Raw genomic sequence first — 106,905 nt, 5'->3', positions numbered from 1 at the left:
GCTGATTAGCATTGATTCTGCCAGCGAAGAGTTGTGGCTAACCACCAGCGATTCCAGAAGCCAGGAGCATTCGCACGCGCCAATTTTCCAAGCCGCTGACTCGATCGGTTTGGCTCTTCAAGAGGCCTGCGCTACACTGCAAGATCCACTGTAGTCGGTCTTTAATGTACTAATTAAGCTATGTTCTAGCTTCTCGTTTTACGACAACACTTCATAAAATATGTTTCACCACAATCTAGAGCGACTTCTCTAAACAGTTACCTATTACTTTAAGCACTTTTTCATAGACCTCTAAAATGACGGCGATTTCAAGATACTTAACATTCCGCTTTACAAGTTTGAATTGATTAAATATTGTTCAAGTCTGCTGGGCAACTTCTTTTCTGCCAGTGCATGGGCTTGCGTAGGTTGTTGTGGGCTGTCGGTCAGTCGCAGCTGGTGCTTTTGCTTCGACTTCGTCTCCACTCAGGTGTTATGTAAAGCTATTAAACCGCATAATGCAAACGCTGCTCAGTCTTTCAGCCTCTCTGTCTTTCTTCTTCGGCCTTTCTGCGCGGCGGGCTCGTTAGCATTTCTCCACCACCTATGGGCCCTCCGCTGGTTCTTTTGTTCTTGGCAGCGGCGCATCGACTCAAACTTAGATATGAGCAAGAACCGTTAAGAGGCCTTTATTGCAACTGCAACGGTTCCCATATTCATTCGAATCATATTGGATTCACTGCGGATTATCGCCATATTGTCTATATTGCGGCCGTGTTTTGTCTGAATTTTGACTTGCTAGTTCGGGCTTTCCACTGCGGCAGCTTGGTCAACATCAACATCACCATCACCATCAGCATCTCCACCATGGGGCATCATCATCACCATCAAGAGTGCCTAGGGCACCCGGCCCCAGCGAACTGCATGTTTATGCTTTATGTTAATCACTTTTGTTGTTTATACTTTTACGACTGGCTCTTGAGCTATTGGACCTTCCTTCCTTGTTTCTCGCTTTCTGGCTGGCTTTCATTCATCCACTGGGCCTGCCTTTTGTCTTTCAGTCAGCACGCAACGCACTGAAGAAATAAATAATAGCACATAGTAGCGCAACAGTTTCTGAGCGAGTCTACAGAGCCAAAGATACGCAGTATTCAGTTGTCCGTACTCCACACGCTCACACGAACTAGTTGGGAATTATAGGGCTACAAGAAAATATGTTGCCTAAGCCCATATTAAAAGCGGCAATAACTATGTGTTCCGAAAGTAAGTTAAACATTCTTCAGGCTTTATTTAAGACAATTTTTAAGGATGCGTTTGAAAACATGTGTATACGAATAAACATAAAAATATATATCTCTTTCAGTGTAGGGTAATCAATTTCTTAACAAGAATTTTATATTGTATTTTAAATATTTTTTATAAATAAATATTTTAAAATAAATATAACATTTCAAAAACTTGTTTAAATAACATTTGCTGGTTATTTGTTCAAGAGGGATGCCAATGTGATCTTGCAAGTAATCACACTTTAGAGCACATACACTTCACATACACAACATTCACTGCTCGACCGGTAAGAAAGATTACTTGGAATATTTTGAGACTCTAAATTAGAAGACATGCCTTACAGCCCTCACGAGAACCAGTTGGGAATTATAGGGCTATGGACACGAAAAATCTACAATTTGCAAAAAAAATATTTACACTTTGTGGGCAAAATTTAAAGATTTTTCGGTTTGAATTACCAGGCGAACAGGAATTCCAGAAGGTGACCAACGATCGTTTGTTTCATGTACATATGTATGTATGTATGTATATATGTATGTATGTATGTACATATGTATATATGTATGTACATATGTATGTATGTATGTACATATGTATGTTGTGTAATCTTTCAATTTTGCCTCTAAAATGTTAATTTTTTTGGCAAAATTGTGAGATTTTTTGGTTTAAATTACCAGGCGAACAGGAATTCCAGAAGGTGACCAACGATCGTTTGGTTTTCGGTATCAACCTGCTGCTGATTATGATCGCCTGGTAATTCAATCCGAAAAATCTACAATTTGCCATAAATATTTACATTTTGTGGGCATGTATGTATGTATGTATGTATGTATGTATGTATGTATGTATGTATGTATGTAGGTAGGTATGTATGTATGTATGTATGTATGTAAGTACATAATCTTTCAATTTTGCCTCTAAAATGTTAATTTTTTTGGCAAATTGAAAGATTTTACGGTTTGAATTACCAGGCGAACAGGAATTCCAGAAGGTGACCAACGATCGTTTGGTTTTCGGTAGCAACCTGCTGCTGATTATGATCGCCTGGTAATTCAATCCGAAAAATCTACAATTTGCCATAAATATTTACATTTTGTGGGAATGTACGTATGTATGTATGTATGTATGTATGTATGTATGTATGTACGTACGTACGTATGTATGTATGTATGTATGTATGTATGTATGTATGTATGTATGTATGTATGTATGTATGTATGTATGTATGTATGTATGTATGTATGTATGTATGTATGTATGTATGTATGTATGTATGTATGTATGTATGTATGTATGTATGTATGTATGTATGTATGTATGTATGTATGTATGTATGTATGTATGTATGTATGTATTTACGTATGTATGTATGCATGTATGTATGTATGTACATATGTATGTTTGGTCATAATCAGCAGCAAGTTGCTACCGAAAACCAAACGATCTTTGGTCACCTTCTGGAATTCCTGTTCGCCTGGTAATTTAAACCGAAAAATCTCACAATTTTGTCTCCAAATTTTCTCGCAAATTGTAGAGTTTTCGGATTGAATTACCAGGCGATCATAATCAGCAGCAGGTTGCTACCGAAAACCAAACGATCGTTGGTCACTTTCTGGAATTCCTGTTCGCCTGGTAATTCAAACCGTAAAATCTTTCAATTTGCCAAAAAAATTAACATTTTAGAGGCAAAATTGAAAGATTATGTACATACATACATACATACATACATACATACATACATACATACATACATACATACATACATACATACATACATACATACATACATACATACATACATACATACATACATACATACATACATACATACATACATACATACAGACATGCATACATACATACATACATACATACATACATACATGCCCACAAAATGTAAATATTTATGGTAAATTTTAGATTTTTCGAATTTAATTACTAGGCGATCATAATCAGCAGCAGGTTGCTACCGAAAACCAAACGATCGTTGGTCACCTTCTGGAATTCCTGTTCGCCTGGTAATTTAAACCGAAAAATCTCACAATTTTGTCTCCAAATTGTCTCGCAAATTGTAGAGTTTTCGGATTGAATTACCAGGCGATCATAATCAGCAGCAGGTTGCTACCGAAAACCAAACGATCGTTGGTCACCTTCTGGAATTTCTGTTCGCCTGGTAATTTAAACCGAAAAATCTCACAATTTGCCAAAAAAATCAACATTTTAGATGCAAAATTGAAAGATTATGTACATACATACATACATACATACATACATGCATACATACATACATACATACATACATACATACATACATACATACATACATACATACATACATACATACATACATACATACATACATACATACATACATACATACATACATACATACATACGTACATGCCCACAAAATGTAAATATTTATGGTAAATTTTCGATTTTTCGAATTTAATTACTAGGCGATCACAATCAGCAGCAGGTTGCTACCGAAAACCAAACGATCGTTGGTCACCTTCTGGAATTCCTGTTCGCCTGGTAATTTAAACCGAAAAATCTCACAATTTTGCCTATAAAATGTACATTTTTTTGGCAAACTGTAGATTTTTCGTGTCCATAGCCCTACAATTCCCAACTGGTTCTAGCGAGGACTGTAAGGCATGTCTTCTAGTTTAGAGTCACAAATTATTCCAAGTAATCTTTCTTACCGGTCGAGCAGTGAGTATAGTGTATGTGTAGTGTATGTAGTAGTGTATGCGTTCTTGATTACTTGCAAGATCACATTGGCATCCCTCTTGAACAAATAACCAGGTAAGTGTTAGTTATACAAGTGTTTGAAATTATGATCGCCTAATAATTTAAACCGAAAAATCTCACAATTTTGCCTGCAAAATGTTAATTTTTTTTTGGCAAATTGTAGATTTTTCGGATTGAATTACCAGGCGATCATAATCAGCAGCAAGTTGCTACCGAAAACCAAACGATCGTGGACACCTTCTGGAATTCTTGTTCGCCTGGTAATTCAAACCGAAAAATCTTTCAATTTTGCCTCCAAAATGTAAATATTTATGGCAAATTGTAGATTTTTCTTGTGCCCTAAGCCCTATAATTCCCAAGTCATGTCTTCTAATTTAGAGTCACAAAATATTCAAAGTAATCTCTCTTACCGGTCGAGCAGTGGCTGTAGTGTATGTAGTAGTGTATGCGTTCTTGATTACTTGCAAGATCACATTGGCATCCCTCTTGAACAAATAACCAGGCAAATGTTATTCATACAAGTGTTTGAAATGTTATAATATTTATTTTAAAATACTTATTCATAAACAATATTTAAAATACAATATAAAATTCTTGTTAAGAAATTGATTACCCTACACTGAAAGAGATACATATTTTTATGTTTATTCGTATACAAAGTGCTACTAGATTAATCTCGAGCTGTAAGTAATTAAATATCTCTCTTACCGGTCGAGCAGTGAGTGTAGTGGTTTTTGTATGTAGTTTTCATTAGACAGTCGCGCTGCAAGAGAATCCTGAACAGCAAATGCTCAGTTCTATATTCTACATTTTTCCCAATCTTTTGAGTTTTCTTTTTGCTGCACTTGAAGCAAGGCTTTTTCAGACTGCTCACGAGGCTTTTCCTCAGCCACTTGTCGTGGCTTTTCTTGTTTTCTTGTGTGTGAAAAACTAGTCTCATCGCGCTCGCCTTTCAGCCCGCAGTTCGGAAGATAGCTTCAGTTGGTCGCGAGGTGTTAGCGTTGTCGGTTGGTTCGGTTGCAAGCGCGATGCGAGCGCGTGGATAGTGAAACATATCTAGGGAAAAGTTCAGTGAAAATTTCGGAAAAAGAAGGCCAATCAGGATATGGCAGTCATATGTATTTGGGCTATGCCCTTAGCAGTATTTGGGCTAATCGCAATGGGCCAAGCGGCGAAAACGGGACAAGTGCAAGGCAAGTTACCAAAAACAAGTTGACCAAAAGCCGTTATAGCCTTTTCAAGTTGGCGGGATGTGTTCATAAATCTCCCGGCTAATATGTGTGTCTCCAGCGCTCAATCTCTCTGCCTGAGTGCTAATGTGTTGGTTTGCGTAAATCAAGTGCTGGACGCAGTTTGTCGCCTAAGTCTTTCGTTTGCTCGACCCCTTCCCCGTCGCATGCAACTCGTTTGGCTCGTTTGCAGACCGTTAAATAACCCAAATTTCGAATTTAAATGCTGGTGCGACAGCTTTTCCTCAGGGGCTGGCGAAAAATGTGCAAGGAAATTGATTTGTTTTTTGAAGCTTTTATCTCCATGCGGCAACCCGTCAATTGGTTTATGCAATGGCTGACAGCTGGCCCACTTCACCATCCATTCATCCATCCACTCCCGAACTGACCCATATCAGTAACCTGCTCCTGCACCATTTACCAGCCAAGTTGGTAAATCTCCGACCGCCCCACCGTGAACTCAATAACCCGACTTGGGAACCCAAGTGTCGCTGGAGTAGTGAGTGTGGCAATGTTCTAATTAAAACTTAATTCGTTTGTGTTACTTGGAATGACCGCCTGAGCTTAATGTTCTAGATGATGGCTAAACTCGAAGCCAAGTATGAATGGGTAAATTGTTGCTAGTCAACAGGTGCTAAAGCGTTCGGGCCGCATGTGAATGGTGGATATGAATTACATATAATTTCTGTTTTATGAGAACAATGCGAATGACATTTATGTTGTGGGAACTGAGTTGAAGAACCGTTACGAAAAGTCTTCAATCCTGAAAGTGCTAAGTGCCATCGGAATAGAACTGCATAATTAATAAAATGCGATTCATATTGAACTGGAGAGAAGAAACTTATGGCACTATTTTGGAATACATTGTTAATTAATTCATTATTTGGATGAACTAAGGTTTGGTTCGTAAGCATTGTTAATAATTCAGGGAGCTCACATAAGCACCTTTATAACATGTATTTTGTATTATTTTTAGTGAATCCCATTCTTTATTGACTTAATAAAACTAGCATGTGCTACACTGATTTACAATTTCTTAGTCAAATGTGCAGTTTCTGCTGCACATACTCGTATCTACCCATGTGGTGGGTGGGCAAATAGTTTCTTAGCAAACAGTTCACACCGAAGTGAGCCAGAAACTGCAAGTAAATAATAGAAATGGCAGCTCAAATTACAACTGCGGCAATAGCAAGAAGCAGCCACAGCGAAAATGGATTTAAACTAAGCCACAAATAAAACAATAAGCCAGCAATGCCTACGATGACAAGAAACTGGTTGCAGCAGAAGATACTTGGCGATGGCCAAGATTTCACTGCATCTGCATCTGCAGCTGAAAGCAACAATAATAATTTCGCGCTGCAGGAGATCTTCCGAAAACTAATGATACAAAAATAAAAACAAGAAAGAAAATGAAGCTCGGAGAAATGTCAGCGAGTCAGACGACGATGTGGTATGCTGTCTTCTTGTCACTCGGAACGCATTTGGCCGGGATGCCTTTGGGCCAAAAGCCAGCCGAGCCGTGGGCAAACAAAAAGTGCTTAATTATGTCATGAGGGTGGGAACTAAGGCAGCAGAAAATAATTTGCAAAGGCTTTGAGCAACACGGAGCCCTCCATCTGAGCTGGGGAGAATCCGAGGCAGGGAGACAGCTGAATGCATGTGGAAAAGTGTTGCAACTGCACATGAAAACCGCAGCTGAATGGGCCACGCGACAAACGTAGAAAGTTTTTGGTTAGCTGGCGCCAGTTCTGCCACGCCTCCTTAGCCACAAAAGCCGCCCCCTTGAGAGCCCCACAATTTGGTCCGCACGTCGCTGTGCGGTGATTTTCCAATTGTCTTTAGCCTGGCACTTTTCCGTTTTCGGTTCTCAGAGTGTGCGAAAAAATTTGCATGCCCAAATAAAAACACAACAGCGACAATTTGTCAAAGTTTTACTTTTCTTCTACATGCCGTGTGTATGTACGTATATAGTAATCTGTAATCTCGTGCCCCACTTTTCAGCCAACTCCGGCAGCTGTGCGTTTCACACGCTCGACGGCGTCGCCGCCGAAAGCGAAGGTGTGCGCTTCATCCGCCTGCGTGAAGACGCCCAGGTGGGCAAGGAGATCCTCCGGCTGCAGGCTTATCCCCGCTCCACGGTCGCCCTCAAGGGCGCCGATGCCAGCGGAGACCACAAGTACTTCAACCTGACGGAGCACAATGCCACCACTCTGGTGGTCAGCCTGGCGCGCTCATTGGAGCGACTGGTGGACCGGGATGTGCCGCGGAACTTGCTCAAGTTCCGGATACTCTGCGCCGGCAAGCAGGAGAAACTCGAGGAGGTGGGTGGCTTCATCCTCAATTGACACCTGTCACCTTTATTGCTTCGAGTGGATACTTATACCGTGCTTCCTGCTTACAGGGTAGCTATCTGTCCATCACCGTGTACATCGAGGATGTGAACGACAACGCCCCGGAGTTCCTCAACGTGCCCTACGTGGTGGACGTGGATGAGAACACCTCCATTGAGAGCATCATCTTTGAGGGAGTGCAGGCCTTCGATCGCGACAAGCCCAATACGCCCAACTCCGAGGTGCACTTCAGTATGTCCACGGTGCCGGAGCAACTTTCGGCCGACGGAAGTCCGTACTTTGCCCTCAAGAGTCCACATCGGCCGCTGCTGATTTTGAAGCGGGAACTGGACTTCGATAGTGGTATCAGGCAGTTCAAGCTGCCTATATTCGCATGGGATCGAGGCACTCCAGCCAACCAGGCCAACACCACGATCACGATAAACGTGCGGGATGTGGACGATCTGCCGCCAAAATTCACCGAGGGCGTCTACCGCACCAGGATCAACGAGTTCTATCCGATGACGGGGGTGCCCATAAGGATACCTCTGTACTTTGCCCCGCCCATCATGGCCTTCGACCAGGATTCGCTGAACGCTTCGCTCGTCTACGAAATCATTTCGGGCAATGAGCGACAGCTCTTCCGGGTGAATCCCCACAATGGTGTCATGTATCTGCAGAAGGAAATTGACCTGGAAGAGGAGAGTCTGCCGGGCAACACCTTCGTCCTTCAGCTCGAGGCGCGACAAAAGGATAATCCCCTCAAGAAAGCTCTGGCACGGTTAGTATAACAGTATAATTACAAAGAAAAACTTGATTGACCCATCTTGAATTGTTTCCACAGCATCGAAGTGGAGGTTTTGGATCTGAACGACAATGTTCCCGAGTTTGAGGCAGACTTTTACAACATTTCCATAGTGGAAAATCTGCCCACCGGCTTTAGTGTACTGCAGGTTAACGCCGTCGATCGGGATCAGGGCGAGAACTCGGAGTTTCTGTACAATCTGGTTGAGACCAAGGATGCGGCAGGTGCTTTTCGCATAGACTCCCGAACTGGATGGATTACTGTGCGTGACGATCGGCTACTAGATCGCGAACAGCGCAGATCCATTCAGCTGAATGTGGAGGCCTTGGAGCGCAATCCCTCGTACCTGGATGATAAGCATCTGAAGAAACCGGGACCCAGCAAGGTTCAAGTGGAGATCACGCTGCTGGACACGAACGACAACACGCCAAAGTTCGAGCACGGAAATCTGTACGAATTCAAGGTGCCTATCAACGCGCCCACGGGTTACGTGATAGGTCAGGTGGTCGCACACGATCCAGATGCGGGTCCAAATGGCCACCTGCTGTACGAGCTGCAACGACCGAAGGGTAGTGGGTACATCCCATTCCGGCTGGACAACAAGAATGGCACCATTTATGTGGGTGGACCACTGCGAAGGGGACGCATCGCAGTCTTCGTGGAGGCCACTGATCAGCCTACAAATCCCTCGGAGCGGCGCTTCTCCCTGGCAGTGATCACCATTGAAGTGTACGCCACCATTGATGACCAGGCCATTGACTTCGTGGGTGCTCCGTACGAGTTTTGGGTGGGCGCGAATACTCCGTTGGGCACCTCAGTGGGTCAAGTGCGAACCACGCTGATCTACGACGGTGGCGATGAAATAATGTATGATCTGCTGCACACTTACTCGGAAGGCGTACCTTTCGCCATCGAGGAGCGGTCCGGCATTATCACTGTCATTCGGGAGCTATCTGATTTCAAGCGGAAAGTCTACCAATTCGAGGCGGTGGCCAATTATGTAAGTTCACCTCATTACCATTAAAATCTTCGAGCTTTGTGAGTGTCCATAATGGTTTGTTGGCTGCTTCCAGCTCTTTGCCAACTCCACCCAATCACTTGTCATGTCGCGAAGCTCGTCTCCACTGACCACAATAGCCTCGCCCGCCGAACTCAGCGATGAAGGCGTACTCATCACCAATCTCACCATCCATATAGTCAACAAGCCGGAGCACAAGGTGCCCCTAAGACCTGTCATAGAGTAAGTACGGTTCATCATACCATTTAATTGGTCTAGCAACTTAATTTTTCTAAATATCTGTCTAACTTCAGAGAGATCAACATGAATGTGATCAACTTCCACGTGGAGGAGAACGTTGTGGGCGGCATCATTGGGCAGCTGCTGTACAAGAATGGCCTCAATCTGGTCAACAACGAGCTGGGAACGTTCCGGGAGATGCCATCGGAGGCAACCGGGCGCAATCTCACCATGGGCAGCAGGTTCCGCAGCCGAAGCAGGAGTCGCAGTTCCAAATCGAAGCGCCGATTGCCAAGACGTCTGGCGGGCGATGCGAACATAAAGCTTCGCTACATCATTGCCAACCAGCAGGAGGTGGTGAACAAGATCTCCATCACGGAGGATGGCACGTTGCTCACCCTCACCGGACTGGATCGCGAGCAGCAGCCCAGCTACGAGCTAACCGTGATCGTGGAGTACAGCACGGGACTGGTGAGTGGAGCTGGGATCTACCAGGTGAACATCAAGGTGGACGACGTCAACGACAATGCGCCCAAGTTTAATGCTCTCACCTATGTGGGGTTGATCAACGAGAACTGTGCTGTGGGCACCGAGCTGTCCATGAATCATGCCATACTCATCCAGGATGCCGATGAGGGACCCAATGCTGAGTTCAGGGTTCAACTCCAGGGCGACTACAGCGACGAATTCAGCATAGAGTACGTGAATGGCACTTCCCCGGAGAACTCCACTACTCCACATCATAAAATGCCACCCACAACAGGGGCATTTAATATCTTCAACCTCACGGATCAGTGGAACGACGAGTTCAAGTACCAGGAGCTGCACACCACCTTCATGCAGACGAACTTCAAGCTCAGTTCGGGCCCGTATTTCCGCATCTGCTATACGGGAAAGAGGGGCTTGGATCGTGAGAAGCAGCAGCTGTACAACCTGAAGATCATTGCCGCCGACACTGGCGGTCTCTCGGGATATGCCCATCTCACTATCCTAGTGGCAGACGTTAATGACAATGCTCCGATGTTTGAACGCATCTCCGTGTTCAAGGACTCGCGCTTGGAGATCCGTGAGTACACCACCGATATGGAGATCTACTTCGTAGAGAGCTCGAGTGGACTGGCAGCTCCTCAGGCAACGGCGGCTATGATGCTAGCCCCACCTCCGTATCACATACCCGGATCACCGAGATTCAGCGTGGATCGAGAGAGATCGGCGGGTGCAGGATTGGGAGTGGTGGCTAGAGCTAAGTCCCGGCGGAGAATGGTCCGCGCCTTGTCCACCAAATGCCCACTGTTCGCCATTTACGAAGACACTCCAGTGGGCTCCAAGATGCTCCAACTGAGCGCAAGTGATGAGGACTACGGAAAGAATGCCCAGCTGCACTACGAGCTCCAGGGAGAGCAGGTGGAGCGCACACCCGGAGTGCCCATGCTGCGGGTTCAGGGAGTGAAGTACTTTGCAATAGACAAACTCAGCGGAGAGCTGTCGCTCAACTATCCGTTGTCGGCGAACATCGAGGTTATGCTAAATCTAACAGTGACGGATATCGATGGTCTAAGCGATTCCACCTGCCTGCGATTCACCGTGATGGATGTCAACGACCATGCGCCCACGTTCAAGAAGTCCTGGTACAGCTTCGATACCCCGGAGGGCGAGTATAAGGACAGTGTGCTGGGCCAGCTGACCGCCATAGACATGGACTTTGGCGAGAACGCCAATATAACGTACACGCTCAGTGATTCCCACCTGCCATTTACCATCAAACCCGCCTCGGGAGTGCTGAAGATCCACGGGCAGCTGGATCGGGAGCTGAAGGACAAGTACAGCTTCCAGGTGATCGCCAGGGACAATGCGCCCGTGATGCAGCGAATGTCCAGCAGCGTGGATGTGGAAGTGAATGTCCTGGACGTCAACGACAATCGGCCGGAGTTCATTGGCTACGACGACCAGACAAAGGCGGTGAAGTTCATTCCGAGTGTGGCGGATCGCACGTTGATGCTGCCGGTGTACAAGGCCTATCTGGATCGAAGCACCCAGCCGGGTACATTCGTGAGGCAGCTCACGGCCATTGATAAGGACAATGTGGGCAATGGCAACGGACTGGTCTTGTACTCCATTCGCCACCAGGAAATGCAAGCACCGCTCTTCCAAATCGACTCCCGCGACGGCACCATCTCCACAATATCCCGCATCAATGGCTACAATGACTACGAGCATCTGAATGTGTCTGTGATAGCCTCGGATGTGGGCAGTCCAGCCTTATCCGCTACGGCCGTTGTAATTGTGAACCTCCAGGGGCAGGCAGTCACGGATCCCCCGAAGTCCACTCCCAAGCCAGAGCCGCCGGCAAATGTCACCGTATTCCAGCACGCCTATTACGAGGTCAAGCTCACGGAGAACAACGAAGCGCCCATCGAGGTGATGCGCCTGAATCTGAGCGCCGGCCTCAATCCCGAGAACTATCGCTGGTCGCTGTGGCTGGAGGAGGGCTTGGATGAAACGGATGCCCATCCGCCCTTTGAATACGATGCCAAGAACATGCTGTTGTATGCCCTCAAGCCCTTCGACAGGGAGCACATATCCCGATACCAACTGAGGATACGGGCGGATCGACTGAGTCGCGAAGCTAGGAATTATGCCCGCGTCTCGTATCCAGTGGTAGATGAGCGCATAGAGGGTCTGTCGCCGAACGAGTGCCGGATTCTGGTCCACATTGCGGATGAGAACGACAATGCACCCAAGTTCCGGGGCAATGGGCAACCGCTTGTGGCCGTTCTGCCGCTGAGTGCCAGCTTTGGATACCCTGTGACCCGGGTGGAGGCCAACGATTTGGATGAGGGCCTGAACGCCGAGATACGCTATCGACTGCTCAACGAGCCCACGCGACTTTTTGGCATCGACGAGCTGTCGGGTAATATTCGCCTGCTCGGCGACCTTTCCCGCAGCGAGCACATCTACGGATTCGATGTGAAGGCCACGGATCGCATGGGCGCGGATGATGGCAGGAGTGGCATCGTCAACGTGTTCGTCTATGTCATCGATGAGGCCAAGCAGGTGCGTCTGGTGGTGGCCGGAATGCCCGTCGAGGTGGAGCGCCGCATTGAGGGACTAATGGAGGCGCTAAGCGATGCCATTGGCAAGGACGTGCGCGTCAGACTTTTGGAGCCGTACTCCGGGGGGCTGGAGCCCGCGTAAGTAACCATACATCCATTGTGGTCCCATTTGCTATAGTATGTCAGTATAAAAGCAGGTGCCTAGACCATTAAAACATTTATCACCAATGCTTTTGAAAATCACAGCCTTTATAAGAGCAACAATTTAAATGAAAATGTAATGGATAGCTAGGTAGAGATTAATGCATCGATAACTGGCCAGTATGGCAATTCATGCTTTCTAACCAATTATTTAAAGTGTCTGATAAAGATCCAAGTTATCCAAGTTAATGCAGTTTTCGACCGCCTTGCATAACATGAATGGCCATTAGTTGCCATCAAAACACCGCAGTGCCATCGTCTAACTGGTTCTGTACCCTCTCCACTTGCAGCACCAATGCCTACATCTACGCCGTGGATCCGCACACGAACGCCATTGTGGAAATGGAGCAACTGCAGGAGTAAGTTTTCCACACCGCGCTGCTCCTGCCGCAGCGAAAATCGATTGACCCAGAACTGCCAGGCGAATTAATGGCCTCGAATTGCTTCTTTCAGCGCCCTGGCCGGCCTCCAACTGGACGCACTGCAGCTGCAGCAGCAGAAGCTCGACGGCGGCAAGCCCATGCCCCGCATCCTCCAGCTGGCCGAGTTCGGGCAGTTGGCCCGGCCCACGCACGCCTCCGCGTCCAGTTTCATGGGAGGATTGGAGTTTGTGACGGTGGTTCTGCTGGCGCTGGTCAGCCTGGGCGCACTGGTAGCCGCCTGCTGCTACGTGTGCATGCGCCAAAAACGGTATGAATGAGGTGCATGGGTGACATTCAAGTGCAACTGCAACTGCAACTGCAACCGAAAGACTGCTTACTGGGCGCTCTGATGTAGCTCATAGATGCATTTCATGTTAGCCATAGTGTTAGCTTAAGCTGAAGGCCCCATAATAAATCTTAAGTCAATTGCAAATGTTGTTGTTGTTGCTGCCGCTGCCGCTGATGGCCATGATCATGGTCAAGTTGCTCGATGCTCTGGAGCCCCTGCAAAAACCGGCTGGCATTGGGCCTTTCCTGTCCGATTAAATTATAACGGTAAAATGCAACAAACACAACATCAAATGCAACAATGCAGCAACAGCAACATGAGGCAATTAGCTGAAGATCTTGTGACATCGCTGCAACCGCATCCCAAATGGGAAAGCCAATCAAACGGAATGCCATCTCATCAGCTCAGCTCATCCTGCACGGAGAAAAATAAAGCATCTGCTTCATGTTTCAAACTTAGAGTTACAGTGAAAGAAACCAATATCTATAAGTTTGCCTATGCGAAATTAATACGAATAGCTCCAAGCTACTACCACTTTTTCCACTTCCCATTGCAGGCGTCTCTGGTCTCAGCGTGATTTCTCCGCCTCCGACGCCGGGCTCACCTATACCATCGCCGGCATCGGATCCCCTCGTGGCCAGAAGCAGCGCCGCCAGCGGCAGCAGCGGCACACACAGCGCTGCAGCAAGGGCAGCACCGGCAGCCAACGACCCACCAGTGCCTTCATGCCCGAGTCCGTCTGCTCCTCGGCCCAGACGCAGTCGACGGCCACCGCCACCGAGAAACTGGAGCAGCAGCTGCACCACCACCACCAGCAGCAGGCGATGGCCACGCAGCAGCAGCACCATCAGTACCTGAACGAGTGAGTAAATGCCTTAGTTGAACGTGTTTCTGGACACTAATTGCCATGGCCATCATCCCCGAACAGACAGCAGCGACAGCAGCAGCAGCAGCGCGAGTACATAGACGTTCCTCTGCCCAAATCCATTGCCAAGGCAGCGGCGGCGACCGAGGGAGCTGTGGGCGTGGGGAGCACTCCATTCGTGCTCAAGTACAACGCCTGCCAGCCCGTTAACAATCTGTAAGTCTATGAATATACATCAAACTAAGGCTTTCGAATGGGACAATCTATCTTGCAATCTGTCATCCCAACCAACAGCAACAATTACGAAACCTCGCTGTTCTCACTCCACTCGACGGGCCAAGACTCCGGGGTGGAGTTCCTGAGCAGCCGCGAGCTGTACGAGACCTCGCCGGACTCCTTCCAGCACGGCGGCTCCAAGCGCGGCAACAACACGGAAGTTCTGTGTCCCAGACATGCGAAGGCGCACTTGGAGCTGCGCCAGCCGCATCCAAACACGGACAGCAGGTGAGCCTCAGCTTGGATAACCCTAATCCATGTGTAATTTCTGAACACAACTGTCGCAACAGCGACACCTACGAGGACTCGCTGAAGACAGATGAGCCACTGGTGGCCCACAATTGCCGCAGTGCCAACTGCGAGCACCGCCAGCATCAGCAGCAACCCAGCCACCATCCGCACTACCAGAACACGCGGTTCGAGAAGCGCTCCTGCGTGCGCCACTCCTTCTCCGGGGTCAAGGACGACCTCATGCAGCAGTCGCCGCAGATCTCGCTGCGCCCCCGGGGCCACGCCCTCCGCAACTCGATGAACGACCTGGAACAGAGGTTGCACAACCTGGAGCAGTCCTTCCGCCGTCCGCTCGAATTTAGCAAATCCAATTCATTGTTTTAGTTCATTTCTTAGCTAGAGACAACGCAGTGCAATTTTAGTTTAGTCCGCCTAGAATAGGTTTTAGCTGTTAAGAAACAAGTGCAATAAATTTGAGAGATGTTCTTCTCGTGTGAACTGCATTAGATTGAGTTACGATGCACTTTCTTGTGTGTCACTTGATGCAAATGAGAAGATCAAATGCAATTATGCGGCAGTCGCAGGTGGAACAATATTTACAATTGTTGAATACATTAATTTGGTACAAGATACCTATTTTTAAGCTAAATTGAAATGTTGAACCTTAAAAAGGCGAAGAATAAGATCAATTATGTTACTTCAAATATTTGAACGCGCGTTAGTTCAGTATTTCCATTTTCAGTATTTAGTATCTCCAGAAGTGTGACCAGCCGACAAACTTTCCAGTGTTTGGCTTTGAAGTTTTGGTATTCGAAGAGAAAAACATACTGAACCAGGGAAGCCCGGAAAATTCAAAGCTGGAGTTGAATGAAAAGCCATAAATGTGTGGAAATGGAACCCAAACCAACAGGAACAGGATGAGCGGCGAGGAGCAGGCGAATCTACTGCGCTGATCAATTGTGCGGACTAGGCGGCCAACATAGCCAGGGCATGTGGCTCCAACGCTCCTGGGGTTGCCTGTGGAGGAGGAGAGTGGATCCGAGGCAAAGGAGCGGTTGGAGTAGGACTTCAAACCCTGGCCGATGTCCTCAAGCAGGAGACGAGATTTAGAAATCTATTTTTATTGTGTATGATGTTGCAGAAATTCGAAAAAATTATTAATGTCCCAAGACTGAAGTTCTAAGCTTTATAACTCAACTTTTCTTAATCATACCTCATACCTCATAATCATTGTAATTATTGTTAGTTTATATTTTACTATATTATTTAATATAGTCTACTTTTTGAAGTATCTATGTAGTAGAAACAATGAACAATGAAGCAATACAAAATAAGAGAAGTTCTGCATGAATGATCAACATCTTTCCAAAAGCGATAACTAAGGTGCTAGGTCTCGTAATCGACGCACGCTAATGTACTTAAATAAATTTAAACGAATGAATATCAAAATCATGTTATCAAGAACTTAATGCTACAAACATATGAAGGAATGTGATCCATGTTGTCGAAACTCACGTAAAATTATACAGGTGGCGCGTTCAGAATATTCTGAAGATTCGGAATCGTAATGAGACGAGTATCGGGTTCAGGGCCATTCTTAACGCCACAAAAGAATCGGGCCTTATGTACGAGAAAGTGCTCCAGAGCTGCAAAGTTCTTCGATTTATCGAAGCCTGCAATGAAGTGATTATTAATAAGGCTGGGCAGAAATTGAATGGGATAATGTACCATCTATAAAGCACTTCGTGGCATAGACGTCACTTAGCAAATCCCGGGCCATCGGTTTCACATGCTCCACGGCCACATATTCAGAGTTTCCGAAATCACAGTACAGAATTCTGGCCATATTGTCCTTGACCTCCTGGCAGACTCCGCGATACCAGCTTTCATCCTCGCTGAAAAGCGCTAAGCACAGTTCACCAACGCTGCAATTGGCGTGAAGCGCATGAAAATAATGATATGTACAGATATGGTAACCAATTTACCGTGGTACGTAACCCGGAACAGCATTGTGGTTACACGCTCCCTGATGGGCCACCAAGCTGAGCATGTTCTTGAATTCATCGGCCACCTTTCCGTCCTTGAAGTAGGCGGCAGTGATGTAGCCAGTCTGGGCCATTCCGTCAGCGTTCAAAACGATTAGGTTGACCTTGTCGCCCAAAGGAGCTAGATTCTTGGGTAAAGCGTTGAAAAAGAAGCGTTCAATGGGCTTATGATCGGACGCAACTTGGGAAGCAGAGTTTTTAGTCGGATCGACAGGTACAGGTGACTTCGGTGGAGAGGGCGGTAGTGGAGTCAAATTCTTGGCTACCTCTAGCAGAAGTGGTGACTGCACCTTCTGTTGTTCGGGAGAGACAGCAGGCGATGGACTTGGAGTAAGAGCACCCTTTGGTGTAACCACTTCCGGCTTATCTTGTACCGGTGTAAATATAAGAGGCAGCATTCGGAGCACCAAGGAGCGCGGAGAGCCGGAACTGGACAGCAGATCCACGGTCGGTGTAGTAGCATCTACCATTCCCAGGCTAAGCATTTCTTCTTGGGCGCACATCTTGTCCAGCAATTGAATGGCCCTGTTGTTGACTGGCACTGCTGCATCCGGAATATTGCAGACATCCTTTAACTGCACACGCATCAGGCACACGGGCAAATTCTCCAGGAAGCGACAAGACTTGCGTATCGCCGCCAACTCCACCTTTTGGGTGGCACCAGTATCAACGTTCTTCACATCAAATATTCCGTTTGCAATACTCAATATCTGTAAAAATCGGAAAAGTTTTTAGATTTCAATAAAAGGCTTCAACTGAAATATCCACCAACCTCGCCCCGGAAGTGACCCATTTTCTTGGAGACAACCAGCACAATGCTGCCAACAGATACGTCACTGGATTCGTGGATTGGAGCGCACTTGTACTCCAGACGCTTGAAAATATCCGCATACTGCTTGGCATCTGGGGAGCTGATGTATACCTCCTTAAAGCTGACAACGTGGGTAATAAATACAATGGAGTCTTGCGCTATGGGTTCACGCCAGTACTTGTGACCTAGATTTGAAATCTGACCCAAGAAGGTGCTTAGTCGGGCCAGACAAATCTGCTCGCCCTTGAAATTCAGCGCGGCATTTGCCGCTCGTAACTTTTCGTTGGGCGACGGGCTATTCAGTTTAAGCTTGACCGTCAGATCTGCACCTTGAGTCTCAAGCTCCTTAGGCACGGAGTCTTTCAGCTGAGCGGCAAACACTCGAATGGGCAGGCCAAGTAGTTCGCTGGGAATACGACTCAACTCGGTGGTTATGGACACTCGACCCTCGTCCATTTCGTAGACCAAGAACGCAGGCGTCGGCTTCGCGATATGATCCAATAGGAAAGCTCGCCTATAACCATCCTTGGTGCGGGCGGCCACAAAGAAGGTGCACTTCTCCTCGGGAAAGGGCCCAGTAAACGGTTGTCCTGGCTTCCCGGCTAGGCTGTCGTTCAAGTCTGCGTTGACATGGTCCATCACGTTAATCTGGATGAGGGCCACCTGCGGCTCGTTGTGTGCTGGATTTGTCTTAAACACCCGAATCACCTTAACTTCTGGATTCAGCTGCAGCATCTCCAATGGCAAATTTAGTGGTATTGTCATCTTGGGCTTTAGGTGGACGTGATAAACGCCGTCGCGGGTTTTGGTTCCCAGCAGACGAAGTGTTAAGTTCTTATTGACCTGAACTCCAGTGTTTGTGGGCAGTTTTACCCGGAAAGCGAAAGCCTTGTACTCGGACATTTTGGGCACAACACTGTAAATGTCCCGAAACGGTGTACCCACTATCGGACCGTAGTCAATCAGCCGGACTTCGGCCTTTTGCTTGTCATGGCAGACCTCCAAGACCTGACCGCGGTGGACCTTTGTGTCCACACTGATGGCCACCAGGGTGTCCTCTTGTACGTTCTGCACACGAATCAGCTTCTGGTTCTGCATGCAGCGCTGCATGTTGTCCGTCATGCGCTCCATGCCCTCAACATTGGCTACGTGCACCACCCAGATGGGTCCGTCGTTCTCCATGAAGGTCACGCGGCACTCGAAGAACTCCCCGCCCGACGGCAGCAAGTGATCGCGCCAGTTCTCGAAAAGATCCAGCTCCTTCGGCACAGCAACAGTGGGCTCCACAAAGGGGATTGCCACTTTATTGGCAGCGCGAGTTGTAGCCAGAGGCTCTTGGGAGACAGCAGTCTCTACGCTGTGGATTGGATGCAACGGCTGTTGAAGAGGCCTGTAGGCCACCAAGGGTCTGCAAGGGTATTTGCATGGAATAAGTAAATATCATAAATTATTGCATTTTACTGATCCAACTCACGGCATAATGATGCAGACGTGCTTGTGCTTCTGCCAATCCAATCTCTGGCACTTATCCTTGCAATACGGCTCTCCACACCGCTGGCACATCAATCCGGCCGTGGTGCCACAGACGACGCATGCCGTTTCCTCCGATTTTTCCATTTCTCTGAACTTTCGGAAAAGTCTAGAAAAGACAGCGCAATTACGCACTACGCAAGAACCAATTAATGAATGGAAGAATGGCGGGCGAAAGGAAACGAAGCAAAATGGCGGCTAACGGAACTTTCAATATGAGATGTGCGAGAACGTATGTAGGCTATACGAGCGCTTTTTCTTTGTTCTTTTTGGTTTAACACAATAGGCAATTCTTTTAATTCCAAGTGCGCCACAAACCAAAGTTAAATGGAAGTTAGGTATGGCGCCTAAATTCCAAGCTTGCTAGGCACGCGCTTTAGCGCAGCGAACGAAAGTGGGAAGAGAGAGGATATCGGTATCGATAGCTGCCTGCGTTTCACAGCACTGATGGAAGTCAATTTGCCCAGCACTTGAAACAATTTCTAAGTAAACTTTCTAGGAAATAGAAAATCAAGAATTGAGTGTTTGATTGTTTTAAAACTTTAAAAAAAAAGATGACCCTCTCTTCTATCGCACTTGCAATCAATAATTAGCGTCTCTTCTGAGCTTGGGTTAATATTGGTTTACGACTTAACAATAAACTTCAAATGAACTTCGATTCCATTTGGAGTAGGAATCTCACTGCAATTGTTGACAGGAACCTCAATACCAGTCCTACAAATCCTTCGTATACCGCGCTTCTTGACAAGATACAACGAATCCAAAAACTACAAGCAATAGTTACATCAATATTTATTAATTTTTCGCTAATTAATGATATTTTCATTGTCCTGATGCGGACGGTGGAAATAGGCGCGGTCAGCTTCAGTTTGAATTTTTTCAAATTATTATAATTGTATATGGACTTCGTATGAGTTCTACCAGAGACAGAATAATTATAATTCTTATTCTATAATCTTACCTGCTCGTCATTGTTGTTAATTTATAAGAACATTTTGAATGTGGTAAAATGAGTTCTTTTCTTAATTCCGCTTGAAAAAACTTGAGCTTTTGTCAGTGACTGGATTGCAATTAAAATGTATTGATATCCGCTGCGTGTAACGTTTCACAGCACTGGTGCCATGCGAATTCGAACTTTGTAGGAATTTCATTTCTAGGACTATTAAGTTTTAAAAAATTACTTTGTCGCAGAATATCTACTGTCCTTGTATTCATCAAAAGACTCAAATTAATTTTTATTACTATTCCATTTTAGCTTTTTTTATAGCTAGAAACTTAGCTACTTTCAAGTGCGGGAGCTGGCCACACTCTCGGCATGTCTTAGTTATCGATAATTCCCGCCACTTCTGACCATTGAGTATATTTTGCGACAATTTGTTTACCATTTGATTATTTTGGTAATAAGAGCTCCCAGTGGAGTGGCAAGCGAGATGAGTGCCAGCAACAAAGGCGGTTACAAGACGCCGCGGAAGGTGAACCTCAAGTCCATTGAGAACCTCACAAATTCGGAGGAGGAATCCGAAGACTTAAACACGCCACTGGTCGAGGACGCAGTGGCATCCAGGTCCAAGGTCACCAGTCGGCGCTCCATCCGACGTTCAATTCCCACCAAAAAATACCAGGCCTACAAGGAGCAAGCCAATGCAAAAGGACAGGAGGAGCGGATTGTTTTGAATTATGTGGAAATGTCCGATGAACAGAGCAGTGCGGCGGAGGATCTGGAAGAAGAAGAAAGCGTCGACGAATCGGAGAATGCAGCCCGTCCCACTGCCAAGGATCTCCATCTCATCCAATCCGAGTACAATGTGGCCGGCACCAGCATGTTTGGCTTCAATACGCCCAAGAAACGCGATGCCATGGCCCTGGCCGCCCTAAATGCCACGCCCTGCACGCCCAAGACCCCGAAAACTCCGCGTTTGGGGATCAAGACTCCGGATACGAAGCGCAAGAAGTCGACGGATCAGCCAAAGACTCCCGCCCATGTGCGCACCCGGGTCAAGAATCGTGGGTAGCCATTTTCTGCCTCTGCTCTTACGCTTTCTTTGCATTGTGTATAAATTCATGTTCCCTTTCAGAGATTGCCAAAATAGTGGCGGACTCAGATGAGGATTTTTCTGGAGACGAGAGCGACTTCCGGCCCAGTGATGAGGAATCCTCCCCCAGTAGCAGTAGCAGCGATGGTGGCAACTCCTCCGACAACGACGCCGCCGATGATGAGCCCAAGACGCCCTGTAAAGCACGCCGCGCCATTGTGGTGCCCGTTCTGCCGAAAACTCCATCGGCAGCCCGCCTGCGGCAAGCGGCGAGGGCCAAAAAATCGAATGAGTTTGTGCCCGAGAGCGATGGTTACTTTCACTCGCACGCCAGCAGCAAGATCCTCACTTCGGATCACACCTTGGATCGTTTGAAGAATCCCCGTCTGGCCGCCGATCGTGTTTTCAGTTTGCTATCGGAAATCAAGCTATCCACGGAGCATGAGGCCTCTATCAATGCCATAATGGAGGAGTACCGTTCCTACTTTCCCAAGTGGATGTGCATTCTGAATGAGGGCTTCAATATACTCCTATATGGATTGGGATCTAAGCGCCAGCTGCTGCAGTCGTTCCATCGCGAAGTTCTGCAGGAACAAACCGTACTGGTGGTGAATGGCTTCTTTCCCAGTCTGACCATCAAGGATATGCTGGATAGCATCACAAGCGATATATTGGATGCGGGCATAAGCCCGGCTAATCCGCATGAAGCAGTGGATATGATCGAGGAGGAGTTCGCCCTAATACCAGAAACACACTTGTTTTTAATCGTCCATAATCTGGATGGAGCCATGCTTCGCAACGTAAAGGCACAGGCGATTCTATCGCGCCTGGCGCGCGTACCAAACATACATCTGCTGGCCTCCATTGATCATATAAATACCCCACTGCGTGAGTGCACCAACGCTTCGAGAGCTGTATAGTGCGACAGCTATACTAATCGTTGTTTCCAAATTTGCAGTGTGGGACCAGGGAAAGCTGAGCAGCTTTAACTTCTCCTGGTGGGACTGCACAACAATGCTGCCATATACGAACGAAACTGCATTCGAGAACTCGCTGCTGGTGCAGAATTCCGGCGAATTGGCACTTTCATCGATGCGCAGTGTCTTCTCATCGCTAACGACCAATTCGCGTGGCATCTACATGTTGATTGTGAAGTACCAACTGAAGAACAAGGGCAACGCCACATACCAGGGCATGCCGTTCAGGGATCTCTACTCGAGCTGTCGCGAAGCCTTTTTGGTCAGCTCAGATCTGGCTCTGCGTGCCCAGCTCACTGAGTTCCTCGACCACAAACTGGTCAAATCGAAACGTAGCGTTGATGGTTCCGAACAGCTAACCATTCCCATTGATGGCGGCCTGCTGCAGCAGTTCCTCGAGGAGCAGGAGAAGAAATGAGCCGTTGGCGTAATTTTAGAACATATTAATTTATTATCTAATATTGTTAAATACAATTACAATTTCACTTTTAAAAATGTTGTGTTGCTGTCACTTGTATTGCCCATTAGTGCAGTGTTTTCGTTCTTTGTTTGTCAATTTCTACACATTTAGATTGGCATGCAAAAAATTTGTCGCTTTGCTAGATACACATTTTAGATGGCTAGTTTTGTTTTCACCAAACGCATTCGCTGCTGTTGCGAACAGAGCAATACAAAACTCAACACTGCAAGTGCTCCTCGACTGGGGGATGACCGCATTTGGATAACATTAGGAGATTAGGATTAGAAGAGGCGAAATGAACATAGCTAAGCATGCCAAAATTATACAACTCGCTGCCGGCCGGTCATCCCGTGCGCCCATCATCCATTCCAAAGGCTAATATCGGTTACCTAATTCTATACAGACACGCACATACACTGATTAAAGCATTGGACTTGTAACTAGTTAATTGTGCACTCGAAACAAAATGTAATTGCTGCGACTAAGGCTAGTTTATTTACACTTTCTTGATAGCAAATCACATGCGAAGTCAATCGGAAGTACACATACAATGGAAATCGTTCATAGTTTGCTCCTATTAATATTATTTTACTTTATTGCAAAAATTCTACCCTTTCCTGAATACCTGAATTGTACACACCAAGTTTGCGATCTGCATTTTTGCATTTTTGCATATAAAAATGTCCTTCCTCCTGCGCATGTCCGCATTTCTCTTGTTTAATAGTCAGATAATTGTTATCACGTTTACTTTACTCGTACTTCTAACTTTTAACCTTCGTTTGTGGGAAAAGTATGAATATTCCGAATCAATCAGAAGAGAAACCACCCAAGAGAATCTCCCCTTTACAAAATGAATCGATGCAAGAGTGGTGTTGGTTTTTCACTTTTTATCTGCTTACTATACACAAATTGCTACTGCTTGCGTTTATTTCGACAATGTTTTGTTTGTTTTTGTAGTTTTGTACAACAAATTAATTACATTTTGCGCTTAACAAAGAGAAACAGAAACAGGTGTCTGATTTTAAGATGTAGATACTTAAGAAACGAAGGGGCAATCGAAAAACAAAAGTAAAAGGCATGAGTTCAGCGATTAAATGAGAATAAAAGTATAGAACTTGGGTAAACAATACATTTTTACATTCTCCTCAATTTGAAGGGGAGTTCTTGGATTTTGGTGGGTGGTGGGTGCAATTAAACCATGAATGCTCTGATAAGTTCTCCGAGTTTACATATACACAATATATAAATCAACTTCATTATCATATCCGTATCATTACTCATTTACTCGTTACTCATTAGTCATACTCATCGAATATACATCACAATCAAAGTGTACGCTTTGTAATTATACGCAGTAATCGGTAATTATAATAATAATAATAATAATAGTTACGCTTTCTCAGTGAATTTCTTTATTTCTTGCTGTATTTACGCCTTCGATCTTTACTTTTAGTTTTTACTTTACTTTAAACTTAATTTATTTTACTTTCCGTTTTGTTTTTTATGCTCTTTTTTTGTTTGTATTATTAATTGTTTTTTTTTTCGTTTTGTTGTTTGTTGCATTAATTGCTGCTTTTGTTTCAAGTTGTGTTTTGACTTAAGATAAAATTAATTCATAATTATTACTCGTAAACATATTAATCATAGGTAATATTAAATCAACAAATAAAATACATTTAAAATCAAGTTTATCAAAGTGAATTAAATTACTTGAAATCGAAACAATAAACGGTACGGCTCGCTCTGCTTTAGCTTTTGCTTTTGCTCCTGCATTTGCATTATCTGCCTGCTGTTAATATAATCTATTGTGTTTGTAGTATTGCCGCATGCTTTCTTAAGGTTGGCCGCCAATCGATCCATCAAGTATCCATCAACATGCCTGCTGCACCGGCTGGAGTGCTGCTTTCCATTGCAAATGTTGGATCGATTGTTGGTAGTGTTGGGTTCTTCTTGTTCTTGCTGTTTGTTGATTGTGGTTGGTGTACGGTTTGCTGCTGCTGTTGTTATTGTAGTTGCTGTAGTTGCTGTAGTTGTTATTGGTGTTATTGTGGTTGGTGTGGCTGTTGCATTGTTGTTTCAGCTCATTTTCACGCGTTTCCTTGGTGGTCCAATTGGTGGGATTTGTTGTGTTGCGAGCGCACGAAATGCCTCCGCTATCAAATGTGAATGTGTGGTGATCATATTTTGCCAGCCGGAGGTTTCCATCACATCGGTGGCATGACTGCAATGGGGACAAAGCGGCTGGTTAGCTAACTGATTGGTTCAGAAGATATCAATTTAAGAACTTACGTATTTATGAAATCTATCGTTTGTGCTTTCAATTGATCCGCACTGTGGAGATCAGCTAATATTAGTGTTTCGGCTGCTGTTTCTACAGAGAGATTGACGCACAGCGCCTCCTCGCACATCACTTTCAGCTTTTCGAGTGCATACTGCAATAGGGAGCGAGATCTTTTATTAATACAAATTCTTAAAAGGGAGTGGGGGATTTGGGGGCACACTTACCTTATCAGCAGCCGCTAGGAGATCATCAGCCATTTTTTCTAGATTGGGCGCCTTGCCCGTGTATATGAATCGCAGCATTTCTTTAAGAACCTCATGATCCACATCGGTTATGGCGACACGATTCAGCTTTCGCTCCTCCATCTCATGCTCAAACATGGCCGCAAAGACATCGCTGCGCGCTGCAAGGAGGTAATTTGTAATAATTACTATTATATATTGGTAATGGGCTAAAATAGGAGCTTTGGGATTCAGCATATTGCTCGTCGCTGGTCAAATAAACAAGTATTTGCAGGGTGTGGTCTGGTGGTCTGGTGGTCTGGTGTTCTGGTCCCTTACCTGCCAGTATGGCCTTGTGCGCCTGGAACTCTCGACCGCCCACGGAGAGCGTGACGTCGCTGAACTTCTCGTTGTCGAAGAGGTTGCCGAGATCCTCGGACAGCTTGCACTCGGGCACTTTGAACTGCACGATGTTGGACTGTCCGGAGATGTTCACGCTGTCCGCCACGACGCTGACCTCGCAGAAGATGGTCAGCTTGTCCTCCGGCAGCAGGCCGTTGGCCTCGTCCAGCAGGAAGTCGCGGCGGATGAACTTCTTGAAGCCCCAATCCTTGCCCTGCACAAAACGATAAGCTCTGCGGGAGGTGGACGTAAGTATTTTAGCAGAAGATCAATCGTTTGCTTACAGATCGCACATACCTTTGGGATTCCATTGCTTTGGTTTCCTCGCGCTTCGCATTCAGTATGGAAAATTTGAACTTGGCTCTGACTTCTGATTTATTACACGAGACTAACAGTAAGTATAAGGAAAGGTAATCCTTGCTCTCCTCGTCGAGACCCTTGGGGTTAACCCGTAAACACCTGTGGCACAGAAAGCACCTTCGATTAGTATCTGGTGCAACACCGAGCTGGGCTCATCCACTCACCATTTTAGTTTGTCATTAGCACCGGCTGAGAATGTGGACGATTTGAGTACTTCACCCATTTCCTCCCGACAAAAACTAAAGTTATTTATGGTCCACATATAACTAAATTTAACCACTTTGACCTGCGGAAGACAGATAATTGAGTGGGGTTAATGCTTGTTTAAATTCCCATGCACACGGTGCCACAAACTTATCCGGTTTCCCTCACCTGAGCCACTCAACGCACCTGTACCTGCGCCTGCGCCCCCTGACAACGGAAATGCATTTACCGCCTTTACAACCATATGGATTCAGTTTACAATATTTGTGAAATCCGATCGGTTGGCTGCGCTTGGGCTCGGCTCGGCTCGGCTGCTGGCTCAGATGTTTGCAAATCCATAGGAATGCCGAAAACCCACAGACCGGGATGTGGAAACCTAATCCCATCGGGGGGACGTGGCCGGACTTACCTGCGTGTAACACCAGTTCTCGGCAACTGGCGTATTAACTTCCGGCAAGGGCGGCGAGGGTACACGGCTGACCGCCATCGTGCTACTGGATGCGTGCAGGTTCGAGGTGACTCTAGCTGTTTGGCTTGCCTGACATTCGTTCACCGGCAATCTGCAAGGAATTCGGGGGGAAATGCTCGGGATTAGTTTGATTGCAGCTAATAGGAACCCTTACAACTAAATAAACTACATGTTACATATAAGTTCTTAGGCACGAGCAGTATAGCTTATGATTGAAGTGATCTTGAGCTGATCCTAGCATATTATGGAGCATAGAATGGGGGGTCACCTTGGCTCTTGTATGAGATCCATGATGCTGCGCCCGAATTCAACTTTGACGAATTTACTGTCGGAATTCGGGTGTCTGGCCAAAAAATTGAGCAGCTTCAACAGCAGCGAGTTCTCCAGCTTGCCGCCCGTTGAAAATCACACAGAGTCGATTCACACAATACAGTTTAATCCACACAGTTCGAAAAGGGTTTTCTTTCGAGGATTTAGTGATTCTTGCTAACTAAACGATGGACGAGACACAGATGCATGGACAAGACGACGAAACGAAATGCGCCAAAAAGTGGAGCGTTCATAATGGCTGAAGCGCAATGGTTTTCAAAGGCCGTTATTCCGCACAGAACTCGGAGATTCACAGAGAACGATAGATGGTCCAGTCCAGATAAAGATAATGACTATGATAAAGCTTTCGAAGCTTTCCGATGGCATTCAGCGATAGCCGGAGGTAAAGTAGTCGCAACAAAACAGAAATGTAACACGTTAACGTTGGAATATCACAAGGAAAACACAACCGTTGCGCAGGAGCAGCAGAGGAAAACTGACTGATGGACCCGGAAAATCTCGGCAGGCAGGAGGATTTAGCATTAAGGATTTAGGAGCGCTGCAGATGACAGCAAACAATGGACCAGGAAAATGTTGGCCAGGAGTGGAAAATTGACAAACAATGGGTCAGTCAGCCAGTCGCTGCGCCGAGGGTGAAGGTGAATGTGAACGTGAACGTGAGCTACTCACTCACCTCACAAAGGTGCAAGATGGTGAGCGGAGAGAGAGGGGAGTGGGGGAGGATGGGCAGAAGGATCTGCTGACGCACAATAGCAACAATAACACAGTCCTTTTCAGGCGCATGTGTGTGTGTGTGTGAGTGTTTTCAGTCGCGCAGATGCAAGACGGCAAATGGCAGAGGAGGTCGCATTCTTACACAGCGAGAAAAACATGACAACACTCTTTGAACATGCAGTCAAAATAATCAAATGCACTTTAAATCCAAGTTATTATGATAAAAGGCAATAAGACAAAATAATCAAATGCATTTTAAATCCAAGTTATTATGATAAAAGGCAATATGTAAATATTTATATGTCATGTAGAAAAAAACTTGAAAACAGTTTACTTTTTAGTTATGAATAAGAACCATTACGACTTATAAATATATGATTGCTATGAGATTCAAAACCATATTTGTTGGCAAACCCGATGCAGGGGTGCAGTAAGCCAGTTCCGTACTTTAAGGACATTCAATTAGGACTCATCGATCTGTGAATTTTCACTGTGCAGACAAGGCAAGGCGTGGAAAAAGTCGGAAAAATCTGTGCAAGGCTGTTGGCACACGAGCGATTTACAGCTCAGCTCAGCTCGACAAGGTTGAGATTTTCAAGGTGCTGCCCGTTTCTGCGGCTGCTGGCGATTTGATGGCCATCATCAAATCCAGCTGAAGGACCTTCAATGGGCCTCGTGTGTGTGAGTGTATGTAAGTGTGTGCGAGTGTGTGCAACTGTGAGTGTGAGCCATCAAAAGGTTGACGCAGCTCGTCAAGGTGAACAAACCGTAGTCCGCGTTTTTAGCACTCAGTAAAGCCGCTTTATTCAATTTTTAGTGAGTGTGCCTTAATGTTAATGACATTGATTTGGCATTGGGGCCTCAAGCTCCCTCTCCGTCTCCCTCTCGCTCTCCCGCTCTTTCCCACTGAATCCAAAGTACACCCATCCCTATCGCGCTTCTGGAAACCAAGGGCCTCCAGAGGCAAACATTTTTGTTTTGCTATGACATTGAAAATCATTTGCTTGGCGCCCCAAGGCGAATGACAAAATCACAGAAGTTTGGGCAACAGAAGGTTGAGCTTGGGAACGAGAAGAAGTAGTCAAATAAAGCTGGGCAAGGTGGAAAGCATGACTCATGGAAGACAAAGAGCCTACATAAGAGTATTGAAGGAATTGCAGTGTATTGTAGTACATTTCGTATTGTATTAAAGGTGTTGTATACCACAATCTAATGAACAAGTAACATTCCTTCAAAATACACTGACCACCCTTTCAGAAACCATAGAACTGGCTCCGTTTGAGTGTAAATAAATGGAAATTGTTTGCCAAACACACACCCAGACACAAATCCATGCCATTCGATTTGCTTACTTAGACGGCAAAAACCATTAGTTCTGCTGCAGAATAAACCCACATTGCGTGTGAGTGTGGTCTAAAGGACCAAGAGACCGAAAGATCTCAGGGCCAAAAGATCTGGACAAACATCCGACAGCTGGGAGATGCGACGAATGCAGTTGGTCATGGATCGGGCTGGAGAATCGAGAATCGAGGAATGGGCAGAACTCTTCTCCCCGGGGGATCTCCCATTTGTGTGGGCTCCTCGATCAACTTGGATGTGCACTTATGACAAATGGAGGCAGAGCACGCGTTAATAGATTTCATTTATCGTTTTAGTTCAGGAAAGCGGGTTTTTTGGACCAGCTGCTCGCTCGATGGGGGAAAAATGAAAGAAAGACTGTGGCTGTTCACTACAAAATAAATGAAGGAAGAGTTATATAATTCGGCAGCGACTCGCTTTGGCGCTTTCCACACTTCCGGCAACTTTTCATTAGCATTTAAATGAAATTTGATAAAGGCAGCAACAACAAAAGGCTATAATAAACGAAACGAACAACAACAACAGACCGCGACCGAAAATGGTGAAAATTTTTCATTTTTTACAACAAATTATCGCACGGCTTTCCACTTGGCGTTTTCACCAACAACAAAGGCTCCTTTCACTCGCCGCCTAAAACTACAACTACGACAACAACAACAACAACTGCAGCAGCAGCAGCAGCAACAACAAATGAGTTGAGTGAAAAACGCTTTTCAGTTGTCGCCGTTGTTTCGAGCCAAAAGGAAACGCTTTTCTTTGCTTTTCTTTTGGTTTTTACATAAATGCGGCGCCGTCGTTGCAAAAACACAGATGCAAAGATACATTTTTTCTTCATTTTCATTTTTCAGTCGCCAAGCAGACCGAGGGTAGAAGAAGAAGCAACGACGGCCACGACGGCATCAATTTAATTTAAATAATGTGAACTTTCATGCCAATGAAAATGATTTCAAAAGAGAAACTCAACGCAGCCCACCAACTCCCAAAACAAACTCGACAACTTCACTTCCGCTACAAATGCAACAGAGGCAACAAACGTTGAAAGCAACAACACGAGCAACATCTTGAACTACGTTTAACAACAATGATGACACCCACCCAACCAAAAAAAAAGGGTTAACTTTGGCATAGGAAAAAGCTAAAGCAGGTAAGGGTTAAGGGAAAGACTATCACCCAGTATAGATGCCAAACGAAATCGCTTTAAATAATATCAAACTATGATAGTTTAGCATTTTAAACTGTTATATTTAAACAGAAATATAGGGGTTATATTCGAAATTAAACTAACCTTTCCACTGATGCTCTTATGAAACCAAGGAATCAGCTATATCATGTAATAAAATGCGCATTGTAACTATAAAATGCGCTAAAGCTGTTAATCCTCCATTTTTTAGAGTGTGCCTGCCACCATTCACGACAACTCGAAAATCTTTCTCCCAATTTCCCCGTGGAGTGTCAACAGTTTGACGCATATTAATTTTAAAAACTCCCACGCTCAACATTTCTTTCGGTTTTGTATGGGTTGCTTTTTTTTCGCTTTGGTGGGGGGAGTTCCGTTTTGGGTCTTTCACTCAAGACTCGGTCGACGATTCGATGCGTCGTCGTCCATTTGCCTTTGGAGTTGCTTTGCAGTCGGCATTTCTGCGGAGGGAGAGAAAGCTTGGCGTCTCGCCCTGTCCCGCTCTAGCCGTGCAGCTATCACTCTCGCACTCGCAATCGCACTCGCATTTGCAGTTTTGCTTGCAGTTTTTCGTGAAAGTCGATTCGCAGTTGTTGCTGCTACTGCTGCTGCTGCTGCTGCTGCTGTTGTTGTTGTTGTTATATAAAGCGTACGAAATCATGTAAGTAGAGTGAAATTTGCCTGCTGCTCATTTTTTCAACTGCCTTGTTTGGCCTATGCGATTGTTTTTCGCACTAATGAAAACAATTGAAAGTTGTGGAAAAATATGCTTCCATAATTATACCCTTAGCTGGTTCGACTTTTCCACAGCGCAGCTCTCATTGATCCAATTAATGGATCAATAAACTTTGAAAAAGGCGTTAGAAATTCAGAACGGTGGCGATGTATAACTAGAATTACCATTCTATGTATGTATGCACATATTGGTTTATTTTATGAAACTGATCTCATTGCGAGAAATCTGCACCGAAAAGCCATTAAAGTCGCGTCCCATTTTCAACGCATAACTTTAATGCTGTTAATTTTTACATAACTGCTGTTGCTTGCTTACAGATTTCAAATGCTAATCAACGTGTGTCACACTTTTTTTGTGTGGCCGAAAACAAAAACTAGGCCGACACAAACCAAAACGATTTTGCTACATTTACTTGACACTTTTTTGTTTAGTGTTTGTTTTGGGGGTTGCAGCATATGCATATGAAAGTTAATGCTCGTGTTATTAACAAAATAATGCGCGAAAATACGTTACGCAAATGGAGGAAATGAGGTTTAAATACTTGGGTACACAGCAGATGTCAGATAAATATTTACTTGAAAATTAGTTATTATCGTAACTGAAGATCAATACTGTTTTCTATAATTTTATATATTGTCGATTGCCAAAAGGTATCTTTTATTGTACGTTTTAAAATACTTTCTTTAAAGATTCAAAAATATGCAAAAATCGAAATTATCTATTATTCAATATCGATGATTTCCCTGATATATAGATTTATCAATATAGCGCTTGCTTAGGTGTTGCAATAAAAATCCATATTTTCTAGTTGCGCAGGCGCGTAGGCGTTTCAGCGTCGACGCAGGCAGCGCAGTCGGCAGAGAGTTTCACCGAAGCAAAAAAGAAGAAAAACAATAAGCCCGAAGCAACAACTACGAAAAGTGGAAACCCGAAGCTCGAAACGAGAGCAAGTTTGCTGACAGCGGAACGCGACTTTATGTAATCGTAAAAACTTGTTTGATGACGTAGCTGTGGCTGCGAGCCGAGCTTAAGCGATCTCTCTTAGTCACTCTCTTAGCTGCTCTTTAACCGAAAGCACGTTGTCCGTTTAGCGCGTGGCTCAAAACATACACAGACACATGGACAGCAATATCACCTTTTTACCAGCTGCTTTTGTTGTATAATAAATTTTCAGAGGCAAACTAGTTTTGCGGGCAGAGCGGAGCAGAAATGAAATCAATAAATTAATTATAAACCTACCACATGTTGTGTGCCCAATTTTCATTGAAACGTTTTGGGCCAAACTTTTAGCTTGTTTGCATTTTGCCGCTTTTACCTCTTTCTCTGCACTTTCTAAACAAATTGTGAGCGAGAGAGAAGAAATTGGCTTTCATGCGTTTTCACATTTTGTTTTTGTCGTGCTTTCTTTTTTATTTTATTTTCTTTTCTTTCATTTCTTTTCTATTTTTTTTTTTTTTGTGGCGTTTTGCTGGGATTTCTACTACTTTTTCTTTAGGCGCAAGCGTCGTGATCTTGTTGGCTTAAAAGATCTTCTTTTTATTGGCTTAGAAATTCTTGCCTGATTTCTTCGAGAGATCTGTATCTGTTCTAAATAAAATGTGGGTTGAGTGAAAGACCAGGTGATATTTTCGGTTTACGATCATTGGGTGAAATGTGTTAAACAAAGTGAAAACTCTGGACCGAGTTCAATTATAGTAAAAATATAAAACTGCTTACTCGTTTTATTTTTTTTTTTGCTCAACAGCGGCTGTTGTTTCATGTTAATGAATTTAATTTCGCTATTTTTGAAAGTTTTACATTTTAAATAATTTATGAAAACTAAAAAATTGGCCGTGCGGACAACAACTAGCAAAAATTGGAAAGTTGCATTGCAACACAACACGATCTGTTAATAATTGGTTGAACTCGGGTTTTTGGGGAAAGGAATTGATGCAGCAAACGGAAGCCCGAAAAGTTCGTTGCATAATGTTGCAGCAACATGTTGCCAAGGCTTGGAGCAACATGACCAGCAACGCCAGCCCTTTCACAGCGAAAATCAGTCAAGCAAACTTCCCGTCTCTTCCCATTCGAGCAGATAAAACACAAAAACCGCATACCGAGGCCCAAAACACCCTGTATTCGAAACTCAGCAAGGGTTTTATTTTTGGAGCTCGGAACGGAAATGCCTTGTGGAGCGAAATATGAAAGTTGAATTCGACTATTGGTGTCAAGGCTTGGAAATAATATGGTTTAAATACTGAATACTTAAATTTCTCGATTGTAACATGCGCTATGATTCCTATTTTATAATATAATATTGATATGGTGGACTGGTTGCTATCACAAATATTTCAGAGAATTAACTTTTTCAAGCTAATTTTAGATCGTAATGACAGTTTCTCAGAACTGATTTCCCAAAAGCCCCCAGTTATTTTAATAAAAATGTTTGTCAGAATGTTTAGGTAAGGGTGCAGACTTCAGTCGGAATCCAGCTGATAGCTGATAAAGAACAGTCCGCAATCAGCGGCCCATGACTCAGATTCGTCGGTCGGCGTCTGGGACAAAGAACGTTTTTTGTTCGAAATACTGCGGATTATCGGGCGATTTGCAGCAAGGCCAGAGAAAATGAGCAACAAGTGCACGAAATTCAGAACGCAGCGCCCCAGTGAAAAGTGAATAAGTGCAGCAATAACAATGGCAAAAACAATTACTGGCACATGGTCAAAAGCATTAAGAAAGAAACCGACCGACCACGAGCCAAGCCATGGTCTCGATTCTGCAGCACTCTTCTTCAATGACAAAGCAGCAGCTGCAGCTCGCATGTAGATGTGGCTGCTGCTGCAGCTGTTTGCTGACCCCAAATGACAAAGGTTGGCACGCAAGCCGCCCACGCCCATTAATTAGCCGAAAATTGAGAGCCACTCAAACAAGAAACAACGTCAAAAAAAACAAAAAAAAAAATTAAGAGAACAGAATGAATAAAATACCGTGGAGAAGCGCCCCGTTTGTCCGACCATCAGCATTTGTGTTTACCAAATTGTTATATTTTCTGTTCATCTTTTTGAGGTTAGGCGAACGCCTTTTGGGGTCACCGTGTGAAAGCAGCAGCGAGAACGAAAAGGAGAGCATGTCGGTGCGAAAGAGAAAGCCTGCTGCCAGTGGAAAGAGACGGGGCGATGGAGGCAGCTATTAAGGGTGGCTGATACATATATAGGGAGAACTTAATTACTTAAGTTCTGTGTTTATTCGCCCCGGGGAAAAGTTACGACATTCTCCAGTTCTCGAAGGGGCAAAATGTACGAAAGTACGAAACTCGGCTGGCTCAGGGTGATCAATAGAATTAGTAGGCAAATCAACGAGCTTCCACACCGAAGAAACCAATTACTTAAGCAAGTAAGGTCATCTCAAAAAACCATCTAGGTTACCCCGAGGTTGCTAACTAAAACCGAAGCGAACATATACGGAAAAAGTACAAGTCATCAAAATTAAATATATACTCGTATACATACGGGTATACATATGCACATGCACATAGCACATATAGCCATCGAAAAAATGGCTGAGAAACTTTTACAAAACAAACTGTTGTTTGTTCGGCGGTTTTGTTTGTTTGTTGTGGCCGTTACCCAAGGATGTGACAATGGTTACTCGAAATGTGGCCCAGAACGCAAGTGGTTCAGGGCGAAAGAGGTCCTGGAAACTAAACTGGGTCATCAGCACACTCTGGGCCACACATCTCAAGTGGATTTCGGTTTCCAATTGGAGGGCCAACGATGGTTGACACTGGTTAATGTGCGCCGTTTGTGTTACCAATTACTTGTTGCTAAGCTGGGCCAATTCGAGCTCAGTTTGGCTCATTGAATGGTTTGTTTCGGATCTTAAGTTCATGTGCAGTTTCAAGAACTCATCTAGATCTCTTGGGCTTAAATGTGAATTTGCTCGTATTTAAAATGTCTTTCTATACTTCGCAACCAATCAGATAATGCTTTAAAGTTCAACTTTAGTCATTAGTCGATCGCCACACATTCAAGACCACCTAGTTAGCATATAAATAGCATGCATATTCCACAGCTACTGCTTTTATAGTAGGTGCTAATGGCTCAAGCGAACAAATGCCAATAGCTGGCATTTAAACAGCAATAATATTTATGCAAATGCCTCAAGTGGCCCTACAGAGATATGTTCTGTTCTCATTTAACTAATGGCTAAAGAGACAATTTACACACACAGAAAGGCGGGAGGATCGGGCCTAAATGGGCCAATGGGCGTGACATATTTACCTTTTATCACAGAAATTTGCGGCGGCGTTACAAAATTCCTTAGAATTGGGGCATTTAACTAATAATACTAGGCACAGAGGAGATTGTTGTGGTTGCTGTTGATTGTTGCTGCTGCTGCTGTTGCTGCTGCTGCTGTGGTGTTGATGATGGCTGCTGCTGCTGTTGTTGCTGCTGCTGTGGTGATGGTGGTGCTGCTGCTGTGCAGGATGGGCGCAATTATAATGTTGCTGTTGTACCGACGATTGCTGATAGGAGGCTGATGAAGAGGAGGATGATGATGATGTGGATGCAGATGCGGAGGACGAGGACGAGGATGCACTGAGGGGATGGTGATGCTGCTGCTGGTTCAGATGCCGCCTAATGGACTGATTGATGCGATTCGTTATGGAGTTGGTCAGCGCCGAATGATGGCTATGCAGATGGTGTGATGATGAGGAGGATGAGGCGGCCACCGACGAGGAGGCTGCTGATGCGGAGGAGGAGGACGATGAGGAGGAGGAGGCGGCTCCGAACAGGCGGCTGGCAATGATGCTGTTGCTGTGGTGATTGCTGTTGCTGCTGATACTGCCACTGTTGCTGTTGCTGTTGCCGCCGTTGTAGTGCGTATTGCCCGCACAGGCGCTGCTGCAGTTGTTCGAGGAAATCGCACTGGACGAGGGCGAGGGGGCGGACCGCGTTAGTATGTGTTGCAAGTTGCTGCTGCCGAATGCCGCCTGCAGTATGTTGCTGGGTGTTGCCAAATGCTGCGCCAGTGTTGCCGAGCCACTTCTACTGGTTGCTGCTGCTGCAGCCGCTGCTGTTGCTGCTGCTGCTGCAGTTGCTCCACTTTCGTAATTCAGGTGACCCAAATGCTGTTGCAAAACCGAAGGCGCAGCTTGCTGCTGTTGCTGTTGCGGTGGTGTTGCTGTTGCTGCTGGCGTGTGTGGGTGGTGTTGCTGCTGCTGCTGCTGTTGCAGCGACGATCTGCGCAATAATACTGGTGGCGTCGATATCAATTGCTGCAGGCGACTGCAATTGCCGCTGCTGCTGCTACTGGCCGCTGCTCCTGTGGCGACTGTTGTTGCTGATGCTGATGCTGCTGCTGCAGATGTTGCTGCCACAGATGTTGCCGCTACCGTTGCAGTTGCGACTTCAGGCGCATTCTGAGGCTCTCCGTTCTCGCAGCAACAATTATCGCTGGTAGCAGGTTGCTGCTGCTGATGTTGCTGTTGCTCTAAATTCTCATTTTCATAGATTTCATGCACACTTCGCTTTTTCTTGATTTTCACATAGGGCTCAAACATTTTACAACTTTGATAGCAAACACTTCAACACACTCACACACCTTTTATGTATTTTGATTTGATTTGATTTGATTTGATTATAAAATATACGGATTCCTCCTGGCTTGTGTAAAAAATTGCTCAACTTTTTGGTGCTTATAAATTTTTCATTTGCACAAATCTCTTTGTTGCCACATGCCGTTTGCTTGATATTTTAGTTGCCTTACGATTTGTATATAATTTTCGAGTGTGTGCTCGATTTTGTTGTTTCGAGTAGTAGTATTTGATTTAATTTTTTCTCGTTCTTATTTTGTATGTTATAGTTATATTTGGTGGGGCGACACACGAAGCGAGAGAGCAGGCGAACGGCGAATGGCGAATCCAATCCAATCGAATCGAATCGAGTTGAGTTGAGCGCTCACAAAACGAACGAACCGCTCCGCTTGAAAGTGCGCGTCGAAATGAGCTGAAATTTGAAAATACAGAAATTTCCGCCGTCCACTCGCGACGCTGACTGCGATGCCCACTGCGATTGCGACGCCGGCAGCGCTGCTCGTTTCAGTTCCCACTTCGTTTCACAGCGTTTCTCTCTCTCTGCGTTTCACCATGTAACACACACGCACGCACACCTACACTTTCGGTTCGCTTTGTGTGAGGTCGATGAGCACATATGGAAACGAGTGGGAAAGCTGTGGGTGCAGGGGGTCGATAGGGAGGTACCCTAAATAAACCCAATTGCATTGCTACGTTGAACATATAGTACACGCTGAATCATTCATATTACGGTGAATAAAATTTATTGTTTCGGGAGAAAATGTCGTATCCCAATTCAATTTTTAAGGCAAAATCATATATTTAAATTGCGTTTTGCTACACAACCTAATAATGACTCCGTGGTTTTAAACATACTACCCTTAGATCGTCGATTATATATTTTAATAATAACAATTCTCCAAAACCTCCAGAGCGATACGTTCAAGTTCAAAAGCCATTTACACATATTCCCTGTTTCGTAAGGAATAAACAAATGCATGGGCATACCTTTATGTTATACGATTACTGGGCAACAAAAGGAAGTGAGAGAGGGAGAGGGCCTGAGCAAAAAAGAGCGAGAGCCCAGCAGCGACACTGAAAATCAAGCGCAAGTGCAAAGAGTGAGAGAGGGAGAGAGCGCAAGCGAGAGAGCGAGGGAGAGAGCGAGCGTTGAGGGCCAGCTGATAAATGGTTGCGCGTGTGTGTCGCATACACTGCGTATACGCGTTTTCCGAGTGTGGGTGCGCGTGTGGTCGCAGGACGGAGGTTACATTTGCCGGCGGTCCTTGGCGTGGCGATAAACGGTAATCACTTGGTCACAGAGGCGGTCCGATCCGGTGGGCCCCCACCCCCGCCTGCCCACTGACCACCTTGCTAGCCTTCTGGCGCGTCCTTCAAGGGCTTCTTCCTATTTTCCATGCACATAGCCATACGTACGAGGCTATCGAAATTGCGGGGCTATGGAAAAGTCATCAAGGAATATGGGCACCATCTGAAAAGCCTCCCATCTCCATACACAACAACAAAAGTAATTGGTCTATTTTCCAAGGCAACTTTATAGAATGAAATTTAATTTCCTTGAACAACTTGAATCATTTCTGCATTCAGCCTTATTATAAATTTACATTCCTAGCAAGTTTTTATCTTAAAAAAAACGTTCTTTGGGAAACGTATTTACATTTAAAATATTTTTCTGTTTTAGTATTGATCTTAAGAAAAAAAACGAATCACCAATTCTAGCCCTCTGTTATCAGGCATAATATTAATATCCGTCGAGAGAGTTTTTGGGTATGTTGAATTTTTAATTACAAGGACACATTATAAACAACTGAAAGAACTTTTTGTCAGTGCATCCTGTCTGCTGTTCCCACAGGAACAGTTGACATTGGAACGTCCTATCGACGCACATCGCCGGAAAACGTAAGCTGTCGTCCTTTGTCAGAAAATTATTTTTTTTCTTCTTTCAATTTTGGGTGGCACATTGTACTTGTACTCGCCATGCTTGTGTGTGTATCCAAATGGGGCGTTGTCGTTGTCGACGGCATTAGCCATCCAACTACGAGTATATATGTACATGTGTATGTATGTAGGAACCAGCAACACATGTCGCTGGCAGTCGCCCATCATCACAAAACTCTGGCGGGGCCACCCAGCTGCAGATTTGTTCTTTCAGTCGGCGTTTCCTCTCCTAGCCACGCCCCCACTCCAAATCCACTTCATCCACTTCCCACATCTTTCCACTCGATCCATGGCGGGCCGAAGCAGTTATCCACTTGCAACAATTGCAACTGCAACAGCAACCGCCACTCGAATGCACAGAGAAAACCATTATGTATTTATAAAAACAAAGTCTTATAAAAATCCGCACGATATTAACATAACTCTAGTTCTCTAAGACAATTTCACAAGTATTATGACATCATTTATATGATCATTCATATGATTTTATATGATCATTTATATGATTACATTTACAAATAGGGTAGACCGGTAATGTCTGTTTTTTGTCAGTGCACGACGCAAATGCAACTACACTTCACATGCCACCACTCGGCACATTCGTCTCATTTATGGCGTGCAAATTAGCATAGGGCCAAAAGGGCTTCGTGTGTGTCCTTTTAGGCCACGATGGCCACGGTGGCCATGCCACACAGAGAACTAGAAACACTAGACCCGTGTCCAGATCGCATCAGTTTCAGCTTCTGTCCGGCTCGCATCATGTGTGTGCGGCTGGTAAGTGAGTGCTTGCCTGCTCATTAGTTAGATGGTCTGGGTGGTTCCTCTGGCATTGCCAGAATGTGTGAAAATTGGACAGTAATGCGGCCCTCCTTGTTGTTGTCGTCGTTGCTGGTTGGTACAGAGGACCGGCCTTTGAAGCAGCGACGCTGGAGGTGTTGAAAGTAGCAACCAAGAGTTGTGGACGGGGTGTGGCATCTTGTGATATTGGTTGGATAATTGAGATATACAAATTTCCGCCTTGCAAATGGCTGGTTGCTCCACAAGCAATCCAAATTCTGCGTAAATCAACTAGAATTCAATGGAATGTGAAGCAGGAATTGCATTTTTATTCTTCTGTTTAAATACTAAAAGAAACTCTAAGATTTCACCTAAAATGTGTTGCCAAGCGAGAATTTACCAGTAAAGGTTTCTGAAGGTTCATGGACCATTCATTAAATCAACAAAAATTTCAAGGCAAACTCGCAAACAAAATACACTGAACGGTTTCTTTATAATTCGCTATTTAGCGTATATGTAGTTGTTCGATCATCACGATCAATTTCAAAGTTATCACCGCCCACTCTGCTAATTATGCCACAGTGGCTAAATAAGGGGGGATATGCCTGAATGTCTATTTGATGGCGATTTGCTCAGCTCATCTCATCTTTGAAATCAAAGGCCGGCGGAGACGGACGTTCGTTCAGCGACCTTTGGGCATTTGTTATTTTCGATTCGGCAACTGGAGGCGTTCGGTTCAACTTCCTTTCGATTTTTGCGGAAACATTAAACAATCTCAACTGGTTCACCTTTCCACTTAGTCATTGAATCTTCAATGAGTCTCAATTTCATTGGGACTTTCACATTGCCCAGCTGACCCCTGTTGCTCTTTTTTCCGTCCAACAGTCCACTGCTCTCTCCTCTGGCATCCATCGATTTTCAATGGATTTTGGTGTTGTTTTAGAAATAGAAATTTCGCCTAATGCTTTCCAATGTGTTTGAGTGTGTTTGCTTGCCTCTGTGTGCAGTATATGGCTATATGGCGATATTGCAAAATGCTCATGCACATGATTTACTTGACACTAATTTCCATAAATAAAACAAAAGTTTAATAACATCGCCCCTGCCGCTTCAATGGGTCGCTGACAATAACCCAATTTTCAATCAAGGCAGGCACAGTGGTTACAATACTTACAGATTTACTGAAATACTTTTAGGATTAATACGTAAATCACGGACAATTCGCAGTCTCGTAGTGTGGCCATGTAATCATTAATGGTGTAAAAAGTAACGTTTGACCATGCTGTTGAAAATGAGTCTAAATTTAGGAATTCAATAAGTCAAGAAAACAAAAACTGTTAAAAAAAAACTAAAGCTTTTTATGAAGCCATAAACAAATCATAAAAATTATCTAACAGATTGTTTTGATGATTATGGGCGATTACTCATTTATGGCCGCAGTTAGAGCACCGTGCAACATTGTAATCACCTCAGATGACAAAATTGAAATCGAAGCAATCAAATCTGGAGGCTGCTCTCTCGGCCGATTGCGTGGGTCGTTTTGGTGCGTTGTCGAAAGTGTTAATTGATTCGATTGCCCTCGAAGTGAAGTGAGGTGGTTTTAGGGAAGCCCAGACAGAAATCGTTTGGCTCCAGAGATTGAAGCCAGTGATTAACGTGTTACGAGATGGCTAAGTCGAGCTGCAGCCGTTAGATACGTGAAATGGAGTTGTAAAGCTGGCGCGAAGAGATATTGAGATACGGCATCCGAAAAAAAGCTGCCGTGGGATATAACTTCCGCACTCGTGCCGCGGGTGAAACTTTTCAGAGAGCGAGAGAAAGCGACTGCAGGGAAAGAGATGGGACGAGAGCGACTTTTCGTAATCACTTTGCAGCAATTGGCGTTTTGGTTCGGTTTCGGTTTTGTCGGTTTGAACACAACGAGAAATTTACATTTCACATTTTCACAATCTTTTTTTACTTTTTACTTTTTATTTTTTTCTTTTTTTATTTTTTCCTTTCCCCCTGCGTTGCTCATGTAACAAATGAGTGATTGGAGCAGCTTTCCGCATTTCACACACTCATAGACGAGCATAGAAATCTGCGCTTTGTCGTCATCATTGATCGTCGTCGTCTTGGCCTGGCTTTTTTCGGATTTGCTGGCCTTTTTTCTCCGCCTTTGTTGCTTTCTTTGCGACGACGTCGGCTCTGGGAGTTAATTGTTTGGGTAAAATCTGTTAAGGGGCCAATTTGGTAAGTGAGATTAATAGGAAGATGCTTTGGAGTTTTCACATTTTCTAGAGAGCATCAGCAGATTACAGCAGATTCATTGCATTGGAACTGGTATGCACTGCAATGAATATACAAATTTAAGGGTAACCCTGCAGTTACTCATAATTTTACTTAGTAAAGTTATAATATTTCTATTTAATCGTACATTCCAGAAATATGTATAAAGTACACAGGAATAATCTTTTGTTACAGAAATAATGTTGTTTCACTGATTTCATTATATCACAACTTTATAAGCAGCAAAAGGGAAATTCCCAAAGTGATTAAGAAATATTAGACCCAACTTTAACCGTTAAATCTTTTAAATCAATTGCACCATCTATTCCCAATTTCTTTTGGCTCAATCCCCACTAATTGAGGCCGTTTTATGTTAACGTAAATGCGTCCAAAATTGGTCGAAATCTGTGCGATTTGATCGCGTTCGGTTGATTGCTTCGATGTTTTGTAACTGAGATCAGCTTTTTCCGGCCCATTCCCTGTCACGAGCCTATCGAAATCTAGTCCAGTGATAAATCATAAAATGATTTACCATTCGGGTACGCTCTGTTTCGATTTGTATTTGCGTTTGTTTCTCTTTTTTTCGTAACCCAAAGCCAAACCCATTTCGGCCCGGCTTTTATTGGCGTCGAATGGGAAGTGGTAGGAAAAGTGTTGCCAGGCGGTGAGTGAGATTCACTTGGCCTTGGGTCGAATTTTTATTGCCTTTGTGGTTTCGATTATACAATAATTCCGAGATGCAGAGTAGAAATAGTTCAGGTAGTTTCAACCAAATACTGATTGAATTTCCTGTGGTCCAAACACGATTCTCCGATAAACAAAGCAAGGTTCAATTTGCAAATGTCACAACGTTGTAAAATGTGCAAAAAGTCTAAAGTATAAAGACGATTCGTCCAGGTTCGGGATCGTCGCACAATGTATTCATCAATCGGCAAAGGAAAAAAAATATGAAAAATAAACAAAGTCGAAGGTAATCCAAACTGGAGACAAAGCGATTTTTCACAGCGAGGCAAAGAACACCCAGGATGGGATTTTGTCAGATCTTATCTCGGACCTCAAACGAAAATGTCAAAACATCCCATCCCATCCCATCCCCTACCATCCGATTACCTCCTTTGGGTAATTGTGTGGAAGGTAAATTATGAAACTGTCGTTTGGGCCATCTTCTTGGCCTGGCTGAAAATGGCATCGTCTGACTGACGGATCCAGACGATATAATGCTGCATATATCCCGCTGCTAACCGCAAGAATGGCGAAACGGCCAGAAGCCGTACAAGTGGCGAGGATGATGAGCCGCAGGAGGAGGAGGATAGGAGGAGGAGGCATGGATCTGGATATGTGCATCCCACGGCGTTTGTTTACGCTCATTAAACGTGAAAAGGTGCCACCCGAATAGGCAAACGGCCTGCGGACCTCCGGCCGCGAAGCCTTAGCACCTGTAGACCAGTCGGCAGAAGAAGAGTCTTTGGTCTGCGTGTGTGGTCTTCTCTTAGGAGACGGAAAAGGGAGACCAACACCACCACCACCACCACCCTTTTCTCCTCCATTCTTGGCCGCAAACAATTCTCTAACAATTACGCCTCAATGGCATATAATTCAATCTTCCGCTGGCTTTGCTCTTTTGTGTGATGGATGTGTGATGGATAGCTCCCAAAGAGGAGAGCAGAATGCAAAGAACACACGCACACATTGTACATTGTATTAATACCTTTTAGCCAGGTGTGGATTGTGTATCTGTATCTGGCCATCTGAATCCGTATCTGTGTATCTGCGGCTAGGCTAATTTGAAGTGCGTGCATCATGGACTTCGTGTGTGGCCTCAGGACTTAGGGATCAGGGAAGAGCAGGGAAGCGGGAACCACAGTGAATACCCATTCAGTGGGAAATCAATTAAGTGAGCAGGGGAATCTAAAAGGATTTCCTTTGTGTGGCTGAGAAATGGTTCATTGTTCATTTTTGTAAGGTCTCCTACAACTATAAATAAATATATGAACTTAAAATGTTTGGACTGTTAGAATCATCACCCAAGTAATGTGAATAATTATTACAATAATGTAATCTAACCACATATCTAATCGAATTGATACAGAAACTTTTAGCCTCTTTGTGTGCATTAATAAGTTTAAATGTATTTCAACCACAAGTCTATCCATCATCCACTGTACCCATCGAGCACTGAATTCAAACACCGACTTCTGAGAGCCTTAATAAACAGAATGAAAAAAAAGTTACCAAGAATTCCCGACTGGCTCTCAAAAAAATTTCGTGTTTTTTATTTCTTTCTCTTTTTATTTTTGTTTAATAATTTAAATAAAAAATGCCACCAAAGTGGTTTCGGGCTATAGCTGGGCAAACACGGCTTATGGTGAAGTGCGAGTATGTGTGTACGTTAAGCGCAGACGCAGAGCCTAAACACACTCATATAGCAGATACAAGATACAGGGGAGGCAAACAAAGTAAACATGTGAGGCGGCCTCAGTCTCAGAGTCAGTCTCTGTCTCAGTTTTTGACTCTGTGGAACGAGAACGGCGACGACTGACGATTCTTGCCACACACGATCATCAAGCGGCGTTGGTGGGCTCTCAAACCCTCAAACCCTCGAAACCCGGGACCTGGAACCACAGACGTCTCGCTCGGACGGTTCCGAACAGATCCCAGATCCCAGAAAAGCCAGAACTCCGATGGCAGAACCCCCTGACCAGATTCAGTGTTGCTGGGCCCAAGATTACAGGAAGCGAACACGACAAGCATTCAAATTAGCTAATTAGCGGGGATGATTAATATGGGTTTTTGGTCTGCGGAGATATGATACATTTTTTCTGGATAAATAGATAGCTAGGACTCAAAGTGTTTCCTTTATTAATTTTTATATCCATATGTTTATACCATATTTAGCTAAGAACCTGACCAACGCGAGCAGAAACCCGCTGAAGCCAAATAGCCAGGCCAGTTGAGATGGCCAACTTAAGTTGCGGCAAGCCTTAAAACTAAGGGCAAAACAAATGCAACAAGTAGAGTCGTTTTGTTTGTCGCCATGCCCCTCCCTTTTGCCTTTTTATGGATTTTATGGCGGTTGCTACTTCGCTTTAATTGTTTTCCCTGAGCCCTCGGTTCATTATTCCCGTAATCCAAACAGATCAAGTCCAAGGCCTCCTTCGGTTTCCCTTTTCCATTTTATTGTTGCTGCCATTTAAAATCCCCTGCCAGCCTAAAGAAGCTGACCTTTGACCCTCGACTGCGGTTCGGATGTTTTGCCAGGGCGTCGATTAAGGCGGCGGGTAATTAATTTTCCTTTTTTTTTATTATCATTCTTATTATGGGGCATTTAGCTTGTAATTAGTTTGTAGAATTAGCCACAGGTTGTTGGGTTGTTTGTTTGCTGGCTTCTTGGGTGGTTTTGTGGCCTGGAGGAGCTTGGTAAGTGGATTCGAGATGGTATCAATTTGGTTGGCGACTTCTTGGTAATAAGGCTTGTACTTTGTTTGCATTCGCTGGAAAGGAGACCCGCAGAAGTTTGTTTATGGGCACTTGGCTAGACAAGAAGTATGATTCAAAGGCTTAACACTCGAAGTGAAAACAATGCTCACCCCAAAGAAAATCCCATTTATTTAGGGTATGACAACGCCTTATCAGCTCAAGGCTGTCTTCAAAATAATCGGAACTTTGAGTTAATAAACCGAACTGATTAGAAATTTCATTGAAGTAATCAAAAGTCGATTTTGGCAAACTGATAAGCAGTTGAACAGTGACAAATGATATTCTCAAGGAAAAAAATGCCGCGGTACATTGACCCATACAAATGTATTAAGATTATGAACAAGTGGAAAAAATGATACATTAACAATGTTTTTCTGATCACGTACGATAGTCATAATCCGATGTCCTATAACTCCAACTTTCAAATCAGCTGCTGATCAAATAAGTCCAGACACACTGACAAAAAATCAAAAAGCAAACTGTGAAAAAGAAACGCCAAAAAGCATTCGCCATCGTCAAGGCCCAGTTAAGAGAGTTAACGTTAACAGTACAATGGACGGTGGTGAGGAAAAAGAAAAAAATAAAATACAATTTTGGGCGTCTGCGTCTGGCGCCCTAAATGAAGACAAATTGTAAATAAACGTAAATTTTCGAAACGAAAGAGTGAAAACTGTGTGCGGACAAACATTTAGCAGCGGGTTACATAAAAAAAGGTAAGAAAAGGTTTGAAGAGTCCGCCAGATAGATGGCCATTAAAATAAAGTCTGGCCGAAGAAGAGCAAAAATAAAATAATACAAGAAATGAGGGTTACGCACAATATGCGAAGTTTGGCTACTGTTGTTGTTGCATGTGTAATTAAGCGAATTTAGGACAGTCTCCTCCGAAAAGAAAAAGAAGAGAGATGCAAGTTGAAATTTTTGAAAAAGAAAGCCGCGGGAAAAAGACTTAGTTTGGACAGTCTTCGGCAGTCTTCGGTCTTCGTCTGCTAGTCTTCGGATTTCAGAGTCTTCGGCTTCGATCAAACTAAGCCAAGTTTTTTTTTTGTTTTTTTAACGTTTTTTGTGGCCGATTCGTGTTTGCCGCTTATTACGTTTGTTGCTGCTTTTTTGCTTTCTGCCTTTGCTGCTGCTGTCGTGCCCCCTTTTTTGGGGCCATATGGCGACGCCGACTGCGACGCCGGCGACGAGGCTTGCACAAAAAACGCGTCGCGCTTGTTATGTAATAGGTAACGAACGGCGTCGCCACGTTTTGTCATTTCGCCGTTTATTTTTTGGATACCCAACACAGTGGGTAGTGTTATTTACCGTCCAGCTTGCCCATAAATATATGGAAAATGAATTAATTTATGCACAGGAAATCGTTTCTATTTTGAAATCAATACGAAGAGTGCGCTAATAAGAAATATTCAAAATATTTATGTAGATTTTGAATGGACAAAAAACATAAAACATTTAAATACATAAATAAATATAAGTCAAAACATTGATAACAATCAGACTAAAATAGAGGCTTTACAAAAAAGAAACATTTGTTAAAAATGTTTATTATATTTAAAAAAACAATTTTTAAATAAAAATATGATACGGTCTCGAATATGTGTTATGTTCTAGACATTTAAGAATTTTAATTATTCAAAAATATGTATGAAGACAGCAGTTGACCTATTTTACTCTTGTATAATATTTGAGTAAGGGTATTTCCCACTTCGGTCTATCGAAACACTTCCCTTTACTTCTGGTTTATCATTCGTTGCCGTTGTTTATCGTATATTTTGGTTTCAATTTTTCGAAGTTGCCAAAAAAATTGAGCAGGCCAAAAAAGCGAATGCAACTGCAGCTGCGGCGGCTAAGTTGCAACTGCAACTTCCAGCGGCAGCTTCAACTAACTGTGGGCGACTCTCGCGCATTGAAAGATAAAATTGTCCAATTTTTGCTGGTGTTTTCATTTTTATTTTTGGCTTCTTTTTTTTTGGCTGTGCTTATTTTATAATTTGCTGCGCTTTTTACAGCTCAAGCCACGAAAAAGAGGTGAAACTAATTTTTGTTTTTGGTGTGGAAATCCGTCGCAGCGTTTATGTAATGCGGTTTTCTTTTCTTTTTGTATTATCCAGAGGGCGCTGCTGTGAAATGTCACTCCTAGAATGGCGAAAAGAGAAGAGCGCAGCATGTGTGTGCAACCGAGATGGGGATATGGAAAGGGGAGTATCTTTTCGGGCTTCACAATTAAATCGATTGCACAACAATCACAGAAACTAAGAGACAATTGAAATTAGAAAGGCTGCAGAGCCGGGCGAATTTAATGTCTGCGGTATTTGAGAGAAGAAATAAAACAAAAAGTCCTACAACAAAGGTTGAGCATCGTTGGCTGTGGCTGTGGCTGTGAAAGGTGAAAGGTGTAGATAATCGGGCAGCAGAGAAAAGAGAGTTTTTCGAAGTCGTCGTGTGTGTGATAGCGGGTGAGATTTGGGTACATTTTGGGTATACAACACTCGGATCGCGGGTGGCTTCGATATGTTTCGTTTCCCTCTGTGTCTTTTCGGTTTTAAATATATAAAATTTACGGTCTTTCGCTTCGAATTTCTGTTTTTGGTTGTTTGGTTTTTTGGTTTTTTAGTATTTGGTTTGGGTGTTATGAATTCGAGTGAAATCGCAGTACGAAGATGCGGGGGAAAAGTGCATGAATTTGTTTTTAGGCCACCGATAGTTCCGGCATTTCGGCGCCCTGCCCCCGAGGGAAGTGGGGTCAAAACTTTCGGGGCGTCGAGAAATTGATTGGCAAAGCGAATGGAAATTCAATTTGTAATGCGACAGTGAGAGCGGGACAGCGGGTGGCGTTAATGGCTAACGCTTTGGCTGGGGCTAAGCTGCAGATGAATTTCTGTTGGCCAATTGTTACACATACTCGAAAGCAGTGAAAACTGTTAAGAGGGTGTGAATGGAGCGGCATTTGCATAAATTGCATAATAAAAGCTAGCCGCTAAAAGCGTTTTTACACCCTGCTCGCGGAAGTGTTATACAAAATATAACAGTTGGACAAGGAAGTTCTATTGTTGGCAGAAGAATGAAAACTATGTAGGTATGTGGAAATTATTCTTTGCGATCTGATTATTTACAATCGCCTTAAAGCTTCATACTAAAATCTGTTATACATGTAAATTAGTCATTATATAAAAATAAATGTAATTGATCATCTCGTCACAACAAAAACGCGAAAAAGAAAGGAATACAGCTGTGCGTTATACAACTGTTATACGTTTGACGACCTATCAACTTGCATCGATCGGCAATAATCCAACGACACACATATCAAATTCCATTCGAAAGGTGATAACTCTATTAAAGTGATTTTTGCGCTCACAAATATGAATCTCAATATAACACTTACTATTACAACAAATCGAATAGTGAACAATAGTTCAGAGACACGAATGTTCGTGTCGAAATGTTATGGACCCTTTTCCGTCCGACCCCCTCCCACACTTGGCACCCACTTTTGCCTAGCCCACGCCCCCAAATAACCCAAACTACCCCCCCTGTCCCAGCGAAGTAAAAGATAGTGTATAATAACCGAACTGCCCGCATTGTTAACAAGAGCCTGGGGAACTTTTTCTTGTTAGTTTTTGTCTGGGCAACACATAAATTTCCCTGGCTGAACTTTCAAAACCCAAATGAAACCGTTCAAATGAACAGCGACGATTTGCATTCAACTTTTCTTCGGACTGCCCATTGTTTTTTGCATAATTTCCCTGGGAGGAAAAGCCAACTCTGCCCAAAAGGAAAAACAAGATCAGTCCACCTTCCATGGCCGCCGATCTCCGATATTTTTTTCAGAAAGAAAGTCATTAAGTGAATGGGAAGACTCTGAAGTAGCGAAGAAGCGGCTCTCGTAGAGCAGCAGTCACAAATTAGCGTTCAAATTAAGCGATTATCATTATTATTAGCCGGAGATACATTTCTGGAAATGTATAAATTGAGATCAATTTGTTGTGTGTGCTTTCTGTTAGCGGCTTATTCAAATGAAAGTTGAAGGGGTGGTGAGGTGGTGGGGAGTTGGAGTTGTGAGTGAGTAGTAAATCGGCGCCCACATCGATCTCTATATGATACTTTCTAAATGTGCGGCCGGGTTGCACAATTTTTCTTCTCCTTTTCAGACTCTCGATTTTTCGGCGGGGTAATTGCAACTGCAACTAATGTGAAATTCAATTTGCTGCCCCAGAAACAACAACAGATGCACTGGGAAAATCGAACGCGATATACTACTATTACTTATTACTATTACTCAAATAATATATGTAAATGCAGTGTTGCTCATGTGACTGTTTGCAAACAGTGGTGCCATTATAATATTTACTTAAAAGGTGCTTATGGTATTACTGAAACTCTATATGAGACATATTCCATTACGAAAACCATGGCAATTCGTGACCAATTTTGGTGATATTTCTGTCGGTGTTCGGAAATAAAACTTTCCAAGTTGCAAAATTTTCAAAGCGGACGACAAACGAAATTTGTTTAACTTTCCACAGTCGCAGTCGCAGCAGCAGCAGCAGCAGCAGCAGCAGCAGCGGCAGCGGCAAAGGCAAAGTTCGGTTATGTCATAACACAGAGGTGAGGTAAGTCGGCGAAGGGGGGCGGGTGGCGGAGGGGCGGGAGAGGTGCGATTTCCCTCAAGTGAAACTGTAAGCTGTGGTTATATATACATATATTTCTTTTCCATCAGTTTGTATTTTTTGGAAAGCCGCAAAAAGGCAAAGTAAAACTGAAGTTGAAGAAAAAGAGCGCCGGACTATCCGTAGGCCTCTCTTTTAATGCGTGGGGACAACCACCAACGACAACAAACATATTGGGGCCTAAAAGACAGCAACAACAACATTAATAGTAGTAGCAAAAACAACAATGAAACGAAAACGAAAGTGTGCGCATCCGCAATTAAAATTGTAAGCGCGAGAGTTTACAAAAGTGGTAGAAGAAACAAGCGCGGCGGGGAAACGACATAAAAATGGTTGGGTTTTCAGAAAAATGCCACCAAAATGCGGTCGCTCGTCTGTCAAATTAGAGGCACAAGTTTTCGAGTGAAAATTTTGACCCAATTTCGGTGGGTTTTCGGCCGAAAGGCGATTACCTAATGCCGCCAGGAGAAGCAACTCAGTCAGTCGCGCCCTTGCGTTTTTTATGTATCTTTACCTAAAGTATATCTCAAGGCTAAAGGCTTTTTTATCACAGTCAATATCTGTGAGATTCGCTACAGTATACATTGAATATTGATGGAAAAATGTAAATGTGTCGGCCAAAAAACTGAGACTTTGAAAACATAAATGATGGAATCAAAAATGCGTATTTTTATGATCTTTATTCTAATGTATCAAAACAAGGCAAAGTGAATTATCAAATTGATCTGCGTAGCAAATTTGCTAGCCCAAATAAAAGCTGTTGTTATATGCTTGTGTTTTATCTTAATTTTAAGAACTTCGTCTTTGGTCAATTAGTTGAAAACCCTTTTCCCTTGCCGCAGATCGTTATAACTCCAGATATTTGGGGCACGCATGGATCGAGGCAACTGGTTTGCTTATCGCTCGTATTTTCGGACATTTTTTAGAGTCGTTATAAATGAATAATTGCGCTTGGGTCTCCAAAATGGGTCACCCGAGACGAGATCTGATCGGATCGGATCGATTCGAATCGTATCGATCGAGTTTCCCTTTTGTATCGCTATGCAGCGTAATCGATTTAAATAAATTATAATTACTCACGCGGAATGGAGAACGTGTGTTTTTTTCTTAAATGTATCCTTGACTCAAAAATGCCGACATGGCTGCTTAAGCTTACACTTTTAAGAAAAGCACTTTCGGGAAACCCAATTACATACCTGTAACGATAAGATAAGCAGAAATAATCAGATTAAAGTTGTTTCGGAATCACATACAAAATTAAGAGTGCTATAAATTATTATAATGCCTTTTGTCAACAACAAATTATACCCATTTTATTTCAGAACTTTATGTCAAACTGGAAAGAATCAAAACTCTCGGAACTCAAAGATTTATGATCTATGCATTATAGAATCTGTAACTTTAAGAACCCCATTAAAATTAGCTAAGACAGTAAATGTCTTAAGTACCCGAAATGATTCATAACCCAAATCGAATTCCCAGAATCTACGCTCAGAAACACCAAAAGACTTTAAAAGGAGAATCTCAGAAGATTTCAACAAAGTATAGTATCCATCAACAATCGAACCGAACCGAATCAAAATGAAACGAACGAAACGCTGTGGTGGATCAATATATCGTAAAAAAAAAAGAAACAAAAATATGAAATCACTTTGTGACGACGACATGCCAAAGTGAAATTAGCCCAAAGTTGAAATCCATTTAGAAATCTACATGAACTCAAATGCGTGTGTAAAAAGGTAAGGCAAAAGGTACAAAATTAACAGGGAAGAAAGACAGATACATTCGACTTGTGATATTAATCCCGCCATAAATCAATGGCAACCGTCCAGCCAGACATCGCACAACACCCGTCAAAGTTGACAGGGTCCCCTCGCTATGGAGGACCAGATACAGATATCGCAATATGGGGGCAAGTGGGTAAGGGGATAAGGGGGAACGGGGCTGTTTGTCATTTGGGCCTAGGCGTTGGCCCATAGCTGTCCATTTGTCGTCTATCTTCGTCTCGGGCCCGTGGCTTTTGTCATGTGCGACTTTTAGGGCATCATGCCCGGTTATGGCTTCCATCTGATCGGCCGATGAGACCGACCGACCCTCTAACACACACCAGTATTTTGCCCCCACCTTGCCTAGCCCAAAATGCCATCGAAAGTTGAGTTTACTTTGGCCATATTGGGGGTCTGGGGTCTCATCTCGGCCTAAGCCGCTTCGTGTCACTCGGCCTATGGCTTGTTAGGCCCCCATTTTGTTATGCCCTATTAAGAAAAAAGAAAACTACCGGCTAAGATGCGAAGGTAGGACTTGTTAACTGACTTTTCTGATTGCTATTAAATATGTGGAATATATCAGGAAACAATTTACCCCGATTAGCATTGAAAATATATATTAAATATATATTTAATTTTTACCATATCTTACGAGCTTCTTCAGCTTCCGCTTACATTTATACAACACGTTAGGGTATCTAAATCGCGTTAATTTCTTGGTTTATTTGTCAGCTGTAGCGGCTTGCTGCCAAAGCATCCAAACAATTCGAGCTGAAACAAATAGTCACGCATAATCTCGAAATGGAGGACGGACTGGGCCCAATGCGAAGGCGAAAAGCCCATGTGCCGCTGATGCTTCTGCTTGGCTAACTGACTTGGGAAAATGACGAACTGAGAAATTGGCTAACTGGCTAACTGGCCAACTGACAAACTGGCTAACTGCCTAACTGACGGCAGTTTCACGGCCAGAGACCGGACCCAGACCCCGTTCATAGGCATAGTTTGAAGTTTGGATCGCACAGTGAAAAGCAGCTGCGATGTTGAGTTATTCACACAAATTTCACGCCAATGGACAACAACAGCGCAGCACAGTACACTCGCTGTTGCCGGCGATCCGTTGAATGGCCTTTGGAAATGATTTCTGCTTGGCAACAATTGCAAAAGCCATGGCTAAAAACAATTTCAACCGCAGCAGCAAAACATTAGGGGCATCGGCGATTGTGGAGAGAAAACTGTTTGAAAAAAACTGTGACGGAAAACTTGGGAAAATTGTATTGACGGTCGAAATTGGACACAGATTTGGTAAATGTAGCTCTAATTGGCATTCAAATTGAATCAACCTGGAGAGCATGCGAAATGAACTCATTGAATAGTTTAGAAATTATAAAGTAGGACTTCAGAATAATTCCATGTATAGTTAGTGACATTAAAAAAAGTGTCAAGATCTGGTGTGAAAAAGTACACAACAAATATAAAAAGCTGCTTATTTTTGTAGTTTAATAATATTTATCCCGATCCTTATCATTTCAAATTTCAAATGACAAGAGAGGGGCGCAAACTGTTATTAAACTCGGGTTTCGGATCTGGCGCGACTTTCACGCGCGACTTTAAACGCTGGCAAAACGCATCGCTGCACAAATTTGCATTCGCTTCAAACACACTCAAACATTCGAACACATGCGAACAACATGAAGGCAGCCAAAATGGAAAGCAGCGGCGAAAACTGCAGCAACAACAATAACTGACAACTGTCATAAACATAACTCGGGCTTAATTCAGCACTGTTGTTGTTGTTGCCGTTGGCCAGCGTCTTGGTTTGGTGATATCGCCTGAGCATATCACCGCATAACGATTTCCCAACCCCCAATTACACTGTAAACATTTTGAGCACGTATCCCATCATGACTATGACATACATAAATAAACAATATACCATATGTTATATATGTAATAAGTGAACAAAGCATATTTACAAGCATCAAAAACTCTTCCAAGTATGCAAGGAATCCGGAATTAAAAAGTTCTGTAAGCTTGAAATAGTAAAGTTTTTCGCGGTGTACTGCACTGCACCACTCACTTGGCTTTTGTCTCCTTTCCCCCACCTTTGCCTATCGGCAACTTTGCATTTGTTGCTTTTGTTCGGCTGCATAGGAAAATAAGAGAAACAACAGCAAAAACACATAGCGCCTTCTCTATCTGCAACTTTGTCTTTAATGATTTCTCCTTTGAACAAATTTCTTGTTACCTTACTACACCTGGGCTCTCTTTCACCCGCTTTTTGCCTGCTTTCAATTTTTTATGTAATAGTTTATGAGCTGAAACAATACGCCGCTGGCTGCCTATCAGCCTGACGCTTTCTTCGTGCCCAAAAACTTCCCCAAAGAAGAAGAAAAAAAAGTATCTCATAGATACCAAGTATCCGCACATGTGTGCAATTGTGGTTGTTGTTGTCATTTCCCGAAGGGGATTTGCAAGGTAATGGCAAGAGCTTTTCCGACACTAAATTGAATGTGCGCAGGGTTCTCGCAAAATGGGGCGCACAATGGGGAAATACGTGTGGGCTGGAAAACCTAAACGACGTACATCTGATGTAACATTTATAAACATAAAAGTTATTTATAAACGTCTGTGATTTTCGTCTTTTTCGGATTGCTCATATTATACAACAAATATTTACTAAGCAATGCATATTAATATATTTAATTTAATAGTTAATTTTATTATTATACAAATTTAATTTTAATTTTCCCATTTAATTCACATATTTTTGAAAACAATTAAGACATGAAAACGTATAATAAATGAAACCCCTCTTTACCAAAAAACCATTCGATTTTGACCATGGCCAGAAACCAAAGCCGTTTCCTGCAGCATCTAAGTTTTGTTATTGTGTCAGCTTAACGTTCTTTGCTTTCGGACAATTTCAGAAAACTGGCAAAGTCCTTAGGGCTCAGAATCAATATTGATTTGGTTTTCTTCCCCAAGCAGCAGCAGCCAAAAATTGCCAGAATCGAAAGAAAAAGGATAGCACATAGCGCTTATGCGAAGATGTTACTCTTTTTCCTCCGCTTTTCGCCCGGGTATTTGTGTGTGTGAGTGTGAGTTGGGTGAAATTTTGTGGTGCATCCATTTGGCTTATGGGAAAGTTGCATTTGAATTGGCCAAAAGTGGCCGAGAAGCAGAGAATGTGATCGTAATTGATGAGCAAGAGAGCGGTAGGAAAACAGGTCGTTAAATGGTATGGTAGGCAGAACAAGGAACACGCAAAGTTGGGGCATTTTCCCATCACCACAGTTTCCTGTTTGAGCGTTTTTTCTAAGATTGAACATCTATGGCATATATAATTGAGTGTACTAGCTTAAGACTTTTATCAATATATACTTAAATATTTTCAATTATGCCCACATATTTGCGTAAATATTATGCCGAACTCCCCGCCATTACAATTCAATTATAGATCTAGACCAGCAAACCCACAAAATTAATCAAACATTAAGCAACTCAATCAATTTTCCCCAGCCCATCGGCCAAGTCGCTTGAATTAGGTGGCGTATCGCCTTTGGCCAAATTGAATACCTGGCCCTAATCTCTGGTTTAGCTGTACAAAATCGCTTGCAACACTCAACACACATACAGATTGGTTCGTGCTTTTAAGTAGTTTGAGTAGGCAGCTAAAAGCCGAACTTTCATATCAGTGGGCGGCTGTGGGCGTGGTCAGTGGGCTTAGTTCAGCCAGTTGAACTACTGTAAAAACGATGGCGCCAAGTCAAAGTCGTAAACTTGAACATGACTGCTAAAAGGTTTTACTCTCCCTTTGTGAAGGTATTTAAACTTAATGGTGAATTTAAAAAAATTTTTCCAAATGGTGGAAAACACATATTATAAGGTTGCTCTTGTTTTAAAATGTGTTGTTAACGTTAATAATATAAAAGTAACTATAAATGTGACAATCTAAGTTATTTCCAAGTTATTTGTTAGACCTATAATTTTGGTATCTCCTGCAATAGCTACCACCTTTATAAATACCATATATATATTATAGAGTTCATATAATAAAATAAGAGTATCTCAACTTTGGCATCTCAACAACCAAGTATTTAGTACCTGCGGCATGTGTTAACATAGGTTTTTCATTTAGCCCTTTTTATTTTCTTGCAGACTTTTTTAAGTAGGTTTGCCGGTGCGTTTGGAGATTTTTTGGGTTTCGGTTGTCTCACGTAGCGCGAAATGTGTGCATTTTAATGATCCAAATTATGGTTACTTTATTGCGTTATTAATAACATTTTGATTGCATCACGTACGCACGCACATTGGAGCTCAGCAGAGTTTACCCTCTAGGTAGACCTTTGCAGAGAAACCCAAATAATAAATGTACAGAGAGAAAAATGTAGTCCGTAGATTCGGCAAAACAACTGTCCGTTATAAAGAAATTAATTAATTAACTAAAGAAATAACTAGGACTTGATTGATGTTGATCAATTTTACATATGCTGTGTTTGAAGTATTACGCCACTACATTCCCCTCTCATCTGATTTTGAATAGATCACTATTGAAACTGTAACTATTTATATGAAAGATTTTTTTTTAAATTAGGAGCTAGACGATATGGAGCTATGGAGAAGATATATTAGGATCTAAACAAAACAGTTATATAGAACCGCTCCGGATTTTTTGATTTTCTTCTGTGCAAGGCAGAGTCCACGACCAAGATCCAGACCAAATCCAATCCGATCCCGGTCTCTTGGGCTGTCAACGCGCTTTTTGGCGCTCCGCTCACGTTTCGGTTTGCCGGCCACGTAAATGGAAATGGCATGGAAATGGGTGCAAGGTGTGTGTGCTGGAGTGTCCGCCGTGGGGGAAAGCGGGGGTACTTGGGGTGTTGTGCTGCCGGAGACTCCTCCTTGGATTTTGGCTGTCTTGCAGTCGAAGGGCATCCCAAAAGTACAAAAAAGAAAAAGAAAAGCAACCAAGAGCCGCGAAATAAGTTTCGTTTGCAGCTGTAGAAATCGTGTGCGCCGAGCTGCAGCCTTGGTTTCTTTGCTGCTTCTCTTCCCGGTGTCTTATCAATGTTTCATTTTTAGCTTTCGAGTGCCGTTTTTAGTTAATTTTCCGTTTCTGTTATTGAATTTTTACAACTGCCCGAAGTGGGTCAAAGATACAGATACAAAACTGAATTGGAATCGGAATCGGAATCGCAGACGGAGAGGCTTCACAAAACCACCATAGTCACATAATAAAGAGAGCGGCGGCGGCCACGGCGTCGGTAATTTAACGTTCATTAATGTCTGGCATAATTTCGGTACTTCTTCTTTTGCGTGCTGCAAGCCCGGCTGATGAGGAATGTTTAAGCCAAAAAGGTGCCCTCGAGAGCATAAGCCATGTCGACGGCAGCTGCCAAAAGTGGATCGAGTATCGGAATGACTGGGGATAGCCATGCGTTCATATATAGGCGAAAGGGTTGAGGGATTTTAATTATACTTCTTAGCCAGAAACTGCAAATTGGGGGCCTTGCCAAAACTATTACGATTTTATTGGTTTCCGACAAAGGTCCTTGGTCGACTCATCAATAATTATCAGTAATCACCAGATCAAAAAAATCACACTCCATTTGGAAATGAATCAGGTTTAAGCCCATTACTTGGGGTTTTCATTTTGAACACTGCCTTACGTTCATTGAATCTTATCTTGATATTTTGGATTAATTTTTACACTTTTTTTAACTTTTGGCTTATTATAATCAAGTCAATCAAATCAGGGTCATAAACTAAACCATGCTAAACGGTTTCAATTTAAATATGTAAATTAATTAATAGAAACCAATTAAAATTCAACGGAGATTTTGTGCCGCGTCTGTGATTATTATTCTAATCTCAGGAAGGGTTTTTCCAATTTGCATTTACATTGGCAGCCAAGAAAAAGCCGGAACCGGCATTTCTGACGTTATTGGCAAACAACCCAAACAACCGGCTTAAAACAAAAGAGCACAAAAAGTAACCAGGGAATATCAGACTAGAACTTAACCAACGGATGATGGGAACGGGTTGGGTTGGGAGAACAAGTTGGGCAAGACAAGTACGGGCTATAACTTTGACTACTACAAGTTGCCCATCTGCGAAGGGAGCAGAAGTGGGAGGGGCAACACAATATAGGTATAGGTATGTAAATATTTATGTACATACATAGTACATACAGATGGTTAGTATCCCGGGGTTGAGGAATCCGAGGAAGTCACATTGCTCGGCACGGGGCACAAAACCCTAACAAAAACGTGCAAAAAGATATGGTCGGCATAAAGAGTGAGTCGCTGGCAACCTTGGAAGTTATTTTCAAGGTGTGCACACGCTTCAAACGGAAGAGGTGGAGGTAACTCGGCGCTGGCAACAAAACCAAACTAGAAGTAGTTCCAATACAGAGAAATACACATAGATGTATTTTTATATATATGTATATATGAAATAAAACATCGAGATGGGGCAGATTCAGCCCCTACATCCCATAATTTATGGCCAGACACGAGCTGAATTTCGTGCAGAAATAAGGGAGATACCTTTGTAGATACCTGCGAAAATTCTCCCAAGATACTCAACTTTTGCACTACATCACAAAGAGCTGCCAGTCATTCGTGCATTCGATTATTATTTGTTGTTCATAAATACTGGCAGCTATCTCTTGGTTTGCAGGTACTAATATTCATTCATCCTGAACAAAATAGATTTCAGATTTATGACTCGCTTTGCAAAGTCAATTTGTTCTGCCATATAATTTTATATTCTCATATTTGTTACCGAGAAAACCGTGATAAAGCGTTATTAGTAACTGCTCTGATTATTAAAATATACTTAAAAGCTGAAAGCTGCTAAGTTTTAAGTGAGATACACATATTTTAAGCCTAATTTGTATGCTTCCATGTATTCCTAAAAATTCATACAATTTAGCTAGGCCATTTTAGTTTCTCCTCTATTTGCTTCAAACGGTTTTTGCTTTATTTTGGCGAGTACACAAATGTCTATTTTTCGCGTTCTGCGCCTATATATCGCTGCCCCTTCGGTTGTGTGCTTCTTTTTTTGATTGTTTTAACGAACTCAGGTTGTTTTGACCATGAACCCCATCATAAGTTTCAAATGGCTCACGATTTTATTTCATTTTATTATTTTTTCCTTCTGCGAGTTTGGGGCAATGTTTGCGATAGAATGTGTTTCGGGGCTGTGGCTCCTCTTCGAATTACCGAGTTCGTTCCCTCACTTGGTTTATTCGCTTGTTTATTTAAATGGGCGGGCTATTTGAACTTATTTGACTTCGTTTTCACTCCGTCTTCTTTGTCCGATGCCCAGTTACTCCAAAACCTATTCTTGGGCATATAAATTTGTCATAATTTCGTTGGTTAGACGGCATAATTAACAGGCTCTCTGGCTATTGACCGAGCGCCAACGTTTCGTGACTGTATCTGTATCTGTATCCGAGTATCTCAGAGTATCTGTATCTGGGTATCTTTGTGTGTCGGCAGTGCGTGTATTTGCTTAGTAATTATAGACGTTAGAAGTCGCATATATAGGTGTCTGACTTGTCCGGGGCATTAAACGTGCCATCGAGTCGGTTTTTTCTCAAGGTTTAGGGCGTTAGTATTCCAATGGCCCCGAGGCTTAGTAGAGGCGGCTTTTTTCTCTCTGTTTTTTGTTTAGCTGCATGCCGAAATACAATAAAGAAAAAAGATTGCCTCTGATGGCCATTAAATTTGAATACGTTCGAAATTGCCGGACGAAAAGAAAGGGACCAGCATTTGTATTTGCGGGGGATTTTAACTTGTCGAAATTTGCATAACTGAGCCTAAGTGTTGGTTCAAATTCGCATAAGGGAAAACTTTGAGTTAACTTTGAGTTAACCGATTTGTATCTTTCCTTAGCCATAAGTGAAGGCAAGTAGATGCACGAGATAACAAAAGTATCTACTTTCTATCACCATAGGCATATGCCATAAACTGTATTTCTTTCCCAGGCTTGCTAAACTTTTACCCTTTTTTGTTTAAAAAAACTCCATCCGCTATAGATCAAATCATCTGCTTAACCCCATTTACTCACACCGACGCGGCAAAGTCAATTGTCAACATAAATGTCATCGGATGATAAACATACCTGGAACGACAAGAGTTAAAGGTTTACAACCGATTAATAAAGGTTTATATGGGGAGGGGAAAATCGCGACATGTAAGGGAATATTAAACAACATAAATAACATATTGTACAATGAGACTCAACAGTTTTGCAGCCTTTGCTTGATAAAGATCGCAGCATTGTGCATTGTATTGTTTTGCTTCTTTTTTTTTTTTTTTTTTTTTTGAGTACATAAAAGAGAGAAGATCCCCGGATGACATGCACCACCATAACCACCGTGAAGTCAATTGAAGTTGCTCGCACACAATGGCAACTGCGAAGGAAGCGAAATTAAATAAAAGCGCAGACATCGGCGACGGCTGCAAAAAGCAGATCAACATAAAAAGAAAATAAATCAAAAAGCGCTCAGTTTTTTATTTTTGCATAAAACCAACGGGAATGGCTGTAAAAAAACATACAAGTAGTCAGTCAGTTGCTTGCTCTGCTGATGCCGAATGAAACTTTTCACCATTTTGCATAACAATTTGTATCTTTCAGTGGAGCGCATTAAAGTCATACGGCAGAAAAAAAATTGTAAAAAAAAAACACAAAAATGAAAACGGAGTCAAGGGTCCAACTTTTACTCGTTGCTCAACATTAAATTTTTGCGAGAGGACAGACGGAGAAAAACCATGAAAAGGGATTGGGATGGGGCTTCCACTTCGATGAGGGGACAACCCTGAGTTTGCAAAAGTCCCCTCTGAACTTCCCTCCTTTTGGAGTCACCAGCCCGCTGAGATACTCAGATACAAAGATACGTGCACTCAGACGGCACGTTGCGTAACTTTAGGAAAGTTGAAAGTTCAAATTGAAGCAAAGCGGAACTAGTGATGAGGCTTAACTAATTCAATATGTAACGGATTGTTGTGGATGCATCTTTAAATAATTGATTGTCGCGGAAATGGGCTTAGCGGAATTTAAATTTTGAATAGTTTATCGATAGTTTGTGAATTTTAGATTGCAAATATGTCACACAGCGCGGAGTCAAGCAAGAACTTTAAATAATATTTTAGTAACTGGAGTTTGGTCAGTCGAAAATCGAAACATTCTTGCCTAAAATAATTCGAATGACTTCTATAATAAATATTTCCCTATACCCATGATCCACACTGTACATGCTCAACAATGTGTGGAAAGGGCGTAGCGTTCCGAAATTAACTCAAACTGTCGACAGACCCTGCAAAACGAAGCATTTGGTCAAAGGGTAAAAGAATGATGGTCAGGGAGGAGAGGTGGGTGGATAAAGAGTCAAGCAAATAATGGTTCAAAAGGGGGTTCCCGACAGAAGGAGATTCCCGGTTGCTGGAGCTCGAGTTTCAATTTAAATGCAACTGACATTAAATTTACTACTTTGCCACACTACATGCCACAGAGACTACTGCTGCGAGAGATGTGTCTGCCCGGCGAAAAAAGACGGCACTATAGCGGCAGAAAGAGAGGGCAGCACAAATAGGGGGAGCAGGAGAACAGGATTTGTGTTTGGCGGTGGTTCTGCTGGTTCCACTTCCCTTCTCATTCACGCCAGTACACAGTAACAAATATGTGTATGATCTATATAAGCAATCATACATTAATGCAAGTCAATGTAATATATTATGTAGTAATTCTTAGAGCTTCATGATTTTTGTTTTATATAATATATATTTAATTAATATTCTAAATGCATATAGAGAGAGAGAGAAGTTTGAACAGTGTATTCAGGCATTCGCTCCGCAAGTTTTGCAACTAAAGTTGAGACTTTGGGTGCGGTAAATTGGGAGGGGGGTGGTTGTGAGGGGGTGTGCCTGCACAGACATTGTTGCTGTGTGTCTGTTAAATAAATTTAATGAACTAGCGCAACCATAAAGCTTAACTTATCAAGAATGCCAAGCTGCAGGGGAAAGACTCCAACTGGAGTCGAAAACGAAACGAGCCGCAGTAAAAACTCCAAAAGGGGGGCAAAACTTTAAAATATTGCACAGTGGCGATCACAAATTTATCGATGGGCTTTAATAGGTAATGTTTGAGCATTTTTGAAAAGATACAGCAGCAGTAAAAAGGAAGAGATATGAGCTGTTTGCTAAAACCGCAAAGAAAATAAATTAATTACTTTGGCAAAATAGTTTAAATAACTCTTTCTTCTTACTCAAAGCCATAAAATTGGTGAACTTATTTTGCAGATTTGAACATTTTTGTAGTGTATTGAAGCCACTGTTCTGCTACAAACACACATAAGCCCAAAACAACCAACACTTTATCGTTAAACTCATTCGACTTGTTGTCCAATTGTGCAATAAACTAACAACGACAAATAATTGTAGAAAATGCAAATTTTTAAGGCAAAAGCGTAACACAAAAAAATGTTGAATGCAAAGAAGCCTGGAAAACGAACGCAATATATTGCGTGAGTCAGAATAAGTTCAGTGAACCAAGCTTAGGAATGTAGCAGAGGAAATAAATTCTATAACTATTAAGAAATCATAAATAATAAGTGTATCAATGTGTTTAATAATATACTTCCTTTTTCCCTCATATTTCTCCATCTTTTTCCCCATTTTTGTTGATAAAAGACTGTGTCGGAAAATGTGCCACATCCATTTGTCTGGTCTTTGTCCCTTTATTTTTCGACAAGAAAAAGTCTGGCCAGACCAGACGCCTTCAATCGTTAATCCATTCATTGGCGAGTGGGTGTCAGTTTGCAGTCAGTTTGAACTTTTCAAATGGAATTTTAAACAAATGAAATCAGCAGCACACTGCAACAGCCACAAAAGATAAAGACACGACTCCCAATCTGAATCCGAGTCTGAGTCTGAGGCAATTGAGATGAGAACTGGTTGACAAGACAGCGGCAACAGCAGAAACAACTGTCATTTGTTATTGTCTTTGTCCGTCACTTTGTTAGTCTACTGCACACTCCACTCCACTCCAAATTGCAGTTTTTATGGCTGGCAATGCACTGGGAGAAATAAAGGCCAAAGACTCCAGCACAAGCTTGGAATCTCAGGCCCTAAGTAGCTTACACATAAAGTAAACTACGTATAAATTCTATGATTAGTAGTAGTTGATCCCTTCAAAGCAAGGTTGATGCATTTTTAAGCATAATGTTTTCCTATGCTATTTCTCCAAGTGTTTCCTAGCAGCACCCACATTAGCGAGCTCAATAGTTTTGAAGCAGATTTCGTTGCCGTCGGACTTTATGATTTCCATTCATTTAGCGGCAAACAGGAAGAGAAAGTAATGCACTGCAGCGGCTTCAACTTCGTTTCAGTCTCGTCTCTGAATTCGACTGTGACTTGGACTTGGGGACTCTGGGGCGCTCTCACTTCATAAATTTACCCGGCAAGGTGTCAAGTCAATGCCAGAGTGCCCGAGAGCTGAGGACGCAGCTGAATCCGAATCGGAATCTGAATCTGAATCGGTATCCGAAGCAGAAGCAGAAGTTGGAGTTTCGGCCTGGGATTGGGTTTTGGGTTTTCTGTTTTCAGTTGTGAGTTGAGGCTTCGCCAGTTGCTGGCCGCCAAGTGAATGACAGTTGCCACCTTGAAAACGGCTGCCGTTGGTTTTTGTTATTTTTATAGCTGCTGCTGTTGTCTGCTGCTGCTGCTGTTGCGGCAGCTGTCGTCGCACCAGCGTCAAGCTTTCATTTAACCAAAGTCAGAGGGAGAAAGATTGAGTCGGTACACGGAAAAACACATTCACAACTTAGGATTGTCTTATCAAAATGCCTATTTACAATATCATTATTGATTTATTTAAATAATAAAATGACATTTGGAAAGGTAAATAGTCAGCAATATCAATCGACTTTTTAGCTTGTTGGCTCACATGTCGTATGCGCGATTTTAGCACCTCTGAAAAGCACCAAAAAGTGAATCACACACCAATGGTTTATGTTTTATTTTGTTTTGGCTCCGCTATTTTGTCTTTGCCATGTGTGTGCTGTTTGAAAGCAAATTTCATTTCAGTTTATTTCACTTCTTCATTTGATTTCATTTCGACGGCTGCCACACCAGGCCATCAACATCGACTCCCCCCGTCGCAGATACTTTCCTTTACTTTCATTTGAGTGAAAGATACTCGAAGACGCGGCTCCCACTCTTTCTTTTTTAGGCTCTCTGTGAATTGGAAGAGTGCTCTTTGCGCCGCTGGACGTTTTCATTTTTAGTGAAAAGGACCAATTTTAATTTCACATCGGCGTGCTTTCAAACACACACTCGTATATACGAATGCATATGTATATATCCACTGTGAAGCTGTGAAGTTAATTATATGTGCATGGCTATCTGGCAGCTGCATTTGCTTGCCGCTCATTTGTAAAAGTATCTTATAGATAAACAGGAAGTGAGTTCCATTGGCCGTGGATGCCGCTTTTTGTTGTATTTCATTTTAGTTTTCCGCAAGAAAAGTTCACTTCACTTTTACTTGCAATACGGTTTCATTTTCTCTGTGCAGATTAGCGCTGTTTTTCAAATTGCATTTTCCAATGGGCTTTTTTTTTTGTTTTTTTTTTTGCCTATTCACGGGTGGGCGTTTTGGCCGAAAATCGTTGGGAGAAAGGCTCGATTTAATAGCTTCATTGTGAGTTGAATGGATGAGGAAAAGTTGGCAAATTAAATGGCTCGTTTGTGTACAAAATGTATTGCGATTTCGGATTTAATAAGCAGCCAATTTTAATGTGGCAGCTTATGCTGTATTTAACATCATGGCTTGTAATAAATGGTTTTGGCCTTGCGGTTTAATAATGATGTATGTACTAATTTTAAAACAAACGGATCGAGGGATATATTTAAAAGGAAGTAACACTTTTAATTTATCCGAAGTATAAACATTTCCCAGCTTTAACTACAATTTCCCAGTAACTCATTCAGTTTTTCAGATTTTCCCCTGAGCTCGCATAATCAGCTCCATCTGCAGCTTACAAGCTAAGTAAATACTTTCTAACAACTATCAAATTTCACAGGCCGGCAAAGTGTTAAATTCTCGACAAGCGATGCAGGTGAAGCGATAGGCGCGGTTAACAAGAATTCTCCATCTCGCTCTACGAGGTGAAAGCGCCAGAGATTAGATGGCATAATTTTCACGCTTTTCCGCTAAAAGAGAAGAGCTTCCCTTCAGACCTGACAAAGCAGCTCGCAAGTGGAAACTGAAAACTGAGAACTGATTTATTATACAAATTAAAAAAGCGACCGCAAAGAGGCAGGAAAAACCTTTAGTAATTAGTGAGAACTTTGCGCCGTGTCATGCAAATGAGGGGAGATGGCAGAAGGGACGATAGAAAATGATGAACACCAGATCAAAGTGGATAGATAAATAGTAGCGAAGCGAGCCCAAGATATAATGGAAGCGATTAGCAACAATAAAAAGCCGTTGATGTGCCGGGCCAGACCCGGGCCCAGATTATACATATTCAAAAGCGAGCTGGAGGAGCGCTGGAAGCGGCCATATAAGTTGAGACGACATTAAGTAGCTACAAGATACACACTCTAAACCGCAGCTCTGCTCTTGAGATACTTTTGGACACGAAGCGGAAACACAGTCAAGCCACCGCAAAGAATCGAGGAACGATCAACGAGGATCGCTGCCAGTGTTGGCCGAGGGAAAATCAAAAAGGTGGCTGAAGTAATTGGTAATAATATTTACTATATTACAGACGAACAACAAAATACTTGATCATCGGGAGATTAGTTCTGCAAATCAAGAAACTTGAATTCGTAAGTATTAACGTATATAAGTTGTGCTTCAAGCTGTTCAAGTTCATCAGCAGCTAGAAAATGGCCATATTGGTATCTCAGTCATACGGACAAACGGACTGAAACAGAAGGCACGCCTTTGAGCGACTTAACTCTTTGGCTACATCATAAATTTTTAATGTGAGGATGTGCAGAGAGATGCAACCACAAAAAAGACAGGCGACAGAGCACCAGCAGCAGCAACAAAAACAAATGGAGACAAGCAGTCGGGATAGCGTATCTCAAAGATACAAATTACAAGCGGTAGACATTGAGATTGAGGCCCCGGCAACACAACAAGAGCAATAAATAAACAACGCCGATATACGGAGGTAGTAGCATGAAAATGATTAAAAGAGCTAAAGACCATGTCTCCGCGGCGTTTCATTCCGCTTCGTTTCAGGGCCACCGGATGAAACGCAGCGGCAATGGAACGAATAATTTATGCAAATTTCGAGGAAGTTGAAACGTGCGAAAGAAAACGGTATGACACCCGAATCGCAAAATGCACCCAAAATTGGGAAAACGGGGGGAAAGAAAGAAGGGCCTCCGTCTCTGGGGTCTGTCATCATTTTTGTCACGCACATCGCCGTTTGAAGGCTTTTCTCTGCGCTGTCAGCTCTGCTGTCTGCTGTCTTCTTTCGATGAAGACTCCTCTTCTGGCGTTTCTTCAGCTTCTTCATTTTCTACAGCTGCTTGGCTTCTTTGTTTCCCTTTGTTGCTTTGAATGCCGCCTGCTACTCGAATTCAATTTGTTAAGCTTTTAAGCGTGCCGGAACGAAACGAATTGGAATGGAACACTTAAGTCAGGGCACAGTGGGACAAAACGTTAGGATTTCGATTAATAATTTCATTTAAATAGAGTGTTTCTTTTGATAATCGGGTTCAATCAAGCTAGCTATTAAGCAAACTTCATTTATTTACAAAATGTTTTTATTTGCGTTTATATATTCCTTGAATCTCTTGGCAAGCCGTATTCCGATTTAAAAGCTGATGATTTCTCTGATAATTTAGTTTGCCCCTGGACCACTGTACTCTCAGACGGCGTCAGTTTTCACCGGGGCACTCATAAATCGCTTGTACCGTGCTCGGGCTGCTTATGTTGTTACCGCTGACTCTTGTAGGGCTCTCGTGAACTGTCCGGCTGTCCGTAAGTATCTTTCGGATTTATGCATTGTTTATGTTGAAATCCACAGCGTGGCTATGTTTGGTGAGCTCTGTCCGTTGTCCATTGATTTCAATTATAACCCAGATTCATTAATGCAGTTTACTTAAACCCCTGACATCAGGCACATATGTATACGTAAATATGTACGGTGCTCTCTTTTCGGCCTTTTAGCTCACTTTTTGAGGTTGGCTTAGCTTGGGTTGGCGGTCCGCAATCTCATTGTCAGATAATTATCACTGGGGCGGGTGTGCGTGTGTGTACTTTTGGAAACCCTGACCTGAAACGCTTTTTTTCTGTTTACTTTAGCTTAGTCCACTGTGTGCACTCTAATGTGCGTGTGTCTCGCACGTAACTGTGGTCTATTTGCAGTTCAACTTCCCTAATTCGAAACTCTTAAATAATATTTAGAAATATTGAAAGGGGCCTCTACAGTGTGCATGTGATCTACATACTCCCTACTCTGTCCTCATTTTTGGATTTAGTAAGCCACATCGATTATGGAAGACAGGAAATCCACCAACGATGTACAAGGAATAGCGCTTTGCTATCAAAATCGATATGTGAACAAAGGCAATTACAGATAATAGGTGATAGGGTTGGGGCCATATCGGTTTGTGGTCGCTCGCATATAATTAGTATTCAATACACATGGCGCACTCACATATTCCATAAGACAGCCGTTCTGCGTGACACAACCCTACAGTTTTCAGATCCTGGACAAATCCTGCATCTCCTTTACCTTTTCATAATATTTGTACCGCTGTTGCTGGAATGTATATATATTTTCTGTATATTTCCCCCTTTTCGTTCGGAGCGTCGACCATGAAAAGCCCAATGATAAACGAGCCCCAACCAACAGTAACAACAACCAGCTCGACGAAAATTGTAGTTGATGACCTCAGATAGACACTTTCAAGGATACGACAAAACGACGTCAGAGAAGGTTGTTGTTCTTGTTGTTGTTGTTGCTGCTGCTGCTGTTGCTGTTGCCGCTCGCATTAACCAAGCAAAGGTTAAAGGTACCAACAACAACAATAACAACAGCAACCATCAAAATTACTACCACTGCGTCGGGTATTACAAGGTTAGAACGTTGCTCGACTCTCAGTCTCAGTTGAGTTGAGTTCAGTTGGCCTGGGTTTTACTGTTCCCATCGCCCAGTGGCCAGTGAAATGAAATACCTACGGCCAACCCGAGACAGACCAAGGGAATAAGCGAATTAAAAAATGAAACAGATGACAACGGCGATGGTTTCACGAGTCGAAGATCCTATACCCTTCCAAAGTCGGTCGTCAGTGGGAAATAAAGATCCTTTTAAAGGTGCGCTTACACATCGAATATAAAACCGATATGCTTTATTTATCATGTTGATTTATTTAAAGAAGATTTTAAAAGCACTTAAATTCGGTATATTTCTTTCGTTTAATACGTATACTTTATATTCTTCCTATTTTATCCACACAATGTGCTAATTGTACATATTGTACTAATAAAAATTTAACCTTGAAATTAAGTTTATCCAAAGAACACACTTGCTTCTCAAAATCATGCATCCAAATACTTTCTTAACTTTGAACTTTATAGGACACATGGTCTTCATAAGCTGAGCGCAAAAAGTATTGGACCGCGTAAATTACAATGAGCGAGACAGGGGGCCCCAAAGAGAGGGAGGGAAAGAGAGACAGTGGCTAGCAACAGGCAGTCGACAGCAACAAAACGAGCGTAATAATAGTAGTAATGAAATAGAAGCGCAACTGTGGGCAGGGCTGCACTGGACAGGGGCGGGGGCAAAGGGGTCCCGCTTGAAGGAGGAGGAACGATTGCATTAATCAAAGGAGGAGAAGCCTCTACATATATAAACCATCTGGTGCGATTCAAGTGAATCAAATAATTGTAGTTTGCGAATGGAAATTATAAGGAAGCCAAACAAGACAAAAGTGGGAGGTGAAAAGGCGGAACGAAGAGGGAAACAACATCATTTGGGCGTTTCAACATCTAAAGATTGATATAGTCTAAGAAAAATACGAAAAAAATCAACAAGAACTATTATCAATCGTTTCACTATTTCTAAAACAGAACTTGTGGATTCGTGTAGCCACATAAAAGTGTTTATGAGCGAAACTTCCTTGAGTTGTGCACGATTGAAATCCATTTATTCGGTTCATAATCTATTAAATAAACAGCGTAGGCGCTGTTTCAGTTCTATTAAAACTGCAATTAGGCCATGTGGCATTGAATCACATATATCATTAAAATCCATTAAAACTTTACAGAAATATGTAATTTCGATTTCTATGGTCAGCACATTTTTCCTTATTGCACTTACGATGTGAACACGAATTTAGAAACTTGATTCAATACCCAAATAGAATAAATCTGCTTAGTTTCAAAATTTCTGTGCAAGCGTATCGTAACATTTCGTTTGATAATATTACATCTCGTACTCAACACATTTTCTGCCATTACCCAATTGCTTTGTTTTCATAGCTTATCGAATGATTTCCATAAGCAGAGCAATTCGATTTCCCAAGTGTTCAATCAGCTCATAGATCGATTTTTGTATATTTTCCCGTTCCAACCAACCACCTACAACTGTTTATTGGAAATGCCATAATTAAAATACTCGCAGCTACGCAAGATGAATGTTGTGTACACCGAAAACAACCACTTATAGCAGGCCCAAAAGTGGAGACAAAAAGGCATGGAAGGCGGCATCAGAATTCAGTTTTCAGAATTAGGTCAAGTTTCGGTTTTATTGCCCCAGCCCGTGGGTGAGAAGTGTGTTTTCGTTGGGGGAACTTAACTTCACTACTCTGATTCGTCTGAATCGTCTGATTCGTTCCCCAGGGCACACACCCGGGATGCTCTGCATGCGTGTATAATTTTCTTTGATTAAATCATAAAATATGCAAAAATACAAAGCCAGAGAAATAAATGTACAACAAAAGTTTTTTCGGTGCCCAAAAAGGCGGAAACTAGGTCAGAGTTTGGGGCTGGTTGACCCAAAAAAAAAAGAGAACTCAAAAACAGAGACAACAGCACAGCAGCAGCGATTCCGGTGTGTTGAGAGTTATTTTGTGGTTACCAAGCTGTCTCACACGGCGTATGCGTAATATAGACAATTTCTGCGGAAGGCTGTTGCGTATGTCCGATTAAAAATACGCAAGTGAAACCAGCAATTTGAAATAGTAGTATCTGTTATGTGTAGCCCTTCCAAGAATTACTTAGGTAGAAAATAAAATTTTTTTGTTTAGGTTACAGTTAGGTAAGCACAACATTCAAGCCACATTAGGTGTCCTTTGGGGTAAACAGCTTTGTTAATATTAAAGTTGAATATCAATTATTTTAAGTACAATATTAACTTGATAATACCAGGAAAATCAAGTAAAAAAGTAGTTAAAAAGTCTACGTCTGTTGAGAATACTCCTCAAGATCAGCTCGAACCGGACTCAATACAAAAGTGACACATTTTGGCCAACTTCTTAGCACTGCTCCCGAGGCCTAAAAGGTCAAGCTACCAAGCTTAAATCAGCGGCAGCTGAGGCAGCGAACAGAGGCAGTTGCAGTGGCAGCTTTCAGCATTGAGAGGAGGCGAAACGACCCCCGGCAGAAGGCGAGTGGCGGGGCAATTAGCGCGCAATTGACCTACATTGGGGCAACATTAATGGTGTCAATAGTAAACGAGACTGCGACGACAACTCGCTGCCGCTCAGCTCTGCTCCGCTCTGCTCTGCTCAGTTGAGTTGAGTTCAGTTTGGGTTTGCTATAGTTCAGCGAGCAAAACACAAAATACAAAAAGAGAAAAAAAAAATAGTACAAAAACTGTTCAATGTTTATGCACGCACACTCAAATTTATAAGTAAACCAAGGGAGCCGCCGCAGCATAAATTCCAAGTGCAATCAGCGTAGGAAAACAAATTACACACTTTTCAAATTATGCCTCACCTTCGGAAAAGTCTGAAACATAATCTTGCGCCGAAACGAAAACCTTGCCCGGCGCATTCGCTTCGCAGCAATTATTTCTGTCAGTGTCGCCTGAGTGTGACGTCAGCGCACATTGGGGCACTAGGAAGCGATCGCTTGGCGATCACTTTTGTAGCTTTGAAATGGGCAAATAGAATGGGGAAGTACACACAAAGCTAATGGGGTCTGTGCAGTAGCTCAATGCCCTTCCAAAGAGCATGGATGTATCTTTTGTTAGATGCCCTAGAAAATTTAATTGGACCAAAACTCTCAAGGACCTAAGAAATTTTTAAAGCTTAGACCTTATTATTTAACATAATTGGCTACTGAAAATAACTAACTTACTACTTTTCTATAAGTTATTTTGTTTGAAAATAATAAAGTAACATTTCTCGTTATTGTTTTCAAAAAATGTTTCCAATTTTTTAGACAGTAACGATGCCTATTTGGAGAAGGCTTTGAATGTCGGCCTTTAAAATAATGAGTTTTTTTCTCAAGTGCGAGAAGATTACAAGCAATAAAAGAATCTTGGCCAAGCAATTGAAGGCGTTGCATTTTGTGGCGAAATGCGTGCGATGTTTTTTTGGCGCTCGAGTTTTAATTTTTTTGTTGTTCATATATTTTGGACGCTGAGGAGACAAGCCCCCCACCCTCAGCAGCGACGTCGGCAGAGGTGGGAGCAGAGCGACAGAGGCGTCGGCAGAGCAGCAGCATGTAAGTTGTACACGATAAATGAGAAATGAGGTTACCTACTTTTTAAGAAGGTCAATACGACCCAAAACAAATGAGCGAGGCAACGCCAGGCAGCGACGTCGGCAGAGGCTGGGGCAGCAGAGAGACAGAGCGAGAGAGAACCAACAGCAGAGAGCGAGGGAGAGAGCGAGAGAAGCAAAGCTCAGTGACCATGTGAGCAGCGGCGGCGTCGACTGCGCTGCCAGCGTAGCATACCACAAACATTACAGCAAACGTTTTCAATGAAAATAAAAGTAGTACACGCTGCCGACAGCTGAGGCTGACGCCGCAGTAGGCGACGGCAGCGCCGTCGTCGTCGCAGTCCGCGTTGGCGGCATGTAAGTGGTGTCCAAAGTTGGTGACGAATTCGGGGCTAAGATTTCGATTTCTGTGGCCACATGCGAGGGCGACTGCGCAGCCAGCGTTGCGAGGGCGCGGCCAAGGTGCACTGCAGAAAATAGGGATTCCTAGCAACCACTACATACATACATACATGTATAACGCGATTTAGGGTACTTAAGGATCTTTTTACAAAGATCTTTGAGCTATAAAGATGGCTCAGACTAACAGGATCACTGGATAAACGATCATCTTTACCGATAATCAATGATAGTCTGCAAAGTACGTTAAGTTATGGAGTTAATTATGTTAGTTAATTAAAATCCGCCATAAATCCGGTTATACAACCGATTATACCCCATTTAATAGATCTTAAACAGTAACCAATGGTATGTAGTATCTTCTATTTCGTTTGTTGTAACAACAAAGTAACGCATTTCTTAGCAACGTTAGAAACACCTATACATTCCTTTTTTAATTACATTTCAGACATCATTTTGTAACCAAGAGATTGGCACCTCAGCTGACACCTCCAAAGCAACCGACCGACCGCTTGTAACGAGGCTAAATCGGAGCAGAGGCCGGGCAGCGACGGCGACTGCGACGCGTTGGTATCGAGCACGCCGCCAACGCTTTTCAGTTCAGCCAGCTGCACTCTTGTCGCTGGGCAGCGCTGCCTTGGCTCGGCTGCAGCTCTGCCGACGCTCTGCTCCGCTGCGTTGTTTTGCGTTTTGCTTTTAGCCTCCACCTCCTTTTGACTGTGTGCATTGTTTCGTCGCGTTTTGTTGTAAACATTTCTGTTTGTTGTTTCGCATTCGAATGTTTGAATGCGATTGCGGATTGCGAATTGCGGGTGAGAATGAAGTGCTGTAATTGAGATTGGTTGCGATTGGGCCGCTTAAGCAAATCCAAATTAACGGCCAAATGAAGGCGACTAATAATTGAGCCATTACATATTTGATTACAATCCATTACATTTTTTTTTTTAAATAAGACAACTGTAAATTGCTTGAGATACTTCCTCTTTCACATTATTTCATTTATCTCCTTCAAACACTCCATAAGTTCCTTGCTTAGCCTTCGAAAACCAACAAATTATCAGAAACTTTGCACATTCCATATGTTTCCAATAGTCCATTCAACTTTGAAACGTTTGCATCGCTATTGCTCATTTTGTCAGCCTTCAAATACCGATAAATATCAGGGGCATTTATATTTGGTTCTACCAAACAGTCGAACAACATCCAGCTATAAAATTGTGTATTTCATTTTCGATTTCTGATTAAAGGCAACATAAACCCCAATGCAAAATTCTAATTGAAATACCATTGCCATCGGACTGTCAAAGACGTCACTGATAATGTAAAGTTGCGATAGCTCGGATGAGGTTCTTGAAAAAATTGGGTTGTGAGCTGTAAATGTATCTGTATCTGTTTCTGCATGAGAATCCAATAATTTCGCCTCGACCCATATCTCATCATAATACCCTTGGTACGGTTAACCAATTAGGCAGCCAGCTGATAGGCCTACAAAGTATGTACATACATATGTAGATATATCTATATGGCCAACAAAATATTTGAATCAATAAGTTAGTTAGGTTCCCTTCCACCCACAAAAGCACACACCTCTCCGTTTCGAGTCCATGTGAGTGTTAGCCAGTTGTGAAGGCATGAGGGTCAATGATTGTAGCTTCGTTGCGGGTGGCTGACAACAACAGCCACAACAACCTTAGACACACATAAACACACACACACACACAGAGGCGACAACACCCACACAGGCACACTTGAATTGTGTCATTGTTATCGGGCGCGGAATCGTGAGTTTTGTGGCATGAACATTGAAATGAAATCATGTCATCGATATAAATATAGAACGCGAATGTTTTGGGCTCTTTTCACCACGCTCTCTACCCTTTATCAATCGGAAACGCAAGAGCTTGAGGGTCTCTGCCTGAATGAAAATTATGGATTGGCCTATTACGGTAAAACCTTCACTCTCAGTGACCACATTGATTTCCCCATCCCCAGTAAACTTGATAAAACCATGGGACCTAAAAGCTCTTCAACAGGTTCGCCATCAACTTACACAGTCTGTCTGTCAATCTCAGTGTCACAAATGCGACAAACTCAAAGAACCTTGGATGCCGAACGGCATATTGAATGTGTCAGGAAAAGGTATTGGGTAATATTTGGAAAACGTCATCTTCTGGTCGGTGAAATTCCTCAGCTAAGCCCATTGTTGGGTAACTTGAAATTAAAATAAAGACACTGGGTAGCCTATCAAGGATATTGTTAAAATTAAACGAGTATATGCTTATTATAATCATTCTTTGTATTTAAATTTATAACGAAATCATTAGGAAATCATAAGCTATGACGGGAGAATTGAGAAATTGAACTGCATTATGCATAATAATGTGGTATAACTTGTTCATATTGCTGGCAAATGCAAGGAAGTTCCACTTGATTATGAATATAGATACATTTGTAGCAACTATAGAGTCAACTCAAATTGCCCTCATATGCCTGGTCCCGCAAAGGTTTTCACATTGAAATATTATCAATAGCAAAACGCTTTTGTAACCCATGATTACATCAAACAAACGGGCAGACATACAAACACACTCGAAGGCAGAGGCATGTAATTGTAATTACAAATGGAAACACCTTCGCACAAAATAGAAAGAAAAAAAAACAAGAAAAACTAAGTACAACAACTACAAAGAGCTGGCACACACTTCCTCATAGACAATTAGAAAAAAAATAGCTTCAGCTACAACAATTGATATACCCCGTTACAAAAACAAAACATAAACAAAGTGGGAGAGAGATTACTATAGTGCACATGTGCGCCCTGCTTCTTCTTCCTCTCCCTCTCTCGCTTCCACCCGTAGCAAATTCACCTTCGGTCAAATGAATTAAAATGAATTAGCACGAGGCTTGCATGCTCACTCGCTCACACGCCCATTTTTCCTCTCGCCCTCTCTTTCACAGAGCGAAAGATCACTCAAATCCATTTGCCACTTTCTCTCTATAAATGGTGAAAATCGGGAATCCAATGCTATAAACATTTGGAAATCCGAATCCGTGAAAGTAAAGCGCACAAGGGCCAATTTTGCCTCTCACTCACTGCAACCAAAGCCCTTCAAAGGGTTATATCTCTACCTCTTTCTCTGTCTCTCTCTCTCTTGGATAAAAAAAAGGTTAAAAATTGCAAGATTAAACATTTTTTTTTTACTTTATTTAGTGAATAGCTTGAAATGAGAATAAGTATACACAATTGAAATCCCTTTATATTATTATTTTCATTTTCCGTGAATATGTACGTATTACTTTTTCATACACTGAATGCATTTCCATTATTTTCCTCGTATTTCATTACACTTTTTGAAAGCGAGGGGTCAGGCGATATTTATCTGCCATATGGTTTGCACTTGACTATAACGGTAATTACATCTAGGCACGGCATTGCCCCTGAATTTTAATGCAATGCACACACACGAGCGCATCAAATGTTGCACATTTCGTTTGATTGTTTCCTCGATTTCGCGCACTCGCCTTGCTTTTTGTTATTGCCGATGTGTTTTTCATAGCTTAACGGTAATCACCGTTTGCGACGACATTGAATTTTCGTTACTAGCGTGGGCATCACTAATTGGTCCGTAAAGATCATCGAATCCAATGGATGTTTTTACATTTCCTGTTTATATACGTATGTATCTATAGAATCCCAAATAACTATACAAATTAGAACCAGATCCATTATCTGAGAGTTCTTTTTTAGCGATAAGAATAGAAAGAAACACAAATTACGGCGATCCTATATCAATAAAACTTGTGCAAGCTGTTCGAGATTTATGGGTTAAATGAATTGTGAATTCCATGATTTGACTAAAGTGTAATTTAAAAGCAGCTATCAAATGGTAGTTCTTACCTGGCTAGAGCCATTCTAACATGAGATAGCCCTCCAAGAGGCAACGCCAGGGTATCCACTTTGAAGATTTTTCTTCTACAACTGCCCACACGGAACTCAAATGGAAAATCAAAACGTTTGCTTTGAGTTTTCCAATTTGCCGACGATTTTGTTTTAATTGGTTTACTAAATTATAGATAATTCTCGATATTGGCACTTTTCAAAGATCTTGTATTAATTGTTAGCACATAAACGTCATCTTGCTTTTAATCTGGGTAATACAAGGAGAATTTAGTGAGGATTTAAGGTATTAACACAAAGTTAATAATAGCTTGACTTTGGAGTTTTAATAACAACGACAGCACGCCTTGAAATATGCAATGTTTTGATCAAACGCCTCGGCCAACAATGAAAATTGAGATACGCTTTAATACAAAGAATACCATGAAATGGCACATCAATTTTATCACATTCAATTGCGAGGCGAACGTGTGCGACCATATAATGACCAAGTTCGGTGCAACCCGTCGTATACGTGATATTTGCACGCGAAATTATCAAAAAAGTCAAACAGCTCACAAATATAATCGCGTCTCTGTCACTCGCAGTCACACCGAAAGAGAAGGGTGAAAAAACCAGCGCACTGCGTTCAATGCCAAATCAAAATAAAAATAAAGCCAGCAACAAAAGATACTGAAACAACATCGAAATAAAAAAAAAACTGATTCAACTTATCAGCAGAATTTCGTGTGATAAGCTAAATTAAACAAAGACTTTTGTATGGAGATAGCCCTGCCTCTTTCACCCGCAATGCGTTTGTCTCTTTCATGGCATTTGCACATGGCTTGCCGGCATTAAAAAACGCTCAGCCTCGGCCAAATAGTAATGAAATCAATAAATACGAAAAAACACAAAACTACGAAAGAAGAAGCGAAGAGGAGCAACGCTTCCGCAGCTGGCCGGCAAAATAAATCAGTGCAAAAGCAGCTTTGGAGGTCACCACTGACGCCCCAAGTCGCTGCTAGAGGAAGAAACCCTCGGCAGAAGATTCTTCTTCTGCTGTAAGAGAAGGCTCTCCAAAAACTACAGTGAAAAGAAGACAACATATACATGTAGATGAGAGCAAGCATGATGGATGGAGAAACTAAATTAAATAAAACAAAAACCACACACTAAATTCCATTCCATAGTCATGAGCATACAAGGTTCTTCCTATATCACTCGATTCCACTTTTATACATACAAACACACAATATAGAAAAAATAAAGAAAGAAAACCAAAAAGCTCCCAACCTGCGCAAGTGAAAAAGCTACAATTTTGTGTTTGCAAAGACAGAGAAAAGCTGCGCCGGCGTTTGCTCGCTGACCTCAGCTGCTTATTTACCGCAAGAGCAAGCGAGATGGCTGCTAGAGAAGAGCAAGTGGGAGGGAGAGAGGGCGAACAAAGTTCTCTCATTTATAAACAATAAACAAAAATATTGGACAGGGGGAGCACATGTTTTTAATTGAACTGTACGAACCGAAAAGCTCTTTGCACGTTCAAACATGTGTATTACACCCATGCTAGCCCTCTCTATCTGGCTCTTTTGAAAATGTCAATGCTATTTCGGTAATATTTTTTGTTTCGACTTTTCCTGCCCATCTGGCAACGCCGCCGCTCGAAAAGCTTTGTTTTTTAAACATATACCAGTTAATAAAAATTTAATCAAATTCGATTTAGGCATTATAAACATGTGATTTGCGTCACAATCAAAAGAAAGAGAGAGTGGGCTACTGAGGGGTGGTGCGAAAGAGAGGTGGCGTGTGGTAGAACAAGAACGAGAAAGCAATAGCCCGTGCCGGGTGCTAAAAAGCCGACTCTACTCAAATATATGGAAAAAGTTGTCTTGCTTTTCAGCTTCTTTGCTCGAGTTGCTTTATTCTCGAGTTTCGAGCTTGAGGCTGGGTTTATTTCCATATAGCTGTGTATATACGTATATAGCCTAAAACATTTCGAAGGGCGTTAGATTGAGGAAGTTGTTAAGGCCTGTGCCTGTCGTTGTTGTCTTGTTGAGCTCTTGCCAAAGCTCTTTTGTCATTCACTTTGTGTGTTTAATTGCGCGTGTTTTTGAACTCCGACAAATGTTAATGCATTTTAAAGTTTACGGCTTTCAGATTAAGGTCACTCGTTTAAGCTGCACGATATTGAGAAAACTGCCGTGTTTCGTCAACTTCAAAATACTCGACACTCTCTTGTTTCCGCCTGACCATTTACCGTTGCGAATTGTGGGTGTTAAATGGGAAAATCGGTTAGCAACACAGATGTGAATTATTTTTCCGAGGAAAGCACACACAAACTACTACTCGCTACGCGCAGCAGCTGACGACTGAGGAGCTTTTTTCTTAATATATATTTTTTTGTTTTGCTTCACATTGTGTGTTTGTTTTGCTTTTGCCGAAAAGCTTTGGAGAGAGCGATTCGGAGCTTTGGAATCGAGCATTTTTTGAGAGCGAAGAACCACAGTTCGAACTACAAAAGTGAAGTTCTCAAAAAGTAGCTACGTCTCATACTGGAATTGGGTGATAAGAGATAAGATACAAATTTTAATGCATAAGCAATCTTTCCTTATTACAAGGAAAAATGCTTCTCGACCTGATGCCTATTTTGCGTACTTTTAGGCATCTAAAACCTATCTAATTGGGGTTCACTTGTTTTGAGGTACAACAATTCTTCAACTTGCATACATTTAAGCAGCAAGAAAAAAGATTTCAAATTGGACTAAAGTAACACCTGAATCCAATTAGAAGATATACTATATAACATTCTTGATATTTCGTAACGGGTAAATAATAAACTTATTTTCGAGTTAAAAATACGATTTACTAAGATTTAGCTAGTAAAAGGCAAAGTCAACAACACTAAGCAGAAAGCTCCATGGGGTGGCTGCCGACTATCAAGGCCCTTATCAAGGCTATTCAAGGGGAGCAAGTCAGCAGCCTAAGAGATAAGAGAGAGCTAATCCCCAAGAATTAATGACTTAATAATTGTCGATGGCACTGTTCAATTGAAAACATTGCTAACCACTGACCGCACGAGTAATCCCGACTTAATTGCAGAGATCTTTGCAAAGAAACTCACCTTGTTTAAGTTATTATTGCTGTTCCTTCCTGTAATTTAAAAGCCGAAGCCAAGCGAGTCAAGATGTCTGAAAACAGGCAAGAAATGCATTAATGTTGACAATTATATACTAATTAATTTAATGAACTTAATAAATTTCGTGGAACAAATACAAAGAACTTGTTTAAATCTGGTTTGGATTGGTTGGCAGCAATTGAGAGCAAGACAATAGAAACAAATCGGCTTAAAATAACAAAATAGAAAAACAATAAATTTGTATTGAAATAAATTCAATGATTTTGTAGACTCATCCAAAATTTTCCAAATTTGTCTTAAAACATCCGCGGCTGTAATTGTATTTTTAAAATTATTTGCATACAGCCGGTGAATTTCGGATACAAAAACCCCATATATAAAAACAGAAACACACGAATCGGTTCAACGTCTTCAACTTTGTATGCCGCATGTTGTTGTTGTCTTAATATCATTGTTGTTCTTATTGTTGCTTTCATTGTGTGGGGCTGCTCACATACTTAACCAAAGTCGTTGCCACTCGCTGCACAACAACAACAGCAGCAACATCAACAGCAGCAACGATTCGGAGAACAACAACAAATTACTTTGACAGCACAAAGTTCTCAAGTGAACAACCTGAACATCGAAGAGCGCTACCATAAACGTCAAAGTCAACAAAGCGGGTCAAAACAGGCAGTACACAGGCAAGCGGAAAGTTTTTGGGGCGGAGAGAGTTCTATGCAGGGATATGTGCGAGTCACAGGTTCTTCGGAACTTGGGGATAGCCCCCCCAATCCGATTTGGCACACCCCAAAAACTATATCAATTGGTCTCAGTGCTTGATAAGGTAACCAGTTTAACTGCTTCGTTTAAAATTTAAAATTTCAAGTATTTAAAAGTGATTAGACTTATTAAAGCCAAATTTTTTGATATATAAAAGAATTTTGAGAGGTCTTTTTAGGTTCATTATATTTCGAAGAACAAAATAAGAAGTTAACCCAAAACAATGAGTTTATGATAAGCAATCGAAAGGCCAGATAACCCGTGACATATGATGTCCTATGTGACATGAAGTTCCGGAAGAACTGTACTTTGGCCGGCGGGTTGTTATAAAGTGCAGAAAGAAATGGAAGGATCCCTTACACATGTGAAGAATCTACACATTTAAATAAAATCGGTTAAGAGGTTCCAGATAAAACTAACACCTTTACTATGACTAGGTCTATCAATTCACCGTACATACCTCATTAACCTAGTCTGAAAATAGTTTTATAATTGTTGAGATTTATAAGAGTATACTATACACACAATCAATATTTTTATTTTTTTAAACTGCGTATAAAGTGAATGGCGTAACTGTCATTATAAATTCCCAATATGCAGTCGGGGTAGCTCTATACAAGTAAAGTTTATTTATAAAACAAAGCTTCTCAATTCGAATACGCCTTCAATAATATAAATGTAAATACAAGTGCTCAATCATTATCTCGGAACGATTTGCCATATCACCAGTGCAGGGTTGGCTAGTGGGTCAAAAGAAAATGCTACCTATCAATATAATAACAATACGTTGGCAATTATTGCCAACATTTATTGCGGGCATTTATTGACGCCCGCAGAGAATTACAAGTCACACTGAGAAAGCACTATACTGAACTCATCGCGAGGGATCCTCCAGCCAAAAGCAAATAGGCGAAATTGACCGACCTACCTCTAAGGGAATCTCTCGCCTGGAGTGGTTTTGTGTATGTGTGAGCCCATAGATAAGGTAATCATCCATCCATATGAGGAAATTTGTTGCACTCTAACGACTATAAATTGGCAGTCGACTACGAGAAGTCAGTTGCGTTTTGGACAGCTAGAAGTGCGGACATAGTAAACAGAATAGATTCAATATGATCGGAATATATTTACTGATCGGTGCAGTCACGCTGCTATACGTCTACCTCAAGTGGACATTTAGCTACTGGGATCGCAAGGGATTTCCCTCGACGGGAGTGAGCATCCCGTTCGGTGCCCTGGAATCCGTGACGAAGGGAAAGCGATCCTTCGGAATGGCCATCTATGACATGTACAAGTCGACGAAGGAACCGGTGATCGGATTGTATCTCACTCTGAGGCCGGCTCTACTGGTTAGAGATGCTCAACTGGCTCACGATGTGTTGGTCAAGGACTTTGCCAGTTTCCACGATCGTGGGGTGTATGTGGATGAGAAGAACGATCCCATGTCCGCGAGCCTGTTCCAAATGGAAGGAACCAGTTGGAGAGCCCTACGCAACAAACTGACACCCACCTTTACGACCGGAAAACTAAAGGCCATGTTCGAGACCTCGGATTCGGTTGGAGACAAATTGGTGGACAGCATTAAGAAGCAATTGCCGGAGACGGGCGCCAAAGAGCTGGAACTCAAGAAGCTCATGGCTACGTAAGTTGTGGCGTCGTACATGATTAGATTAGCAAATGTCAATTGCATTACAAAGATGCAGCTTGTTTAACTTTGACAAATACCAAAGTACACGTTTTTATTTGGACAACCTATTCACAGTTTCAGAGAGATTCACAGATTCACAGAGATTATAAATCAGTTCTGGGAACATGTAATAGCTTTGGTTCTTCATGAAATGTATATTTTATAGGAACTGACACATCGTAACGCATTCTAATTTTATGACCGTTGCCAAATGTACTTAAACAGATATGACAAACAACTAATAAACTACACTATTTATTTATTTTGTTAGGTACGCCATCGACATTATTGCCACTACTATTTTTGGACTGGATATTGATAGCTTCGCGGACCCCAACAACGAATTTCAGGTTATTAGTAGAAAAGTGAACCGAAACAACTTCGAAGATATTGTTCGTGGAGCATCTAGTTTCCTGTATCCCGGGTAAGTTTGAGGTGCAATTCAAATTTAGGCACCAAACCCATATCTCCAATCCCTTTAAGCCTGGAGAAATTCTTTGTCCGAATCGGCTGGAAACAGGAGGCTACAGAAAGGATGCGCGAGTTGTCCAACAGAACCGTCGATCTGAGGGAGCAGAACAATATAGTTCGTAAAGATCTGCTGCAACTTCTGCTGCAGCTGCGCAATCAGGGACAGGTCAACACCGACGATAATGTTTGGTCGGCGGAGAGTTCTAAGAATGGTGTAAAGTCCATGTCTAAAGATTTGATTGCCGGCCAGCTATTCCTCTTCTACGTTGCCGGCTACGAGACCACAGCCTCCACAGCATCATTCACCCTATACGAGCTAACCCAAAATCCGGAAGTGATGGAAAAAGCTAAGGAGGATGTTCGCAGTGCCATCGAAAAGCACGGCGGAATGCTGACCTACGAAGCCATCTCTGACATGAAGTATCTGGAGGCCTGTGTACTCGGTAATAGATCTATTCTCATAAGTCTTAACTGCATACCATATTTCATATCGATCGGGCGCAGTTTACTGCCCTACATTTTGCTTAGTAAATGGTACGATACCTTCAACTTTCTTACAGAGACTGCCCGCAAATATCCCGCTCTGCCATTGCTGAACAGAATCTGCACCCAGGACTACCCTGTGCCCGATAGCAAGCTTGTGATCACGAAGGGTACTCCCATCATAATTTCCCTAATCGGAATGCACCGGGATGAGGAGTACTTCCCCGATCCGCTTGCCTACAAACCAGAACGCTATCTGGAGGATGGTAGAGACTACAACCAGGCGGCCTATTTGCCATTTGGCGAGGGACCCAGGATGTGTATTGGTGAGAAATGATCCAGTCATATAGGGTGAAATCGAAGTTTTAATACTGTAGATAATTTCACAACTCTTTGCAATTGAAGAGTTTACAATATAACTCTGATCCCTTGCCATTTCCCATGGAAACTAAGAAATTTCCCTTTATTTTCCAGGCGCCCGCATGGGCAAGGTGAATGTGAAGATAGCGATCGCCAAGGTTTTGTCGAACTTCGATCTGGAGATTCGGAAGGAAAAGCGTGAGATTGAGTTTGGCGTGCATGGAATACCGCTGATGCCCAAGTCAGGTGTTCCCGTGCGTCTGTCTCTCAAAAAGTAGTTCGTAGTTCCTAGTCTTGCAATAGAACCATGTAAACCGCACAATAAACGTGCAATTTGTAATGAAAATATGGACAAACATTTCAATTGGATGCACTTCTCCCTCACACAGTCACACCCACACACACAGGCACACGCTCGTACGCACCTTTGTAAATGTAAATAGTTTCTTGTTCTCCGCTTTACATAAGTCGCCCTATTTACTCGGCACTGGGGGGATTCTGAGTAAACTTTGGCTTATCGAATGCTGTTTCGCATATGATCAGAAACTCCATATGGCCGGAAATGCACTTTATCCAGCTATGACAACACAATATGGCCGAAAAAAATACTCTTTCACTTTTTCCAGGCCAAGTTGTGTGAACTGCGCCACACACACGCGCGCACACACACACACACACACACGGGCGCGCACGCACTGGGAACACGCACACTGTCGCACTCGCGGCGATGACGTTTTCGGCCGCAATGCACCTAATTAACGGGCTCTTTCGCGGCTAATTCGACTGCACTCGTTCGGCGGCGACCCTTGGCTATTACTTTGCAAATTTCCAAGTAAATACGACGAATTTGGCGAATCAGCGAATCACTCGCTTCCCATGCTGCGGCACACACTCACACGCTACCACCCACACGGACGCATACATATGTTTGTCGCCGGCGGTCCGGCAACGCCGCGGCAATGCAACTCTGACTGGCCACTTGGCGAGTTTGGCTGTTTACCAGCCAACTTTTTTATAGCTACACGCTAAAACATATTTCTTTTAAACTTTTTGTGCAATTGCACTCTATTTGCCACACTGGCTCTTTGACTGACTAAATATTTAAACTACATTTGAATTAAATATTAATATTATTTAAAAATTGTTTTAGTTTACATGTTGATTTCTTTCACAAATTTTTTGAAAATATGTTTAAAAAATGTAATAATTTAAAATAACTATTGCGATTCTTGCACATGAAAATGACTGAATAAATTCATTTATTTAGTTAAAACAATTAGCTTTTTAAAGCAGCACCCGCAGGTCACTGCATCCCTGTTTGTGTTTCTTCCTAGACTGGGTGGCAACTCCCTTGTTTTTCTCGGCTGACGGAAAATTTGACCGAATAAAATCAATTAAATTGAAATTGCAGTGAAAACCAAATTCACAGTAAAAAAAGTGCACGGCGACAGGCTAAAAAGCCGTGTTTTTCAAGGCTTTTCGAGCGCCGAACCCAGCAGGCGTACGTGTGTGTTTGTGCGTAGCCCGTAGACGTCACACGCTCGCTCACGCACACAAACAAAAGAGCGAAGCCTCACTATTTACTTTGATCACCACGTAGTTAACTAGCTAAAACTAGTGATTACGCACTAGGGCGACATGGACGGAAACAAGGACGAGGCCCAGCGGTGCATCGATTTCGCTGTCCAGGCGCTCGCCGTGGGCAAATTCGAAAAGGCAGAGAAGTTCCTTCTGAAGGCGGAGAAACTCTTTCCCACGGATAATGCTAAACGTGAGTTCACTGATAACAAAGGGACTAGATCCATTGACCCGCATTTCCCCATATCAATTGATCCATGCTTCCTTACCTTTTGAAGAGCGGCTATCTTACGGGTTCTTTCTTATCTAGGGAAACAACAAAGTTATGTTTGACATTTCGCAATTGTCGCGGATTGGCCACAAAGAGTGGTCCGATCTTAATCAAATTAGTTTTTAACATACATACAGCTTTAGTGATATTGAGAGAAAATACATTACTATCACTATTTCTAGAAGAGCGTTTCTGCAGCACCTTAGAAAGCTGCTCTTTAAAGCTTAAAAGCAGATAACATCATGTCGTAGCATAACATGAGCACTGACCTTTAACCCACCGACCTGTTTCTTTCCCATCTGCTAGGGCTACTGGCTCGGGTGAAGAGCGCTCCGGGCAACGACAGCAATGGCAAATCCCGTACAGCGGCGACCAGCGATGAGAAGGATAGCGGGCCTAGGAAACGTGTGAACTCGGATTCCCGCTCCAATGCCCCAGATTACACCAATGATCAATTGGAGGCTGTGAGAAAGGTCAAAAAGTAGGTAACATTCTATGAAGCTTTTCAAAATGGGCCAAACTACTACCAATTGCGTTTACTGTCCATTAGATGTAAGGACTACTATGAAGTACTGGGCGTGAGCAAGACGGCCACTGACTCGGAGATAAAAAAGGCCTACAAGAAGCTTGCATTGCAACTGCATCCGGACAAGAACAAGGCTCCCGGAGCAGTGGAGGCTTTCAAGGCACTTGGCAATGCTGCTGGCGTACTTACGGATGCCGAAAAGCGCAAGAACTACGACCTGTATGGCATCAATGAGTCGCACAATGGTCACGGCAACAATGGTGGCGGACACCATGGACACGGCCAGTACTACAACAACGAGTATGGATATTCGCGTGGATTCCAGGCTGACATCAGTGCCGAGGAGCTGTTCAACATGTTCTTCAACGGCGGATTCCCACAGCAGAATGTCTACATGCGGCAGCAGCGACGCCGACATCAGGCTCGCGAGGATCGAGAAGTAGGTGTTAGAGGCAAGATAATTTCTGGACATTATACGACTGCCCTTTTCTCCTTATCTAGGGAAACAACTCTTCGGCTTTGGTCAACTTGCTGCCCATCTTGCTGCTTATCGGACTCTCCATGATGTCGTCCTTCTTCATCTCGGACCCCATGTACAGCCTGACACCCTCTCAGTAAGCAACCCCTTGAGTCCTTCCACAACTAAGCCAACTAACTTGGTTTCCTTAACCTGCAGTAAATATTCTGTGAAGCGTGAGACCAACTCCCTGAAGGTACCTTACTACGTAAAGGACAAATTTCATTCAGAGTACCTGGGATCAGTAGCTCGATTAGAGGAATCCGTGGAGGAGGACTTTGTCAATCATCTAAAACACTCCTGCAGTCGAGAGCGGAATTATCGTAAGTTAAGCAGAGAAGCTATATTAAACTGATATTAACATAAACGACTTTCAGGCGACTCAATGCTGGCCAAGGCGCGTACCTTCGGCGATCGGGACCTGTACAGAAAGGCGCAGAACATCAACACGCCTTCGTGCGAGAATCTGCAAAAGTATTTAATCACATAATTTAGTTAATGCTATCACACGAAAACCCACTCTCCACAAACCCCCATTTTAAACCTTAACTGGGTTGTAGTCATTGCATATTTGCTTTAGTTGTTATAAATGAATTTCATTGTCTGTTTTGTTGCGTAATCTATATGTCTATTCAAATAACTTCCCTCTCTCCCCCAACACCCAAATTGAAACGGAATGAAACGCATAGAGGTGCTATGATGCATCAGGTTTACCCTAGTACCGTTTGGTAGCACGATCCGGTCGATCGGCATTATCATTTCTATAGAGCAATCGGCAACATGTGAAAGCGAAGCAAACGCAACTGCCAAAAGTCATATTTACGAGTATAAGAGGGAGGCTGAGACGAAGGACTCTTCTTTTTTTCATTTAGAAATCGGATAATTATAAATATAAATTACACACGGATACGCATGATCACATATTGATAGTCAAATTGTCAACGGTTTTTCTTAAGGACACCAGCGCATGGGCAGTGGCGATACTCTGAATAAAATTGCAAGTTATTATAACTCCAAAATAAATGCCTTTCTCTTGTGGGCTTAAGTTTTGTTTTGTTTTCTTCGCTAGAGTTTATAAATGTACAAATAAAGCAGTGTTACGCTACGTAAAAGAAACAGACGGCGATTAGTCCAGGTTCCCCGAGCACCTCAGCTCAGTTGCTGATGATGGCTTCCAAGGCGGCCACCACGTCGCCGCTCTGCTCGCGGAGCACCTTCTCGGCGTGCGCCTTGCTAACCAGCAGCTCGTTCATCTGAAACAGCAGAGGGAGTCCATTACATGGGGTGCTCAAGGCGAAGGTATCAATTGGGAACTGCGCCTTGCTCCTTTACAAATTTCTTTAAAAGAGGAAACTACTTAGTTGCTATGACTAATTCACGTAAATCGGTTGGATTTGGAGCTCTTAGCAGGCCCCATCGAATCATGCTATCAATTGACGCAATCCCCAGTAGATTCGGATACGTACAATCAGTTCAATGTCCTCTTTCTTGACTTGGACCTTCTGGAGCTCCTTTTCCTTGGCTACTCGCAGTTCGTTCTCCTTGTTTCGCTGGTTGCCAAACTGTTCCACAGCCTGTAAACAATATGGAACAAGTGTTACTACCATATTATAGCTTGTACTAGCTTGTTTATAAGGATTCTTACGCTGGATATGTTGGCCGCAGATATCTCCTTTTCCTCGGCATAATCCGTAACACGTTCCAGGTCTAAAAGCAAGATGAAAGTTTAGTTTTCTTACTATACTTCAGTGAAAGGAAATTGAACTTATTGCCAGTTGAAGCGACTAAAATGTGTGGACACTTCAATTCATGCTATGGCATAGATGCCACTTTTTTATATTTGCAATTTTTTAGTGGAATGATGGAGAGAGGAAGAGGTAGAGGGAGGGAGGGGGCATGTGGAGTATTTACCTGCGGCGCCGTCGTCATGTCGTTTCACGTCGGATTTCTTTTGCTTTTGATCCTGCTCGTCATCCTCCACTTCTTCTCTGCCGTTGATTTCCTCTGCTTCCGTCATTTTTTTTCCCTTTTTGTATGTTTTATTTAATAAACGTTCTGAAATTTTTGCGATTTGTTCACCTCGTGCGATTAGAGATGGACTACTAGCGATAACGCAATTCACTTATTTTAATTTTTAATCTATGATTATTTTATTTTATTGCAATAGTTTTTGAAGTTTCATATGTGGTTCAGGTCTCAAAAATTTGAATTTTCAATATATTCTTGGTGTTTGCGTTAAAATAAAAGGTTTAAATTTGATTTAAGCCGACTGGCGGCGTTGCCACCTGGTTGTACTTAATCGAACACGACAGCCCTGTTTCAAAGCGCGCGCAATTTGAAAAATTGTTCTTCTATATTTGTACACTTACAACCAGAGAAACAGTAGAATCATCAGAACGGTGAGAAATAGTGTCATATTTTATAACAACGAATTAAACGGAGCTAATTTTGACAAAAAATGAAAAGCTGTAGAGCTTGGCATCATCAATTTAGATATTCCTTTTATTTTGTAGACATCAATTTTTGCTCAGATTTCAGTTTTGAATAAAGCGCATGACACAAGTACATATTTAAATTTTAAGTTAATGCCAAAGTTTATGTGTCAGCCGCAAAACTAATTAAAAATGTCCCGCACATGCAACATACATACGTACATAAGTAACTGCTTTTGGCGCTTTTCTCGTTTCTTCGCACATTCCAATTTTTGTGCTGCGGTCAAAATGTTAATTATAAGTTTGATGCCCGGCTATAATTAGATTTTGAAGCAGCAGAGACACGAATACCACTCTGCTCCCATGGAATGTGCGACATCCTTTTTAGTCCTGCTCCCCTGCCGGCGCTCCTCCAGTCCATGTGTGTGTCACTGTGTCCTGTGTCCTGTGTCCTGCGTCCTGTTGACATAATCGTTTGCCATCATGATTAATTTAATTGTCACTTTGACGTAAGGACACTCGCAGTTCCTTCTGCTTTCCTCCTTCGCCCGGGCTGAAAATCAAGATTAATTAGCATCCATGACCATGGGCGGTCAACATCATTTGTTTGGGGGCGTGTGCGCAAGTGGGGGTCGGAAAAAGGGGATCCACGGGGTGGCGACATATGTGCACTGCATTTAATTCGGGATTATTTCGGCAGCTCCGGGTTTTTCGTCGGAATTTCGCATGCAGAGCGCCAGTGATCGCAAAATAAATAAAAACGTGAAATGTAGGACCTTTCATTTTGAGTAGCTCAACTACTGATACCCTTTAAAATTGAGTTGAGTAAGTAACAGTCGAGGTTTCCTTTTAAATTGTATATTTTGGTTAGCAGTCAGAGCGTAAAAATGAATGTTTCAATCTAAAATTGAACTGCTGAACTATTTTGTTAAAAAAAGGGTATGCAAAGATTGAAAACGGATTTTGCTTAACCGCGGAATCTCAGCTAAAACGAAGCATATTTGTGATTGGCAGCAACAGGCATTGCATTGTTAGCCCAGTTCTCGTTTTGGCCGCCCAGCTCCCTGCCATTTTCCATTTTCCCGGTTTTTCAGCACTCGCTTTCCCCCATTTTTTTCCTTTGCCAATTGGAAATTAAATTATGGTGCTAATTAGCACAGCACATAAATTAAGTTGCCAATTTCGGCTGCCATTGTGGTTGGCAATGGCAAATTGAGCGTTGCATATCCACAGGGGCATCCTGTTTCTGTGACTGTGTGTGTGTGTGCCCATGTACATGCATGTGTGTTGGTGCTGGCACCCAAAAATTCACACAGTATCTTCTTTTTTTTGCCATTTTTTCGGGGTTAAATTCGCTTGCGTGACGTAATTTAACTTGCATTGTCTTCGCGAAGGGCGAACATTTCGCCGATTTTGTTGTTTCCCTTCTGGTGGTTACTTTTTGCGTTTTACACCCGATTTTATTGTTTCTTTTTGGCGCGGTTGTGGTTTCTGTTCGTTTTATGCCAACTTTGTAAGTGCGCGAAATAGATACAAAGATAGCAAAGACGACACGCCATAAATGAGTTATCAGGATTATCAGGATGGTGTAATAATTTAAGACTCCAGAAATGCTGATTTAAAACGATTTAGGCACGGAAAAACATTTTTCTTGTATTTCTTTAGGTACTTTAAACAGCCTTTAATTTATGTGTATTTGTTATGTCTAGAACTTTCTTCTCTCTTGTCTTTCCATATTTTAATCACTAACACTCGAATGTAAATTTTGTGATTATCAATTTTGAAACCTGAATGCCATTGCTGATGCCCATAGGATTTGGCAATGAACATGTGTTCAATTTGCCACACCTACCCCAAAATCAGCATTTCTGCTGGCTCAATGCAAGCACACTTCCTGCTTCATTTTGGGGCATTCCCTTCATGAACTGAATGCGGAATGCAATTGGCTGCACGTACAGTGGCGGCCGCAATGCTAGCATTGAGTATTCAAGAGTTCATTTTGGGAAAATAAAGAACTAAAGTAAGAGTAGAATACTAGGACTGCTTGATAGATGACAAGCAACAGAATAAATTGCATGAGCTAATAAAAGTTCCACAAAAGAAATACATTTAATTTATTCTTTTTGGTAACTAACTTGACTAACTTTGTAGGTTAAAGTTTTTTCCTCAGGCTCAATAAATTGAAGTTTCCAAATTTGTGGCCCCCGCTGTTTAATATGCACTTGTCTGTGTGATTTTCAGGATGCCATGGGCCGTGTCGTCTGTGCCAAATGACATTGGGCTGTGGCATTCGTGGCCAGTCAATAAATAAATTAGCATAGCAAATAAATTAAGAAAATGCAATTTTCAAGAACTGTTGCACGGACGACCCACCGAATTCTCCATGCAAACGGCGATTCAAGGACGGTCTTTAAATTTTGGTACAGTTTTTGGGGCGGCGAACGTTGGCGTTTCTGGCTCATTGCATGCATAATTGGCTAGCAAACTCAATTACGCTAATAACACTCGAAAGCCCGGCTCAAATCCAGTGTGTGTCCTTAAATATTTATGTCTATGGGTGAGCGCTTGACTGACGCCACGAGAAATTATCCTTGGAGCAACCAAAACCGAAATCAAACCAACTCAACTGGAGAAAAAACGAGGATTGGGGCAAATAATGGAGCCATTGAAGGCGCTCCAATGGTCAGCAAAAGTTCCAACTGTAACAGATAGCGAAGTAGCAAAACTTACTCCTTGCAAGGATACTCTCAGTGGCCGGACATGGGGCTTGGGTTTGGGGCTATCCTTCAGGTATCTGAGCTTGTGTGGCGAAGGCGACCTATTGACGACCTTTATCGGGGTGTACATAAACCATAATCGCAATTGGCAAGTGGTCGCCACTCGAGGAAGCATCCTTTTGGCCATTGTCATGCTTCACAGGATGGACACACAGCCACCGACTCCAGGGCATACACGCACAAACGGTACACTTCAAACAATAATGTTTTCTTCAGGTAAATATTAAATGTGCTTTTCACCCTATCTTTACACTAACAATTAAAGTTTCTTATTGAAATATAATTTAAGTAATTTTGTGCGCAGTGCTTTTAAAAGCATAGTTTAATAGACAGTAAGGTACATAAAGTAAGGGAGCAGTGTTCTAAGGTCCGCCTACTGCCTTGAATCGTACAAAGTACGTATATATTTTTAAAAGTGCTGTGCTTTTTTCGAGTGTACCTGCTGGCTCTGGGCATTGGCCAGTTTGGAACGCATCGAACGGAAGCCGCTGCTCATTCATTTAAAACTTGTCTGCAAGTTGCCAAGTCGGCCCACTCCCCTGTCGCTCCGCAGAAAGAAGGTGCAAACCCTCGAGTTTGTCGGTCGTAAAGCCCCATCTTCCGCCCACTTTTCTCCTGACCCCCCGGCCATAATGTATCCCTGACATTTTGCAACTTTTGCGTTTAACAATTTCGCTTCCTTCCGCTGGCTAAACGGCGCCAGGTTGTCGTGGAAATTTGTTTTAATCGTCATCTTTGCCATCGACGTAAGCGTTTTCCCAGCCCCACCCACTAGCGTTTTCCACCGCCCACCGTCTCAAGGGTTCGTTGACAGTAACTCCTTTCGGTTATCGATGGCCTGTTCAATATTTTATTAGTGTCGTTAGGCGAAACGACTCCGAACATCCTTTACAACGTACCTATGAACCGGCTGAGTTTGCCAGTCGGGTTTTTTGTGCCCTTTTTGGTTTGGGCTTTCGGTGTTGGCTCAATAAATTTTTATTTGGCAGTAGGTTAGTTTGCCGGCATTGTTTCATGTTTACTGCCTGTTAACATTTACATACGTTACCTATACGCAATCGCTGAAAGGTAGTTAACTTATAGGTAGACAATTGACCGCCTAGAAGATTAATGGTTTTTCCTGTGGGACAAACAGGATCAGAAATGGTTATCAATTTATTCCAGAAAAGTAAATTATCTCAGCATTTACTTTTTGTTAGATATTGCTTTATTGCTTTACTGATTAGGAAATTATTAAAAATGTAAATAAAACATACGTTTGAAATCATGCAAAGTCAGAACGTGTAAACTGTACGAACTCGAGGATTTTCCTTGTCCTGATAAAATACTAATTGCAATTAGGTTAGCAAACGTAGCTTTGCTAAAACGCAGCGCAAAATATATTGACCATTCTATTAAATATCACATTTCCATTCAGTACTTTGTTATTTTATGCACTTTTCCACCCAATTCCTAATCTCAGCTTTTGGGAAAAAAGCAAGAACGCAAGTGTGCAAAAAGTCCGTCGAAAAGTTGCGATAAGCGTGAGGAACTTTTGCAGACCGAAAGTGCATAAACATTCGAGGCTCTCCTTATCAATGGGGTATAACATAACATAACCCTTACGTTCGAGGGGAGTGCGTATTTTCGTGGACTTTATAACCGGCGAACACTAAAACTGTCTGCCATTGTGTCATGCATTTAACTCTAAACGTTATTATTGCCGCCCGACAGTCTCCGCCAATTTGGCATAATGCGTAATATTTCTTTTTTATAACCAAACTACGCATCCGCCTTCAGCCACCGCGCACTTAAGGTGTTCCAAGTGGGAGCGAGATGGGGTGCGGGCAGAGTGAGAGGGCACCAAGCGTACATCCAAACATATATCCTGGGTGGCCAGGATAATAAAGGGTAAATGGCACTGCATACTTTACAGCGGAACACCATAACTTCAGCTGAAAACGGACTGATGCACTGCGGGATACCTATTGTTCAATCCTATATGCTCTATAGTATATACTATATTATACTATACCATTGTATACTATGTAGTACGTGTGTCCTTGATAAGGGGAAATAATATTTGTGATGTTTAACTTTGAGTAGTTACATTTTACATTGATATTGTATTTATCTTGCCAATCTTGCAACTTTATCTTTCACCAATTAAATTTTTTTTTTTACTAACCCTTCAGTGGGGCATACTTTGCATGCAAATTATTGTAGGGTATTTGCAAAGTGTGTAAATCAACGAACACATCCGGACATCCGCCTAGTATATAACATTACTTATTATTTCCATACAAATTATTCTTTATTTCTTTCCTTTAAACTTACCAAAGGGTTGTTTCATTATTATGCCACTTCCTTTTTTTGGAAAAAATAGAAACTTGTTCCTTCGCTCCACTCAATCAATTTGATGTGCTCACCATCCGAAAAAAGTTGGCCAAAATCAAAAGCGAAAAAAAAGAGCCAGAATTCTTCAAAAGTTAATTTCTCGCCTGAATGTTACTAATTAGAAGAGCGGTAGTCAGCCTGGCAGAAAACACAAGATAAGTGTGAGTTGTGAATGCACTCAGAAAAATATAGGCAGCTTACTATCTGGATGCATAAATGTTTTTTAAAACAAGATAACAAGTTTGCTCTTCGCACTTCTAACATTTAAACGTACATATATATTCCAGAAACTTATAAACAAATTTTTTCTTAAGTGTGTATTAAGCCTAAATATATAACATAAATAAATATAAGTAAATATCGTTGAGTGTAGTAAGAGCAGCCAAAGGCAAGAAGGCGAAAACGAGCAGGCGAAAAAAACCATCAAATGTCTATACATCATTTAAACAATCAATCAACTTGAGCGCAGTTAATCCACACGAATCGTGTTACATGCGGAAAAAGGGGCGTGGCAGGGAGTGCGTGATTTGTAGGGCGTTTAGAGGCGGACTTGACTACGGCCAAGCTGGAAATCTTGTATATTAATCAGTCTATTAGACTCGATTTGTTCCACTGTCCCCCACATGGCGGTGCTATTATTCAATCAGCTCTCCACCGAGCATCGCAGTGGGTAGTAGTGGGTCGTCCATTTGACCCAATCGACCAAGTCGACCAAGTGGACTCGAGCCGTACTCCTTTCCCCTTGGTTTTGGGTTGCCTTTTGTTAGCCATGTCGTGGGTGAAAGCCGTGTAACTCGTGTCTGGTCTTGGATTTGCCCCGGGCTCTTTGGAATTGAAAGGTTTTTTTTGGGTTGCGACCTTGAAAGTGACGCACAGGTGAATTTGTATGCCTACAAAGGGGATTACATCACTTGTTTTTGGGGCTCAGATGGTAAGTAAAATATGTTGAGCATGGCTTGGCATATATAAAATATTGCTAACTCATATTTCATTTAAATGGCTGTCTTTATATCTGGGAATGGTCAATCAAATGCATGCGTTGGTAAGTTTAATATCCTTGGCACATGAAATCCGCAAATAACCATGTGACATCAACCAAAAGTCATTAGATTTTTCCACTTTTCGACGCCTTAGCTGTTGTGTGCTGCTAAGCAAATTTGTCCATAAACAATCGCCTCTAAACATAATGCCATACTCATCATTCTCCACAACGATGCCTCCGTGGTCTGAGGGGATTCCCCTGCCGAGTGTCCGAATGCCACACTTTGGCGGACACCAGAAGCTGCCCATCTAACCGAACTGATCCATTTATGGCAGCTTCTTCAATGAACATTCCCGCTCATATCGTTAAGTTGTGTGGGTGTGTGTGTGTGTGGGTGTGTGTGTGTGTTGCCTTTTTATGAACCCGCTGCAAAATGGCCAGCGATAGAAAAGGCATCAAATTTGATGGCGTCTATGGGAAAGTTGATGCGACTTTGCCTCCCACCCAAGATGGAAGATGGAAAATTCGGCGAAAATGTTTCAGGGCGGCCAAGGGGCTTTAAAGGCGAAGGGTTAGCGCTGCTCGGGACATAAAATTGAAGGACAAGCTCAATTGAGCAGCATTTGCATATTGAAGTGACTTGAACTGAGTTCGCGACGCAGAAGATACATTGGGGCAGAAAGATAGCATTCCCCCTAAGCCTCAGCTGGGCACTGGTAAAAACCTTATATAAATATTTTAAAATATATTTATTAAATCTATAATAAATGATTAAGGAGTGCAAAAGCGAGCAATCGTGACAGCAACAACTTTGGGTCGCTATATGTTCCAAGTATCTTCTGTTGATCTGAATGAGTTTGTTCAGGGGAAGAGTGTATGAGTTGTATAAGGTATAGATTATTTTGCTCAGTGTGGCGTCGCAATATCCCAATGTGGAGCATGCAAATCCTCAAGGATAACGCTCCATGTATGACTTATGGCGCTGGCGGTAGTTGCCCGCAGCCCTTCGAGTGCAGCCAGGACAATTCAATTTCATCATTACCAGTCTGCCCTGCCACCCCCTTGTCCCACCCTCCTGCCCCCTGCCCCCTGCCCCCTGCCCCCTTGCCGCTTCCCCCTTAACCCTGCAGCACGTCAGCTGTTTGATGGCGCCGCGTTGCGCACTCGCAAAGATTTATTTTTATCGCCTACCATTCCAATTCAATCCAATTCATTTCGCTGGCTTTTCCATCTCGCAGGCTTCCTTTTTTAAGATTTTGATTTTTGGCCACAAGTGCGGAGGGTAACAATTGTGCAGGCATTTGGTTTCCATTCCCCCAGCCGCTCCACTTTCATCAGGACCAAGTGAAGTTGGCCGTTGGCTTTATGGCCAATTGGGTTAGGCTGTAGATGAGCAGAGGCGCGGGAGGGCGATATCAGCAGAAAATATATATGCCTAGCCGCACGTCAGGCAGCCAAAATATATTGATGTATGACTCCAGCCAGGAAACCAAAAGGTAGGAAAACTAAAAAAGAGCTCACAGACGAAAGCTGCCAAAAGTTCAACGGCTGCCTTTTGGGGCCAACAAAATGGGTTAGAACTAAACTTGCTTAAATTACACTGGAAACCCACTAAAATATTAGTTTTTTACATCACCTTTTTATTACCTCCTATAATACAAATAAAAAGAAATGCAATTTATTCGTATTATAGCACAAAATGGAATACAAGAACAATTAAATAGTTAATAGTTAGTGATATTTCTAGTGATAAAAAGTAATATTCTTGATCAAAAAACTTGTTTTAATTAGCTGCCCATTAACCTTTATAACTGAACAGCAAACAGCTTAAATAGCTGTACAAAATTAAAGTTAAACTTAAGGTAAAATATTCCATAAATTGATCACACATTGATTTATTAATATCCTAATTGAAAAAACAAATTGCTGGATGGAGCAAAAAATTCCACTCGACGAGGATGGGATTCGAACCCACGCGTGCAGAGCACATTGGATTAGCAGTCCAACGCCTTAACCTCTCGGCCACCTCGTCACTTTCTTTTCGGCGATTTCGAAGACCGTTTCGTACACTCCGTACTCCCACTTTCTTCGCTCGACCAACTATCTATCTGTATCTGAAGAAGTGAGATGAGTGTGCGAATAAGAGTTATAAACGGAATTTTTCTTATCTTTCTTTTGGGAATTGCGACTGAGTCGTAGATTTCGCTCAGATGATAACTGGTTTCAGCTCGGAACTTGAGTGAATGCTCTACTCCAGCTGCGTTTGCTTAGGCCTTATTTAATTTATGGTTAGATAATGAATAAATTGGGTGCCAACAAAGGTCCCAGAAGATACAGCACGACAATTTTTTTCATAATTCTAAGCATTTTCAAATTGTTTTATGAACCATAATACGTGTAAGTTAACGTTTAACATACAGCAAATATAACATATGATTATTATGATATGATATTATTTCATGGGCTGAATATTAGCACAAGCCAACTCACTTGTGGATAACTTATAAGTATTTAAAAGGCAATATAACTCCCTCGAACCACCTAGAGCCAACCTCTTCCTTTAAAAGGTTTCTTGAACCGCTGCCAAGAGGCAACCACAATTTTAACTCATCAGTGGAATCAATTTAAATTAATTTTTACGAGCGGTAAACTCGAAGAGTCCGCCTTTCCCAGTGCCTCATGCTCCCCAACCAGAACTTAGTAAAATCGTATTAAGTCATAAAAAATATTGCGTGATGGGTGCGAAGAGCATCTAGATAGATGGACCAGGACCAAAGGGAAGGATAAACCAAATTGACTTTGACGCATTTATGACGGAGGGAGGCGCGTGTATAGTTTTACGATCGTTGCCAGGGGGTCGTTCTCGCCCCACCCGCCACTACCGGGTTAACTGAGCATAAAATCTTCGAAAGGCGTCGGCGGCAGCGACTTAAATGGTTTTACGACCCCAAAAAAGGACCCCGAAAGGGGGCACTACCATAAAAGTCAGCAAGAGCGCCAAAAAGAGTTTTGATGGATGTCGTGTGAAGCCGTTGTCAGGTTTATGGATTACTTATCTGGATCGGGAAGTACGGGGGCACTGCCAGTTGCTAATTGAGCATAAATCAGAGATGCTGAAAATGTTCGTTACTCGGAATTTATTGCCTTCAGATACTTTGCGCACTCTGAAATTCTTTCGCGCCCCCGCCCCTTGCGAATTCGCAAAACTTTCCTAATACAAATTGCATCGACACTGAAGCGGAAATTGCACAGAAAAGAGAAAAAAGAAGGGGTAGTTCGTACTTTACATACCGTGCACCTAAGATATTGGAATATTCAAAAAAACATGCCTACAGACTTTTAAACTTTAATTAAAATAAAATATCTGTTGTATATCTACAGCAATTAAAGACAGCAGATATAACCCACATCCCAAAATTCATATCTGCAGGCATGACAGATCCTGAGATTCGAGCAGAAATGAAAAAACTAAGTTGTTGAGATAGGTGAGCTGCTGTCCAGAAAAACATAATACCCTAAAATACCCACGGTATTGAAACTAGCCAAAGGCCGACGACAAAGTGGTCAACATGCCACAAACTTTTTTGTTACTTATCCCTTTGCCAATCGCGGGTGGCAAAGTTCCATGCTCTGCAGAATTCTTCTCCAACATTTTTAAACAATTTAGCGAAAGAATTAAAAATCGCCAACGCCGCGCAACGTACAAAACTTTTCATCGCAACTCAGCACTAGGAAAAAAATCAAAAAAATAAATAAAAAGAACTCGGCGAAGAGCGAAAACTTTTGTACGCAAAGTTTGTCCGGGTTATAAATTATCCTCTCGAGGGAGGAATACGGTGAACTAGGGGTAGCTGGGGTTTTTAGGGGGTTTCTGGGGAATAGGGGGCCATGGAGCACCTTTGGCATACTGCTGGGTGCGTTTTTTTAAGCCGATTTTCATCTTTCGCTCTCGGCTTTTTCCTTTTACCATTGGCAGCACCGTAGACTTTTGGCGCCAACGGGATTGACTTGTACAAATTGCTGTGTCGACCGGCATACACACACACACACACACACACACACACACACACATACTCAGCGACGCACCCGCACGCACAGGATATTGGGGGAATATCCTCGTTCTTGTCGTCGTCCTGGCAATGTCGCCTTCTTTTCAGGACTACCCTTTATGCACTGAGTCATGAAAATATTCGGATATCAACTGTGAATATTTTACAAATTACAAATTTTTAAAAAATTTAAAATAAATTGTAAATCATAATCCGTAATCATTTGCATTTAATTCATATTATTTTAAAGTAATTTCTCTTAGTTACTCAAAACATTTATCTTTCAGTTCATTACTCAGAACCTGCGACACATGTATTATAAATCTTTCGAGCTTATGACTACGTGGAAAGGGTATGTAATCGTCGTCAGTCAGCGGCGAAGTCTGTGTTGCCCGGCACGCTGTATACCTTTTGGCCTGGCCTTTGGCACTAATGGATTATCTAAGCCTTTTAGTGGCTATTGGTTGCCTTGGCAATTGTCCTAGGGCTTTGGGTCGTTGGAGCCAGTTTCGAAAAGGCCCTTTCGCAGGAAAGGGCTAAGGCGAATATCCATCGACAGCTGTGTTGGCAAAATCTTGGCAAAGGGCAATCGCATTTGAATAGTTGGATGTCTCATCCTACCATTCATTCATCTCGTTTACGATGTTTCTGTGGGTCATCATTTCATATGTAAATGCTTTACATTTTAATCGCTTCATTATACGGGGATAGGTTCCGCGATGTGGCCATAAATTATGTTTATGGAATGAATACTTTCAATTTATGGTTCAACTAATCAATATTAATGTCTTCCTGAATGTCTTATGTGCATATACGGTTCCCAACTAAGAAGATTACCAAGTTACAGGGGTGCTGTGACCACAAATCTTGGAACCTATGACCTAATCATAGTTATGTATAAAATATACTAGGCCTACATTATCGTGAGAAAGCTGGAACAGAAAATAAGCCAGCAGCTCTATGAAATCACAAAATTGAATGAATCTTTCTTACAATTTTTGTGCACACAAACTTTAAGGTTTAAATATTATTACTAAGCCAAATCTGGAGTAAGTAATGATAAGTAATCTCGAAGAAATTCCTTTCCTTTGCCTCACCCAAAGCCATTCACATACGAGTATCGCTTTGGCCCTCAGATACGAAGGGAATTCAAGCAGCATTCAAGAATGCCCGCCTGTGGATATCGCAGAATGCTGTTGCAGTGCGTTCAACTTCATTCATGACATGATTTATGCACTTTCAATCCAATCAAGAGTGCCCCAGACTCGCAGCTCGTACTTATGCATATGCACTTATTTAGTGGTGGACTTACCTCAGCCAGCGAGAGATCATTCATTTCAACCGTCTGGCTGCGATATCAGTAGAGCGCCAGACACAAACCGGCACATGTATATATATGGCCATATATATGGGCGATATGCCCAGAACTGGCATCTATAATTGGAACAAAGGAGCTCAGCTGGGCCGAGCTGAGCCGAGCTAATCAAACCCAAGAAACAATTCATATTTCCGCATGCCCGTGCGCCACCAAGTTTCAATTGCGGTTGCAACTGCAATGCAATTCCATATTGCCCGGCAACAAGCGAATGGGCAGAAAACCTACACAAGCACTGCGCTGCCACAATCGGGTCCGCAAATATAGCAACGCAATCAGCAAGGCCGAGCTGCATTTCCCTGCCGCATTGCCAACTTTCCGCTCTACTCGATGTGTGGACTTTTCTATCTGTGGCCAAGTGATGATAGTGCAAATGCGAAGTGAAACAGGAATTTTCCAAAGGCAGCCGCTGCAAAGAGTGCAGGTTCAATGAAGCCATCAAAAGTGCAAGCCACTGTTTGTACAGTGGGCACTGGAAATCATTGACAGAACATGTGATAATCAGCTGAGTTTCCAAATGGCAAGATTTTTAGTTAAATATAAGACTGTTTAATATTAACCACATTACAAATAACACGAATGCATTAAGCGCGTTATCAGCCAACTTAGGCAGTTTCCACTGTCTGGCCAATAGCTCGATAGCGACGATAAGGTGCAGGAGCAAGTCCTATCCATTGTCCCTTTGTGCTCTTGAGCCTGCCACTGCCACTGCCACCCTCTTGACTTCTGGGTCATGTCACAGCTTCTGATGACGTCGATTGTCTGCCCCTCATTACTTTCATGGCTCGAGTTTGCTTATCGAGGGGGAGGCGGAGTGCTTTAATCTAATTGGGGAGTTTCAGCGCAGAGCTCCTTATGCTAAAGTTACTAGAATGAAGATGTGTGTGCATTTAGTTTATATAAAAATACATTTATTTATACTGCCATACTGTATTTCAAAATAATACCCCCATGGGTAGGTCCTTCTTGTTGCCGCCAGTTCTGCGGCGCTCTGCCCCTTTGTCTTACCAATTACACAATGCAAACAGCTGAAGCATAAGCAAATATAATGTCAGCACCCCGCAATTTGCCTCAGTTGTAGGGGAAAATGCTTTTTGCGGGACGACGCAGACCGCAGAACAAAGTGTTTAATTAACAGGTTTTATAATGACCTAAAGTGGGTCAACTTATCGCACAGTTATGAGCGTCATTTACTTAATGGAAACGGACAATGACGATGATGCTAAGGATATGTTTAATAATGTTGTGGTTTCGAGGGGTCCGTCAACTTGTTGACATGGTGATGGGTATCATTACGTAATACGGGTACATTTGCCCGCTATTCACTGGACTCATGAATTAATTAATGAGCATACACATATGTATAGCATTATATGGGTGTGAATTGAATCAGTAGCTACTTTTTACTTTTTGACGCACTGCGATCGAGCCACCCTACTAAATTCACCTGTAAAGCAGTAAGTACGTGTGCGGTAATTAACGACCATAACCATGCAGTGGAGACAGAACGCCAAAGGAAGTGTCAGATGAGCTTGAATGGTGACCCCGATTACAATGGGCCTACAAATAAGAGGCTATTGGGCGTGGGCTTATACGTACGGATCTTTATAGCTACGTATTTTATTATGTACACGTGTAATGTATGCGTACAATATGGTAATGGACCATTACCGTTTGTCACCCACTTACGCCCCCAACCCACCGCCGCCTCCTTGGTATCTCGATATGTGCCGCCAAGGACGCGGATCCTAACAACCACCGAACAAAAAGCCCGACGGTAAATAAATCCAGGGAGCAGCCGGAACAGCCGGAACAGCCGACGGAGGACGAGGTTTACCCGGTTTGGGGGATGGGGTATGCCGCGGATGGGTTCCCAACTAGGCGACCATCCAACCAGGAGGCTCGTCGTGGGCTCCCCAACCAGTCGGCAATTAAGCGGCCAACTAACCCAGGCGACTGACGACCTATTGGAGCCGAGCACATCCTGCGCAGAATCCGAAAGTGCTGTTATCCAACGGCCACACCCACTTGGATAGTTGGATGGGCGGGGAGGCGGGTAGGCGGCCCACATTAACCAGAAGCGTTAACGCTGCAACGAGGAGTTCCACATCCTCTCCAGCGGAAAAGGAAAAGTGTGTCAGAGGAAAAGCGCTTTGCCAGTACCTGCCCAAAGCATGTCCTTCCCTCTCTTTCGCAGCGGGTGTGAGCGGGACAGCACGTGTTTGAATTGGGGGTTGAGTCAGCAAACCCAAAAGAAAAGCCAAGAAAAGCCGAAGTTTGAAAGGTTTGTCGCTTGGCGTAAGACGAAGGCTTGTGCCGAGAGAAAGTTTGTTCGCGAAGGGCAGAGTGTGTGTGAGTATGGCATTGGTGTGCGTGCGGAAGAGAGCAGGAGAGCACTTGTGGAACGCAATTCCCGCTGAAGTGCGAATTCAACAAGTGGCCAACAAGGATGTGAGTGTGTGCAAGGATATGGATTTGGATTGAGTTCGGGGGTGCTTTCAAATGGCAAACAGCATTGCATGCAAGATCAGCCAAGACGTTGGAGGTCATTTAAGTAGTAATTTATTTATAAATAGAGCAGGTTTTAAATATTTTAAAGAAACTAATTAAAAAGTAATTAATACATAGACAAATAAAGTTGAATAATTCAGCATGCCGCTGTTATTTACGTATTATCAAACAATAGACTTTTTAAGGTGTTATACGCTTCAAATTTTTTATTGATAGAACTGCTTAAAAGAGTTGTTTAAGCCAACTATTGCAGACTATTTCATTGTGGAATTTCCCATTGGGGCATTATTTACTGAGTTATAGATTTAAAACATTTCTCTCTTTTTGCGCTCGTCTCTTATTTTTTAGTCAGGTACTCTTTAGTAGACTCTTAGCTTTTCAAAACTGAAAACCGCTCAAATAGTTGTACAATTTTCTAGTTTCAAACACGCGGTTTCGCGTTCTTCTTGCTTTTGAGTTTTGTTATGCGCCCTCTTTTATTTCTTTTCTTTTATAGTTTATTGTGGGTCTGCTTTTTGTTGCTTCTTTTATTTTTATTATAGGAATTTGTGAACGACGCAATAGCGCACCACGTTTTTCGCTGATTGTGTGTGTTTGTGTGTGTGAATGGTGCGATTTGTGTAGGTGCGAACGTGTGCGAGTGTGTGTGCGCCTTGGGGGCGGGGGCATTCCACTTGCGCGTGTATTGGTGGCGGCTTATAGCCCACATTAGGTAAGGTTAGGTTTTTAATTCTGTTTTCGTTTTTCTACTTCTGCCACAAAATTTGTGTTGGTTTCGCCTTTTAGTGAATTTAGTGAATTTAGCTGATTTTCTGTTTCTGCTTCATTGAATTGGTATTCTCTGGGAATTCTTCAACATCCCGTTCTACTCCAGTTTTCGCCGCTTCTCTCCGCTCTTTCCACAACCCAGCCATCTCCGCCCCAAAATCTTCAATCGGTTTTGTTTACATAAACCACGAGCTTTTTTTTTATTTCGCTGGCATTTGTTTCCGCTTTTCTATGGGTCTGCTTTCCCGCCTCTTTCTAACTGGTTTTATTTTTTAGTGCCCCAGCCGACGCTTTCGTGTTGTATTTTCGCGCACCATGTGGTTTTCCTCAACTCTTCTCATGGCTACACTGGTAAACGTTTTTCCTGCGAAAATTCTGGCAAAAAGCAAACAGTTTTAATCAGGTATAATACACCAATTTCTTCTCCATTCAAACTAAAATATTTTTAATTTATTTTTGAAGGGTACATGATCTGTTTTCAACAACATTTTTAACTTATCTGAATTTACCTATAATAACCAAATTTCTTTTCCATTCATACTGCAATTTTTGGTTTTTTTTTGTAATATGTGTGATCTATCATTTTCGAAAAGTGTAGTTCCTCTTTTTGCTGGTTTATTTGTGCGCCGCGCTCTTTATTTGTTTCTTTGGCGTTTGGTTTGTGCTTTTTTACCTATTTATTATGCTCTACGTCTATTCTATGCGATTCGCTACGTTCCGTTTCGTTCCGTTCTTCTGAACTTGAGGGACCACGTGGTGTACCCATGTGGACGCCAAGCGAGTGTGGATCGCGTTCTCGTATCTTACAGATATTGTATCTTGTATCTGGTATCTGGCTTCAGGAAGTGCTCCATCCCATTTACATGTGCTCCGTTCTCCCTCTCTCTCCCCCTCTCTTTCGCGCTCGCCAACATATTTGCAATCTTACACACGCCCCTTTCTTTGCGCCACCGATTCTGCCCCCTGGCATTAACAGATTCTTGGGGCATGATATGATCATCAACATCAAGTTGGTTATGCTCTCTGCAAGCTAGATACAACAATTTTAAAAATATCTTTATTAACCTTTATGATTTTTGAATTGTATGATATTGAACATATTAATTTGATATAAGTATGTATATTTGATGTTAGTACGATATATATGAGAACTATAAAAACATGAACGATTAGATGCCATTCAATATAGAAGCCTTATTAGATGTGAACTTCTAAATTGCTTTCCATTTCACAATTGTATCTAACACGATCTATGAATCTATACAAGCAGTGTGACAGCTGAAGCATTATTAATAGATTTTAAAATGTTCTACCGGTGACTTGCTTCAGTTTGCGCCAATCTAAGTCGCACTTCAGCTTCCATCAGGAATGATCTGAGGAAATCACTGAAAAGATCTCAAAAGAGGGCTGTGTGCAGGTACGACATTGTGCATTTGTATGGGTATCTGTATCTGTGTCTGTAAATGTATCTGTGCCGATCGACAGTCGTGCGCTTTCGCGGCTGCATCAATTACGTCGTTAAATTAATCAGTATGCCTTAATCTCAATAAATTAGAGATAACGCTTAAGCGATATTTTTGCATTTTAAATGCCACACGTTACCGGTGGGATGGGGGAGGGGGAGAGGGGGTTGGATGAAGAAGTTGAACCGGTACAGTTATTGAAAATGGGTCCAGTACTACGACATCCCGAAAGCCTTCACATCGCCGTCCGCAGAGTCTGTTGCTTACAGGGGCGGCGAAACGGGGGCTTAATGTGCACAGTACAGTATTCAGTACTATAAACAAGTATAATATTGAGTACAATAGCCACTTACTATTTATAAAATACGACATTTTCATAAGATGCTTTTCAATTTAACAGATCACTAATAATTGCAATACCTACTTGATGAGCACTTAGGACCTCACTTCTCCTTTCTCAGTACACTATCAGTAGGACCCCCTAAGAACTACTTCCTGAGTACGCCACTGCTCGCAGAATTCCATGTGGCCACATTAGGGGGGCTCGCTTTGACACACACATGCGCACATAAGCATATAAGCATAATTCCGCTTGCCACTGCCAGTGAGTTGGTGGTGGAGAGTCTTTTAAGAGTCTTGATAGCGCCCATCAACATCAGCATGCGACTTCGACAGCAACACCAACGTCACAAAATCTCGTTTTAGCCAAAGTGGCAGTAGCACGGCAAATACCGTTTCGGCCACAGTTGATCAAGCGATTATTGGGTGGTGTTCAGTATTAGGTCACCATTGCGAAATGCTTTAATAGCGGGTGATACGATGTGGTGATAAGGAATGGGGTTAGCCAAGTAGGAAGTAGAAATTTGAGTGCACACTCGTATGTATGCTACTTATCTAGTTTTCTTTGGCGCATAAACCACTTCTAAATCAATTAGGAATCCCAATTTCTATTATCGCTGCCAACAAGTTGGGACAACAATCGTGTTTCGTACCCCCTCGCTCCATCTCACACTTGCAGGGCTCCCTATAAATGGTTGAGTTAACAAATTGTTAGTAACAGTGTTCAAATTTCCATTTGAAACACACGCACACACTGTCTCAGTCTGGTGGCTGGTAAACAAACATCGGGCGAGTCAACTGGAGTCCAAGTTTGAGACCGCGATAATATGCCAATATGCCATATACCACCACCCCTGCCATTAACCCCTTCGATCCAGCGACCATATGCCAGCACCGTCGAGACATTAAAACAGAAATTATAATTTTTTGAAGGCCAAGCGTGAGTAGAGCCACTCGTATCGGCTCCACTTGATTTGGATCGCTTGGCTTTACTTTGGATCGGGTTGGATTAGCTTCAGCATCTGATATTGATGCTCTGCCAGAGGGTGGTAATGCTTTTTAAGCCCTATTTGCTAAGTGCTATTAGAGCTATTCAACAGAGTAACTCAGCAAATAGTAATAACCATGATGGCTGCTCGTGCCACTCGGCGTATACGTAATTTACAGAGCAGTTTTCTATTACCATTGTTAGCAGTGAAATGAAATTATTGTTTGATATCTTCTGTTTTCTCTTCCATGTAAGCAATGAAATAAAACTTATATACTCGTATAGCAGCTTGAAAGAGGTATAGTCAAATAGTCCATAAAATGGTCTAGATTTTCACGTTCTAGAGAGTTGGCCAAGCTTTTTGCCAGACCTCTGAAACTTGAGCGTCGAAAGACCAGAATGGTCAGTCGGTTATTGAAAGAACCCCTTTCGTTTTCGCCACTCTGGCGCCCAGAAAAGCTCCTCTGGAGATTTGGCGCGCAGTTTGAAAGCCGAGTTAGTGCGTTGCGTGTCCAGTTTGTCAAATTGGGATGTGATTACGAGACGGAGACCGAGACGGCGACGACAGTTAGCCATTCGCCACGCGCCAACGCAATTGAAACGCCTATACACATTTTTGTATATTTTTGTTGGTCGGTCGCTGACAATTATGATCAAGTATTGGCTGGCGATAGCTGAAACGTCTGTGTGATTTCAATGGAATTTCTGGGAAGTGGGCTATTGATACACTACTCGAGTGGTTCACTCAATCGCATAAATTAATCTTGAGAATTTCAATTAATTTGATACTCCGGTTAACACGCCATTTACATGCTCATTTATAACCCCTTTCCAGATGGAACTTACCTATACCAACGTGTTACTTATCGTGCTTAAGCCAAGTTAATAGCATTCTAAAATATGTGCAAGTGTATCTTTTGCCGGGCTTATCTTCTTGTTGTTCTCACATTCCAAAATCTCTATGTACACATAAACTTTATTGTCATAACTCGGGACTTTGCAGACTTTGAGGCCTATTTAAAAGGGGATACATACTCTAAAATAGTCAACGATTAGAAAATTCTGAAATATTTTGCGCAAGGTCTAAATTATTTAAAAGAGCTTCATGAGCGTCAAAAATATTTAAAAAAAGTCCAAATAAACTTCTGAAAATAAGATAATGTGGGTTGTGATTTAGATATCTTTAAGACCCTGGATGCACCTTAAAATCCTAAACCCATGTTGGATCGTTTCTAATCCCCCCTTGAGACGATCGGACCGGATCGGTCTTTAAGTTTGGACGATCCATAAATTGTTGGTCCCCGGCATCAGCGTCTAGACTTCATTAGCCGTGTAATGTTGCGGAATTTATGTGGCAGGCACATTAAAATACACCGATACACACTCTCATGGACGCGAACGTGTGTGCAAGTATAGAGATATCGGGCCTAGGCGCAAAATGGAAAAAAGCTGGCACCGGGAGGGGTTATTTTTGGGGTTGGGGTGCGGGGGACTTTGACCACAAAATACTTGCTCCCAAAAAGCTCGCACACTGCAAGAGATG

The 106,905-nt window shown here is 42.5% G+C and overlaps 7 protein-coding genes and 1 non-coding gene across 14 annotated transcripts; 4 read left to right on the top strand and 4 right to left on the bottom strand.

The window, feature by feature from the left end:
* Positions 1-846: 846 nt before the first annotated feature.
* LOC6552620 (cadherin-89D) lies at positions 847-15,537 on the top strand. The gene is given in 14 exon segments (XM_015154276.2): positions 847-918; positions 5,020-5,102; positions 5,104-5,213; positions 7,251-7,570; positions 7,651-8,360; positions 8,424-9,384; positions 9,458-9,624; positions 9,696-12,812; positions 13,166-13,234; positions 13,329-13,565; positions 14,143-14,448; positions 14,515-14,667; positions 14,746-14,955; positions 15,018-15,537. Coding segments are annotated over 14 exon segments (6,840 nt in total). The 3' UTR covers positions 15,343-15,537.
* Positions 15,538-16,479: 942 nt separating this feature from the next.
* On the bottom strand, positions 16,480-19,785 carry LOC6552621. Its single transcript, XM_001979831.3, has 5 exons — positions 19,289-19,785; positions 17,776-19,222; positions 16,944-17,713; positions 16,687-16,883; positions 16,480-16,631 (listed from the first exon to the last, which is right to left on the bottom strand). Exons 1-5 carry the CDS (start codon positions 19,429-19,431, stop codon positions 16,480-16,482), a joined length of 2,709 nt encoding a protein of 902 aa, XP_001979867.1. The 5' UTR covers positions 19,432-19,785.
* Positions 19,786-20,631: 846 nt separating this feature from the next.
* LOC6552622 (origin recognition complex subunit 2) lies at positions 20,632-22,844 on the top strand. Its single transcript, XM_001979832.3, has 3 exons — positions 20,632-21,348; positions 21,420-22,265; positions 22,336-22,844. Exons 1-3 carry the CDS (start codon positions 20,775-20,777, stop codon positions 22,770-22,772), a joined length of 1,857 nt encoding a protein of 618 aa, XP_001979868.1. The 5' UTR covers positions 20,632-20,774; the 3' UTR covers positions 22,773-22,844.
* Positions 22,845-23,686: 842 nt separating this feature from the next.
* LOC6552623 (protein roadkill) lies at positions 23,687-83,369 on the bottom strand. 5 transcript variants are annotated; one of them, XM_026979020.1, is made up of 9 exons: positions 77,762-77,912; positions 75,536-75,785; positions 26,692-26,842; positions 26,243-26,364; positions 26,016-26,177; positions 25,656-25,951; positions 25,320-25,498; positions 25,104-25,246; positions 23,687-25,035 (listed from the first exon to the last, which is right to left on the bottom strand). In XM_026979020.1, the coding sequence occupies exons 2-9, from the start codon at positions 75,547-75,549 to the stop codon at positions 24,891-24,893; spliced, it is 1,212 nt and encodes a 403-aa protein (XP_026834821.1). In that variant the 5' UTR covers positions 75,550-75,785; positions 77,762-77,912; the 3' UTR covers positions 23,687-24,890. The 5 variants fall into 5 exon arrangements, with proteins under 5 accessions (XP_026834821.1, XP_015010212.1, XP_001979869.1 ...); XM_015154727.2 differs by lacking the exons at positions 75,536-75,785; positions 77,762-77,912 and adding exons at positions 78,633-78,699; positions 82,836-83,369 and having other exon boundaries at positions 24,356-25,035; XM_026979017.1 differs by having other exon boundaries at positions 24,356-25,035; positions 77,769-77,912.
* LOC6552838 (probable cytochrome P450 6d5) lies at positions 80,432-82,768 on the top strand. 3 transcript variants are annotated; one of them, XM_001979835.3, is made up of 5 exons: positions 80,432-81,051; positions 81,368-81,520; positions 81,580-82,010; positions 82,128-82,376; positions 82,525-82,768. In XM_001979835.3, the coding sequence occupies exons 1-5, from the start codon at positions 80,522-80,524 to the stop codon at positions 82,686-82,688; spliced, it is 1,527 nt and encodes a 508-aa protein (XP_001979871.1). In that variant the 5' UTR covers positions 80,432-80,521; the 3' UTR covers positions 82,689-82,768. The 3 variants fall into 3 exon arrangements, with proteins under 3 accessions (XP_001979871.1, XP_026834833.1, XP_026834834.1); XM_026979032.1 differs by lacking the exon at positions 80,432-81,051 and adding an exon at positions 81,173-81,249; XM_026979033.1 differs by lacking the exon at positions 80,432-81,051 and adding an exon at positions 81,198-81,223.
* Positions 83,370-83,699: 330 nt separating the features above from the next.
* On the top strand, positions 83,700-86,321 carry LOC6552839 (dnaJ homolog subfamily B member 12). Its single transcript, XM_001979836.3, has 6 exons — positions 83,700-84,181; positions 84,566-84,740; positions 84,810-85,224; positions 85,287-85,399; positions 85,462-85,625; positions 85,680-86,321. The coding sequence occupies exons 1-6, from the start codon at positions 84,049-84,051 to the stop codon at positions 85,790-85,792; spliced, it is 1,113 nt and encodes a 370-aa protein (XP_001979872.1). The 5' UTR covers positions 83,700-84,048; the 3' UTR covers positions 85,793-86,321.
* A 12-nt stretch (positions 86,322-86,333) lies between these two features.
* LOC6552840 (huntingtin-interacting protein K) lies at positions 86,334-87,442 on the bottom strand. Its single transcript, XM_001979837.3, has 4 exons — positions 87,214-87,442; positions 86,948-87,009; positions 86,769-86,876; positions 86,334-86,555 (listed from the first exon to the last, which is right to left on the bottom strand). The coding sequence occupies exons 1-4, from the start codon at positions 87,317-87,319 to the stop codon at positions 86,457-86,459; spliced, it is 375 nt and encodes a 124-aa protein (XP_001979873.1). The 5' UTR covers positions 87,320-87,442; the 3' UTR covers positions 86,334-86,456.
* An 8,377-nt stretch (positions 87,443-95,819) lies between these two features.
* Positions 95,820-95,901, bottom strand: Trnas-gcu. The gene has a single exon. It is a non-coding gene; the product is annotated as a tRNA-Ser (tRNA).
* Between the last annotated feature and the right edge of the window lie 11,004 nt (positions 95,902-106,905).

Source organism: Drosophila erecta, unplaced genomic scaffold, assembly GCF_003286155.1.
Source record: "Drosophila erecta strain 14021-0224.00,06,07 unplaced genomic scaffold, DereRS2 tig00000000-arrow-pilon, whole genome shotgun sequence".
NCBI lineage: Eukaryota > Metazoa > Arthropoda > Insecta > Diptera > Drosophilidae > Drosophila > Drosophila erecta.
This window is presented reverse-complemented; position numbering and strand designations above follow the sequence as displayed.

What these genes read in the sequence shown, in the direction of transcription:
- LOC6552623 (XM_015154726.2), bottom strand. Translation starts at nt 36,609, where the DNA reads ATGTTTGAGCCCTATGTGAAAATCAAGAAAAAGCGAAGTGTGCATGAA. An exon ending in GCTAATGACAAACTAAAATG is followed by an intron (nt 26,178 to 26,242) that starts GTGAGTGGATGA and finishes TCTGTGCCACAG; the next exon opens with GTGTTTACGGGTTAACCCCA. An exon ending in ACGATAGATTTCATAAATAC is followed by an intron (nt 25,036 to 25,103) that starts GTAAGTTCTTAA and finishes TCCCCATTGCAG; the next exon opens with TCATGCCACCGATGTGATGG.
- LOC6552839 (XM_001979836.3), top strand. Translation starts at nt 84,049, where the DNA reads ATGGACGGAAACAAGGACGAGGCCCAGCGGTGCATCGATTTCGCTGTC. An exon ending in TCCCACGGATAATGCTAAAC is followed by an intron (nt 84,182 to 84,565) that starts GTGAGTTCACTG and finishes CCCATCTGCTAG; the next exon opens with GGCTACTGGCTCGGGTGAAG. An exon ending in AGGCTCGCGAGGATCGAGAA is followed by an intron (nt 85,225 to 85,286) that starts GTAGGTGTTAGA and finishes CTCCTTATCTAG; the next exon opens with GGAAACAACTCTTCGGCTTT.
- LOC6552621 (XM_001979831.3), bottom strand. Translation starts at nt 19,431, where the DNA reads ATGGAAAAATCGGAGGAAACGGCATGCGTCGTCTGTGGCACCACGGCC. An exon ending in TGGGTCACTTCCGGGGCGAG is followed by an intron (nt 17,714 to 17,775) that starts GTTGGTGGATAT and finishes CGATTTTTACAG; the next exon opens with ATATTGAGTATTGCAAACGG. An exon ending in CACGAAGTGCTTTATAGATG is followed by an intron (nt 16,632 to 16,686) that starts GTACATTATCCC and finishes ACTTCATTGCAG; the next exon opens with GCTTCGATAAATCGAAGAAC.
- LOC6552840 (XM_001979837.3), bottom strand. Translation starts at nt 87,319, where the DNA reads ATGACGGAAGCAGAGGAAATCAACGGCAGAGAAGAAGTGGAGGATGAC. An exon ending in ACATGACGACGGCGCCGCAG is followed by an intron (nt 87,010 to 87,213) that starts GTAAATACTCCA and finishes TCTTGCTTTTAG; the next exon opens with ACCTGGAACGTGTTACGGAT. An exon ending in CTGCGGCCAACATATCCAGC is followed by an intron (nt 86,877 to 86,947) that starts GTAAGAATCCTT and finishes TATTGTTTACAG; the next exon opens with GCTGTGGAACAGTTTGGCAA.
- LOC6552838 (XM_001979835.3), top strand. Translation starts at nt 80,522, where the DNA reads ATGATCGGAATATATTTACTGATCGGTGCAGTCACGCTGCTATACGTC. An exon ending in CTCAAGAAGCTCATGGCTAC is followed by an intron (nt 81,052 to 81,367) that starts GTAAGTTGTGGC and finishes TTATTTTGTTAG; the next exon opens with GTACGCCATCGACATTATTG. An exon ending in TCTAGTTTCCTGTATCCCGG is followed by an intron (nt 81,521 to 81,579) that starts GTAAGTTTGAGG and finishes AATCCCTTTAAG; the next exon opens with CCTGGAGAAATTCTTTGTCC.
- LOC6552622 (XM_001979832.3), top strand. Translation starts at nt 20,775, where the DNA reads ATGAGTGCCAGCAACAAAGGCGGTTACAAGACGCCGCGGAAGGTGAAC. An exon ending in GCGCACCCGGGTCAAGAATC is followed by an intron (nt 21,349 to 21,419) that starts GTGGGTAGCCAT and finishes GTTCCCTTTCAG; the next exon opens with AGATTGCCAAAATAGTGGCG. An exon ending in TCATATAAATACCCCACTGC is followed by an intron (nt 22,266 to 22,335) that starts GTGAGTGCACCA and finishes CCAAATTTGCAG; the next exon opens with TGTGGGACCAGGGAAAGCTG.